The sequence below is a fragment of the Gopherus evgoodei genome, chromosome 1 (assembly GCF_007399415.2).
Source record: "Gopherus evgoodei ecotype Sinaloan lineage chromosome 1, rGopEvg1_v1.p, whole genome shotgun sequence".
In the NCBI taxonomy this organism is placed as follows: Eukaryota; Metazoa; Chordata; order Testudines; family Testudinidae; genus Gopherus; species Gopherus evgoodei.
The window spans coordinates 75,948,915-76,070,810 of NC_044322.1; the positions used below are offsets into that span (position 1 = coordinate 75,948,915).

At 43.4% G+C, this 121,896-nt stretch overlaps 2 protein-coding genes and 1 long non-coding RNA gene across 3 annotated transcripts; 1 reads left to right on the forward strand and 2 right to left on the reverse strand.

Annotated features, from left to right (window-relative positions):
• Positions 1-42,683: 42,683 nt before the first annotated feature.
• Positions 42,684-59,173, reverse strand: MZT1 (mitotic spindle organizing protein 1). The gene is made up of 3 exons (XM_030566406.1): positions 59,063-59,173; positions 46,701-46,846; positions 42,684-45,272 (listed from the first exon to the last, which is right to left on the reverse strand). The coding sequence occupies exons 1-3, from the start codon at positions 59,109-59,111 to the stop codon at positions 45,249-45,251; spliced, it is 219 nt and encodes a 72-aa protein (XP_030422266.1). The 5' UTR covers positions 59,112-59,173; the 3' UTR covers positions 42,684-45,248.
• A 282-nt stretch (positions 59,174-59,455) lies between these two features.
• BORA (BORA aurora kinase A activator) lies at positions 59,456-113,644 on the forward strand. The gene is given in 16 exon segments (XM_030566421.1): positions 59,456-59,600; positions 65,797-65,967; positions 67,729-67,835; positions 77,720-77,765; positions 82,662-82,746; positions 83,725-83,790; positions 84,558-84,614; positions 88,352-88,474; positions 88,477-88,574; positions 92,562-92,657; positions 92,660-92,714; positions 93,784-93,951; positions 93,954-94,390; positions 95,192-95,323; positions 107,331-107,508; positions 111,579-113,644. Coding segments are annotated over 15 exon segments (1,890 nt in total). The 5' UTR covers positions 59,456-59,600; positions 65,797-65,811; the 3' UTR covers positions 111,665-113,644.
• A 3,802-nt stretch (positions 113,645-117,446) lies between these two features.
• On the reverse strand, positions 117,447-118,742 carry LOC115646027. The gene is made up of 3 exons (XR_003998908.1): positions 118,580-118,742; positions 118,316-118,438; positions 117,447-117,768 (listed from the first exon to the last, which is right to left on the reverse strand). It is a non-coding gene; the product is annotated as an uncharacterized LOC115646027 (long non-coding RNA).
• Between the last annotated feature and the right edge of the window lie 3,154 nt (positions 118,743-121,896).

Sequence of the window (121,896 nt, forward strand, 5' to 3'; positions counted from 1 at the left end):
TCATGAGAAGAGCTTCAAACAGTATCAGATAACAGTGAGCGGGATGTTGGATGTTGTACAGCACAGGGGATTTTATCATCTTGTTGAACCAGTGGCAGTGATTAAATTAAACTGTCTGAACAAAGCTTTTGCATGTCAGGTTGTTGAATGGTAAAATGAAAGAGTGACACACTTCAAAGATCAGAGAAAGCAAGAGCTGGGAAACCATAGTTATGTAACTCTTTTATTTACTATATTGAATAACCAAACCATTGCTTGCATGGACTGCTACCAACAAATAATCAGAACACAATGTTTTAATACATTACAGTTTTAATGAATTACTTCTGAATACCAAATGTCATGCTATGTACTCAAGTTTTGTTTCTCTCATGCTTACATTAATTTTTCTCTTAGTGGGTATTTCTCTGAACCTTATTTGTTTTTCTGAATTTACCCTAAGACAGATTTTGGAGAAATCTCCAGAAAACATGACCTGTGTCAATTTTCCTCACACATTAGTCTTCACATATGCAAGATTTAAGGGCCTGATCCTTCAACTAACATTAAAGTAAGAAATACTCACCCAAGTCTTCCTATGGATGTCAACAAGATTATATACTGAGTGAAGTCATTCCTATGAGTAAGGATCACAAAGTATCCAGAAATTCAGGATATAAATATAATATATTTACACTATACTTTAAATGCCAAATCGGAAAGTTTTAATAGAAAAGTCTGATTCAATAATATAGAAAGAAAGCCTTTATGAGTGCCAACTCCTGATGTGTCTGCTTGCTGAAAAGTTAGCAGCAGTCCATTAATAACAATTTTGGCAAATTTTCTTTGAATAGGTAAGAGCTTCTACGCTATAAACTAGTTTGATAGTATAATGTACAGCTTGCTAATACTTCCGGTAGGAATCTAAATATTTTACTAATAGTTTTGGTAGGAATCCAGATATTTTCTTACCACTGTATCTTATATAAACAAAATATTTCTGCCATTTCACTTACTACACTACAATTACCATTAAAATGGTTTTCCTCTTAAAATCAAAACAAACAGCCTGTGCTGGAGTGCAATTTCTTTAACAAGGCTTAGATGGATCTCAACTGAGATTGGATTAGTGGCTAGACAGACAATTTTCTTTTATTCATGACTACAGTAAGTCAAATTTTAAGAAATATTGCTGTTCCAGAAGAGCTTTCCTCTTCATCTCTGTTTGCATAGGACGCAGCAGAATAGGTCCTGATCCTTCCTGGGACCTTTGGCTGTTAGCGTAACATAAATTACTATAATTATTATTTATAAAAATCCCTTATTTATGTGCATGCTTTAAAAAAAATATTAGCATACTGTCCTTTATAAATTAATTTCCTTTATTTATGTTGCAAGTTTGATTTGTTTTTCATGTTAAAAAATGAAACCATCCTTATTTTTGGTCAGCGGTTTGATATATCCTATCTTCTTCATAATTTGTAGTTCTTTTATTTGATAGTAATATTCTTTTTTGTAGAGCCATTGTGCAATTACATCCTTTAGCATTCAAAACTACAGAATGCTTTCTAATTCAAATCAACTTGAGATGACACTAGTAGAAATGGAGCCTTAGGAGTGGAAATTGAGAATAAACAGTCGACCAATCCATCAGAATACTCCACTGTGCATGTTGCTTTATATAATTGGTGATATGTATATCTACATGCTTGTGTTTCAGTGTAACCCTATAAATAAATCAGAATTTGCTTTATATGGCACACAGCACAAAGCTAAGTTTTTTCAGTATAATACACTCTTTATACATACAGGCTCAAAATGCCTAATTCTGTGATGCATACATGTACATATGTACATGTGTGTTTATATACAAAATATACAATAGGTTTTTAACTATAAATGTTTGTATTAGTTGTTCCAGGAATTCTGTGGTATGTTAGTGATGCCGGCACGTCACATTTTTCAGGCTCTTTTTGCATTCATCACCAAAGAGCAGCATATATGGGACTTCTTTACAAATGAATACCCTGGAATGCTGTACTTTGTTTAGAAAATGGTATTTTTACATATTCTGTTGAACTCTCTTCTATTCTATATGGGTTTGCTACATAAGAAGCAGATGCAAATTTACCAAAATAAGATGACCATTTTACCAAAAAGTATATTTTATTATTTTTCAAAATTATTTTCTTCTTTCACTTTTCAACTAAATTTAAATTCACTTATTTAAAATAAATACAAAAATAACATCTATGGGAAACTAAAACAAACCCCCTGAAAAACAAACAAACAAAAAACCTGCAAGAGTAAAAATAATGCAGGCAAAAATCCAGCAGCAGAGTGGGGGCTATCCAGTTTGTTGCACTGAATGAAGCATGTATGATTACCTGCCTTGTCGACAGATGGCATATGTGTGCATTTGGTGCAACAGCTCATGCCTTCAAGAGGCTGAGTATGGACTCTTAATACCATAGCGGATGAACTGGAGGAGCTAAGGGAGACCGAGTGGTACACAGATGAGCCTTTCCTGGATACAGTGGAAGAGTCCCACTCCCAATCTGACAGCCTCCATGCTGATGGGGAGTGTATCTACTGGGTTTCTGGGAACTGGGCGGGCGGAAGCCCGCCCACTGCTAACGGACCCCCCTCCCCCAGCCTAAGGGGAGGATCTACAGGACCTCAAAAACCCAACTGATTTCGGGGGACAACTAATAAAAAAACAAGGACAGGACTGCAGTCAGAGGGTCATAAGAAGGGAGCCTGACAGGCAAGGGCGGCTCTATGTATTTTGCCGCCCCAAGCATGGCAATCAGGTGGCTTTCAGCGGCGTGCCTGTGGGAGGTCCTCTGGTAACATGGATTCTGCAGCATGCTCATGGCGACCGGCAGGCCACCCCCCATGACTTGCCACCCCAGGCGTGCGCTTGGTGCGCTGGTGCCTGGAGCAGCCCCTGCTGATGGGGACACCAAGCAGAGAACCCCAGACAGCGCCCACTGCTCCTCGAAGGCGTGAAGGGAGCCAGTGGACGCCACCCAGAGGAACTCTGCCTGGATGCGTGAACGGACTAAGGACCGGAAACAAGCCCCCCAGTCACAGGAGTCCCCATCGACCAACCTTCTCTCCCTGGTTGCGTAGATGGCCATTTTAGCCAGGGCAAGGAGGAGGTTGACCAGGAGGTCTTGTGACTTTGTGGGGCCACGGATAGGGAGTGCATAGAGAAGGAGGTGAGGGGAAAAGTGCAGCCAGAAACATAACAGGATGTTGATGAGGAGCCGGTATAGGGGCTGCAACCTGGCACACTCTAAGTAAATGTGCACCAGGGTCTCCCTCATGCCGCAGAAGGGGCAGGTATCTGGGACAGGGGTAAACCACGCCAATTACAAGCCCATGCTCATGGCCCCATGAAGGAGCTGCCAACTGATTACCCTGGTCCTGAGGCCCACCGGGGATGAGTATAGGCTAGCCCACCGGGGCTCCTCACCCTCGAGAGGTGGCAGGAGGTCCCGCCACTTTGTATCGGGGTGGGACATGAGGGTGAGGAAGTGAAGGGTGTGGAGCACGAGCGTGTAGAGATGTTTCCTTGACGCAGTTTGGAAGTGGACCGGCTGCAGGTCGTGCAGCCGGCTTGTGGAGAAGGGGAGGGGGGGCCGGTCGGGTCCACGGGGCAGGGGCCTGATGAAAAGGTCTGGAGGGCCCAGGGTGGAGGGTGGGCGCGGCGTGCCCTCTCGCAGGACCCGGTCGAGGTAGGCCTGAGCAGCGGGCGGCAAAGTGGCCTTCACCTCCTGTAGTGTGTGCCGGGGAGTACAAGGTCTGGAGAGCCCCATACGCTGAGCGAGCATCAGGGGATCCAGCCAGTCTCCCTGGTCATAATCCAGGAGGTCTCCGACCCTGGTAGCTTCTGCCAGGACCAACCTCTGGCGCAACGAGGGGGACTCCGCCACCTGCACACGGAGCTGGAGATTGTGTAGCAGGGGCTTCGCGAGGAGATCTGCCCCCTCGGTGGCCGCCACAGACCTGGTCGCAGAGAACAGCTTCCAGGTCCGGAGGAGGTCCTGGTAGAAGACCAGCATCCTGGAGAGGTCTTGCGGAAGACCCCTCGGATTGAGATAAAGGAGCTGCCGGTCATATCGGAGCCCTCGGAAGCGGCGCAGGAAGGCGTGCGCCAGTGCTCTCCACGCCAGACTACCCACACCATAAAGAAGCCTCTGCAGGACCTGGAGGCGAAAGACATGGACCTGAGTGCGTAGGCACTTCAGACCCTGCCCTTCCTCCTCGAGGGGCAGGTGGAGGATCCCTGCAGAGACCCAGTGCGGTCCTGGCCAAAAGAACTCCAGAACCACCTTCCAGAGGTCAGCCAGCAAAAGCGAGGCCAGGACCAGGGTGTTGAGCCGGTACCAGAGCATGGACAGGACTAGTTGATTGAGCACCAGCACCCTCCCTTGAAGGGAAAGCTGATGGGGAGTGTATCTATTTGGTATCCGGGAGGTGCTAAAGAATCTCCCCACAGCCTACGGGGAGGATCCGCAGAAACCCACTGAATCCGGGGGACAACTAATAAAAGAACAGGGACAGGAGTGATGTCAGAGGGTCATAAGAAGGGAACCTGACGGGGACACCAAGCAGAGAACCCGGACAGCGCCCACTGCTCCTCAAAGGCGTCAAGGGAGCCTGTGGATGCCGCCCAGGGGAACTCCACCTGCCCCTGGAGTATCCACCTTCCCTTGGCAGTATGAAGCAATTTTAGCGCAGCATGGTTGGTTTGTAGCTGGAACCGCCGTCCCCAAACGTATGGGCGTAGCTTTTCCAGGGTGTACACAATGGCGTAGCATTCCTTTTCACTGATTGACCAGTGACTTTCCCTCTCAGACAGTTTCTTGCTGAGAAACACGACAGGGTGGAAGTTGTGATCCGGTCCTTCCTGCATGAGAACTGCTCCCACGCCACACTCAGATGTGTCGGTGGTTACCAGGAATGGTTTGTCAAAGTCCGGGGCCCTTAGCACAGGGTCAGACATGAGCATCGCCTTAAGCTGGGTAAAGGCCTTCTGACACTCATCAGTCCACTTAACTGCATTTGGCTGGATCTTTTTGGTCAGGTCGGTCAGTGGGGCAGCGATTTGGCTGTAGTGTGGTACAAATCGCCTGTAATACCCGGCCAAGCCTAAGAAGGATTGGACCTGTTTCTATGACCTTGGGACAGGCCACTTTTGGATAGCATCCACCTTGGCCTGTAGGGGGTTTACGGTTCCTCGACCCACCTGGTGTCCCAGGTAAGTCACTCTGTTTTGGCCTATTTGACACTTTTTGGCCTTAACAGTTAGTCCTGCCTGCCTGATGCGCTCAAAGACTTTTTCCAGGTGTTCTAGGTATTCGGGCCATGAATTAGAAAAAATGGCCACATTATCGAGGTAGGCAACTGCATATTCTCCCAATCCTGCTAGTAGACCATCTACCAGCCTTTGGAAGGTGGTGGGTACATTTCGCAGCCCGAAAGGAAGCACATTAAACTCATACACCCCTGCATGGGTGATGAATGCTGACCTCTCTTTGGCAGGTTTATCTAGCGGTACTTGCCAGTACCTCTTGGTTAAGTCTATTGTAGAGATGAACTGGGCATGCCCCAACTTCTCCAATAGCTCATTGGTGCATGGCATTGGATAGTTGTCTGGACGAGTTACCGCATTTAGCTTACGGTAGTCCACACAAAAGCATATTTCCCTATCTGGTTTGGGTACCAGAACCACTGGAGATGCCCATGCACTGGTAGATGAGCGGATTATACCCATCTGTAGCATGTTTTGGATCTCCCGTTTTATAGCAGCTTGGGCATGAGGAGGCACCTGGTAGGGTGGGGTTTTAATTGGGTGAGCATTACCTGTGTCAATGGAGTGGTATGCCCTTTCAGTCCGTCCTGGGGTGGCTGAGAACAGTGGGACGAAGCTAGTGCACAGCTACTTGATCTGTTGCCGCTGCAGACATTCCAGGGTTGTGGAGAGATTTACCTCTTCCACGCCACCGTCACTTTTTCCTTCCTAGTAGACACCTTCAGGCCACTCAGCGTCATCTCCTCCCTGGGCTGTAAACTGACAAACCTGTAAGTCTCTGGAATAAAAGGGCTTGAGAGAATTAACATGGTACACTCTGGGCTTTAGGGAGGAATTGGGAAATGCTATGAGGTAGTTAACAGCTCCCAAGCGCTCTTGGACTGTGAATGGCCCTTCCCATGATGCTTCCATCTTATGGACCTGTTGCGCCTTCAAGACCATAACCTGATCTCCTACCTTGAAGGAACGCTCTCTGGTATTTCTGTCATACCAGGCCTTTTGCTCTAAGTATCTTTTAGGTTTTCTTTAGCAAGGGCTAAAGAGTGTCGGAGGGTGCTTTGTAGGTTGCTTACAAAGTCCAGAATGTTCGTTCCTGGAGAAGGCGTAAACCCCTCCCATTACTGCTTCACCAACTGTAATGGCCCCTTAACCTCGTGGCCATAAACAAGTTCAAACGGTGAAAACCCTAACCTGGGATGTGGTACAGCCCTGTAGGCAAAGAGCAACTGCTGCAACATTAGGTCCCAACTATTGGAGTGTTCATTGACAAATTTACGTATCATGGCCCCCAAAGTTCCATTAAACCTCTCCACCAGGCCATTGGTTTGATGGTGGTAAGGGGTGGCAATCAAGTGCTTCACCCCATGAGTTTCCCACAGATCTTCCATGGTTCCTGCCAGGAAATTAGATCCTGAATCTGTAAGGATGTCGGAGGGCCAACCTACCCTGGCAAAAATGTCTGTTAAGGCCTGGCACACAGCTTTAGCCCTGGTGTTGCCTAGAGCTACTGCCATCAGGTAGCAAAGTCCACGAAAGTCAGTATGTACTGCTTTCCTCTGGGGGTCTTTTTTGAGAAAGGACCCAGAATATCCACAGCTACTAGCTGAAATGGGACCTCAAGTATGGGGAGTGGCTGGAGAGGGATTTTGACCTGGTCTTGGGGCTTTCCCACTCTTTGACACACCTCACAAGACCGGACATAATTAGCAACGTCCTTGCCCATCCCGTCCCAGTGGAAGGACTTCCCCAACCTGTCTTTGGTTCTGTTCACCCCAGAATGGCCACTGGGATGATCATGGGCTAAGCTTAGTTGGAACTACCAACTGTTTTTGAGGATGCCAGTCTTCCTGGTGTCCACCAGAAAGAGTCTCCTTGTATAAAAGTCCTTGTTCTATAACAAACCGGGATCGGTTAGAAGAGCTGAGAGGCGGTGGAGTGCTCCGTGCCGCCGTCCAAGCTTTCTGAAGGCTGTCATCTGCTTCCTGCTCAGTCTGAAACTGTTCCCTTGAGTCTGGAGACACCAGTTCTTCCTTAGACTGTGGACTTGGACTTGGTCCCTCTGGAAGTGATGTAGGTGATGGGGTTGTTTTTGTTGCTGGTGAACCGCTCTCCGCTGGTGCACCAGGTGGTATTTCAGGCTCTGGCTGAGCCTTTTGGGTATGGTTGTCTGTTGCTTCTGCCAGTTCAGGCCTGCTGGCACCCTCTGGCATTGGGGTTGAAGATGGGTTTGCAAGCACTGGCGTCAGTGCTGGCAATGGTTCTGTTGCTGGTTGCTTTTCCCGTTCCGGGTCTGGGACTGTATGCACTGTGGCTGTTGCCATTGATGGCAGGGGATCCGGGTCCACTACCTCTGTCTGGGTCTTTGGTAACACAGATGGCCCCTTGTGGACGGCTCAGGAACAGGGATGGGTCTGAAAGCTTGCCTGGCTTGGCTGCTTGTAACCATTCCCACCCTCTTGGCCCGCTTCACCTGGTTGGCCAAGTCTTCCCCCAGTAGCATGGAGATGGAATAATTGTCATAGACTGCAAAAGTCCACATTCCTGACCAGCCTTTGTACTGGACAGGCAGTTCAGCTGTGGGCAAGTCTACAGCTTTTGACATGAAGGGGTAAATTGTCACTTGGACCTTTGAGTTGAAGAATTTGGGGTCCACTAAGGATTGGTGGATAGCTGACACTTGTGCCCCCTTGTCTCTCCACGCGATAACCTTCTTTCTGCCCACTCTCAAAATTTCCCTTCGCTCCGAGGGTATTTGAGAGGCATCTGGACCTTGGGATCTTTGGTGTGATGGTGGTGTAATGAACTGCACTCGGTTGGGGTTCTTGGGGCAGTTGGCCTTTATATGTCCCAGTTCATTACACCTAAAGCATCGCCCAGCTGACTGGTCACTGGGCCGAGGTGGGTTACTGGAGACTGGTGAGGTGGGATAATAGGGAGTCTGGGGCTTTCCTTGGGTTGTAGGTGGGGTCTTGATTTGTCCTCGGTTATAGGGTTTATTGTCGGTGTGCCCCCTGTGGTATTCGCTCCCCTTGACAGTAGCTTTTTTTCTTTTCTGTCACTTCCACCCATTTGGCTCCAATCTCCCCCGCCTCGGTTACAGTTTTGGGTTTCCCATCTAGGATGTACCTTTCTAGTTCCTCAGGAACACCTTCTAAGAACTGCTCCATTTGTATTAGGAGGTGCAGCTCGTCCAGAGTTTTAACTTTTGTTCCTGATATCCAGGCATCATAGTTCTTTCCAATGTGGTGGGCGTGTCGGGGAAATGACACATCTGGTTTCCACCTTAGGGCTCTGAACCGCCGACGGGCACGCTAAGGTGTTATTCCCATTCTGATTCTGGCCTTGGTTTGAAAAATTTATAATCGTTCATGGTTTCCCTAGGCATTTCAGCCGCCACCTCTGAGCTGTGGTCGCAGCTCTACCATGTACTGGTCTTCAGAGATGCTGTACCCAAGGCAGGCCCTTTAAAAATTTTCTAAGAAGGCCTCAGTGTTATCACCTGCCTTGTAGGTGGGAAATTTCTTGGGATGTGGAACCATAACTGGAGAAGGGTTGTTAGGGTTGGCTGGAGCATGCTGGCTAGCCTGTGCTAATTCCAATTCATGCTCTCTCTCTTTTTCCCTCTCTTCCCTCTCTTTTTGTTGTTTCTCCATCTCTCATTGGTGGGCTGCATCTTTGGTTTTTTCTTCTCTTTCTCTCAGCTCCACCTCTTTTTCTCTTATTTCTATTTCTTTCTGTTTTCTTTCCATGTCTCACTTGTGGTCTGCATCTTTGATTTGTTCCCGTTTCAGGGCTTCCTTGAAACTCATGGTTCCTGGTTTTCTTGGGTTGGTGCGCCCTCTGCTGTTTACTGCTTGAAATGCTGCTTCTCAGCTGCCTCCTTAGGGTTGCTTAGTAACAGAGTTCCTCTACCACCTTCTAACTAGCCTTTGCTGACAGAGTTAGAAAAAAAACTCTTTCATTTGCAAATGTGTTTTGCTGGTTTCGCTGACTCACAGCTGGAGTCCCTTTGTTTAACAAAAGACCCTCGTTAAACCTTAATGCCTCTGCCTTCAGGCAGTCTCTTTGCACAACCAGAAAGGAGAAAAGGGGGGGGGGGAATTTTCTGGCTGTAGTTTTAAAAAACCCCTCTCTCTCCTGCTTACAAACAGCTAGCAGAGAGAAAAGAGAAAAAAAATAATCCTACTGGCTTATGGATTCTATTTTTCCCACACGCTGCACACCATGTCATGGTATGAGCCCCCACTCTGAACCTTAGCTTCCAAAAGATGGGGTACCAGCATGAACCCCTCTAAGCATAATTACCAGCTTAGATCTTGTAGTGCTGCCACCAACCAGGATTTGCAGTGCCTGGTACACTCTGGTCCCCCCAAAACCTTCCCAGGGGACCCCAAGACCCAGACCCCCTGGATCTTAACACAAGGAAAGTAAACCCTTTCCCCCACCATTGCCTCTCCCAGGCTTCCCCTCCCTGGGTTACCCTGGAAGATCACTGTGATTCAAACTCCTTGAATCTTAAAACAGAGATAAATCAGGCTTTTCCTCCCCTCTTCTCTCCTTCCTCCCACCAATTCCCTGGTGAGTGCAGACTCCCTCCCCTTGGGTCTTACACAAGATAGCCAAAAATCAATTAGGTTCTTAAAAAGAAAAGCTTTTAATAAAGAAAGAAAAAAGTAAAAGTTATCTCTGTAAAATCAAGATGACAAATGTTACAGGGTCTTTCAGCTTATAGACACTAGAGAAAATCCTCCCCCCAGCACAAATACAAGTTTCAGCAACAGAGATACAATCCTTCCAGCAAATACACATTTGCAAATAAAGAAAACAAACAAAAAGACTAAACCGCCTTCCTAACTGGTACTTACTAAATTGAACAGAAGAGGCTGTTTCAGAAATTTGGAGATATCTGCTTACATGCCTGGTCCCTCTCAGAACCCAGAGAGAACAAAAACCCCGCGAAACAGCCCAAAACAAAGGCTTCCCTCCACCAAGATTTGCAAGTATCTTGTCTCCTGATTGGTCCTCTTGTCAGGTGTTCCAGGTTCACTGTTTTTTTTTTTTGCTGTAACACAAGGGAACTACAGGCCACATCTTGTATGTTGAGCTAAGGCAAAGTTAGCTTACATATGCTTGGGACCTTTCACCTAGATAGGTGGTGATGAGCTAAAGCATAAGGTCCATATATGGTTGCAACCTTTAACAAAGATGTGTTGAAGCAGGTTGGCACAGGGGACTCCTTAAATTCATACTCCCTCTTAAAGTTAACAGATATAGAATCATAGAATATCAATCAGGGTTGGAAGGGACCTCAGGAGGTCATCTAGTCCAACTGGCACCTGGCAAGTAAGCATCCTGGCAGGCCGGACCAGTTTGTTTACCTGCCGTGTTGGCAGGTTCACCGTCCCAGGCCAATGGGGGCTGTGGGAAGTGGGGTGGGCAAAGGATGTACTGGCCGCGGCTTCCTGTCACCCTCATTGGCCTGGGATGGCGAACCGCAGCCAATGGGAGCCGCAATCAGCCGAACCTGCCGACATGGCAGGTAAACAAACTGGCCCCTAGTGAGCCGCGTGCCAGATGTTGCCAACCCCTGACCTAGTCCAACCCCCTGCTCAAAGCAGGGCCAATCCCAACTAAATGGGATTAACAGGTGTGTTGTAAACAAGACACGAGAAGTCATTCTTCCACTTTACTCTGCACTGGATAGGCCTCAACTGGAGTATTGTGTCCAGTTCTGGGCACCGCATTTCAAGAAAGATGTGGAGAAATTGGAGAGGGTCCAGAGAAGAGCAACAAGAATGATTAAAGGTCTTGAGAACATGACCTATGAAGGAAGGCTGAAGGAATTAGGTTTGTTTAGTTTGGAAAAGAGAAGACTGAGAGGGGACATGATAGCAGTTTTCAGGTATCTAAAAGGGTGTCATCAGGAGGAGGGAGAAAACTTGTTCACCTTAGCCTCCAATGATAGAACAAGAAGCAATGGGCTTAAACTGCAGCAAGGGAGATTTAGGTTGGACATTAGGAAAAAGTTCCTAACTGTCAGGGTAGTTAAACACTGGAATAGATTGCCTAGGGAAGTTGTGGAATCTCCATCTCTGGAGATATTTAAGAGTAGGTCAGATAAATGTCTATTAGGGATGGTCTAGACAGTATTTGGTCCTGCCATGAGGGCAGGGGGCTGGACTCGATGACCTCTCGAGGTCCCTTCCAGTCCTAGAGTCTATGAGTCTAAATCATCTCAGCCAGGGCTTTGTCAAGCCTGACCTTAAAACTTCTAAGGAAGGAGATTCCACCACCTCCCTAGGTAACCCATTCCAGTGTTCACCACCCTCCTAGTGGAAGTTTTTCCTAATATCCAACCTAAACCTCCCCCACTGCAACTTGAGACCATTACTCCTTGTTCTGTCATTTGGTACCACTGAGAACAGTCTAGATCCATCCTCTTTGGAACTCCCTTTCAGGTAGTCGAAAGCAGCTATCAAATCCCCCTCATTCTTCTCTTCTACAGACTAAATAATCCCAGTTCCCTTAGCCTCTCCTCATAAATCATGTGTTCGAGACCCCTCATCATTTTTTGTTGTCCTCCGCTGGACTCTTTCCAATTTTTCCATATCCACAAAGAACTTGGAAATAACCCAAATAACCTGTTAGGACAGAAATAACAAATGTGAGAATGAGCTAATGTCATTAATATTTATGTATATGTCATCAAGATGTACAAACATACCAGGGAATGGATTACGTGTACCCTGACATTTTGTGGGTGAGGAAACTAAGTTTCAACATAGAAGGAGGGCTCAAGTGTTCAAGTTCTATAAGAGAGGTGACACACCATGCCAAGGAAGCTTCTTCGTTCTTAGTCCTTCGTTTATTAACTTTTTGTTTATTAGTCTATTAGTTTGTTAGTTCTTAATTGTAAGTTTTAAATCAGTTAGTTAAGGAAAACTCTAAGTTAGCTGCATTAGTCTTCTATAGCTCTCAGCTCTTTAGCTTCTCCTAAGCTCTGCACCTCCACTCAAGAACTGAGGAACCTGGACCTGAATTCTCCTGGCATGCCAGAGGTGAGGCTGGTCCTTTGTCTTTTACCACCAAGTTATCAAGGTAGGGTGTGAGTATATTAATCAAAAGCTTTATAGTATATAATGCTAAATGTATCTCTAGAACAATATTACTGCCTTTGTTACTCTGATTATTCTACCATTTGATTACTATTACTTTTATCTCAATAAAAGTCTTTAAGGCTACATTTGTCTCAGGGTAAGCATCCTTGTCAGACATCCCGAGGGGCCTTGCAAACTGTGCATAGCCTGATTCTGGGACAAGAGCCTTATTATCTTCTGATCAGATTAATTGATATATCTTGACCTAAGCAAAGCTTTTGATATGGTCTCCCATAGTATTCTTGCCAGCAAGTTAAAAATGTATGGATGAATGGACTATAAGGTGGATAGAAAGCTGGCTAGACTGTTGGACTCAAAGGGTAGTGATCAACTAGTTCAATGTCTAGTTGGCAGCCAGTATCAAGTGGAGTTCCCCAGGGGTCTGTTCTGGGGCCAGTTTTGTTCAACATCTTCATTTAATGATCTGGATGATGGGATGGATTGCACCATCAGCAAGTTCGTGGATGACACTAAGCTGGGAGGAGAGGTAGATATGCTGAGGGTAGGGATAGGGTCCAGAGTGACCTAAATAAATTGGAGGATTGGGCCAAAAGAAATCTGATGAGGTTCAACAAGGACAAGTGCAGAGTCCTGCACTTAGGATGGAAGAATCCCATGCACTGCTACAGGCTGGGGACCGACTGGCTAAGTGGCAGTTCTGCAGAAAAGGACTTGGGGATTACAGTGGACGAGAAGCTGGATATGGGTCAAGAGTGTGCCCTTGTTGCCAAGAAGGCTAACGGCATATTAGGCTACATTAGTAGGATCATTGCCAGCAGATCGAGGGAAGTGGTTATTCCCCTCTATTTGGCACTGATGAGGCCACACCTGGAGTATTGTGTCCAGTTTTGAGCCCCCCACCACAGAAAGGATGTGGATAAATTGGATAGAGTCCAGTGCAGGGCAACAAAAATGATTGGGGGCTGGGGCACATGACTTATGAGGAGACCTTACTTAGGGGCCTGGCACATGATTTATGGGCTTATTTAGTCTGCAGAAGAGAAGAGTGAGGGCAGATTTGATAGCAGCCTTCAACTACTTGAAAGGGGGTTCCAAAGAGGATGGAGATAGGCTATTCAAAGTGATGGCAGATGACAGAACAAGGAACAAAGGTCTCAAGTTGCAGTGGAGAAGGTGTAGGTTGGATATTAGGAAACACTATTTCATTAGGAAGGTGGTGAAGCACTGGAATGAGTTACCTAGGGAGGTGGTGGAATCTCCATCCTTAGAGATTTTTAAGGCCCAGCTGGATAAAGCCCTGGCTGGGATGATTTAGTTGGGGTTGGTCCTGCTTTGAGCAGGGAGTTGGACTAGATGATCTCCTGAGGTCTCTCCCAACCCTAATCTTCTATGATTCTATGAATTGGCGAGCCTAAAACCAATATTGTCTAAAATAATATTAACCTCCTAAAATCAGGCAACAGGGGACAGACTAAGAGATCATGGGCCGGGTGACTGCATCTTAATATTATTACCTAGTGTGGCAAGGTACTTTCTTGGTCTCACTAGCCTCAGCTGTTTTTAGCCTTGGTGAGATGGGCTTGGGTAAAACAGCAAAGAATCCTGTGGCACCTTATAGACTAACAGACGTTTTGGAGCATGAGCATCCGACGAAGTGGGTATTCACCCATGAAAGCTCATGCTCCAAAACGTCTATTAGTCTATAAGGTGCCACAGGATTCTTTGCTGCTTTTACAGACGCAGACTAACACGGCTACCCCTCTGATACTTGGGTAAAACAGTTATTCTAGGATGCGCAGGGGCTGTCCATTCCTTCTCTCAGCCAGTCTCTTGGGCTTGTTTTTCTTCCCTTATGAGAAGGAATGCAGCCTCCCCTCCTGGCGAGGCTCAATTTCTTGCTGCCCCTAGCCTACGGGCAGCTTGGTTCCTTCTCTCTCTCTCTTCCCCCAACAGGAGAGAGTTTTAAAAGGTCTCAGGCAGCCTTTAGTTGGAATCAGCTGATCCTAATTGACCTCTGGTAACTCCCTCATCTTATCCTGATTCTCTGATACCCCTTCTCAGCTGAACCTGATTGACCTGTAGTTACCCCTCCTCAGTTGATAGGGAGGAGGGCCTTTTAACCTTCTGGGACTGTTTTCTATTTCCCCACCTCCCTTGCAGCTGTCTATCCTGAGTTTATCACACCAGTTATGAATCAAAACAAATGGCCAACTGTCAGGGTCCATATGAGATAATCAGCTGAATCAGACCAGCGAATTATTAAATCCATCAGCTGGATCAGAAAAAAGAAAACCAGATCACATCTACTTGTTAAAACTGTGGATAGCTAGGGAAGAGCTCCTAATAGCACATTGCCTCTACGAGCCAGAGTTAGGACTACAGATAGGATTGTCAGTTGCCAACCTGAAAGTACAGCTGGGGGAACAGTTGGCCAGTGGACAAAAGAGATAGGGCAAACTACCACCAAATTGAGACCGAGCCAAGGAAGGTGGTGAGAGAGATTATATGACCCATACCAAAAAAGATGCAAGCAACAGTCATGGAGTAGTTTAGCTACTGGTTTAGCAACAAACCCTGCCAAGTGTGCAGTCAGGAAAAAGGAGACACAATACCTGGAATACTTTTGGGGGGTAGGGGGGAAATGATCAAACAGCTAGTTGACAAAGTGCAAGCTTTTGAGGGACTGTCCCAAGTCCTGGGACCAAAGCCAAGTTTGGTGCTTTTTGGGCCTTACATGCTATTACAGAAAATTTGTGCCTATGTTCACAACACTGGCAGAATCCCTGACTGAATTAACTAGAGCCTTGGACCCCTGAAAAGTGTGGTGGACTACCGAACCAGAGGTCTTTCAAAAGATTAAAGAAGTTCTGGGCAGCCAGCCAGTATGGCAAACTACAGACTTTGAATATCAGAGGGGTAGCCATGTTAGTCTGAATCTGTAAAAGCAGCAAAGAGTCCTGTGGCACTTTATAGACTAACAGACGTATCGGAGCATCAGCTTTCGCGGGTGATTCGTGTATTCACCCATGAAAGCTCATGCTCCAATACATCTGTTAGTCTATAAGGTGCCACAGGACTCTTTGCTGCTTTTACAGACTTTGAGAGGCTCTTCATACTCCAGATATACACCTCTGAAGTTGCCATAGGCGCAGTACTATCCCAAGAATATGATGGTGATGAACACCCAATGTTATACTTATGTTAGTACATAAGTTATTCCCCTGCAGGAAAACATATGCAATAATTGAAAAGGACTGCCTTGTGGTGAAATGGTCTATAGACTCATAGACTCTAGGACTGGAAGGGACCTCGAGAGGTCATCGAGTCCAGTCCCCTGCCCTCATGGCAGGACCAAATACTTTCTAGACCATCCCTAATAGACATTTATCTAACCTACTCTTAAATATCTCCAGAGATGGAGATTCCACAACTTCCCTAGGCAATCTATTCCAGTGTTTAACTACCCTGACAGTTAGGAACTTTTTCCTAATGTCCAGCCTAAATCTCCCTTGCTTAGTTTAAGCCCATTGCTTCTTGTTCTATCATTGGAGGCTAAGGTGAACTAGTTTTCTCCCTCCTCCTGATGACACCCTTTTAGATACCTGAAAACTGCTATCATGTCCCCTCTCAGTCTTCTCTTTTCCAAACTAAACAAACCCAATTCCTTCAGCCTTCCTTCATAGGTCATGTTCTCAAGACCTTTAATCATTCTTGTTGCTCTTCTCTGGACCCTCTCCAATTTCTCCACATCTTTCTTGAAATGCGGTGCCCAGAACTGGACACAATACTCCAGTTGAGGCCAAACCAGCGCAGAGTAAAGCGGAAGAATGACTTCTCGTGTCTTGTTTACAACACACCTGTTAATGCATCCCAGAATCATGTTTGCTTTTTTTGCAACAGTATCACACTGTTGACTCATATTAAGCTTGTGGTCTACTATGACCCCTAGATCTCTTTCTGCCATACTCCTTCCTAGACAGTCTCTTCCCATTCTGTATGTGTGAAACTGATTGTTCCTTCCTAGGTGGAGCACTTTGCATTTATCTTTATTGAACTTCATCCTGTTTACCTCAGACCATTTCTCCAATTTGTCCAGATCATTTTGAATTTTGACCCTGTCCTCCAAAGCAGTTGCAATCCCTCCCAGTTTGGTATCGTCCGCAAATTTAATAAGCGTACTTTCTATGCCAACATCTAAATCGTTGATGAAGATATCGAACAGAACCGGTCCCAAAACAGACCCCTGCGGAACCCCACTTGTTATACCTTTCCAGCAGGATTGGGAGCCATTAATAACTACTCTCTGAGTACGGTTATCCAGCCAGTTATGCACCCACCTTATAGTAGCCCCATCTAAATTGTGCTTTCCTAGTTTATCTATAAGAATATCATGCGAGACTATATCAAATGCCTTACTAAAGTCTAGGTATATCACATCCACCGCTTCTCCCTTATCCACAAGGCTCATTATCCTATCAAAGAACGCTATCAGATTAGTTTGACACGATTTGTTATTTACAAATCCATGCTGGCTATTCCCTATCACCTTACCACCTTCCAAGTGTTTGCAGATGATTTCTTTGATTACCTGCTCCATTATCTTCCCTGGCACAGAAGTTAAACTAACTGGTCTGTAGTTTCCTGGGTTGTTTTTATTTCCCTTTTTATAGATGGGCACTATATTTGCCCCCTTCCAGTCTTCTGGAATCTCCCCCGTCTCCCATGATTTCCCAAAGATAATAGCTAGAGGCTCAGATACCTCTTCTATTAACTCCTTGAGTATTCTAGGATGCATTTCATCAGGCCCTGGTGACTTGCAGGCATCTAACTTTTCTAAGTGATTTTTTACTTGCTCTTTTTTTATTTTCTCTTCTAAACCTACCCTCTTCCCGTAAGCATTCACTATACTAGACATTCCTTCAGACTTCTCAGTGAAGACTGAAACAAAGAAGTCATTAAGCATCTCTGCCATTTCCAAGTCTCCCATTACTGTTTCCCCCTCCTCATTGAGCAGTGGGCCTACCCTGTCCTTAGTCTTCCTCTTGCTTCTAATGTATTGATAAAAAGTCTTTTTGTTTCCCTTTATTCCCATAGCTAGTTTGAGTTCATTTTGTGCCTTTGCTTTTCTAATCTTGCCTCTGCATTCCTGTGTTATTTGCCTATATTCATCCTTCGTGATCTGACCTAGTTTCCATTTTTTATATGACACCTTTTTATTTTGTAGGTCACGCAAGATCTCAAGGGTAAGCCAAGGTGGTCTTTAGCCACATTTTCTATCTTTCCTAACCATCGGAATAACTTGCTTTTGGGCCCTTAATAGTGTCCCTTTGAAAAACTGCCAACTTTCCTCAGTTGTTTTTCCCCTTAGTCTTAATTCACATGGGACCTTACCTACCAGCTCTCTGAGCTTACCAAAATCCGCCTTCCTGAAATCCATTGTCTCTATTCTGCTGTACTCCCTTCTACCCTTCCTTAGAATTGCAAATTCTATGATTTCATGATCACTTTCACCCAAGCTTCCTTCTACTTTCAAATTCTCAACAAGTTCCTCCCTATTTGTTAAAATCAAGTCTAGAACAGCTTCCCCCCTAGTAGCTCTTTCAACTTTCTGAAATAAAAAGTCTGCAATGCAGTCCAGGAACTTATTGGATAGTCTGTGCCCTGCGGTGTTATTTTCCCAACATATATCTGGATAGTTGAAGTCCCCCATCACCACCAAATCTTGGGCTTTGGATGATTTTGTTAGTTGTTTGAAAAAAGCCTCATCCACCTCTTCCACCTGATTAGGTGGCCTGTAGTAGACTCCCAGCACGACATCACCTGTGTTTTTTACCCCTTTTAGCCTAACCCAGAGACTCTCCACACTTCCGTCTCCTATGTCCATCTCCACCTCAGTCCAAGTGTGTACATTTTTAATATATGAGGCAACACCTCCTCCCTTTTTTCCCCTGTCTATCTTTCCTGAGCAAACTATACCCATCCACACCAACATTCCAGTTGTGTGTATTATCCTACCAAGTTTCAGTAATGCCAATAATGTCATAGTTGTATTTATTTATTAGCACTTCCAGTTCTTCCTGCTTATTACCCATACTTCTTGCATTTGTATACAGGCATCTAAGATACTGGTTTTATCTTGCCTCCCAGTTTTGCCCTGACCCTCCTTCCTCTCTGCCATTATAGCCCGTGCTCCCTCCTGTTTCCAACCCAGCTCCCAGGTCTTGTTCCCCACTTACCTGTGGGCTTTGCTCACCTGTCCCCGTCGAACCTAGTTTAAAGCCCTCCTTACTAGGTTAGCCAGTCTGTGCGCAAATAAGGCCTTTCCCCTCTTCGAAAGGTGAACGCCATCTGTGCCTAGCAGTCCTTCCTCGAATAGCATCCCGTGGTCGAGGAAGCCAAAGCCCTCCTGGCGACACCATCTTCGCAGCCAGGCATTCACCTCCACGATGCATCTGTCTCTGCCCGGACCCCTACTTCAACAGGAAGAATCGAAGAGAATACCACCTGCGCTCCAAACTGCTTAACCCGTACTCCCAGAGCCCTGTAGTCACTCTTGATCTGCTCAGTGTCACACCTCGCAGTATCATTTGTGCCCACATGGATGAGTAGCATGGGGTAGTAGTCAGAAGGCCGGATAATCCTTGACAATGCCTCTGTAACATCTCGGATACGGGCCCCTGGCAGGCAGCATACCTCCCGGGATGAACGGTCAGGGCGACAGATGGGTGTCTCCGTCCCCCTCAGCAGAGAGTCTCCAACCACCACTACCCTACGTTTCTTATCAGTGGTGGCAGCAGACCTCCCAGCCTTAGGGGTATGAGGCTTCACCTCCTTAACTGTTGGGGGTGATTCCTTCTCTCCTGTATCAAGAAGAGCATAACGGTTATCTTTTACCACAGCAGGAGGGTTCGCAGCAGCGGTGGAGCACTGCCTGCTGCTAGAAGTAACCAGCTGGCTGTGTCCACCCTGAGCCTCCTCCTCCACTGGTGTGTCAGATACACCCATGGTGTGTCGGTAGTCCTGTGAACTGGGACAGCACCGTCAGCTGTCTCCACATGGATACTGTCCAGGAATTGCTCACGGATATGGATGTTCCTCAGCCTAGCCACCTCCTCCTGTAGCTCTCCCACCTGCTGCCTGAGAGATTCCACCAGTAGGCACCTTTCACATTGGATGCCACCCCCAGCCTGGATATCAGTAAGAGGAAATTGCAAATTACAGTCTTTGCAAGCCCACACCAGAATCTGGGTAAAAGCATCCATGCTTTGGTGCTCTGTCTGGCTACAGGCGCAGGTGGAGGAGACAGAAGCAGTGCTGGCACAGGTGTTGCGGGTCCTCCTCACCATTGTAAGCCTCCCTGTGTCAAACTCTCTCAAATTCCCGTCTACAGCTCCCTGTCCGCTCTGCTCTGCTGTAAACAGAAAGGTTTTGGATGTGGCTCAGTTTATAGGTTCAGGGGAGCAATGGGTCACAGATGGGACAGACAAGAGACCCCCCCTCCCTTCCTACCCCCCTTCCAAACTCCCTTGCAAAACTACCTGTTAGCAGCTCCTGTTCGCTAAGCTCCCTGGTCACTTGTGCGCAGCTTTATAAAGCCCTGGCCTGAGTGAATGCCCCGCCCACTGGTTAAGGCTCAGCCAATTACCAGAGGCTTCTAGCTTTCAAACCTTCCTAGTAGCTCCACCTCCAACTGCCAGCTACAGCACACGGTCCTTCAAACAAACAAACCAAACAGACTGACAAACACAAGCTCAGCACACAGCAAGTAACCCCCAAACACAAACACAAGACACAAAGATATTATCTGCTAGGCAACCACTTTACTTTGGTGACTGAACATACCCCACTGAAATGTCTGAACCACATGAAAGAGATAAATCTATGAGTAATTAGGTGGTACCTCAGCCTACAACCATACTCCTTTTCAGAAAAACACTGCCTTGGCCATCAAAATAAAAATGCAGGTTTCCTCCCCAGAGAATGGGGATGGTCTGTCATGGACTGTATATATGGTCTGGGGCCCTACAAAATTCACAGCCATGAAACATGCATCATGGATCATGAAATCTGTCCTCCTGTGAAATCTGCTGGGGAAGGGCCAGGGTGGGGGTGCCACACTGGAAACAGACCATCATCCCCCGTGAACCTTGTAATGGCGGGATACTCAGGGCTTTAGTATGGCATGAACTCCAAGTTCTGGAATTCAGAAAATGGAGTGGAGAGTAAGCTAGGGTCAACCTTTGTCATGAGATCTTATCTGTTGAGGGTGAGGCTGGCCTCCATCCTGTGGTCTCAGAAAGGCCATCCCCTTTTGTTCAGCCCTGGTTGACTTAGTTTTCTGCTAGTCTCATCGCTTCTTCCAGAGCCTCTGGTAGGTGTTTCTATACCTGTTTACACATGACAGCAGGGAAGGCCCAAAGGAATTACTTGAGGACAACCAAGCAGCTATTTTGTCCCAGCCTCAGGCCCCATTCACATCCAGCCAACATCCTTGAGTCTCTGTTCCAGAGCCAGTGTCTGGGACTACATAGATGAGCTAAATCATTGGTCCCTGAAACAGTGATGGTAACTCTCTTCACTTAATTGTAGCCAATCAAACTGGTCGTCTTCACCTTTCAATAGTCAAGGGCAGACTGTCAGATGAGGACCTTATAAGCAGCCTATGTTTCTCCAGTCAAAACAGGCAGTAGGCAGATGGCCCATAACTCAGGATGCCAAAGGGCACAGGTGGCAAGATATTCATAGGTCTCCAAAAAGGCCACTGGGTCATCATCTAGTCTAATTTTGGACAACCCAAGGGCTACCAGGCCAACTCTCACCCAGTCTACCCTAGCTTCAGCCATGGGGGCGGGGCTGTCCCAGTGGGGTGCTCTCAACAGAGTGTCCAGCTGCTGTTGCTGAGTGGTTATCATGTCCCATATTTGCTGGCTCAGTTGCTGAGCCACAGCCTGGGTTTCCCACTGTTGCCACTGGGTGGCTGCTTGCAGCTCATTCTGTCATTGCTGGACCTGCAACAACTATACTGTCAAGGCCTGCAACTGTCATTGCTGTTCCTGTGCTATTGCTTGATGATCTAAGACACTAGCCTGCTATTGGGCAAACAGTTGAAGCACTTCCTCCATCTTAAGCCTTTGGGGGGCTTGCGTAACAGTGCTCCAGTTCCCTGGGTGGGGGGGACCAGTAAGACCCCACTTCTGGTACCGCATGTGGATGGTGTGTCAATGCAACAACCCCCGTCTAGCCACGCAGAGCACTGCATCAGAGTTCACTTGGTCTGGTGTAACCCACCACACCTCCTGGGTATGGTGCTCTCTACCTTCTGATCTGATCCCACCTGCTGACTACTGGGGTCTGTCAGTGTTACAATGGCAGAGCCGTCGGTCAGTTCTTCTTGCCCAATTCCTGCTGGGCTGTGTGGGTCTTCCTCTTATTCCTGCCAGCGCCAGCTAGTCCTGGTGTCCAGGGGGTCTGGAAACTCCCTCAGTTCTTCAGTTTCTCAGGGGGCTGGTAGGGGAACTGTAGGGTTTTCAGCCTGCTGGTCTGGTCGTCCCTTCTCAGAATGCTGACTCTGAGCAGCTTCTCAACAGTTTGCTAGCAGTTCTCATCTCCAGCCTGTTTGCTCTTCTGTCAGCCTCCTTGTTCCTCTGCTTCCCAGTTCTTTTATTCTCCCACCTGCTGTGAGGCTGCCAATCAGCACTGGTCAACAGTACCTACATTAACCCATGGCTGCTAGGCCAGCATGGGGTATATACACCCCATAACAGGAACCTTCTGGGAAAGGAGATGCCTATGCAGGAAGGATGGGCTCTACCTAAACCAAAACAGAACCAGATTGCTGGGATGTAAAATTAAAAAGGTCGTGGAAGAGTTTTTATACTAAGGGCTCAGGGAAAGCCTAGAGGTGCAGAGAAGCACACAGTTTGGACTGACTCACCCCTTAGGAGAAGATTTATCCTAGTAAAGAGGAGAGCATAGAAGTTGATAAAGAGAAACAAACAAACAAACAAACAAAAAAGCCCCATTCAGTTACGTCACTTGAAGGGAGACAACTAAATATTGCCAAATTTATAAGTGCTTGTATACAAATGCAAGAAGGGTGAACTTGAGTGCCCGGTATTAAACAAGGATATTGATAAGAGACATCACAGAATCTTGGTGAAACAATGATAATCAATGGGACACAGTAATACCAGGGTACAAAATATATAGGAATGACAATGTAGGTTGCATTGGTGGGGGAGTGGCACTGTCAGTAAACTGAAGCATAGAGTGAAATATAATAAAAATCTTAAATGATTCAAACAGTCTCTATGCACAGAAATTTCATGCTTGAATACTAAGAACACAGCAGTAGGAATATATTACCGGCCACCTGATCAGGAATATGAAGGTGATTGTGAAATGCTCAGGGGGATTAGAGAGGCTACAAACACAGAAAAACTAATAATAATGGGGGATTTCAACTATCCCCATATTGACTGAGAACATGTCACTTCAGGACTGGATGCAGAAATAAAATTTCTAGATACCATGAATGACTGCTTCTTGGAGTAGTTAGTCCTGGAACCCATAAGGAGAGAGGCTATTCCTGATTTAGTCTCAAGTCACACACAGGATCTGGTCCAAGAGGTGAATATAGCTTAACCATAATGTAATTAAATTTAATATCCTTGTATGAGTGAAAATACCAAAAAAATTTATCACAGTAGCATTTAACTTCAAAAAGGGAAACTACAGAAAAATGAGGAGGCTAGTTAAATTGAAATTAAAAGGAACAGTCACAAGAACGAACTGCCTGAAAGCTGTGTGGAAACTTTTTTAAAATACCAAAATAGACACTCAAACTATCTGTATACCCCAATTAAAAAAAGTAAGAGAATCATAAAAATGCCACCATGGTTAAACAACAGAGTAAAAGAGGTGGTTAGAGACAAAATTACGTATTTTAAAAATTGGAAATCAAATCCTGCTGAGGAAAATAGAAAGGAACATAAACTCTGGCAAATCAAGTGTAAAAGTATAATTAGGCAAGCCAAAAAAGAATTTGAAGAACAAATAGCAAATGACAAAAAAAAATTGTTGTCAGAAGCAAGAAGTCTCCCAAACAATCAGTGGGGCCAATAGACTATCCAGGTGCTAAACGAGCACTCAAGGAAGACAAGGCAATTTAGGGGGAAAGCTAAATGAATTTTTTGCATCAATTTTCACTGCAGAGGATGAAGATGTGAGGGAGATTCCCACACCCAAGCCATTCTTTGTAAGTAACAAATCTGAGGAACTGTCCCAGATTGAGGTGTCAATAGAAGAAGGTTTTGAACAAACTGATAAATTAAACAGTAATAAGTCACCAGACCAGATGGTATTCACCCAGGAGTTCTGAAAGAACCCAAATATGAAATTGTGAAACTACTAACTGTGATATGTAACCTATCATTTAAATCAGCCTCTGTACAAGATGACTGGTGGATAGCTAGTGGAACACTGATTTTTTTCAAAAAGGCTCCAGAGGTAATCGTGGCAATTATAGGCTGGTAAGCCTAACTTCAGTACCAGACAAATTGCTTGTAACTATGGTAAAGAACAGAATTATCAGACAGAGAGATCAACATGACATGTCCAGAAAGAGTCAGCAGGCTTTTGTAAAGAGAAATCATGGCTCACCAATCTATTAGACTTCTTTGAGGGAGTCAACAAACATGGGGACAAGGATGATAGAGTGGATATAGTGTACTTAGACTTTCAGAAAGCCTTTGACAAAATACTTCACCAAAGGCTCTTAAGCAAAGTGAGCAGTTATGGGATAAGAGGGAAGGTCTTCTCATAGATGAATAACTGGTTAAATGATAAAAAAACAAAGGTTAGGCATAAATGGTCAATTTTCACAGTGGAGAGAGGTAAATAGTGGGAGTCCCCCAAAGATCTGTACTGGGATCAGTGCTGTTCAACATATTCATAAATTATCTGGAAAAAGGGGTAAGCAGTGGGGAGGCAAAGTCTTCAGATGATACAAAATTACTCAAGATAATGAAAGTCAAAGCTGACTGCAAAGAGTTACAAAGGGAGCTCACAAAACTGAGTGACTGGGCAATAATATGGCAAATGAAAAAATGTTGATAAGTGCAAAGTAATGCACACTGGAAAACATCATCCCAATTATATAAACACAGTGACGAGGTCTAAATTAGCAGTTACCACTCAAGAAAGAAATCTTGGCATTGTGGTTTGTTCTCTGAAATCATCTGCTCAGTGTACAGCGGCCGTCAAAAAAGTTAATAGAATGTTGGGAACCATTAGGAAAGGGACAGATAATAAGACAGAAAATATAATAATGCCATTATATAAATCCATGGTGCACCCACGCCTTGAATACTGCATGCAGTTCTGGTTACCCCGCCTCCAAAAAAATATTAGAATTGGAAAAAGCACAGAGGAGGACAAGGATATTGATTAGTGATGTGGAACAGCTTCCATATGAGGAGAGATTTAAAAATGGGCCTGTTCAGCTTAGAAAAGAGACAACTACGAGGGATTGTGATTGAGGTCTATAAAATCATGAATGGTGTGAAGAAAGTGAAATAAGGAAATGTTATTTAACCCTTCATATAACACAAGAACCAGGGATTGCCCAATGAAATTAATAGGCAGCAGTTTTAAAACAAACATAAGGAAGTATTTCTTCACACAGCTCACAGTCAACCTGTGAAACTTGTTACCAGGAAATGTTATGAAGGCCAAAAGTATAGTTGGGTTCAAAAAAGAATTAGATAAGTTCAAGGAAGATAGGCTATTAGCCAAGATGGTCAGGGATGCAACACCATGCTCTGGGTGTCCCTAAATCTTTGACAGCCAAAGGTAGGACTCGACAACAGGGGGTGGATACCTGGATAAATTGCCCTGTTCTGAAGCATCTGGCAGTGACCACTGTCAAAAGACAGGATACTGGGTTAGATGGACCATTGGTCTAAAACAATAAAGCCATTCTTATGTTCTTATGTTAAACTGAAATGCATGGTTTTCTAGTGAAAGGAGCACAAGTCTTAGAGCAAGACATCCTTAGCTCAAAGCCTAGCTCTGCTGCTAAGTAGGGTGCAAATCCAGTTCTCCTTATGCATACAGGTATTCATGTAAGACAAGAAGGATTTGGCCCTCACTGGATATTTAAATTACTAAATCCCTCTGTGTTGCAGTTTCTCTTATCTATAACAAAAAGAGAAGAATACATGCATGCCCATTGCACTGTGCTGTGAATTTTTTTTAATATGGGCATTTCTCCACTGGCAGCAAGACTGAAATCACCAGTCATCAAATGGTAACAACTGTTGGTCAGAATTTCAGCTGCTGACCTTTTATTATTACAGATTTCCGAGTAGCAGCCGTGTTAGTCTGTATCCGCAAAAAGAACAGGAGTACTTGTGGCACCTTAGAGACTAACAAATCTGTTAGTCTCTAAGGTGCCACAAGTACTCCTGTTCTTTTTATTATTACATCACCTGTAGAGCACCACAGATAGGCACAGCACTTCATACATCAGATAAAGATGGGGGCTCCGCACTCAAGCACTTACAATCTAAAGTCCTGAGCCTGTGAACACTCATGCCTCTGAGTAAGTCTCACTGCAATATGTGGGGTTACACACATGAGTCTGTACATGTTTGCAGGATCAAGTGCTAACGTGAGATCAGTGGGGCTCCATCCTGCACCATGCAAGTCAATGAGAGTTTTTCCATTTACTTGAATGGGAACAGGAATGTGCCTGTTAGGAGAGGATGGCTACGCAGGGAAGGGAGAGACTATATACATTCCTGTTTTCATGAATGCGTGAAATAATCCTTTACCACTCGTCTGAGCCATCCAGGCCTGCTCATCATATCATTTTTAATAAGGTGCCTTCAAATAACAGTAATTTGTAATAGATTTTTGCAAGAAAAACTACTCACCATATGTTTTCCCTTTAAACATACAATTACAATAAGGGAGCATCTCATTTGCCACTCTCACTCGTAGCATAAACCCAGAAATGAAACCAGAGAGCATAATATCAGATACTCCAATCCGCAGAATGGGGGAATCAAACTGGGAAGAGTTGCTTGATAGTGTTCTTTCCCCTTTACTTTATTAAAGTAAAATCACATGGGTGGGATCACAGCCCAAACTGTTACTAACGATCTATCTATATTCTATCTAATATTTCAATATATTTAAACAAGCAGCTGCATGAAGCGACTTCAAAGTAAAATAAAAACTGAAGGTCCTGTTCATCCAATAAAAATCTCTTTAAAAAGAATGCTATTTAATATGACATTCTGCATTGAGTAGACACAATATTAGATATCTCATTAATAAATGTAAGATCACTTTAACTAGAATGACCTAATAGAGCATTTCCAAACCTAATATTTATGACTGTATTAATTAATTTTAATAACCACTATTAAAGTGTTAACATACCAGCTTGAGACTAAGATAAAGGTGACTTAGAGTGAAGAAGGGCCAAGGTAATATTTTATAGTCTAAACCTTAAGCTTGTGCTAATACTTGTGGTTGGAATCCATCATAATGCATCAATTCATGCCAGGTCTTATAGGAAGGAAGCACTACTCTAACTGGCAGCCATAGCATGGATCAAAAGACCAGAGTGATATGCTAATTTGGTTTAAGATGAATAAGCATGTCAGCTGCAGCATTTTATGTAAAACAGAACTTGTGAAGTTTTACAGTCAGGTAGACACCAGAAAGGAATTACAATAATCTACCTTGGAGGTGTCAGAAGTACTACATGGATTAGCATTTCAGCTATGGCCTGAGAAAACATTATCCTCAGCCCAGCAACAGCTCATGAATGACTAAAACTGTGGTGATGATGGCATGTAAATGACTGTTAAAGTACTCCAAGTATATGATTACTACAACTGTTCCTGGCAAAAGGTGCAGAGAAAAAAATTGCCACAGATAAAACACACCAAGAATATAGTCAGGCACATATATGGCCACCCGCACCACAGTATCAGAAACACCTTTGTATCTTCTTTGGAGTACTTCGTTCAGCAAACCATGGGCTTTGGGATATATCCGGAAGAGTTGGCAAAGTTTATATCAGTGCCCTGAATGAGGAAGTGTGACTGCTATTTGTAAGACATGTGCAGCTTGGGTGTGGCATTAGTTCCTGATGTTTGGGTAACAGCTGTGGCCAAAAGTCTTTTTTTTTTCCCACATGTACCTTGCAAGAGCATTGTGACTTTTTCAGCGTGATGTGGACTTTGCCACAGCTGTGTTGGCCTTTGTCATCTCAGGATTGGATTGCTGTAATGTGTTCTGCATGAGGTAACCCTTAAGACCACTAGGAAGTTAAAGCAAGTGCAGATTGTGGCTCCCTGCTTATACTCCTGGGGGAATTCTGCACTTCCTCGCAGAAAAATGACTTTCTGTCAGGTAAGCAAAAGGAAGCTGCAAGAGCAGTCATGCACCACTCCCTAGCAGTGCAGGTACATCATTTCAGGCACCAAGAGCAGCTGGTAGAGAGGTAAATAACCATGGGGTTAAAGACATGCCAGCCAGTGGCTCCTACCCTGAGCTGGGATCAGCTGCTAGTCCCATCTGAGCTGGAGGCAGGAAAGGACAGGACTTCCCCTTCCCTTGAAAGAAGTGGCTGGGGTTGTTTCAGACCCACCCCTAGAAACCTTCCCCAGCTGCAGGAATCTCAGCATCCTCCCCTGCTTCCTGCCCCCATTGCTCCTCAGCTGTGGGGGGAGGGATTACTATATGGGGAGCTGCTCCCCCATCCACCCAACTCCCGTGCATTGAGACCTCCCATACCCAGACACCCTGCCAAGCCTTACCTGGCACATTCAGAACTCCCCTAGCCTTTCACACCCGAACCTCACCCCATTCAACCTCAACCCCTGCATCTGGAGCCCCCTGCACCCATACCCCCTTCTTCCAAACCCCAACCCTGCACCCAGACCACCCCCCACTGAGCTCCCTGTACTCAAACCCCCACCTTGATGCTCCACCCCCTGCACCACCCTGAGCCCCCACATCCAGACCCCCATGACACTGACCCCCAACTAGCTAAACCCAGACCCCCACTCCACCAAGCCCTCTCCCCTAGCACCCAGACCCTCTCACTGGGACCCCCACACTCAGATCCCTCCTCTGAACCCCAACCACCTTCACCTGGAAGCCCCTGCAGAGTCCCATTGCCCCTGCACCTGGAACCCCCCAACAAGCCTCTGTGCATCCAGATCCCCCCACACCTAGATCCCCACTGAGCTGCCTGCACCCAGATTGTTCCACACAGAATCCTCTCATCCCACACTTGAATCCACCCCACACTTGGATCCTGTTTGCTTGTGCCTACCTGTCCCAGACCTGGTGTGCCTGGCACAGAGGGGCAGGACTCCAGGGTGTTTCTGGGGCAAGCCCAGGCCTTGTGCTGTGTCAGGGTGGGATGCAGCCTCAATGGTGAGTCCGTGTCCCAGGGCTGGGGGAGCTCCAGGGTGATCTCCCACCTTCATGCAGCCAGTGGCCTGTGCTCCCCACTGCCATGCTGCAGCCTCTGCATTTATTTATTGACAAATAAAACTTGAAGAATTTTGAAATATTATGCACAAGATTTTTAATTTTTTGGTGCAGAATGTCCTCAGAAATACTGCTTATTAAGTGGAAAGTCACAGACTTTGAAGGCACTGGTTCAAATGTAGGCAGGGTTGGCCTATGGTCTGACCTCCATCTTCAAGTTAGATAAATAGAGTTCCATGCAGTTTACTGCACAGATTTTTCAAACCGGGATTCACATATTTGGGATAGAGTCTCAGTTACACCAATACATGAAATAATTGTACAGTTTGGGAACTGTGCACCGCAAAATATACCTAAAGCATACTAAAGAGGAAGTATACTTACCAAGGTAAGTAATATATGTCCATATATAAGGGTTTGCCATTAATTTCCAACATTGAGCCTTTCAATAATTATATCACTATGTAACCATGTATTCTTATTGATATTGTCTCAGTCTTTCCTCTACTAATTGCTCTCTTGATATTCCCCTCATAATTTCATATTTAATATTAGCATGTAAACGCCTCAGAATCTGGGAGGCAAACAACAGGCATTAAAGTAACAATCAAACCTTGCCTCTTTTTTCTCTTCAGCTGACATATATATCCAACTATTATAAACATCTCTACTTTTCTGTCCAGCCCAAATAATCAGATAACAGCAGCATTATGCCTCCTCATATATGGATTTCAGAGATCCTGGACAAGGCACTCTGTGCTGATTGAACTTCTTCCAGTCTTAAGGAAGACTCATGTTTTCCCAATTAACTGTGAACGCCAGCGAACTCTAGAATCCTAGCCAGTTCTTTTCTTTTAGGCTGCTTCCACACTTAGAATTTCTGACACCATGCAATGTTTTGTTTGTTTGCCGGGTATAAACTGTGGGCAGCAGCTGCACCTAAGAACAGTTATTTAGTTTGAGAGAGATTTAGGTATGGGGCAGACTCTACTGGTGATGGGGAAATAAACATTGCTGGATGGACAATAAGCATTTCTTTGAAGACCTACCAGATGTACAGGCTATGCAATAGAACTAGCAAGATATTTGCAATAGCGCCATCTAGTGACACTCATTTACGTAACACCTGCCAGAAAAGTTTTTAAATTCCTGGAAGAGAAAAGCTCACTCCCGAAGTATTTATAAACTAGAGAAAAAGGATTACGGAACTTTCTGCTGTGCAATTTGTAAGACTTCCTTCTGCTACATTTAAAATGTGCATTCAATGATAAAAATTTTAATACAGAGTTGGTTTCCACACTGAAAACTTTCTTTGAATATTTTGCTATTGTTGTGCCACAGTTAGTCTAGTAACGCCCAATGTTATCCAAAGTCACGTACAAGAAGCTAAGGTTTTAAATGGCTAACTCGGCTCTCTGTTTTGAACATCCCAATTCTGCAATCGCAAACGTGCCTTTTCAGCACACAGAAAGCTAATGTTGATTTTTTTCAATTTAAACTGTTTTTAAAAATTAATCAGAAGAATAAATTGCACAGGCCCTCTACCAAAATTACAATAGATTCTATAATGCCATTTATTAAAATCCATGCAAAAGAAATAGAAGTGTATTTGCTTAAGCCAACGTTTGTAAATGTTTGTCTGCCATCTAGTGGAGTATTCAACGCAGTTTCCAATTATATTTATGATTTCCTAATCTTTTTCATTCTCCTTTTTAATTTATCAAAAGGCCTCGTCAAAAAAATAAAACTGAAATCCCTCCTCCTCGACACACACATTGTTTAAAATGTAATGAAGGATAAATATCAAGTTTTGGTTGGTGTAAATGCCCAGTGCCATTGAATGAAAAGGTGGGGCTACACAGCCCTTCAACTTAGGTCATGTTACATCAGTTAATTTTGTGGAGATAAGGGATAGGAAAGGATGCACATGTTGAAAAGTTGGGGTAGGGATAACCACATAAAACACTATTTCTTCTGTGTCTGAAATTCTCCAGAAATTAGATCTGTATTTTGACCAATTTAAACTTATACATTAAGGCTAATTCTGACTCATATATCTAGTGTTTGTCAAGCCCAGGGCTGCCCAAGGGGGTGGCAAGTGGGGCAATTTGCCCCAGGCCCCGCAGAGGCCCCCACGAGAATATAGTATTCTATAATATTGCAACTTTTTTTATGGAAGGGGCCCCCAAAATTGCTTTGCCCCAGGCCCCCTGAATCGTCTGGGTGGCCCTGGTCAAGCCTGACCTTAAAACCTCTAAGGAAGGAGATTCCAGCACCTCCCTAGGTAACCCATTCCAGTGCTTCACCACCCTCCTAGTGAAAAAGTTTTCCCTAATATCCAACCTAAACCTCCCCCACAGCAACTTGAGACCATTACTCCTTGTTCTGTCATCTGGTACCACTAAGAACAGTCTAGATCCATACTCTTTGGAACCCACTTTCAAGTAGTTGAAAGCAGCTATCAAATCTGCCCCTCATTCTTCTCTTTTGAAGACTAAACAATCACAGCTCCCTCAGCCTCTCCTAAGTCATGTGCTCCAGCCCGCTAATCATTTTTGTTGTTCTCTGCTAGACCCCCTCCAACCTTTCCACATCCATCTTGTAGTATGAGGCCCAAAACTGGACACAGTTCTCCAGATGAGGCCTCACCAATGTCGAATAGAGGGGAATGATCACGTCCCTCGATCTGCTGGCAATGCCCCTTCTTATACAGCCAAAATGCCGTTAGCCTTCTTGGCAACAAGGGCACGCTGTTGACTCATATCCAGCTTCTCGTCCACTGTACCCCTAGGTACTTTTCTGCAGAACTGCTGCCTAGTCATTCGGTCCCTAGTCTGTAACAGTGAATGAGATTCTTCCATCCTAAATGCAGGACTCTGCATTTGTCCTTGTTGAACCTCTTCAGATTTCTTTTGGCCCAATCATCTAGTTTGTCTAGGTCCCTCTGTATTCTATCCCTACCCTCCAGCGTATCCTACCACTCCTCCCAGTTTAGTGTCATCTGCAAACTTGCTGAGGATGCAGTCCACACCATCCTCTAGATCAGGGATTGGCAACCTTTGGCACGCGGCTTGCCAGAGTAAGCACCCTGGCGGGCCGGGCCGGTTTGTTTACCTGCTGCATCCATAGATTTGGCCGATCACAGCTCCCACTGGCCGCAGTTCGCTGTCCCAGGCCAATGTGGATTGTGGGAAGTGGCGGCAGCCGGCACATCCCTTCGCCCGCGCCACTTCCCTCAGTCCCCATTGGCCTGGGACAGTGAGCCACAACCAGTGGGAGACGCGATCTGCCAAACCCTGCAGATGCAGCAGATAAACAAACTGGCCCATCCCACCAGGATGATTACTCTGGCGAGCTGCGTGCCAAAGGTTGCCGATCCCTGCTCTAGATCATTAACGAAGATATTGAACAAAACCAGCCCCAGGGCTGACCCTTGGGGCACTCCGCTGGATACCAGCTGCCAACTAGACATGGATTGTTAAATGCAAAACTAACATTCACTTTTATCTCCACATTTTGAAGCCATGGTTTTAGCACAGACACCCTGCTGTCTGTGAATGTCAGCTGGGTTGGGAGATAAGAAGTCATATACACCAGCTAAAGTTCCTGGTCCATTTTACCTCAGGGTAATTCAGGATCCTCTGTTGCCCTCTATTTAAATTCTCTGCTATTCCTTAACCATGCTACCAAATATAGCATAAGCCTTTGCTATTAAATCTTTGTACGTGAACAAGGAAATACACCTCTTGGGGCTCCTCACACAAATTATATTTGCATAAATGCAATACGTTGTGGACTGGTCCTCAAGAGCTTGTGCACCTTTGGTCAGCAGATTTTGTCCTTGTCTTTTCTGTTCTTTTCCACCTCCTTCCTCTGTCTGCTCTTCCCTAAACAGAGAGGTAAGTAAATCCATGAACTCCCCCTTCCAAGTCATTTCCTTAACTCCTATAGACAGATCATTCGCCAAGGGCTGATTGGATCCCCCATATGATCCCTGGGAACTTAGCTGCCATATTTCTCACCTGTGTCTCCTTAAGAATGCTGGTGCCTGACAACAGGGGGTTCCTCTCTGATAGCTGTGTATCCCTTTGTGAGATATCAGTCCTGCCCCAAACCTGTGACAGTGCTACCCCTTGTCTGAAATACTTGCTTTCTCAGGCAGGCTCCAGTCTATGTGTCAGGAGTAATACTGCTCAATACTTGACACCCTAAAGCTCCAGAGCCACATACGGCTCTTCAGAGGTTAATATATGGCTCTGTATAGGCACTGACTCCAGGGCTGGACCTTGCTCATGAGCACCAGTGCTTGCAATCTCCTCCTTCATTATCTCGGGCCACTGGCAAACACCACTGAATGTCCCAAGGAGGCTCAATGGACTCTGGGTGGATTATGGGAATGAGGCCTAGGCCCAGGGACTGTCATTCACTCCTCATTATCCTTGTCCACCTCAATAAGACTCTGTCCCTTGCTATCGTCTGGGCTTAGGGTGACCAGATGTCCTGATTTTATAGAGACAGTCCCAATATTCAGGGCTTTGTCTTATATAGGCATCAATTACCCCCAACCCCATGTCCTGATTTTTCATACTTGCTACCTGGTCACCTTATTAGGGCTTCTGTACTTTTATAGCACTGCAGTGGTGACACAGCCCTCTCGTCAATATAGTGCTATCTACACTGGGAATTAGATAGGTATAACTGCGTTGCTCGGTGGTGTGGATTTTCCATGCCACTGAGCAATGGAGTTATACCAACATAAGTTTTGTTGTAGGGCTGTAGATTAATCGCAATTAACTCATGTGATCAACTAAAAAAAATTAATTGCAATTTAAAAGAATTATCATGATCAATTGCACTGTTAAACAGTACAATACCAATTGAAATTTATTAAATATGTTGTATGTTTTCCTACATTTTCAAATATATCGATTTCAATTACAACACGAAAATAGTGTTCGCTGCTCACTTTATATTATTTTTGATTATCATTTTAACAGTGCAAATATTTGTAAACAAAAGAAATATTATTTTTCAATTTACCTCATACAAGTACTGTAGTGCAATCTCTTTATCATGAAAGTGCAACTTACACATGTATCAGAGGGGTAGCCATGTTAGTCTGGATCTGTAAAAGCAGCAAAGAATCCTGTGGCACCTTATAGGCTAACAGATGTTTTGGAGCATGAGCTTTCATGAGTGAATACCCTCTTCGTCAGATGCATGTCTGACAAAGTGGGTATTCACCCACGAAAGCTCATGCTCCAAAACATCGGTTAGTCTATAAGGTGCCACAGGATTCTTTGCTGCTCTTACAAATGTAGGTTTTTTTGTTACATAACTGCACTCAAAAACAAAACAATGTAAAACTTTAGAGTCTACAAGTCCATTCAGTCCTTCTTGTTGAGCCAATCACTAAGAGAAACAAGTTCGTTTACATTTACGGGATATAATGCTGCCCACTTCTTATTTATGTCACCTGAAAGTGAGAACAGGCATTCACATGGCACTGTTGTAGCTGGCATCACAAGATATTTACATGCCAGATATGCTAATGATTCATATGCCTCTTCATGCTTTGGCTATCATTCCAGAGGACATGCTTCCATGCTAATGATGCATGTTAAAAAAATAATGCATTAATTAAATTTGTGACTGTACTCCTTGGAGGAGAACTGTATGTCTCCTGCTCTGTTTTACCTGCATTCTGCCATATATTTCATGTTATAGCAGTCTTGGATGAGGACCCAGCACATGTTGTTTGTTTTAAGAACACTTTCACTACAGATTTAACAAAGTGTGAAGATACCAATGTGAAATTTCTAAAGATAGCTACAGTACTCAACCCAAGATTTAAGAATCTGAAGTGCCTTCCAAAATCTGAGAGGGATGAGGCGTGGAGCATGCTTTCAGAAGTCTTAAAAGAGCAACACTCTGATGTGGAAAATACAGAACCCAAACCACCAAAAAAGAAAAATCAACCTGCTGCTGGTGGCATTTGACTCTGAAGCATGTTCATTTTCATCATCTGTCTGCATTGTTTTGGATCATTATTAAGCAGAACCCATCATCAGCATGTCCTCTGGAATGGTGGTTGAAGCATCGAGGGACACATGAATCTTTAGCACATCTGGCATATAAATATCTTGCAATTTCAGCTACAACAGTGCCGTGCAAGTGCCTTTTCTCACTTTCAGGTGACATTGTAAACAAGAAGCAGGCAGCATTATCTTCTGCAAATGTAAACTAACTTGTTTGTCTGAGTGATTGGCTGAAGAAGAAGTAGGACTGATTGGACTTTTAGGTTCTAAAGTTTTACATTGTTTTATTTTTGAATGCAGGCCTTTTTTTGTACCTAATTCTACATTTGAGATTCCAATACAATACTTGCATGAGGTGAAGTGAAAAATATTCTCTCTTTTGTTTCTTACAGTGCAGATATTTGTAATAAAAAATAAATATAAAGTGAGTATTGTACACTTTGTATTCTGTGTTGTAACTGAAATCAATATATTTTAAAATGTAGAAAACATCCAAAAATATTTAAATAAATGGTATTTTATTATTGTTTAACAGCACGATTAGTCGTATGATTCATTTTTGTAATCGCTTGACAGCCCTAGTTTGTAGTATAGACCAGGACTCAAACTCACCCTTTTTATGCCTCTCAGAGACCTCCTGTACAAGGTTCAAGATCCCATCAGGGAGGAATGGACTTCTCTCACACCACCAACCACAAAGTGAAATGTCCTAGCAAAGGTCCTGGATCTGACCCATCTGCTCCCTTTGTCCTGTGACTCTTCTTTCACATCAGTTTCAGACCATTGTTACTCCCTGATCTCTACTCCTGAGAAGACTGAGGACATCCTTCCTCAAGGGGCAACAATCCCACACTCAGAATTCTTGAGCAAAGCTGCGAGAATGAACCATCACCACTTCTAAGGCAACCTCTCTCAGTACCTCCAGTAGGGCAGGGCTAGGTCCCTCCAATGCCTGCCGGAGAACAACTTACCACCTGTACCCTAACACTCACTGTCTAACCCCAGAGGAGGGAAGGGACTAGGTGCTCTGTCTCACTTCCTGAGTAAATCCTGGTGCAGGTGCCTATAGACCTGCTGGTTGTTCTCTTAGCTGAAGCCCGACAAGCCCTTCCCCTTCCCTCTCCTGAAGTGGGACAAGGAGGGAGCCATAAGAGGACATAAGGAGCCATGTGCTCCTGTGGCAGCTGCAGCACTTCCATGGCATCCCCTTTCCCAAGCAGGAGGGGCGGGGGTGGGGCAGTGGTGACAGATGCAACCCTCAAAGTCCTGCCCTGACTCATCACAGCTACCACAGCAGTACCATGTGTCCTCTACCTCCCTCACCTTGAGCAGGGAGAGAGTCAACATGAAATCCCTCCCTAAGGGGGTTCATCCTCTGGTAGGGGGCAGAGCCTGCATACTGTGGGGCTGGGATCTGACTCCTGCAGTAGGGCAGAGACACCTCCTTCCCTTCCCCCTGCTGAGGCAGACCCGATACCCCTAGGAAGAATGGCCCCAGAATCCTTAACTTTAACTCCTCTGCATCCTGACCACAACTGCTGCAGCTGTGGGGTTGATGAGCAAGCTGCTGGAATGGAGCCAAAAGAGGCTCCACGTGGCCAATATTCCAGGTTAAATCCCTGGAGCTGGGGGATGTGAACAATTGGCACTCCTTTCCCCTCAACTGGCTGATTTGTGCCAGAGTCTTTAAGGGGGTGGGGAAGAACTACCTGGTGTACCTGAGCTAGAGTCTTTCATTGTTAACTGCAAAAAAAAATGTAAGGCATCCCACCTATACCCTACCAAGGACTCAAGGCATGACCTGGTCAATTTAGGTACCTGCCCTTTCCCACAAGGCTCAGTGCTCTACAGGTCTGCAGAACCTTTTCCTACTGAGCCTTACACAGTTGTGCTCTAAACATCTATTTATTAACAACACACAGAATACATATACCAAGCAAATCTCTTATGCTCACCACTCCCAATATACGGACAAAATTCCCCTGATGGCCAGTCAAGATCCTCTTGTGTGGGGGTGTCTGGCAATGCCTCTGCATGTCATGGTCGTTCAGAGGGGTCAGAGTTTGTTTGTGCAGATGATCAGCATATATTCACTAGTCAGAGCTTATCTTATCTATTTTACCAATTCTTGGGGTCTTCTGTTTCCTCCCTAAACTTCCCAGTGCCTAGGTGTCTCTACTTTACCACTCTTGTGTTAGAACTCTTTGTTAGGGGCATTCCTGAGGTGGTGGCATATTAGCAGCAGTGGAGCATTTGCCCCCTTAATTTTAGTGGTGAAATGCCTGAGTTTCACCCAAGGCTGGTTTAGTATGGGGTGAGTTAAATCTCCAGCATACAGCATGTTCTCTAATTCTCTAATCATTCTGGTGGCTCTTCTCTGAACCTTCTCCAATTTTTCAACATCTTTCATGAATTGCAGACTTCAGAACTGGACACAATATTCCATAAGAGCCAAATACAGAGGTAAAATAACCTCTCCACTTCCACTCAAGATTCCCTTATTTATGCATGCAAGGATCGCATTAGCCCTTTTCACCACAGCATCGTATTGGGAGCTCATGTTCAGCTGACTATCATCATGAACCCCTAATTTTTTTTTAGTCACTGCTTTCCAGGATAGAGTCCTACATTGTGTAAGTATGGCCTACATTCTTTGTTCCTAGATGCATGCATTTAAATTGAACTATATTAAATTGCGTATTATTTGCTTGTGCCTGGTTTACCAAGAAATCTCAATCCCTCTGTATTAGTAACCTGTCCTCTTCATTGTTTACCATGCCCCAAGTTTTATGTCATCAGCAAACTTTATCAGTGGTTTTTTTTTCCCCTAGGATATTGATAAAAATGTTAAATAGCATAGGGCCAAGAACAGATCGCTGTGGGACCCCAATAGAAACACATCCATTCAGTGATTCCCTATCAGTTAGCCAACTTGTAATCTATTTAATGTGTGCCATGTTAATTTTATATAGTTCTAGTTTTTCAGTCAAAATGTTGTCCAATACCAAATCAAACATCCTAGAGAAGTCTAAGTATATTATGTCAATACTAACTTCATCAACCAAACTTGTAATATATATATATAGTCAAATTAACTTGATTTTTTATGAGATTACAAGATTCATTTTCCATAAACTGATGTTGATTGACATTATATTACCCTCCTTTAATTCTTTATTAATGGAGTCCTGTATCAAGCACTCCATTACCTTGCCTGGGATCCATGTGAGACTGGCAGGCCTATATTTACCCAAGTTATCCCCTTACCCTTTTTAAATATTGGCAAACATTAGCTTTCTTCCAGTCTTCTGGAACTTTCCCAGTGTTCCAAGACTTATTGAAAATCAACTTAACGGTCCAGCGAGCTCCTCAACCAGCTCTTTAAAAACTCATGGATGTAAGCTATCCAGACCTGCTGATTTGCTGAATCCAGAACTGAACCTAGGTCTCTCCCACGCTAACCCCTCTTTTAATGTTCCTCAGAAAGTTTGTATCACTTACAGAATCCTTATTTAGTGCAAAAGAGACATAAAAAAATGTAATAGTTGAGAACTTTATGCAGCAATAGCTTTCCTTGTGGCAGGGAATGGATTTAATGCCTCTTGACCAGAAAAGCCTATAACTATCCTTCAGTTGTCCCATAAGCAAATACCTTTATCCCAGTACCTGAGCAAGCATTTATTTCACCATGGATTATTTTCTCTTGTAACAAAATGAAAGTTCTCTATCAGTTCGAATTAGAATCACTAAAATGGTGAAACACTTTGGACAGATGAGATATGTTATACTAAACAAGATACTCTGTATGTATTTGAAACTGTAACATCACAATGTAGCACTGTATTTAGCCATACTTAAGCAGCATCCAGTCTTTGTTGATAATCTTTACAAAAGTCACATGCAGACAAAAGTCACTTGCAAATTTAAAAAAAGGCTACAATGAAAATAAAAATAGAGAGTAAGGGCTTGAAAATCTTTATATCATTCCTTGCTCTGCTATGTTTTGTAATTATGTGAAATATGAGACGATATTATAAAATGTTTTCTTAAAACTGGAATTCATTGTGCATTCTGTCTTTTAAATAAGATCACAGTATATAATTTTGGGTGTGTTTGCTGGGACTCCATCATTTGTGTTCCTTTTTTATATTTAGAATAAAATCCTTGGTAAAGGAACAGAGCATGGAAGCCACCAATCCTGCAGAGGCTTAACACTGAAGTCAACAGACTACACATTCTGTATAAACTTAAACACACACATAAGACTTTGTAGGCCTAAAACTCCATAACTTACACTAACATTTAAAACAAAAACAAATAGGAAATAATAATTTATTACACTGGGATGTGGTAGAACTTAGCTAAGGAGTAAATGCAGCCCCTCATCTATGAGGACTGAAGCCTGCAAGCTGCTGAGCATGCTTAAATCCCACTGGTTTCAATGGGTGTTAAGGATGCACAGAACCTAATTAAACTCTGGCTGCACAGGGTCATAGAATCATAGGGTTAGAAGGGACCACGAGGGTCCTCTGTTTAAACCCCTGGCAAGATGCAGGATTTGTTGTATCTAACCATTTGAGACAGATGGCTCTCCAGCCTCCTTTTGAAAACCTCCAGTGAAGGAACTTCTACAACCTCCCAAGGGAGTCTGTTTCATTGTCCTACTGTTCTTCAGTTTTCCTGAGATTTTATCTAAATCTGCTATGCTGTAGTTGCCTCTTGTACTATCCTCTGTGGCAAGAGAGAACTTTTCTCCATCTTTTTTACGGCAGCCTTTCAACTATTTGACTCTTAAACTCCTTTTTTTCCTTCCCTAAGTGTAGCACCTTACATTTGACTTTGTTGAATTTGCTGTCTATATCCTCGTTCTCCAATTTATCAAGCTCCCTCTGAATTTAGCTCTCTCCTCCAAAGCGTTGCTCCCCCTCGCAGTTTTGTGTCATCCACACATTTGATCATTATGCTCTCTATTCCTACATCCAGGTCATTAATAAAGATGTTAAACAACAACGGACCCAGAACAGATCCCTGTGGAACCCAGCTTGAGACCTCCCTCCAATCTGACATAATTCCATTAATGATTATGTTGCAGTTGTTTAACCAATTATGTATCCACTTAATGATGGTTCTGCTGAGACTGGATTTCTCCTGCTTACTTCTAAAAATGTTATATGGGATTGTGTTAAAAGTCTTGCTGAAGTCCAAGTATATTATGTCCACCATGCTCCCCCAGTCCACCAAACCAATCATCCTGTCAAAGAAGGAAATCAAGCATCATTTATTCTTGATAAATCCATGCTGGTTGCTAGTGATTGTACATTGCCCTGGTAGCTTCCCAGCTGTTGAAGGCTGACTGGTCTGTAGGTCCCTAGCCCCTCCTTTTTAAAGATGGGCACTATGTTAGCCCTTCTCCAGTCTTTCGGGGCCTCTCCTGTCATCCATGAGTTTGCAAATATTATTGCCAGTGGCACTAAGATTTCTTCAGCTAATTTCTTCTAGACTCTGGGGTGAATTGCATCAGATCCTGCTGTCTTGAATTCATTCAGATTGATCAGATCTCTGACGTGTCCTTTACTTATGCCAGTCTGCATCCTTTTCCCTTTATTGTCTATAACTTCACTAGTTGCCCAGTCATATGTTATTTTTTGTGAGAAGACTGAAGCAAAGTAGGCATTGAACAGCTCTGCCTTCCTATCATCCTCCATTACGAGCTCACCTTCCCCACTGAACAGTGGACCCACAGTAGCCCTGAGCTTTCTTTTTTTTCCTGATATTTTTGAACCTCTTCGTGTTGTCTCTAACATTCCTTGCCAGCTGTAACTCATTCTTTGCCTTGGCTTTCCTGATTATGTCCTTACATGCTCACACCATTCGCAGGTATACTTCCTTGGTGACATGCCCTTCCTTCCATTCCCAAAGTCGATCAATTTAAAGCAAGGTTTAGTCTTCTGTGGGATTTAAAGCAAGGTAATACAACTCTTTAATTTAAACCTTTTGATTTAAAAAAAAACATTTTAATTAGGTTGAGGTATTGTAAAACTATTTTGAAAATTTGTGCTCCTACAATTGTAAATTAAAATTTATAATTAACTAAATTATAATTTCTGATTTTTTAATGCTGCTCCTGGTAGGCATTTTAATAGAATTTTACAAAATTGCTGTGGGCAAAAAAGAAAATATTGAAAAGTAAGGCCCTGATCCTCCACACACTTAAGAAGGTGTGTAAAACTCCACTCTCATTAACAGTCCCATTAACTTCAGTGGTACTATTTGTTTAAAGTTCAGTATGTGCACAACTGTTTGCGGCATCAGAGGCTAAAATTGTATTTTTATTAAAAGTTTTTCTCTAGTGGCATAAAATTGTATTCACTTGAAACAAAATTGATTTGGTGCTAACAATAAAAGTTGTTTAGACTTTTAAAACATTAACCAAGTTATTCTGAATTTTATTACACACATTGACCAACATTTCAAAAACAAGAGCCTAAACTCTTGAACATATATTGGGGAGTTAACGTTTGAATTTTCAAAAGTACCAATGTGGTTTAGAATCACAGATAGAGAAGCCTCTTTGAAATGCTTCTTCTGGACTTGTGAGAGTTCAATATATTGGATTTATGCTGGGATGCTAGAGAGGCCATGGACTTCCCCCCCCCCCCCCCCAACATAGATGAGGACCTCAACTGTGAAATTGCTCCACAGAAAAAAATCTTTATCTAAAATCTGAAATTCTACTAATAATTAGGAAACTAAAGAAACAAATACCAAACATTGACTTTAGCAACTAAGACTAAAGTGAGAAATACTAAACTAACAATGTATAAATTAAAAACTATTTTTTAAATTAAAATTGTGATATTTTGGCTTTTAAAAAAAATCATGATTTTTATCTACCCTGGTTTCCTGACAGTGGAGTTGGTATAGGTCCATCGAACAGAGAGCACTGAAGAGAATGAATGTATATGGGGGCTACATGGTGTATTCTGCAATGGTTGATTGGATTTCAGCAAGGGGAGAGTCAGGGACCTACCGGGAACAATGTTATGAATAGGGCCCTACCAAATAGTCAGTCCATTATGGCCAATTTCAAAGCCATAGGATCTGAGAATGTTTAAATCTGAAATTTCAGTGATGCAACCGTGGGGGTCCTAACCCAAAAAGGGATGGTGGGGGGGGAAGGGTGGCAAACCTGTGGGGGGGAGGGTGTCAGGGGATTGTCACCCTCACTTCTGTGCTCCCTTCAGAGCTGTACTGTCCCTCCCCTGCCCAGTGAGAGCTAGAAGCCCCATTTGCTGGGGCGCTCCCAGCAGCACAGGAAAGATTTGACACAATTCCACAAGAACTCCTCCAGCTGCAGGAACTTCTGGGGCTGCTTCCCAGTCCCAGAGTGTCCTGCAGCAGAGGGAGGTACTCGGAGGTGGGGCTGGTGTCTCTCCACCCCAGAGCAGCTGTGCAGGGGAGGGACAAGTCCTCTCCCTCCCCTGCTCAGCCAGAGCTAGGAGTCCCCTGTGCTGGGGTGCTCCCAGCAGCATAGGGAAGATCCTAGTCTGAATAACTGGAGTGAGTGCTACCTCATAAATATGGTCCTTAATGCCTACAAAGTGCTTTGGAAATGTAAAACACTAAGTATAATTAATATTATTGTTCAACTCTGCTTAAACAGAGAAAAGCATTTGTAGATGTAAAATTAAAAATGCACTGCTCATATTGAAATTTTGAACATCTATTGTATAATAGTATCTTCAAACAAACATTTTGAAAACTGCTTAGGGTCTCTCAGGGACAATAATGCCAAACTCACAAAAAGCAGAAAATATAGAGTAAAGTTCTGTTCACAACCACGGACCGAAAAACACATGGCCTACCGCCCTACAAATCTGCTTTACTCAACTATAGTCACCAAGGGCATACCCAGACAGCCCTAAATGTGGCCTTTGATGCAAGTATCCAAAGGGAATGAAGCCACAGATGGACCTCAGCAATAGTTGGCACCTCCCTAGAGCTTTTGCTAGAGGAAGTGAGGCTGCCCCTAGGTAGTGCCACTATATCCCATTCTTTGCAAATGGAACAATAATCAGCGTGTCCTCAGGGAAGATGGCCCGTCCCCAGGATCTATGGTTAGGAAACTAGACAAGAAAACGTGAAGAGATGGGCAAAATCAACATTATCAGCATGCTCTTCAATCTTCTGTCATTTTTGCTATACTGTTGCAAACTGATCTGACACCACTTAATTACGCAAACTAGTTAACCGTTAATTTTCTGTGCCCCTCCCCCTCATATTCAACTGAGCATTGTATTTTATTTTTAAACTTTCTTCTTGCCACGCATCACCAAAAACATTACAAAAAACCCAAAACACTGTAAAAATATGAACAATTGTGTTTTGAAAGTATAGTTTTACCTTGGGAACCGAAAATACTTTAAACAATTCAAACATGTTCACATTTAAAATTTTCATTATTCTCCCGCACAAATATTCAAGTAAAAAAAGCACTAATTAATTAAAATGAACTTTGTGTCAACTTTCACTATGGTGCCACTAATGTACCATGATAATTAGCATACATCACTAGAGTTAAATTTCCCAGGTTTGATATTAAAGTGTTTTATTTCATATATGTAAAACAACAAACCATAAGATCACGTTACCAGGTAACAAAATAAACATAAAACGATGCAAATCACTATTAAAATGAATGCATATTTTACATATTGTCTATAATAGGGGTGTCAACCATTAGGCCTGCTTGATGAATTTCTGTGGTCCTCATGTCCTACTCATTCCATTTTAAAGAAACAAAAGGTTTTTCTGTCTCCAGGCTGCAAAGATAGTTTTCCAAATGTAAGTTAATATAGTGTTATCTTCTTGAGTCTGCAGACAACCTGAAACAATAAATCAGAGTGTGATCTCTGCTTCCTATTAATCCGTGTTGGAGTGACTTTAAACCAGTGGTGGGCAACCTGCGACCCACATGAGGCCCATCACTACTTTAAACCCAGTAATGACAACTATTCATCAGCACTAATTATTTCAATAGATAAAATGGGGAAGGGGGCAGGAATTACTGAAGCGGAGACAGAAAGAAACAGGAAGGAAGGAAGGAAGGAAATGAAGAAAGGAGGATAGAGACAGAAACAAAAGGGGAGAAATAGCAATTCTCCTAACTGTGAGTATATTTTCCCTTTCAGTGATAATGAACACTAAAATGAAAATAAAAAATGTAGTTACTGAATGTTCTACCATTGTTTTCTATGAAAACATTTTAGACATCAGTGGATATTCCACTGTCAATTGAGGGGAATAAATACTCTTATACCCAAACTCACTAACAATAATTAAAAATGGAATTTGGCTCTTTCCAAATCATTTGACATCTCTGGTCTATACTTTGACTAGGACAAAGATAGCAAATATTCCATTAGAATTTTTGTGATCTGTAATGGACAGGATATAAACCTAATTAAAGCACTACTGAAGTCAATAGGATATTCCATATAACGCATAAAAGATGTACTATGGAATTCAAGTATATATAAATCTGCATGTACGGTAACTGCTTGCAGACTTAGGTTAACTTGTTAGAAAAGTCTTTTTTTTAATAAGCATTATTTAGTTCTGAAAAAAAACTATCAAAATGATAACAAGTTTAAGATTTCAGAACTAAGGCTTTTTAAGAAGCAAGCAAACTCCCACTATTTTCCCCTGCTCTCTGATTAAAAACAAAACCTAGAACAGATTTAAATGAGAGCTTGTTCATAAAAGATTGCAACTGAAGTTGAATGCCAAGTTTCATACCAGGAGAAAATAAACTAATCAATTCATTATGCATAAATTGCCCCAAATTAAGAGTTTTATTATAAACTCTCAACAAGTTATATCTACAATATCAGAGGGATTAAGTTTCACTAAACTTTTAGGTAGATTCAGTGAACGTGCAATATTTGACAGACTGTTTATAAAACTAAAGCTCAGATTTATAAGGAATACATATAATCATCATGCTATTTCCAAAGTACTACAGTCTATTAAAAAAATAGGAAAAAAGTAAGCAACGAATAATTATTAGATAATTCCATCAATATGCCTTTTTTCACTTTTCTATAAAGCTTTACATTTTTACATTTCATCCTTTTCTTATTAAAGAAGATTACATAAATGTTTGGAAACTTGAACATACAGTAGCTTCATTCTTATTTCTGAACAGCAGCCAGTTTTCAAACCCTTTGCTAGCTCGACATTTATCTCATCAAGATATCTTCTCCCATGAAGTCAACTTGTCATATTTTCAGCAGCCTAGAAAGAGAAGTACAATTCATTATAATGAACTCACTCAAAATAAACACTGTGGAGATATAGATCAGCTATAACACTTATGGTCATTTCTTGCAACTACTTTTATTTGGTCAACAATGTTTAAATAGTTTACAGATCATAAATCATGTGATATGTAATCTTAATATGCTGCTTAAATGGCTCTTTCATGGATTATTTTCATTTTCACAATATTTTTGACTCTCGCTATTCCTTCTTTATTAATTTAGCCATCACTTGACAAAATTGGACACAGGAATGCCAAGTGTATAATTCTAACAAGGAGCTGTACCTGGTCTTTTCACACTGACTCATGGAGGTGGTGTTCAGATTAGGGCATGTTTTACTACAGACCCACACATAGTCATGCGGTGGCACCTACTTGTTAAACTGTAAACCAAAACAAACAAACAAAAAATGTGTGAAATGTATATGAATCCTTATTCTTGTCCTTTCCAAATTTTTATTATATAATATGAAATACATAATGGTGTAGCATAAACATTTTATCTGCATGAATTTGGGACACTGGCATAATTCATAAGTAAAACTACAGTGAGTTATACAGATCATTTTAATAGTAGTAGTAACAGTAACAGCAGCAGTAGTAGTAAATATTTATATAATGGTACCACTGGATGCTGGATAAACACAGAAGAGCTATCCTTGCCATGAAAGGCTCTACAGACAAACGGCAGGGAATGTGGTTATGACATACAAGAAAGTTAATGTGGGGAAGAACTGATACTGCCTTCTACATAAATGTAGACAAATACATGTAACTGAGATCATTATTTTTTAAACTGGGATTCGAAGAAGAAAGAACGATTACTAAAGCAGCCAGCATGTGTAGGGCTCAATTATGAAGAGCCTTAAAGGTAAAAAACAAGGAGCCTATATTTGATATAGAGGTGAATGGGAATTGAAGCCTAAATGTGGATCTGTTGATAAAATCTGAATATCTGACGAGCAAATTGTTAGAGAATCCAGTCCCTGGCTCTACATTATTTATAGCTTTGCAAAATTATCATGAAAGTATACCTGTTCACTTAAAGAACAAAAAAGGCCCAGTTGCCCATTTTTTACCATTGTGATTGATGATAAAGAAAGTTAATAACTTTATTGGTCCATCAAAACATGTCACTCATTCAAAGTAAGGGAAAAAAAGCAAGTAAAAATTTGTAAGGTTTGCTATCTGCAGTGTCTATGCTTTAGATCAATCCTATTAGCAATACAGGATGAAGGCGACAGGATTTGTTTCCTAAGATTATTATTTTTATTTTATTTAAAATGCAAGGCAAAGGTACAATTGCCTATAAAAGGCTAAAAGTGCAGTAATTTGAACTCTGATTTGCTTTAATTAAAAAAAAAACAAAAACCTCTCTGCATGTTTTTCATAAACTGCCTTACCTTTAGCGCTTCTGTAGCCTTGCGTAGCTCTTTAATTACTGAGGATAAGGCCTCTGGATTTATACCTTGCTCACACAACCGCACACAAATAGACAGAGTTTCCATATCCAAACCAGTGTTTAATATTCTTGAAATCTCAAGCAGAACTGCAACAATTTTTAAAAATTAAAATTAGGTTTTTTTAAAGTTTAAATGAGATTACTGACATTTCTCTTTAAAATAATTTATTTCTTAAGGGTGGGATTTTCAAAAGTTGAACCTCTGTGGATGGGGACAATGGAAACACTACCTATCCACCCCCACAGTTTGAACCCCATCTATAACATTCATAATCACCTTCCCCATGTGAAGTCAGAAGTCCCAAACTCCAAACTCAGTTCCTCATTTACATTCTCTACCCTAGTGTTTCCCATTCACTGAACCAGGATATTACTTGTTTACTGTTGTAATAGGAAGAATAGTCAACATGCATATAGAATGTAGTAAGCTCTCATTTGTAGACAGTGATTTAAAAAAATTCTAAAATTGTAATAATTCAAATCTTTGCCCATTAAATGGAGGGTAGGAAAGAAAACAGGAGCAATTTTAATTAACTATTACAATATTATAATATTGTTTTGTATTACTGCATATTTAATTATCAATTTTACGCAATATTAAAGTTTTGTCTGACAATACAGACATAAATATTAACTTTTATTTGCTCTCAAAAGCAAATATTAACTTAAGCTTTTAAAAAGTGTTCAAAGCTAGTGGCTCTCAACCTTTCCAGACCACTGCACCCCTTTCAGGAGTCTGATTTGTCAATAAGCAAGACACGTTTCACCTCACTTAGAAACTACTTGCTTACAAAATCAGACACAAAAATATGAAAGTGTCACAGCACACTATTACTTGAAAATTGCTTACTTTCTCCTTTTCACCATATAATGATAAAATAAATCAATTGGAATATGAATATTGTACTTACATTTTGGTGTATAGTATATAGCAGTGTTTCCCAAACTTGGGACACTGCTTGTGTAGGAAAATCCCCTGGCGGGCCGGGCCAATTTGTTTATCTTCCCCGTGCACAGGTTTGGCCTATTGCGGCACCCACTGACCGCTCCAGGCAAATGGGGACTGCGGAAAGCAGAGCAGGCCGATGGATGTGCTAGCCGCCGCTTCCAGCAGCTCCCATTGGCTTGGAGCAGTGAACCACAGCCAGTGGGTGCCGCGATCGGCCGAACCTGCGGATGGGGAACGTAAACAAACCGGTCCGGCCTGCCAGGGGCTTTCCCTACACAAGTGGCGCTCCAAGTTTGGGAAATACTGGTATACAGAACAGTACAAACAAGTCATTGTCTGTATGAAATTTTAGTCTGTACTGACTTCGCTAGTCTTTTTATGTAGCCTGTTGTAAAACTAGGCAAATATCTAGATAAGTTGACTGGAAACATCTCTATGCATTCCCTAGGGTACGTGTACCCTGGGTTGAGAACCACTGTCCTACGCCCTCACTCCTACATCTATATTTGGTTCTCCCTTTGACAATGCCAATGCCATGTGTTACAAGAATGGCCAATCACTCGATTCAGTAACTCAAGATACTTCTTCTAGATTTTTACTGGCTAGTTTTTCCCAGCGTCATTACCCTTTTGCCTTACAGTCTTCCCATCTACTAATAATCACTGAACTGCTCATTCCACTACAAGCATCTTCATCCAAGCATGTCTGTGATGAAATGGCATCCTCTGACTAGCTACTTCTCCCTTTTGAATCTTATGAAAAGCTTTCACTATTCTAGAGCAGTACAAGGTTCAGTCTTCAGCAAGATTCCCTGACAACAGTGATTTATATTAAGAAATATTACTTATAACGTTTCTATAATCGCAAAGAAACAAAGCTTTCCAAAATTTGAAATAGAAATACTACTTCATTCCTTCCACCATTACACTAGGACAACAGATAGCTGTTTGGGTACCTAATGTGCGAATACTGACAAGATATATAGTTCACAAATACTACAAATGTTTTACTGCAATATCAATTTATGGTATACTGAATTATAGCTTTAAAAAAAATGAGATCACCCACTATCATAGCATTCCTTCTCAGATCTGAACCTTAGAGTTCAGAAAATGAAATACTAGCACCTGAATCCTCTAAGCTTAATTACCAGCTTAGATCTGATTGCACTGCCACCACCCAAAATAATAGTGTTTTGGGGCACTCTGACCTCCCCAACCTTCCCTGGGGACCCCAAGAACCCAGATCCCTTGGGTTCTTAAAACAAGGAGAAATAAACCATTCCCCCCACCTTTCCCCCTCTCAGAATTTCCCTCCCTGGGCTATCTTGAGAGATCCTGATCTAACCTCTAAATCACCATACAGAGAAGCATCTCCCTTCCCTTCCACCAAGAGGCAAACAGATTCAAGGAAAACAAAGACAGATTCTGTCTCTCCCCCTCCCATCTCCCTCCCACCCGTCCCGGTGAGTATCCCAATCCCCTGGAATAATACAAGGGAAACAAGAAAGAAAAAATCAATCAGGTTCTTAAAAAAAAAAAAAATCTTTTAATAAAAAAGAAAGAAAAAGTAAAGAATTATCTCTGTAACTTCAAGATGTAAATCTTACAGGGTCCTATAGCTTATAGACACCAGAAAGAGACTTTCCCCCCAGTACCAATACAAATCAGAATATTCCCAGCAACTGCACATATAAAAGTTAACCAGCCAGATCCACAATTGCAAATAGAGTAAAAACAATCAAAAACCTAAACCACCTGTTTTTACTTACTATATGAAAAGAAACTTAGAGAGCCTGTAGTAATGTCTGGTCTCTCTCAGACCCTCCGAGAGAAGAACACACAACACAACACACACAAAAGCTTTCCTCTGCCCAAATTTAAAAGTATCTTGTCTTCTGATTGGTCTTCTGGTCAAGTGTCCAATTCCCTGCTTGTAACCCAAGAGACGTTAACCCTTAACAATCTGCTTATGACACCCACACATATAGGCCAGGCCAAGATGTTCAAAAATGAGTGCCTAACGTTAGGAATCTATGTCCATAACTAGGCACGTAGGTAAGTGGCCTAAATTTCAGAAGTGCTAAGAACCCAGAAAAGCTCAACGAAGTCAGTGGGAGCTGCCAAGTGTCCTGTACTTTTGAAATGTGAGTTCTATTAATATGTTCTCCCTGCTTAACTAAAGGTGGCTGTAATTCTCTCATAATGACCTTGAAAATACTGCAATTATATAAACACAGTATATTTTGAAGTCAGAACACTACATTTAACTTTTTAAATGAGCTTTTAGTATATATTTCCTGGGCATACAAATTTCTGATTACTTTGTTCTGATTTTTTTCCCCCCAATGGAAAAGTAGTGTTTGATAACTTGAGAGAGAATTGCACAGCTTTTCAATGACTAATTTCAGCTCCTATTCTCTGCAGAATTTCTCTTTTATTAGTACTTGGTAATGGTGTTTTATGGAAAGATATCTTACATTCCAGCCTAAGGTTAGCTCAGGGGTTGGCAACCTCTGGCATGCGGCTCGCCAGGGTAAGTACCCTGGTGGGCCGGACCAATTTGTTTACCTGCCATGTTGGGATATTCAGCCGACCATGGCTCCCAGTAAAACATTTGTAGTATTTGTGAACTATATATCTTGTCAGTATTCACACGTTAGGTACCCAAACAGCCATCTGTTGTCCTAGTGTAATGGTGGAAGGAATGAAGTAGCAGTTCGCCGTCCCAGACCAATGGGGGCAGCGGGAAGACACGGCCAGTACATCCCTTGGTGCTTCCTGCTGCCCCCATTGGCCTGGGACAGTGAACCATGGCCAGTGGGAGCTGCGAGCAGCCAAACCTGCCGATATGGCAGGTAAACAAACTGGCCCGGCCCACCAGGGTGCTTACCCTGGTGAGCCGGGTGCAAGAGGCTGCTGACCCCTGGGTTATTCATTTACACACACAACTTTTACTTTTGATGAAATGAGTTAAACAAGATACAGTATAATTTAGAATTTCAAATCTCAGTTAGTCTCTTATAAATTTAATGTTGATTTGTTTTCCTTGTTTCTTTAGCTATTATAATGTGCCACAGGGTAGACTCTCTTTACGATACTCATATGGCCCCTATTACTAGTACCCATGCATCTCACAATCTTAATGTATTTATCCTCAACAGCCCTATGAGATAAGAAAGTACTATTCACCTCATTTTCAAACACGGGAACTGAGGCAGAGAGAGACTAAGGGTAGATTTTTCAAAGGTAGTTAAGTGATTCAGGAACCTCAAAAGTTGACTCTGTTATACCAATTATATTAGACCAGTAAAAACCAGCAGGATCTTATTAAAGGGGACCAGGCAAAGATGCCACATTTATTATGGTTACAATTTATGACTAATAACTAATATCTTAATTCTTATACATACACATTATACCTAATACCTATACACATACACACACACCCACATTCATCAGGTGTTCTGCAGCTGCTGCAGTTACCAGTCCTGAAGATAGCTTAAGTTTATGGCTTGATTTTGCAGCTTGGGTTCATAGCTTGTGGCAGCTAACTGGCCAGGAAAGCTGGGCACAAGGCTGAGCTGGATCTCTGTTGGGCAGGCACCGATGTTTTTCCATGTTGGCAGCAGAATGTTACCCAGAGTCTCTCATCTCACCCTTCTTTTTTATAGGCTTTTAGTTTGGATTCAAAGTTTATAGGTCTTGCTGTGTCACGCTGCCTCTGGGTTTAGATTGATTACCCATCAACTGCAGGCGTGACTTTCAGCCTTGGACCTGGCTTTGATCTTCCTTCTGTTGTTCTGTTGTCCTTTTCTTTTTAGGGTGGATGCTTCTTAGGCCATGTCTACATCTAAAATTTTGCAGCGCTGGTTGTTACAGCTGTATTAGTACAGCTGTATAGGGCCAGCGCTGCAGAGTGGCCACACTTACAGCAACCAGCGCTGCAAGTGGTGTTAGATGTGGCCACACTGCAGCGCTGTTGGGCGGCTTCAATGGGGGTTCGGGGAACGAGAGAGCAAACCGGGAAAGGAGACCAGCTTCGCCGCGGTTTGCTCTCGCGTTCCCCGAACCACCCTGCAAACCTCAGGGAAGGAGACCTGCTTGCTCGGGGGTTCGGGGAACGAGAGAGCAAACCGGGAAAGGAGACCAGCTTCGCCGCGGTTTGCTCTCGCGTTCCCCGAACCACCCAGCAAACCGCAGGGAAGGAGACCTGCTTGTTCGGGGAACGCGAGAGCAAACCGGGAAAGGAGACCAGCTTCGCCGCGGTTTGCTCTCGCGTTCCCCGAACCACCCAGCAAACCGCAGGGAAGGAGACCTGCTTGTTCGGGGAACGCGAGAGCAAACCGGGAAAGGAGACCAGCTTCGCCGCGGTTTGCTCTCGCGTTCCCCGAACCATCCTGCAAACCGCAGGGAAGGAGACCTGCTTGCTCGGGGTTCGGGGAACGCGAGAGCAAGCCGGGGAAGGAGACCAGCTTGATTACCAGAGGCTTCCTCAGGTATGCTGGGATACCTGCTTATTCCACGGAGGTCAAGAAAAGCGCTGGTAAGTGTCTATACTTGATTACCAGCGCTGGATCACCAGCACTGGATCCTCTACACCCGAGACAAAACGGGAGTACGGCCAGTGCTGCAAACAGGGAGTTGCAGCGCTGCTGGTGCCCTGCAGATGTGTACACCTCCTAAGTTGCAGCGCTGTAACTCCCTCACCAGCGCTGCAACTTTCTGATGTAGACAAGCCCTTACTTTGTTTAGGGCTGTTGTCTAGGTCTTCAGCCGTTGGTATTTGACCTTTTCTCATCAGGACAGGCTGGGGCTGGAGGTTGATTCCATCATTCATACATACCTCATTCATACATCAAAACTAAACTAATAAGATTACAGCAGGGTTTGCAAAAATGAAGATTGGAGGAAGCTTTTACAAAATGGAGTGAGTGTTTTAAAATGGGGTTTGAATTACAATATGGAACAGAAGTTACGGTATAGGCAAGTGTAGTGAATGGCGAACAGAAGTTACATTAATAAAGTGAACAACTGAAAACTAATAAAGGGAACAATTGAAAACAATTTCATTTATCAGTTCTACAACTCTAGTGTTCATGATTGAAATCACTTGGAGATTAGATGCTTCGTGGCATTTTAAAAAATGCCGCTATTTAGGTACCAAACACATCCCATTGGAAGACAAATGGATGTAGGCTCCTGAGTGCTTAAGTCACTTTCGAAAATGGGACTTACGGACTTTCAATATTCTACCCTAGAAGACTTTTACAAGACTAGCACAAGAAGTCTGGTTTCCAAAATCCTACTCTAGCACCCTAACCATAAGGCCATCCTTGGTCTCTGTGAACTGAAGAAGTAACACACAAATCTTTCTACTCCTGGGGGAATTCTGCGCAAAAAATTAAAAATTCTGCATAAAATATTTCATCATTCTGCAAAATTCTGCATATGTTATTTGTCAAAATAACAATATAACCACTTTGATTTCAGTAATTTCTATTTATGTAAACTACAATACAAAGGATGAAGAATGGGAGTGGGGAGCACTGGAGGAAATCCCCAAACCCTCTTGCCTAATAGTAAGGTAGATAGGTTTGACCCTTTATTTCTAGTTATTAATCAACAAATATATGGAGCTATACGCTTAGTGTTACTTGCTTTTCAGTTGCCTATGATGTGAGGGCTGGGGAAAAATCAATTTATATTGGCTACTGACCATCTCCAGAAAGGTCAGTAGCAAATAGTTCATGGAGCAGATTTTGATAGGAAATTTTGTCAGTCCAAAAATTTAGATCAGTTCTAATCACTAAAGCAGCATAAGCATTTATAAGGCCATGCAACATAAAGGAGCCTTAAAACTTTTACACTTGTTTTATACCCCGGGGGAATTCACAAAGACAATGGGAACAATTCACTAAGGAGGCAGGCTGCTACATTCTGCTCTGCCTAAGGGGACCGAGCCTGCCCCATGCCTACTCCTCAGAAACAACCTAAAGCCTTGCCCCTCCACACCAAGCACGCTGCAATAATGAGCGAGAGGGACAGAGTGTCTCTCTCTCTCTCTCTCTCTCTCTCTCACGCACGACTGTCCTCCCTCCCCCCTGGCCAGCGGTGATTTAGGTGATTTATATTCCAACCAGCTGCTCCGGGTGCCCGAACCAACCTGCCTGTGCTACAGAGAGGGGCATGTGACCGCTCTTGCAGCTTCCCCATCAGAAGTCATTTTTCTGCAGGGAAGCAAAGAAATCTGTGGGGGGCATGAATTCTGTGCAAGCATAGTGACACAAAATTCCCCCAGGAGTATGCCTTGTACATTTATCTGATTAAAAATAATTGATCAAATATCTCAGAGTTACAAACACCTTGGGAACCAAGGCAGTTTGCAACTCTGAAGCGTTTGTAACTCAGAAAAACCATAATGTTTTGTTCAATCAAAAGTTTACATCTGAACATTGACTTCATAGAGCTTTAAAACTTTACTATGCAGAAGAAAAATGCTGCTTTTAGCCATCTTAATTTAAATGAAACAAGCATAGAAACAGTTTCCTTACCTTGTCAATTTTTTTAGGCCCACTCCCTTTTCTTTTAGTAATTTACATTTAACACAGACCTGTATTTGTTTTTGGTTTTTTTCTGTCATCTCTGATCCTGCCAGATTGCTCACTTTCAGTTCCAAATGAGGTGTGTAGTTGACCGGTCAGTTTGTAACTGTGGTGTTTGTAACTCTGAGGTTCTACCCTAATTTTTTCACATATTTGCAACTTTTATAACTATTTTTTTCCTCTAATCTGTCATTAATAGTTGCTCTAATTTTACTTTATTCTTACTATGGAATGATTGTTCTTGCCCAAAATCCTCTCTCTGGCCATGTCTACATCTAAAATTTTGCAGCGCTGGTTGTTACAGCTGTATTAGTACAGCTGTATAGGGCCAGCGCTGCAGAGTGGCCACACTTACAGCAACCAGCGCTGCAAGTGGTGTTAGATGTGGCCACACTGCAGCGCTGTTGGGCGGCTTCAAGGGGGGTTCCAGGAACGCGAGAGCAAACCGGGAAAGGAGACCAGCTTCGCCGCGGTTTGCTCTCACGTTCCCCGAACCACCCTGCAAACCGCAGGGAAGGAGACCTGCTTGCTCGGGGTTCCGGGAACGCGAGAGCAAACCGGGAAAGGAGACCAGCTTCGCCGCGGTTTGCTCTCGCGTTCCCCGAACCACCCTGCAAACCGCAGGGAAGGAGACCTGCTTGCTCGGGGTTCCGGGAACGCGAGAGCAAGCCGGGGAAGGAGACCAGCTTGATTACCAGAGGCTTCCTCCTTCCACGGAGGTCAAGAAAAGCGCTGGTAAGTGTCTACATTGGATTACCAGCGCTGGATCACCAGCGCTGGATCCTCTACACCCGAGACAAAACGGGAGTACGGCCAGCGCTGCAAACAGGGAGTTGCAGCGCTGGTGATGCCCTGCAGATGTGTACACCTTCAAAGTTGCAGCGCTGTAACTCCCTCACCAGCGCTGCAACTTTCTGATGTAGACAAGCCCTCTGTCTCCAGAGAACTGCATGGCTCTCCCGGGAATGATAGCGGCAAAAGAAGCAGAACATTGGGCCGTCACTCTCAGGAGCTAGTGCCCCACACCGGCAGCTCCACCAGTGCAGCTGTATCACCCCCAGCCTTGCCCCCGTCCCTTCCACACAATTATTAGCATCTCCTGTCTGGGGATGTGCATGCCAGTTAACCACAAGAGCACAATGAGAGACAGCTGCCGGTGAGCCTGGTGCCCGTCCCAGTGGGCAGGGCTGGAGGCAGTACAGCCGTGTCGGAGGAGCTGCTGGTGCGGGCACTGGCTCCTGGGAACAGCGCTCCCACATTCTGCTCTTTTTGTTGCTGTGGTTCCCAGGAGAGCCCTGCGGTTCTGTGGATACTGATATATATCTGCATCTGCGGGTATAAATTTGTATCCATGCAGGGCTATACATATAGTAGCAGAGTTAAGGATGTTTGTAGAGCCTTAATTATGCATTTCGTCACTTTCAATTTTCATTAATAAATTAAGAATATTTTACTAATTTTAAAAGTCATGTGCATTCAACACAAAACTAGTTAAATTTAACCACACTTAATTCTTTATAACGTGAAGACTAAAGAGGACAAAATAATGCCAACTGTGACCATTAAAGTTTGACAGTCTGTTGTCCATTCATAAATGGGAATGCAAAAAGAATTATATGTCCTCTGAGATGAAGTGGGAATGTTCTTAATGTTTTGTCTGAATACTGTGCGTGTGCCTCAATTTCCCCTATGTGTTACTCAAGTATCTAGGTGATGGTACAAGGGTGTGTGATCGTTGCAGAGACCCCTAGAGGGCAGGTGTGACTGCCGTCTGGCTGCCTGGCCCAGACAATAACTGACACTGTATCAAGGCAACTGATAACCAGGGCTCATCCTCCGCAAGAGCCAGCCAGAGGTGTAAGAGAACAAAGTAAGAGGTGGATAGACAAAGGATGGAGGAAAGGCAACTCATGGTGACTGAGGGTTGGCTACTGAACTGAGTCAGTCTCACATGGGATTCACATGGGAGAGCCTAAGGCTCTGGATTCCCCAAGATGGACATCACTGGGTTCTGTATTAACAAGATCTGTTCAACACTGTGTTCCAGTCAACTAATAAACCCTTCCGTTTTACCTCACTGGCTGAGTAACATAAACTGCAAAGATGGGATGCCTGGCCCCATTGAGAGCGGGGATGGAAGGTTTCCCCAGGTGTCCTATCCCATGGACTCACTGTGAGGAACTCATGCTGTGAGCAGAGGTGCTGAATGCTCAAGAGATCAGACCCAAGGAAGCGCTGAAGCAAAGGGGGTTTATTCTTTTATCCTCTTACTTCCCCGATTCTTTTTGCATGAACAGAGAACAACAATACCCAAAGTCCGAACGTGCAACAATTTGATGTTTATTGGGGTGAACTTTCAGCAAGCATGATTTCAGTTTCCTTCCTCAGTGTCCCCCTTCCCAGCTGTGACACCACAGAGTCTTACCTGTGTCCCCGTTCCCATTCCCCCCCTTAGCAAAACATGATTCCATTTCCACCCCCTCCCCCCCATTCCCTGTTACCATCCTCAGGGCCAGCGCTTCCATTTAGGCGACCACACTAGGATTTGGGAGGGCGGCATTTTGCGGCCCTTGGCAGCAATTCGGCGGCAGGGGGTCCTTCCGTGCTCTGGGTCTTCGGCAGCAATTCTGTGGCATGTCCTTCACTCGCTCAGAGACCTGCCGCTGAAGTGCCCCGAAGACCGGGAGCGTGGAAGGACCCCCACCTAGGGCACCAAAAACCCTGGCGCCGCTCCTGCCCATCCCCCCTTACTTCCTGATTGACTGCAGACTATATAGTAGAACTTGAGTTCTGCTTAACTATACCTTAACCAATCATTTAACTAAAATTTAACTGACCAATCCTAACACATTGTAACAATTATTTAACCAATTATATTCCACTACCTTAATTGGTTTACACCCAACAAAATAAGTTATATAGCAGACAAACAGTTACAGAACCAGACAGATTATACAGACAAACAACAGGGAAGTGGAGACTACAGTGATAGAACAATACAGAAACGAGGATTTCACATCCCAGCTATTGATAAGTGAATTCTTTCCAGACAGGATGCTATTAAACTAAGTTTCCTTTTACATCTTCTAGGCTCTTCTTTTTATCTGGAGGTGATAAATCGGATCACCCTTTTAACAGTCCCAGATTGCCTTATTTCACTGTAACTAGTTTGAATTGTAAGGATGTAAACCTTTGCAAATATTCTTCTTGTAATAGTAATGAAAAAGCTTGAATTAAAGGATATATAACAGTTTTCCATTTTCATGTCAACATTTGTTCACCCCCCTCCCCACAAAAAAAAAAATTTATAGATCTGTGGTTAAGGAAAATAATTTTGGTGTTTCATTTGCAGTCACTGCAAACAGGAATACTGTACATGAAGGAAATCATCTTCAGTTATTTTCCTGTATCTTACTACTGACAGGGAAAAAATAATTAATTTTATTAGAAGCATTAGCATCAGTGCAACATTAAGTTCTACTTTGAAAAGTGACTGCAAAAAAAAAAAAGGAGAGGGCATCTTCAGAGCCCACATTTATTATACCTCAATTATCTGATTACTTAACTTGATCTAGAAGAATAAACTTTCTGTCATCCCTAAAACTACAGCCTGGGAATATAAAGTCGAACCATGTTCTGTTCACCTTGTGAATTATCACCAAAATACACAAAGCTAGTAATTGCATTTGTATAGACTTAAACGTGTATAATTTGGGCCTGATTGAAAATAAGGCTGTTGCACATAAAATCCTGCAAAACTGAGTTTGAAAATAATCCTGCTGGGTAAAAAAGGAACAGAATCCAATTCACTCTCTCTCGTGCTGGCTCTGCAGGGTAGCGTAGAAAAATGTATTATTGTAAACCGCAAGCAGACATAACTGAACACACAAAATGGAAATAGTGGAGCTAGAAAATGTCATTTTTCTTGCCAAGTCTCACAACCAAACTGCTCCTGAAGGTGAGCAATCAGCAGCCACCAATAACTGACAACTACTTATAGTTTAAAGAACAGGAGTACTTGTGGCACCTTAGAGACTAACAAATCTATTTGAGCATAAGCGTTCGTGGGCTACAGCCCACTTCATTGAACGCACAGAATGCAATACACAGACAGAAGATATTTACGCATACAGAGAACATGAAAAGGTGGAAGTACCCATGCCAATTATAAGAGTCAATCAATGGAGATGAGCTATCATCAGCAAGAGAAAAAAAACTTTTGAAGTGGTAATAGAGATGACCCATAGAAGATGTGAGGACACTTAACAGGGGGAAATAGATTCAATTAGTGTAATGGGAATGTGGTTTCCTTCTTCTCTCAGCAGCGGGACACAGAGAGCACAGACCACAGGGGCCGGCGCTCGGCCCCTGGGCCGGCTCAGTTCACCCTCCCGCCGGCTCGTAGCTGTCCTTAAGGGCCGCACCGCGCCTGCGCAGCGGGGCCTCAATCGCGGGCTCATACAACGCCCCCTCACGCTTCGGGCGCCGCCGCCGCGGCGATAGGTCGCGCAAACAGATGCCCGGCCGACATGCGCGGCGCTGCAGGGGAGGCAGCTGAACGGTCACGCTACGAGGCCCGGGCAGAACACACGGGCACTGGAGGGAGGCGGGGGGCCGCGCAGGGATGACCTGGGGCCCGGGAGCGCCGCCGCCGCCACCCATCGAGGTCCCCTCCCCCCGGGCAGCTACACCTGTCGGACACCCGAGCCAACCGCAACGAAGCCCATAAGCGGCGCCTCCTGGGACTCACCGTCCATCGTCTCCCTCACCGCGTTTAAATTGGCTGCGCCGCTCGCCATGGCGACCGAGGAACTCAGCGCGAGACCTCTAACCCGGAAACAGACACCCGCGCCCTGGGTTCAAACATTTCCGCCCCAACAGAAAAGTCTCACCACGCACGCGCGGCTACCCGTCCTTGCCTGACCTCCCTCTGTCACCCTCAAGCCCCGCCCCATCCGCCGTGTTAGTTTGAATAGAGCCTGCCGCTTAACAACAGGAGAGGTGGGAGGAGGAGCCCGTTCGAATTTGTGAAGCGAGACAGCGTTGATTGGGCCACTCGAGAGCAAAGGCGAGCCGCGATTGGCCGGGCATGAGAATCGACGCGCGGCGATTGGGCAGCCACGGGGAAGAGGGCGTGGCAGTTAAAGAGCCTCCCGGGCTGGCGCGGACGCGTGAGGAAGCAGTTGCCAAGCAAGCGATGCAGCCGCCGGAGTGAAAGTGGCGAGGGGCCCCCAGTGCTGCTCGCCCCAGCTCAACAACGGTGGCTGAACAGATTCCCGGCGGCGGAGGTAGCTACCTTCCCCCGTGAGGCTGTGACCGACCGAGTCCCGCTTATCGTTAACTTGGGCCCCGAGTCTGGGGGGGGCGCGGTGCCGCTGCTGGCCTTCGCGGCTCGCCGGGCGGGCTCCGCCAGGCGGCTGCTTTCACAGGGCACCGGCGACGGATCTGAGCCGACACGACTGTGAGTTTCCCGCTGCGGCTGCTACAATAGCCCGGCCTGTCCGCGGGGGGAGGGGGTTGTTGGGAGAAAGAGTAGAGAGACCTTCCTTAGACTAATGGCTGGTGGTAGGCGGGAGTTTGGACTTGATGGTCGAATGGTCCCTTCTGGCCTTAGACTCTAGGAAACTTATTTTGCCCCAGTTCTGCCCCCTAAATAACAATAAATAAGCGTGAGGAACCAGGGAGTGTGGACACCAGTGGGGTTTCGAATCCCTGTCCAGGCAAGGTCCTTCCAGGAGATCACATCCCTTGTAGGGGTATTGAGTAAATTTCCCTCTCCGCCCCCCCCCCGGCATGTAGATATTTAGTAAATTATTCAAGCGCTTAATTAATCTTCTGTAACAGTTGGCTGTCTGAAACCTCCCCTACCCAAGTCCTGCTATATGTCTTGCTCTAATTTCCTGCTAATCTCTCCTCTTTGCATTGTTCTGATTGTTTTCCTTTTTCTGAAACTCCACCCACCAAACAGGCATCTGTCTCTTTCAGGCCATGTCTACATCTAAAATTTTGCAGCGCTGGTTGTTACAGCTGTATTAGTACAGCTGTATAGGGCCAGCGCTGCAGAGTGGCCACACTTACAGCAACCAGCGCTGCAAGTGGTGTTAGATGTGGCCACACTGCAGCGCTGTTGGGCGGCTTCAAGGGGGGTTCCGGGACGAGAGAGCAAACCGGGAAAGGAAACCAGCTTCCCCGCGGTTTGCTCTCTCGATCCCGGAGCCACCCAGCAAACCGCAGGGAAGGAGACCTGCTTGCTCGGGGTTCCGGGACCGAGAGAGCAAACCGGGAACGCCGCGGTTTGCTCTCTCGGTCCCGGAGCCAGCCAGCAAATCGCAGGGAAGGAGACCTGCTTGCTCGGGGTTCCGGGACCGAGAGAGCAAACCGGGAACGCCGCGGTTTGCTCTCTCGGTCCCGGAGCCACCCAGCAAACCGCAGGGAAGGAGACCTGCTTGCTCGGGGTTCCGGGACCGAGAGAGCAAACCGGGAACGCCGCGGTTTGCTCTCTCGGTCCCGGAGCCAGCCAGCAAACCGCAGGGAAGGAGACCTGCTTGCTCGGGGTTCCGGGACCGAGAGAGCAAACCGGGAACGCCGCGGTTTGCTCTCGCGTTCCCGGAGCCACCCAGCAAACCGCAGGGAAGGAGACCTGCTTGCTCGGGGTTCCGGGACCGAGAGAGCAAACCGCGGCGAAGCTGGTTTCCTTTCCCGGTTTGCTCTCTCGGTCCCGGAACCCCGAGCAAGCAGGTCTCCTTCCCTGCGGTTTGCTGGGTGGCTCCGGGACCGAGAGAGCAAACCGCGGCGTTCCCGGTTTGCTCTCTCGGTCCCGGAACCCCGAGCAAGCAGGTCTCCTTCCCTGCGGTTTGCTGGGTGGCTCCGGGACCGAGAGAGCAAACCGGGAAAGGAAACCAGCTTGATTACCAGAGGCTTCCTCCTTCCACGGAGGTCAAGAAAAGCGCTGGTAACTGTCTACATTGGATTACCAGCGCTGGATCACCAGCGCTGGATCCTCTACACCCGAGACAAAACGGGAGTACGGCCAGCGCTGCAAACAGGGAGTTGCAGCGCTGGTGGTGCCCTGCAGATGTGTACACCTTCAAAGTTGCAGCGCTGTAACTCCCTCACCAGCGCTGCAACTTTCTGATGTAGACAAGCCCTCAGATGGCTTGTGTGTTAAGAGCTGTCTTTTTGAAATTTGGTCTCTCCTTTATATATCTGTCCTTTCTCTTGACTTTGTTCTCATTAACTCTCATTTTGATAGGTATTAAGTTTTTGCTCTTCATCTTATCTTCCCCACACTCCCCTATACCTCTGTGTGTCTGCCTCTCATAGTTGAGCCTGGTAACTCAAATCTGAAACTACTTTTCACACCTTTTTCAACTGGACTAGACTTTAAGATGTTAGTGCTTCTTCAAAAATGATCAGGGCAATTGATAAATCTCAGTTAACTCATGCGATTAACTCAAAAAATTAATTGCGATTAAAAAAATTTATTGCAGTTTTAATCATACTGTTAAATAGACTACCTACTGAAATGTATTAAATATTTTTGATTGTTTTTCTACATTTTGGAAATATATTGATTTCAGTTATGACACAGAACACAAAGTGTACAGTGCTCACTTTATTTGATTTTATTACAAATATTTGCACCGTAAAAATGATGAACAAAAGAAATAATAATTTTCGATTCATCTGGAACAAGTACTGTAGTGCAATCCCTTTGTCCTGAAAGTGCAACTTACAAATGTAGATTTTTTGTTGCTGTTACGTAACTGCACTCAAACACAAAACAATGTAAAACTGTAGAGCCTACAAATCCACTCTGTCCTACTTCTTGTTCAGCCAATCGCTAAGACAAAAACAATTTTGTTTGCATTTACAGGAGATAACACTGCCTGCTTCTTATTTACAATGTCACCAAAAAGTGAGAACAGGTGTTCACATGGCACTTTTGTAGCTGGCATTTCAAGGTGTTTACGTGTCAGATTTACTAAACATTCGTTTGCCCCTTCATGCTTTGACCACCATTCCAGAGGACATGCTTCCAGGCTGATGATGCTTGTTAAAAAAATAATGCATTAATTAAATTTGTGGCTCAACTCTTTGGAGGAGAATAGTATGTCTTCTCTGTTTTACCCGCATTCTGCCATATATTTCAGGGGATTTGTCCTGCTTTGAGCAGGGGGTTGGACTAGATGACCTCCTAAGGTCCCTTCCAGCCTTGATATTCTATGATTCTATGATTATAGCCATCTCAGATAAGGACCCAGCACATGTTAGCTTTTAGAACATTTTCACTGAAGATTTGACAGAACACAAAGAATGTCCCAATGTGAGATTTCTAAAGATAGCTACAGCACTTGACCCAAGGTTTTAAGAATCTGAAGTGGCTTCTAAAACCTAAGAGGGATGAGGTGTGAAGAATACTTTCAGAAGTCTTAAAAGAGAAAACTACAGAACCCGAACCACCAAAACAGAAAATCAACCTTCTACTGGTGGCATCTGAGTCAGATGATGAAAATGAACATGTGTTGTGTCGCACTGTTTTGGATTGTTATTGAGCAGAGCTCGTCATCAGCATGGACGCAGTTTCAGGTTATATTGTAAACAAGAAGCAGGCAGCATTATCTCCTGCAAATGTAAACAAACTTGTTTGTTTTAGTAATTGGCTGAGCAAGAAGTATGACTGAGTGGACTTGTGGGCTCTAAAGTTTTACATTGTTTTGTTTTTGAATTCACTTATTTTTTGTACATAGTTCTACATTTGTAAGTTCAACTTTCATGATTAAGGGTATGTCTACGCTATGGGATTATTCTGATTGTACAGAAACCGATTTTTGGAAACAGATTGTATAAAGTCGAGGGCATGCGGCCAAACTAAGCACATTAATTTGACAGCGTGCATCCATGTACCGAGGCTAGCGTCTTCCGGAGCGTTGCACTGTGGGTAGCTATCCCATAGTTCCTGCAGTCTCCCCTGCCCATTGGAATTCTGAGTTGAGATCCCAATGTCTAATGGGGCCAAAAATTTGTTGCGGGTGGTTATGGGTAAATGTCGTCAGTCAATCCTTCCTCCGTGAAAGCAGTGGAAGACAATCATTTTCCCTGAATTTCCCAGGCAGAGGCCATAGCATGGCAACCATGGAGCGTGTTCAGCCTTTTTTCACTGTTACCGTATGTCTACTGGATCCTCCTAACAGACGCGGTACTGCAGTGCTACGCAGCAGCATCTCCTTGCATTTGCAGATTAGCAAAGATGGTTACCAGCTCTACTGTACCATCTGCTGCTTTGCAAGTTGACAAAGACGGTTACCAGTCATACTGTACTGTCTGCTGCTGTCATGGGTGCTCCTGGTCAGCCTTGGTGAGGTCAGTCGGGGGCGCCTGGACAAAAATGGGAATGACTCCCCAGGTCATTCTCTTCTTCAAGTTGTGTCTAATGGAGAGTCAGTCCTGCCTAGAATATCAGGCAAGCCTACTAAAGAACCAGAGAGGCAAACGGCCGCTCCAGGTCAGAGCCCCAGACATCCCGCAGATATGATGAGCTGCATGCCATTCTAGGGGATGCCCCTGCAACAATGCCACTTGTTGCTTCCCTCCTCCCCCACCCCTCCTGGGCTACCGTCGCCTTTATCCCCCCATTTGTATGATGAAGTAATAAAGAATACATGAATAAGAAACAACACTGACTTTATTGCCTCTGCAAGCAGGGGAAGGGAGGGCGGTTGGCTTACAGCAAAGTAGAGTGAACCACCATTCTGCTCTTACTCAGCCTATAGCTGAAAATGGGAATCTGACAAGCACTAGGATAGAAGCACAGGGAGGACTGAATCTCCATTTGTGTGTGGGTCTTTGGTTGACACTGGTAAAGTACAAAATGTCCCAGAATGTGTATGTTGGGGGACAGTTCTAAACGGCAGCTTAATTTTTTTATTTGCAGCAAAATGTAGAGGTCGAAGCATCTGATTGTGTGCCCTGGTAGCAAGGGGTAGGCTGGGGTAGGCGCGACCATACGGTGCTGCTGACTGAGGAGAGCAGCCTAAGGCAGAAGCCACCAGCTGGCATGATATTCCAGGCAGGACTGAATCTCCATTAGACAAAACTTAAAGAAGAGAATGACCTGCAGTCATTCCCATTTTTGCCCAGGTGCTCCCGGCCGACCTCACCCTGGCCAGCCAGGAGCACCCATGGGACGATGATGACAGATACCAGTCCTACTGTATTGTCTGCCTTCCACAAGGCAAGGGAAGGGGATGCTGCTGTGTAGCGCTGCAGCACCATGTCTGCCAGCAGCATCCAGTAGACATACGGTGACACTGAAAAAAGGCGAGAAACGGTTTTTTTCCCTTTGCTTTCACAGGGGGGGCGGGGGCTGATGACATATACCCTGAACCACCTGCGATGATGTTTTTGACCCTTCAGGCTTTAGGAGTTCACCCAAGAATTCAAATGGTTTTCGGAGAGTGTGGGAACTGTGGGATAGCTACAGTCGTCAATTACCCCTCCCTCCGTGAGCATCTGTTTCATTCTTTGGCTTTCTGGTATGCTTCTCTCAGCTCCTTAAGTGTCAAGCAGCACTGTGTTGAGTCCCTGTTGTGGCCATCATAGCCTTGGAGATTTTTTCGTATGTTTTGGCATTTCGTCTATTGGAACGGAGTTCTGATAGAACAGATTTATCTTCCCATACACAGATCAGGTTCAGTATCTCCCGTACGGTCCATGGTGGAGCTCTTTTTTGATTCTGGAACTGCGTGATCATCTGTGCTGATCAGCTCTCTACACTGGGCAAACAGGAAATGAAATTCAAAAGTTTGCAGGGCTTTTCCTGTCTACGTGGCCAGTGCATCCGAGTTCAGAGTGCTGTCCAGAGTGGTCACAATGGTGCACTGTGGGATAGCTCCCGTAAGCCAATACTGTCGAATTGCAGCCACACTAATCCTAATTCAAAATGGCAATACCGATTTCAGCGCTACTCCCTTCTTCGGGGAAGAGTACAGATATCGATATTAAGAGCCCTTTATATCGAAGTAAAGGGCTTCGTTGTGTGGACGGGTGCAGGGTTAATTCAGTTTAATGCTGCTAAATTTGACAAACTTGTAGTGTAGACCAGGCCAAAAAAGAGATTGCACTACAGTACTTAGGTGAATTGAAAAATAGTTTTGTTTTTTACAGTGTAAATATTTAATACAAAATTCATATAAGGTAAGCACTGTACACTTTGTATTTTGTAATTCAAATCAATATATTTGATTATATAAAAAACATCCAAAATATGTAAATAATCGGTATTCAATTACTGTTTAACAGCGCAATTAATTTCATGATTGATCATGATTAATTTTTTAATCGAGAGATTAATCACGATTATTTTTTAATCACTTGACAGACCGAAAAATGATATGATTTCTTGTCTTTTCCTAAAACTAAGGGTGACTCAAAATGAAAAATGTAGCTTCCTAAATTGTAACTAAAAAAATTGTTCTCTTCTAGGTGCAGCTCTGTGCTATGGGAGATGCAAAAGAAACTAAAATGCAAATAACACCAAAGACTCCAGGACGGGCCACAGTCCTAAACCCCTTTGAAAGTCCAAGTGATTACTATAGTCTGCAGGAGCAGATTGTTTCCAGTCCTTCTGTTTTTAAATCAACAAAATCCTCATCAGTAAGATTTAATACCTAGTACAGTGTCACAGAGGCAGTATTAATACTGCCAAATACTAATTTATCATTTCTTAAATGTGCAGATAATTTTTACTAGAGTTTAAGCAAGACTAAGTAGCATAGTTCCTTACAACCTTCTTAATACTAAAGAAAACCTAGTGCTAAAACTCTGTCACTTAGCACTATGACTTTGTTTTTAAAATATTAATGATAACATTGCGTTAACATATATACTAAATGCAAAAAACTATTTGTATGATGCTAATCAAATTCTTGAGAAGGAGGAATGAAAACCACTTGTTAGAGTTAGTTGTCATCTAAATAGGTGCTCTGTCTGCAGCAATCCTTGTTCTAGGCTTGTGACACAAGCAGGTTGGATACAAAATCTTCAGAATGACGCTATTTTACATTCTTTTTTTTATTATAGCACTTCTATCGTGAAGGTTTTGAAATCCTGTTTAAATTGTTTATATCTATATACAGTAGAAACCTGTTCATCCGACCCTCCATTATTTGGCTCTACTTGACAAACAGTGCACACATGTCCAGAAAGGGAGCTAGCTCTCTTGTGGCTGCTAAATGGTGCTGTAGCATTGCATTTTCCCATTTTCTGGTTTATCTGGATCATTTGTCCATAAATTCCGGGACACTGGAATAAAGTCAGTACTTTGCAGAAGCAGTATTAGTTTGACATGCAGTGAAGAAAACTTTACTCCATTGAAACAATAAAAAAAGTTTAGGTAGATGGAATGTGATTTCCCATACTGCAATTTGACCAGGTCCTTGGGGATATTACCCACAATTGTATAGATGTGGGTGTATCATGAATTTTTTACCGCAAGGGATCTGGATCTTCATTTTACATGTATCTTAAAATGGCACTGCTAGCAGTATAGAACCTTTAAACATCTTACTGAAGTTTTGGAAGGAACATGCCTTCTGAATCCCTAATTTCATTTCTATAGCAATTTGAAGTCTTCCATCTGAATACTGGACAAGCTTTATTCTACTTTTTAAATCTCCTTATAAATAGAGATGATATGACTACAGGTAGTAGGCTTGAGCATTGGGAGGTAATTTGATGTAGTGGACTGAGCATATGAATAGGCACTCCGTTTTAATCCTGGCTCTGACACTAACTCTGATCTTAGACAATTTTGAATTTTTATATGGAGATATACCTATTTCATAGAACTGAAAGGGACCCCGAAAGGTCATCGAATCCAGCCCCCTGCCTTGACTAGCAGGACCAAGTACTACTGATTTTGTCCCAGATCGCCAAGTGGCCCCCTGAAGGATTGAACTCACAACATTGGGTTTAGCAGGCCAGTGCTCAAACCACTATCACATAAATTCTCTTCCTCAATTTTCCCATCAGTGAAAGTGGGATAATATTTATCTTACAGAGGTTTTGTGAAGTTTTAATATTTGTAAAGTGTTTTGAAGATGCAAATTACTATATAAATGCGAAATATGCTGTGCTTTGGTTCACGTTACATACAATTGCAATTAATGACCATTAAACAAAAGTAGATTACAAGATCAATTGGTCTGATTCTGTTACTCATTTTTTTGTAGTTTTAAAATTTAAGTAGCTTACTTAGCTGTCTGAAACAATTACTGTTGTTTTAGCTCATGTATATAAGAAGGTTATGGCTCCAATGTGGCTTATTTTTAAAGATTTGTGCTCTGTGTTTTTGATTCTGTCTGTTTAAAATAGTAAGCACTGCATACTTCACTATGATGTTTATTCCTTTCTCAGACTCCAGGAAAATTTAGGTGGTCTATTGATCAACTTGCCCTAATAAATCCTGTGGAAATTGACTCTGAAGATATTCGGCGTCAGGCAATGTATTTAAGTCATGCCAGGTAAGTTGCTTTCTATTTTATGCAATGAACTGAACTGATATTTGAATGTCAGAAAGCTATTCTTATATGCATGGCTGTTTTTATTCATGTTCATGTAAATAGTCAACATTCTTTATCTAATATAACATAATCTTGTATTAAGCTATTGTCCGTATACGGTTGCTTTTATCTAGAATTTTGTTTTTAAGTTGCTTTTCATGTCTGTGTGGTATAATACTTAAGTGAAGCTGTTTCTCCGTTCTTCCTTGTGTAAAGGTCCACAGATCTGTTACAATGATACTTTAGCCAGCTGGCCCCTTAGGGACTAAACCAGGCCTGTCAGTCACTAACAGGAGGGAAAGGGCTTCCCCTCTACCCTTCCCACGCCCCCATTCTACTACCTCTGCCTCTTTCTCAAAGTTCCTTCCATTTTTTTCTGCCTCCTGAGCGGCGGGAGGCTCAGCCACACCCTCTGGCAGAGCTTTTGTGAGGCAAAAAGTCAAAATTTTATTTCAGATTTTCATACTAACAGTTTAGCTTAATAATTTCAATTCCTAGCTCTGGCCCAGATCTGTGTTTGCCTTTTGAGCAGATTGTCCCCTCACTTCACTTCCCCTTCTGAGGCTTTTGCAATGTCTGATGCCCCTATGGCAAAGAGAGAGAGACTTCCAAAGCCTTTCTCTGCAGAGGGGAAATGCTGCAGCAGCGGGGAAGTGGTGGATCCTTTCCCTACTGCGATCCCCTGCCAGAGCCTTTCCTCTTTGGGAGATTTTTTTTCCTGTGGGAAGAGAGACTCCAGTAGTGGGAAGGCACCAAGATGCGATACTGTTGAAAATAGCAGAGTAGAAGGGGAGGCATGGCATGGGCAAATAGAGAGCATGTAGAGTATGCACTCAAATACATACCCACACCCTTCAGATGTGTTTTTATTCTACTTGCCTAAGCTGTGCCTCACTAGCTACACTGCTATTTGTACCTGTTCTAGGGGGGCTATGCAGATATGTACTCTACATACTGTCAAAAGAAGCATGCGGTGTAGATAGACCCTTATTGCAGTCAGAGGCTTATCCTGGCCTCCATTTTATAAGGCTAGTAGATTCCTCAGCATCTAGATTTAACACCATCTAGATTTAACCTGGTGTTACTCCTAAGGTAAAGGTAGTGATTTTTCCTGGTGATCAGGAATTTGGCCTTTCTAATAACTGGTGGAGATTTTTACCTCAGCATGGTCTCACTATACAAATACTCTACAAGCAGCCAAGTCCAGGCAAGCATTGTCTCAGCACCGTCCTGTGGACATGAAAACTCAGGTGCATCAGGCTTACAAAAATAAATAAAAGTAATATTAACTGCTGTCTGGCACCTGGAGTACCCCATCCTTTCAGAAGTGATGCTAATAATGTATGGAGAGTATTGCAAGTATGGTCCCTCTCAACCTAAAAATCATGCAGCCTAGACGAAGGCTTCTCCTTGAAAAAGAGGTGGGATTCAAATCTGTTTCATACTTGGAATCAGATATCCAGAGAAATCGGTTCCCTGCTATCTTAGTGATACAGTGGGGAGCTATTAAAAGCTGAGACTATTTCAGAATCGTCACAAAAGTCTGTTCAGAATCTGGCTCATGCTAGACTCTACAGAAAGGAATACAGGTCATATGGCAAGCTGAATCAGTGCAGAAAGTACAACAGTGCACGGACAGTAGCTGCCCTTTGTTGCCTCAGAGCTGCTTTCAGATCTCCCAGCCAGCCTTATCAGGATTTAGACCTTTTGATTGGTGTCAGACTCTTGCCATTTGCAAAAAAGCTACTTATAGCTTTAATCAAAGGAGGGCACTGGACATGTGGAGCTGTGCAAGAATCACAAGAACAACTTTCTTTTCTCAATCTCAGTAACTCATGGAAAGGCCCAAACATGAATGAAATCATTAATCATCTACTTTGGATCTGAAAATTGCAACCAGCTCCCCATCCTATTTCTAACTTCAAAGAATCAGGGACCAGCAAAGTAAGACTGTGTCTGAAACATCTAAATAAGTTCCTAAAGAAGGCTTGTATTCAAAGCATTCCCATTTTACAACCCCCAGACAGTTCTTATGGTTTGCAGATGAATGGCAGCCCTTTGCTGTTCCCAGCTTCAGCCATTACCATTATCTTAACAGGATAATGTTAAGAATAGTATTGGCTTTAGGGAAGACGGAAATTCACTAATCTTTTTTCTAGACAGTTTTCTGATCAGGGTTCTGTACAGAGAAAGGTAAAACAAATAGAGTGATATGGTTTCTGGAATATCTTGGCTTTAGGACAAAGACCATGGTGCCAGGAAAGTCAGTTGTAGGCCTGGGCTGAGAGTGAGTACTATCACAGGTACAAGTTCTTGCTTTGAAACAATTTTAACAGAAGATGATGGTCATAATGGAAAGGAAGTCGTGTCAAAAAACAAATATACAGTACTTATTGGAACTTGTTGAGAATTCTGATTTCATACACAGACATGTCTCTGATTCAGAGTTCATATATCTATCCAGTAATTCCAGGTACCCCCTTCACATCTGACCTTGTCTCATCCATTGATAGACCTAGCTTCAGTTGTATACTTTCCACTTCCCACACTGGTAAATGCAAGGAATCTTTTTTTGTTGTTGTTTTTTTCCCCCCTTTTAGGAAGGGGGGGGAACTTCCTGATTCAGTTCAGGGAATGGGTATCAGAAAGGGAGGACATCATCCTGGAACACAATAATTGATTAAGGTCTGCTATAGACCTTAATCAATGGATAACAGGCCTCTTCTGCTTGTGTCTTGTCTTGTCTTATCTTATCTGCTTGTCTGCTTATGTGTCTGACAGGGTTTTCACATTGGGAAAACACATTTAGGCCAACTCCATAGTCGGATTATCAGAATAGCTACTATACATAGAAATATCTCACAACTATAAGTCAATTTGATGGGCAGGTCCAGGTCAGCCTCTTTGCATTTGAAAACAGTAGAAGTGCCCTGTGGTGCTTCTGAGTATAAGGAACTGGGATGTAAAGTGGTGAAAGACATCTGAAAGCTGAGCAAGGTTCCTCCTATACATCTTTCCACCTTTTCCAGAGCTGCCTGAGACAATACAAAATCAGAGTGAAGGAGCAGTAGTGTTATTGCTTATGCCTTTCTGGGCGAAGAGGCTATGGCTGAGGCTTGATTAACCTAGTAGAGACATCAGAAGATCCAGTATCTCACTGGAGCTACTGCAAAACCAGTTCTCCATCTGGGACCAGACAGGTTTAAAATGAATACATGGATAAAGTGATTATTGCTTTCCTGGACCCCAAAAAAGAAGAAAGGAGGAAAAAAAGTAATGATTGGGTATACGTTTCTGACTTAAGCAAAATTTGAGTTGTGCAAGGCTTTCTGGAACGGAACGCTTGCGTAAGTCGGGGAGCATCTGTACATCACATCTAGATCAACTGCATCAGGGGTTGGCAACCTCTGACATGTGGCTTGCCAGGGTAAGCACCCTGGCGAGCCGGGCCAGTTTGTTTACCTGCCACATCCGCAGGTTTGGCTGATTGTGGCTCCCACTGACTGCAATTCGCTGCTCCAGGCCAATGGGGGTGGCGGGAAGCTGCGGCCAGCACATCCCTCAGCCCGCGTGCCAGAGTTTTGCCAACCCCTGAACTACATCATGGTGCAAGGCTGATGTCGTTCTGGGATTAACAGAGCTAAAACAAGGAGCTTCCCCGGTGCTGATAGTGGAAGTGATCACGACCTTGTGATGCTAAATTTTTGGCTGAGGCTAAGAAAAATCATCAGGCCAAAGTTCACCAGAACCAAGTTTGACTTAGAAAGACTTAGAGACCAAAACATTTCAGTCATTCCAAGCAATGATCAGCAGAAAATTTGCCCTGCTGCTTGCTCTAGAGGAAGACAAAAAGAAACAATGATCAACAATTTCAGCGATGTAATGAATGAGGCAGCAAAGGTCTTCCTTGGGAAACATCGTAAGAAGACATAACCATGGGTCAAAAATGAAATACTACAAATGTGTGACATTAGAAGAAAACTTGAGAGACAAGAAGAGCACTGAGGGAGCTGATAAATACAGTGTGATTGGCAGAAAGATCAAGAAAGGAATGAAGGTGGCCAAGGAGATATGGATTGAAAAACAATGCTCTGAAATTGAAGTGTATCAGTATTAAAAATAGCAAACGCGTCTTCCAGGTTGTAAAAGATCTGAGGAAGGAAAGATGGACCAAAGATAACGGAATTCAAGGCGAAGAAAGGGACATCATCAATAGGTGGACAAATTACTGCTCTGATCTATACAACCACCAGACAAATGGAGATCCTAGAGTCTTAGACAGCCCAGATTCAACAGAGGAAGATGACTTTCCAATACTATGTGAAGAAGTGGAAACAGCTGTGAAATTACTCAAGAACAGAAAGGCTACAGGTATTGACAACATCCCAGCTGAACTGATGAAATTCAGAGGAGAAATAGTAACAGATGTACTCACCAAGATCTGCAACAAGATCTGGCAGACCAGACATCGGCCTTCCATGTGGACATGGTCACTAATCACTCTGTCAAAGAGAGGCAACCTGCAATTGTGTAAAAATGCTGGTCCATAAACTTAATTAGCCATCCCAGCAAAGTGATGTTGAAAGTCATATTGAACAGATTGAAGCCACAAGCAGACAATATCATCGTTGAAGAACAAGCTGGCATTTGTGCTGGAAGAAGTACCACAGAACAGATTCTCAACCTTCGTGCACTATGTGAGAAGTGCTTGCAACACCAGCAGGAGATCTACCGCGTCTTTGTTGACTTCAAGAAGGCACGAAGCTCTCTGGGCAACCATGAAGAAGTACAATGTTGGTCGTAAGCTTATTCTTACCATTAAACAACTGTGTGCCAAGGCCAGCAGTGCAGTTCTTGTCAGTGGACAAGAGCTGGAGACAGTGAAATGGTTCAATTATTTGAGAGTAGTTATCACTGATGAAGGATCCAAGGCAGAAATTCGGGCACAACTATGCAAACAGCAGCAGCAGCAGGGACAAAGCTAAAGCCAATTTGGAGGAATAAGAACATCTACCGGGAATCCAAACTGAAACTGCTGAATGCATTGGCACCCTTGAGGGGGGCCATTTTAGGGATATGGGGCAAAAATCTGTTGGATGATTTAATTGGGAATTGGTCCTGCTTTAAGCAGGGGCTTGGACTAGATGATCTCCTGAGGTCCCTTCCAACCCTGATAGTCTATGATCTCATTTTTCTGTATGTGTGCGTGTCATGGACCTTTTGGGCAGAACTTGAATGGAAAATGTAGGTAGTAGAGATGAGATGCTTCCGTAAAATCCTGGGCATCTCCTAATTCTTGACCATATCACTAATGAAGGGTTCCGCAACATCATCATCCAATGCATTGGGTCATATGAAGACCTCCTGACGACTGTGAAGAAGTGCAAGCTGAAGTGGTACGGCCATGTAACAAGATCATCTGGCCTATCCAAGATCATCCTCCAAGGGATAGTATAGGGCGAAGAGGAGAAGAGGTAGACAGAAGAAAAGATGAATTGACAACATAAGAGTGGACAGGAATGGACTTCGCAGAGACTCAAGCACCGACACACAATCGTAAGAGGTCGTTGGGGCTCATCAATGATGGTGCCCCAACGACCACTGTGCTTATGGGAGTGGTGACGATGATGAGTCCTCACAACTGTCACTGTCAGTTTTTGTTCCCTTGAGTAAATTCAATAAATATTCCATCTTAACTGTCAAAGTCCAGTTCTTAGGAGCACTGACAGAGTAGCATATTGTACTCATGGGGGAATTCAGTGCCAAAAATTTAAAAATTCTGTAAACAGTATTTTAAAATTTTGCATATTTTATTTATCAAAATAAAAATATAATCACGCCAGTTTCAATTAATTTGGTAATGTATTTAAATATACCTGTCAGCAAGCATGTCTATTACAATACATACAACAAAAAAATTCAGGAAATGTTTTTTGACAAATAGATTCCCTACTAGGTGTCAAGGTTTTTTCCCCACTTTGAACTTTAGAGTTCAAGAAGTGGGGACTTGCATGATTACTTTTAAGCTTAATTACTAGCTTAAATTTGGTACGCTGCCACCAGCCAGAAGTTAGCGTCTGGCACACTTTCTGTTCCCCAAAAACCTTTCCCAGGGAACCCAAGACCCGAACCCCTGTGGCCTTAAAACAAGGAGAAATTAACCATCCCCCTCCTTTTCCCCCTAGACTCTCCCTTCCCTGGGTTGCCTTGAGAGGCTTACACAAATCCAAACTCCTTGGATCTTAAAACAAGGTGGAATTAATCATCCACCCCTCTTTTCCCCCCACCAATCCCTGGTTCATTCAGACTCAATCCCTTGGATTTTAAAACAAGGAAATATCAATCAGGTTCTTTATTAAAAAAAAAAACAAAAAAAAAACCCTTTTAAAGAAAGAAAAGGTAAAAATTATTTCTGTAAAATCAGGATGGAAAATGCTTTACATGGTACTCAGATTCATATAGACTAGAGGGACCTCCGCCTCTGCCTCCTCCAAGCCTGAGATTCAAAGTTACAGCAAACGGAGGTAAAAATTCTTCCTGCAAAAACACCATTCACAAGTTGAGGAAACAAACATAAGACTAATCCGCCTTGCCTGGGTATTACTTACTATTTCGAAACATGAAAGACTGATTCAGAAAGATTGGGAAAGCCTGGATGTATGTCTGGTCCCTCTTAGCCTCAAGAGTCAACAACAAAACACACAAACAAAGACTTCCCTCCACCAAGATTTGAAAGTATCTTGTCCCCCTTTGGTCCTCTGTCAGGTGTCAGCTAGGTTTACTGAGCTTCTTAACCCTTTACAGGTAAAAGAGACATTAACCCTTACCATCTGTTTATGACACTAGGCATATTAATACAGAACTTTGAGTAATAATTCTTTTAAACTACACTACAGAAATGCATTTCCTGTATCCCTCAGAAGTAGTGGAAAGGCTTAGGGGAGTCAAGGGTAATGAAGGAGCTGAGGTACAGGGAAGTAATTGCTGGGAAGGAGCCTGGGAAATGAACCTGGAGGGTTGTTGGGTGTGGGTGGGAGAAGTATGGAACAGTTTTGTTTTTTTTGGGTGAGGAGAGTGTTAAGGAATTGCGGAACCTCTCCCTTGCAGACTCTGGCTGACCCGTAACCTCTCCATTCAGTCAGGTACATCTGCCCTTGTCCCCATGTGGCCCTGCACTTCCACTCAGCCACCCCCTCTCCCTGTCCCATGTGGCCGTTCACCCCTTTCCCATTCCTGGCTCAGTGCTTTCACCACACTAGCTCCTGTGCCTCTGTTCCCCCCACTCACCCTTCTGAGCCCCTGACACTTTGTGCCCTGCTCTGTCCGCTCCCCCCACCCCCCATCCTGTGGCTTCTCATCTGGCCTCGCAGGCTTGTTGCTGTGAAAAACACAGCCTCAGGTCTTCCCTATCCACAGCTGGCTGCTCTGGACCATGAGCCAGCTGCCCACTCTTCTCGTGCTACAGCAGCCGCTGGTGGGTGAAAAATGTAACTGCAGTGTGTTTCCAGCAGAATGTATTTTCCCCCAGGAATAATAGTGGTCGTCCTATATTAGCCAGTGTAACTTCCTTTCTTTTGGCATTTCTCCATGCCTTTGAGCCCAGGGGAAGGTGGAGAAGATCATGTAAATTTAGCTTGTTTTAGATCCTCATATATAAAGACTGATCCTGCCTCTTACCCTGGAGGCTCATTGCTATGAAAATCCTTCTGTACCAGATCTTTGAATCTTAGCATGATGAATAATAGGGAACCTTATCCGTGCTTCTTGAAATTTCCTTTCTTTGAGTAATAAGTCCACCAATCTGGAGACAAATGGAGCATACAGAAGAAAGATGAAATTTGACATCCAAAGATTTGTTTTTTGTTAGGTTGAATATGCTGTATCAAGAGAAATTGTGCTTTTTCCCCGCAGCATAGTTAACATAATCCTCTCCTGCCAGTGACTGACTAGTGTGGTTTTGCCTCCAAGCTGCTGGAAGGTTCAAGTACCATTGTAAAAAAATATGTAGACCTTATTACTCAAAGAAAGGAAACTTTCAAGTGAGCATGGACACATTTGCCTATTCCATGCATAAATGGCAACTTATTACAGGTTTCTGAGATCAGTATTAGTGACTTAAATTATTTCCAAATTCCACTGCAGTATTCAGTCAGCTGAGGAGTTCAAGCTGAAAGACCCAGAACACACTTTTTTGTCTCTTGTAATTCTTATTGTACATTTGGTACAAAATGTTCTTTTGCTTGGGCTGTCCTGGGCCAGTCTCCTGGCTTTTATCCTCTTTGTTTTCCTCTAGTAGAAGCAGGATGTTTTCGATTAGATGATATGTATGAAGTATCTGCTGTTCAAAAAGCCACATAGCAACTTGAATACTGTGCCGTGGTTACATTTTGACCCTGGCTTAAAGATGCATACAGGATTGATATTTTCGTTGCCAACTACATATGTTGTTTTTACTTTTGCACTTTCCAAACTTTACTGCCCAAAGAACAAGCACATACTCTTGCACTGTATGTTATCAATCTCACTCTCCTTTTAACTGGATGCTGCCTTTTCAGTCCCCATGTTTCAGTTTTGCAGTCTGACCTGCAGGGATACTTGTTTTTGTGATCGTTTGTACTTACGAATAAATGACAAGTGAAGGTGCCTGGCCTGTTCTTTTGTTATGTTATCTTAATGCTGGACTTGTACACTTTAGCAACCTTAGTGGTATCATAAGCTCTTAGTTGTAGATGGTACCTTTTATATATTGCAAGTCTAGTCAGAGCCACGACTGACCTTTTTGGGGGGAGAAAAGAGGTGTCATCAGGACATGTATGAATAGTTCTATCAGTTATCCAAATGTTGTACCCAGTCCTTTCTAAATATATAATTTATGTGGTCTGAAGAGATTATTCACATTAACGTCCGTATAAATACTTTCATGCCTCTGCTATTCTTCAAAAGTTATATTTAGTATGAATTTCTTTGGTTGTCATTTATAAGCCTCCTAATGACTGGTATAGTGAAGCTTTATCAGTTATGGTGACACAAAAAGGAAACTATATCACTTGTGAAAAGCTGTACAGATCATTTGAATATGGCTGAGAAGTATTTGAACTAGGGGAAATACCATTTAATACAAGCTTAATTTTGGAATTGCCTATTTTGTGGTAGAGGTTGTATAAAATCTTAACTCAGATATATGATGTGATTATTTGTGTTGGGCTGGGATAATATGTGTTTACAAGCCACATGAAGAGGGAACCTTTCGATGGGGAAGAAGTAGATAATGTCAAATAAATCTATACAAGTTCCTTTATTTGTTTTCCACTGTGGTTTTATTTTTTTTCTGTTTTAAAGAGTTTTCTTCCTTAGGGTCCAATTCCTTGTCCTGCTAGATCCTAGAGTGAGTTTCTCTTTAAGTCTATTTTATAGTAATTTTAAAAGTTGCTTATAGAAGCATTCAAAATCAGACTCTTTGCGGAGATTTAGGTGGAAAGAGAAACTGTATAAGAGCAAAACATTTCATTCAAATAGAAATATCTTTCATAATAGTAAAAGGGATTATACAGAAGATTACAAAGTAAATCACTTACTATATAAAATGTTATTACAAAATTGCCCGAGGTGGGAACTCCTTTAAAGTAGCTAATTGTCTGAGTACAGTAAATACTTATCAATTTTGAATACAAAGGAATTGCACACAGTATATTAAGAATATTATACATAGAGTAAATTGTGATTTATTTTAAAAGGCAGCTAATCTTAATCTTTGATAAAAATGGTACTTTTCATTTACTTGAACCATCAAACGCAGTAATGGCATTGGTAATTTGTTGTGGTTTTTTTTTATTTGCATTGTTTAGAATAGATAAAGAGATGGAAGACAAAAGACAGAAAGCCATTGAAGAGGTAATTAAAATTGTTATTGATATTAAAGCAGATATTAATATTGTGTGTATATGGGTAAAATGAACAATGGTAAAAAGTAAATTTTCAGCGTTATCTAGCAACTTGCAAAGCAACTTTACGAAGTATGAGGTAGTCTTCACCAAGAGCATGTGGTATTTTAACGGGTAGTAGAAGACCATGCAGTTTACTGCTTATCTCTTGTAGTTTTAGAATGGGAATCCTTATTTGTGGTTTTTATTTGATTTCCTCCACTATAGCTTTAGGCCAAAGAAGCAGACTTTGGGACTTTGTGCATTTTTGCTAGATGTGAAATGTGGCATAAGTCTTTTAAAGCACTTCACAAAAATATCACATGTGATATAAACTCTACAAAGAGGTCCTGAACAGATTACTGTCTTCAAAATACCCAGGAGTTGAATCTCCATGTTTCTAAGTCCTGCTTGCAGTTACCATGGTGTCTGGCAATCTTTGCTTTTTCACTGAGGTAAAAATCTTATTGTAGAGTTGGCTGCCCCCGTCACTTCTGATGTGAATTGCTTTTTTTAAAAGAGAATTTAAAACAGCCATCTGTTCAGTAACTGTCACTAGCAGGTGGGCAACTCTATGTCACAAATGCCCTGGGTCCAACAATGTAGTTAAGGAGTTTCTACCAGAATCTCACCTTAGAGCAGGGGTCGGCAACCTTTCAGAAGTGGTGTGCCGAGTCTTCATTTATTCACTTTGATTTGAAGTTTCGCATGCCAGTAATTCATTTTAACGTTTTTAGAAGGACTCTTTCTATAAGTCTTGTCAAAGTTAGACTCAAGACTCACAGTTTGTCAGACAACTCTGTTTTATTAGCACAGCGCTCTGCTAATAACACTAGATAATGTGACCACCATTCAAGAACACAACTATCTTATTTATGCAGATAAAAGGGCGACAACTTAACAAGATAACAAGGAAGCAGAATCTGATAAGTTTACCTGGGCTCGACATGCATATCTTATTTCCTTACTAACTATTACTGATCTTCTGTTAATGTTTCGGCATTAGCACCATTGTTTATGCTAATGTTTTTTTTCCTGGCACCTGTGTTTCAGCATTTCTATTTCTGCTTAAGGTACATACAACATTTCTTTAATCCATTCTTATTTTTTACAATATAATTCATTCTACTTTCACAGTCTATAATATATAACTAAACTATGTTGTGTGTAAAGTAAATAAGGTTTTTTAAAATGTTTAAGAAGTTTCATTTAAAATTAAAATGCAGAGCTCCCTGGACCAGTGGCAGGACCTGGGCAGTGTGAGTACCACTGAAAATCAGCTTGTGTGCTGCCTTTGGACACTATGCCATAGGTTGCCTATCCCTGCTCTACGCCTACTTCATCAACAATTTGAATTCCTTCAGGCACATGTAGCCTTCTGTAATTTGAGAACAATGGGTAGTAGAGACAGTTACACTGAATATCAAATTTCACCATGTGCATACCTCTGGCCTTCTTAGGGACACATCTTGCAAGGGGACTGTTATAGCAGGAAGCTTCTCCCACTTCTATGTCTTGGATCAGTAGAAAGAGTTCCATTTCAGTACCAAGAAAAGGTACTCTATTTCAAATACAAATATTTCATTCCAGAAAAGAGGAGAGGATGGCATCCCATCTAGATTTATGAAAATTAAACATCTTAATTCGCCAAATAAAGTCAGGATGATCATGCTAGCGTCCATAATTTCCTCTTGCTTTTATCCCTTGACTCACAGGACATGAATGTCCATATTTCAATAATTGTGTTTCCACCCTTTGGATGCTCTGCGATGCTGAGAGTTTTTACTAAAGTGTTGGCAGTGGTTCCAGTGCACTTAAGAAATATAAGAGTCAACACATACCTAGACAAGTGGTTAGTTTGAAAAAAGCTTTTCAAGTGAGAGATGCGATTCATTGCGTTCTTGAGCTGTTAACCACTCTTGGCCCAAAATGTCAGCATGACTAATGCAAGTTAATACCAATTCCAAGAGTGGAGCTCATATGACCAATCCTAGATTCCATAAGTTAGGCCCCAGTGTCTACCTCAAGATAGGTTTGAGAACATGTCCACCTTAATATTTCTGGATAAAATTGAATCCAAACACCACAGTAAGGGCATGTTCTGTGCTGCTTGGACATATTGTACAAAGGCTTGTGTGCCTTTGTAATAGTCAAGAAGAATGATCAGTCCAAATTATTACTGGTAATACAACAACCATGTTTACATAACCAGACGGGGTAGGGGAGATCTTCCCCATTATGCCAAGAGGCAATCAGGTTATGGAATTGGTGAATCAGACATGGAATCTCCCTCTTGGCAGGCAACTCTCCCATCAGTGTGGGAGATCAATGACTTAGTCCTTTGCAGCAACATCTTCAGATAGGGTTATCCTCTGGTAGGCATATTTCCAACAGATAGAAGCAACAAGTATTCCCTCTTGAACTGAAGTCCTGACATCACCTCAGGCTCACTTTCAGATACCTTTCTGATTTTTTTGTAGTTATGAACTATCATTTATGCATACTCACCAGTTCTGTTGATCCCAACAGTCTGACGCAAGATCCAGCAGGACTCAGCCAAAATTATCTTAATTGCATCAGTGTGGCTGAGAATCTTTCAGTCTACCAACCAAAGACATTATCTCTAATTCCATACCTGCTGATACAACATGAAGGAACTGGGCCTAAAGTACCTCCACTTTTGTCTGCTGGTCTGTCTGCTGGAGGGAGGTTAGACTTAAAAGTCCTGTTGTACATCTGCTTTAAAACAAACAAACACTCACACACACCAAAAAAATCCCAACAACGTATTAAATAGTGGAAGAGATTCTACTGGTCCAACCTACTCATCAAAAGTAAAGATTTTTCCTCTTGGTAGCAGCAGAGATCTTGAATTCCACAGGATGCTGATTCCTGATACTTTTATAATATATACTTGACTTGAACCATCTTTCAATAAGCTTTTTCAGTGTTCACCGCTGTGCATCCCTCTCCTGTAGAGGGGGAGACAATTTTTTCTCACATGAGTATTATAAGGTTTGTGATGGTTCTTATCAAGGTATTTCCAACAAAGAATCCTTCTATAGGGGACCTTAATAGGTCTTATCTAGCCTAATGCACCCACCTTTTAATCCAAGGCAAAGTTTGTTTATTACATTTTGTCCATGGAAATGGCAATTTTAAAATGTGATTACATCTTTGAGAAGAGTTGGTAAAATCCACGCCTTGATGGTGGACTCACCTTATACAGTTTTCTGTCTCTCAGGATGCATCCCAAGCTTCTTCCTAAAATTACTATGAATTTTCATCTGAACCAAGAGATTCATTTGCCCATATTTTTCCCAAGCTATGCTCTTCTAAGAGAGAGTCTTTGCATCAAAACAGGTTTTTCATCATTTCTGCTACTGCCATAAATTGTTTTTGAGTAGATCTCTGAAAGGTTTAATCTTTTGCTAATAGAATGCTAGTGCCCTCTGACATCCACATATGAAAAACAGCCTATCTAGATATCCAACTTTTATGGGGTGGTTAAAGTAGATCCTCCTATTTCTTTCATTCAGGCTCCCACAGCATCTTTGAAAAATGTTTGTTTTAGACATATGTAAAGTAACTACCTGGGTATCTGTTCACACATTTGTGAAGCACTATTCTGTCACTGAAGCCTCGAGATCCGATAACTACAGTTGGGAAAGCTACATTCCAATCTTTGTTTCTAGATTCTGAGCTCCCACCCTCATTGCTTGTGAGTCAATATAAGTTGAATATGTACTTACCTGTGCTGTAACTGGAATTCTTTGAGATGTCAGCCATATGTTTCACAACCTACCTTTCTTCTCTTCTCGTTTGGAGTCTTATATCCATCAAGTTCCATGGTGGTAAAGGAACAAAGTGGCAGTTGTCCCACTTTGCTCTTTATGTCCATGGCTTGGGAAATAAGGACACTTGTGACATATACCCTAATGGACACTGCTGGCCAAAAGACTCCAATCTCGAGTGCATGTGCACTGTCAATGGGCAGCACATCTCAAAGAAGTCCAGTTACTCCAATTTTTCCTTTTTGGCTGTGTTTTGGGTCTTGCTTGTATTGGTTGGGGTGTGGGGATTTCTCCCTTGTTTATCCAGGTTTTTATAATGACCTCCATCGCCTTTATATCTGAGCATTTCCAAAATCCAAACCTAACAGTGATGATTTAAGTGTCAAGTACGTTAACTTTTAGCAAAAACCTACCATAAATGTGCTTATTTCTATAATCCTAAATGTCTTTTAAGGTGCCAAAAGCCCCAACAGTCACCACTTATTCAACTTTAATAACAACTTCAACTTTCTCTGATTGCTTCTACAAAGCATTTAAATTGTCAGTACAAAATTGTGGTGTACTGAAAATGTGATTTTCATTCTGCTGCACTATATTGCCTCAGAACTTAGCTTCAGGTTGCTGCAGAGTATATGGGACCTCATAAAATCTATTCACTCTTCTTCAGTCTCTGCTGGATTAATGAGACATGTTTTAGACACCAGCTCTGAGTGTGTCAATACAGATGTGCGAAGAAAGCTTTGTCAAAGCTAACATGGGATACGTATCAGTATACTTGTAGAATTAAAAAAAGATGGAGCTCTTCAAATTGTTACAGAAAGCTTAACATTTTGAACTTAAATTGTGGTGGTTTGGGCTATATATCAGAGAGAGAATTTGAAAATAAGAAGAAATCTGATAGAAAGCTATCAGCTGTTCCAAAGTGAATTTTGATTAATCTTGGCTATGTTGAACATGCCTATAAGAATCAAAACTCAAGATTTACAACTAGTTTCTTGCAAATACCTACCTATAAAATTAAGTAGATACTCCCAAACAGTAAGACTATCTAATTGTTACATTTTTTCCTCTAGTTTTTCACCAAAAGTCTTATCGTTCCTTCTCCTTGGACTGATCATGAAGGGAAGCAAGTTTCCCAGTTTCATTCATCAACTAAGTGTAAGTTGTGTATGTCTCTAAAAGTGTCTTTTAGTAGCTTAAATTTAGAAATCAGCTGTTTTGCATGATTGATATGTATATGCTTAACTTTTTATAAAGTTATAGACAGTGTAATTAGATGGGAATACTTACTTAAATGGGGCCAGGATTTTGCCTAATAAGTTAGGCTTCATGGTTTTACAGTTCCTGTGAACTTGATCCTATCTCTGATCTCTTGGTAATACTTTGTATTACAATTATATTCTCATTACCTAAATTCCACTGTAATAATTGGAATTACCTTTTTGCTTCTTTCTCCCTTTCACAAAACAAGCATAATTATATTGACTAGAAAAATTGAACGGACTTATATTTATTGAATCCACCAAATTTTTCTAGAATTGAGTCTTTTAAAAAAAATGATCAAAGTGTTCAGTTTTGATTTTTTTTAATATAACATAATTCAAAATAAATTTCAAAACAGTCAATTTGAAAAGAAAAATTGAAGCTTTTCATTCCTAAAATGTCATGAATGACCTTTTGACATGATAACTTTCTCACCTGTGTTCCCTTCATCTCTCCCTCCTCTCCCCCCCACCCCCACCCATCACAGATCTCTGGGAAAATCAACATAATCTGAGACGCTTTAAGATTTCAATTGAATTGCATTTTCTGATGGAAAACTGTTACAGCGTAAGCTGGTCAGAAAAACTGATGTAACCTCTCTCTGGCTTCTCTGACACTTATCGCTCTCTAGGTTTTTTTAATCTGTCCCAAACTCAATTGCAAACATCATGTCCTAGTTTTATGCTCTGAAAATATTTTGGTTTGATGTAAACTAAAGTATTAGAATATTTTTATTGTAGCTAACTATTTTTGAGATGTACCTCAATGCAATTGGACTAAATATTTATTTTCACTTTACTGTTGTTGTGTTTCAGAATGATAAAAAGCTTGAATTTAAGTTTTAACTGAATTTATCTAAATGATGCTTTGCAGGTATAGATTTAAATAACATTTCACCAATTGGAAGGCAGCTAACTGTGCAACCTGGAAAAAGCAATGGTTGGTATAAAACAGTATCAAGTGACAAAATGAATGTACACTCAAAGAAAAATAAGAAGTTTTTATGTAAGCTAACTGAACCCCTTTTTAAAAACAAGTTTGTTTGACTTCAATACTGCCAGGGTGCTTGAACACTTACCTAACTTTACGCACATGTGTAGTCTCATTCAGTGGGACAACTTAGTGCTTAAAATTAGGCATGTATTTAGGCCCCAATTCAGCAAGATACTTACGTTACTATTTGTCTAGGAATAACTGTGTTATTACACGTAATGTTCAGTTTATGCTTTAAATCCAAATTGCATACTAACTTAATTACATTATATCTCCCCTCAATCCTCTCCCCTCAATTCTGTACAAGGTCACAGAACCTATATTCTGAAACCTGTATACAAACACATAATTTTCAGGGTATTCCATAGATTTTTTTTTTTTTTTCTTGCTTGGATTTTTTTTTTTCTGTTAAGGCCTTTCCCCCAGCTAAGGTACAGCTGGACATGGTGCCATCTAGAGAGTTTGTGTGTAATGATCCTTTTCACTTATCCCTGAGCCTGATTTGCTCCTTACACTGTAGCCAATTCAGGACCACAGACCTAATAAGTTGTTTTGGTTTTTTTTTTTTTTTTTTTCCCTTTTCCTCATGGCAACACATTGTGTTTCACTAATTGAACTAGCAATGTGTTAAATACAATTTAGAGTTAAACTTTTTACTTGCACTAATTGACTAAGTTACTGTAGGCTAATTCCATTGTTTTTATTCATTACAGCTGCTTGTCAGACAGTATTGTCTTTGCCTGTGGATTTTAACTTAGAAAAAATATTAGGTATGTCAAGTGTTGTACTTTATGTCTGAATGTCTAAATTGAAAATCTATTTTGCAGCCTGATTAGAAATGGTGGTACAATGCTCTGGAAACCTAGTGTGAATCAAAATTGAGTATTCATACAATTGTCCAAAGTACAAATGTTGTTTTAGACAGATAACAGTTCCTTGTCCTGTGGAGCTCCTGCTCAAATTTGGACATGGCTCAGCAAGGGAGGACAAAAACAAAAGGTGGAGGGATGGGGAATGGTAGGACAGTGATAAAAATGTACATAAACATTGTATTGTTATATTTAAAAAGATAATATGTTAAAGTATGGGCCAGCTTTCATAGTGTAGGCTGGCTTGGAAGTTAGGGATGGAAGACTAATAGTCTCAATTGCTAGATTGGGTTTGCATGACAATTTCGCAGGAATTTAAAAACTGCATACAGTAAAATCATGGTTATCCTCAGTATAATGGAAGACCAGAGGTCTTGAGTCAAAAGAAAATATCCATGGTTTTCTAGACTACACAGACTAGGAAGACTGTGCATACTATCTGCACTGCACACTGACCTATCTAAAGGAAATGTTTGCTTTCTGTGAAATACTTAAAAATACTATAACACAACTTGAGTAGGAAGAGTTCAGTAAGCTATTCTAGACCCATCTATCTTATTCCCTTTACTTCTAGCTGGGGCCACATAGTTTACATGAGTTACTACTTCCTAGTCACATCCACTGTGTGACTGATGCAAACAGCTTATAGGGAAAAAGGTAAGTGAGAAACAGCACAACAAAAAATTCAACTCAACCTCATTCCAGCGTCCTGATTTTTACAGATGAGATGTTTTTACCAAAAATAGTTCTTTTTCGAGTGCTTGTTCACGTCGATTCCAATCAGGTGTGCACGTGCAGACACCTCAGGCAAGAGTTGTGGGGGTCATTATTTGGCATGGGCTTGTGGCATGCGCTGCAAGACTTAAAGCCTTGGGCTCGCGGCATATGCCAGAGCCCAAGAGAGGGTGAGGGGACAGGGAAAGAGCCTGCACACAAACACATATACTAACTATAACTATAGTAACAACTGCAAAACAAGACAACAAGAAGAAGAATTAGACTAGGTAACTGTGCTAAGGGAGCACTTGCAAAGCAAGTGAGCCACAGTTCCAACGGTTGCCACGGACAATAAGAAGGAACTGAAGATGGGTTGGGTCGGGTCGGCAGGGTCATGTATTGAGTGCCATGAAGGTGCCACTCCAGGGGGCTCCCCAGCTGACCCGATGGGAGCTGCTAAGGGAAAAAGTTTCTGACGACCATGCATGTGGCGTGTGCGCTGACTGAAATGGACGTGAACAACACATCTCAAACAACAACAGTTACGAGAAGGCGAGTAACCGTTTTTTCTTTGGTGTTGCTACAAAGCATGAGCCAGCCACTGAAAGGAGAGATGTTGCAGGACCTAAGGAGCAGGGGGAGGAGCCAGATTTTAGGTGCAGAATGTTTTTCAACCTGTCTTATGGTGGTAGGGCTTTCAACCCATAGCAACAGAATGGATGGAATATGTAGAATTTTCAACTTACTGCAAATAAGATTACCAGTCTCTATTCCTACTGTGGTTTTGTGACTCCTTCCTATCTCTGAACTACATTGGTGGATGGGGTAGGACTTACCCTTCTCTTTTGAACACAGGAGTCTGATAAACCATTTCCTATCCCTGACAGAACTCCACACAGTGACTCTTAAATTTTATCTGTCTCCACCTCTGCTTTGCACTAGAACAGTGGTTCTCAAACTTTTGTACTGGTGACTCCTTTCACATAGCAAGCCTCTGAGTGTGACACCTCCCACCCTTGAATACACCTCTACCCTGATATAACACAGTCCTCGGGAGACAAGAAATCTCACCACGTTATAGGTGAGACCGTGTGTATATCAAACTGCTTTGCCCCCTCGGTTCCTTGTTCCCTGACCGCCCCTTCCAGAGAGCCCTGTCCCTAATCACCCTCAGAACCTCAACTCCCCTGTGCCCTAACTGCTGTGACCCCTATCCACACCACCCCCCCCCGCCCCGACAGGCACTCATTGTCAGAGGTGGGAAGCACAGCAGCGCAGCCCCAGCCCGCTCCACCTCCGCCACCTCCCAGCCGCGGCGCTCCGCTTCCCACTGGCCGGTGAGTGCAGGGAGGTTGGGGAACGGATGCCCCACTGCACTCACCTGCGGCAGGAAGCGGAGCGACGTAGCCCCAAGCCGTTCTGTCTTTCCTTGCCCTGGCCCCAGCCATGTGCTGGGGGGGCGGCTGGGGAAAGGTCCTGCACTCACCTGTGGTGGGAAGTGGAGCACCACAGCTGGGAGCTGGCAGAGTGGAGCTAGCTGGGGCTGGGTTGCTCCACTTCCTGCCACTGGGGAGTGCAGGGAGGTTGGGGAAAGGACACTCTCCGCACTCACCAGCGGCGGGAACTGGAGCGACGCGGCCCAACCCACTCCATCTGCCAGCTCCCAGCTGTGGTGCTCCGCTTCCTGCCACAGGTGAGTGCGGGGAGGTTGGGGAAAGGACACCCCCGTACTCAGCTGCGGCTGGGAGCAGGTGGAGTGGAGCGGGCTGGGGCCGGGCTGCTCTGCTTCTGCCGCTCCTGGTGAGTGCGGAGGGGATCCCCTCCCCCAAACCCCCACCCCCGAGCGACAAGGCTGGGGCTGGGGCAAGGGAAGCAGAGCGGGCTGCTCCTAGCCCCCCACTAATCCCCTGGGCCACTCTCAACTGTGGGGCCCCCAAAAGTGCCCTCCCAGAACTCCTGCCCCCCAGACCCTGGACGGGGAGCCCTTGACTGCCCCCGAGACCCTCTACCTCTTATCGAACCCCTCAGCCCCGGCCTGGCCCGGCACCCGTAACACGCTGCTCATAGCAGCGTGTCAGAGCTTTACCGTGTTGTATGCGAACCCACGTTATGTTGGGGTAGAAGTGTATGTAAAAAGTGTTTTTAATGTATAACACCATTATAACCACACGCACAGACTCCGGAAGAACCTCACGATGCCCTCAGGGGTCCCAACCCCCAGTTTGCGAACTCCTGCACTAGAATGTGGTAATAGGGAGGAAAGTACTGATTGTATCCATAATTATACTTCCATTAGACTTGACTCAGTCTTCTGTTTAGAAGAGTTTCTGGCTGGATACTTCCTGCCTGTCCATCTTTTCTTGGGTAAGGTGGCCAGAATGAGCATTCTACTACATACAGGTTGGACAGTCAGGGGTGGTCTAGATAATACTAAGTCCCGCCATAAGTGCAGGGGACTGGACTAGAAGACCTCTTGAGGTTCCTTCCAGTCCTGTGATTCTATGGGAGTTCTGTAAGCTTGGTCACTTGGAATGGCAGCTGTCCGAAAAGCTTTGTCTACACAACCAGAACAGTTCAACAGAAACTATTCAACATTGTCATGTCTAAACTGGGGTTGGTACATTTGGGCAACCTCCATGTTTGGGAAAAATCACATTACAAGCAAATTTTAATAACTCCAGCCTTTATGGAGGGAAAGCTCTGATTTTTATATTAACCTTATTATAGTGCTACTTAGTCTAATGCCCACAGCATGGCTAAAATATTATTAACCATTTCAGCAGTTACAGAATTCAATGGCTGTTTATGGCTGTGCAGACAGGGTCCTTGTCCCCTTTGTTCCCCCATACTTTTTCTGTAGACAGGAGAAATAAGACAAGACTGGCTAAACTTACCAACAAACTTTTTTCTTTTTTTTTTAGGTGAATATTTTAGAACAGGAGAATTTGCAGACCAATCTCAGGAAAGCCTAAGCTCCTCATCACTGAGAAGAAAGCTTTTTTTAGATGAGAATGGAAGTGTATCTGAGTGTTTGTCTCTTTCTCCACAAGCCCTTGTAATAATCCACCAGCATCACTTGGAGTGCTGTGTTCAATAGATATTTCTCCAGCCCGGTGCAGAAGCCCTGTGGAAACATCTAGTTCAGTAAGAAGGCTTTTCAATTTCTTTGTGTATGTACTATTTAGCTGGTACACATGAAATTCTCTAAAGCCAAAAACAACGAGGAGTCCGGTGGCACCTTAAAGACTAACAGATTTATTTGGGCATAAGTTTTTGGTTAGTCTTTAAGGTGCCACCAGACTCCTCACTGTTTTTGTGGATATAGACTAACACGGCTACCCCTCTGATTCTAAAGCAGCAGAACCACTTCTGACTGTCTGATCAGATTTCACCAGCTGAAGTGCCACTTTTGAATAGTTTATACAACTGCAAAGTAATTAAAGAGTGGTGTTATACCAAGGGTCCTGGTCAAATTCCAGTTTTGGAACTAATTGTCCTAAGTAAAACTCCATGTTTTTAACTTCAATTTATGCTTTTCTTTCACTATCAAATTGTTGTGGTAGTCCATGATTACTCCAGTTGCAGAGCTGCCATTTTCTCTGCCCGAGGGTATTTGTTGTCAGATGATATTGACATGAGAGTAATGATTTGAATAGTAGCTTGGAAGTTTCTTTGATCTTTTGTATGAGATGCATTGTTTTACAGAAAGACTATATGGCTGAGATCATATTGCCGCGTGCTTCATAAAACATGAAGTTTGCATATCAAAATATAGGTTAGTCCTTGGCTTGATTAGTACCTAAAACACCATTTGGTGTATAAATTTCTCTAGTTGTCCCTTAAAGTTGATCGCAAAGAAGAAAGATTTGTGTCGTTTCCCCCACCCACCCCCCTGGCCAGGTATAGTATAAATGACCCAATGTACCTAAAATGGGGTTATTCTATGCTTGTTTTAAAAAAACCAAACACTTTGGAAATACTGGGAATGTAAAATCTGGTCTTCCCTGAGTTTTCAGAGAACTCCTTGGTCTGAGTGAAGTTGTGAGATTTCTTTAACCCTTAATTGAAAGGGAAGTGTTGAATATTAAAGATTCATTCTCCAAACAATTGTTAACAAAAGTTAACAATCTGAATAAAAATCACATCCTTTCTCAACCAGGGTTTGCTTGCTTGCTTGGTGTATATCCTAAACCTACTAATTCTCTAGTAATCCATAGTATTTCTGGGGACAGTAGTCAAAACAATATTTTTAATTTAAAAAAGAAAAGAAAAGTAGAATGAGGAAAACTTTACAGGTATTTATATGTAGTTAGGGCTTTTGGTTTTTTTGGGCGGTATTTGTAGCAATTTTCAAGTTTTATGTAGATATATAAAATATAGGGGGATTTGGAGCTTTCTGCTTATGTACTGGAATAAGTAATCTCACTGAAACATTATGACATAAATCATACGTTACAAACAATATGACTTCAAAGCACCCTAGGGAACCTTAATTACACACCAGCAGAATCTACATGGACCAGTTAATATGCAGCATGTTTAGTGCGCTTTAGAAATTTCTCCCCTATAGTCTGCATTACTTTTCTGTGTAGACAAGCCTTAGATACAAGTAACCATTTGTGGTGTTTTCTGACATTCAGTGGATGAACACCAATTTCTCTTTCCTCCTCCACTCATTTGTATCAAGAACAAAACCAAAAATCAGAAGCCCTAAACATAATAAAGCAAAAAGGCACAAACTTTTTTTTACACTCAAAGTAAAATAAGTATTACAGAACTGCAACATTTACAGTGCTGTTTACTCATTTGTGATCTTTGTTCAGAACTCTCAGATGTGGGAATGTAAAATACAGATGCACCTCTGGCATGCTATAATACACAGGTGAATTAGAAGTCCCTTAAAGTGAACTATCATCACCTTGAGCCATCAGTTTCCAACACAAACTTACTTTAAATGAGACATTCAGCCAGCCAGGAGCGTATTATACTTGATGAAGACAGTATCAGAGGGGTAGCCGTGTTAGTCTGGATCTTTAAAAGCAGCAAAGAATCCTGTGGCACCTTATAGACTAACAGACGTCGGTGAATACCCACTTGGTCAGATGCATGTAGTGGAAATTTCCAGGGGCAGGTATATATATGCAGGCAAGCTAGAGATAATGAGGAAGTTCAATCAGGAGGATGAGGCCCTGTTCTTGCAGTTGAGATGTGAAAACCAAGGGAGGAGAAACTGGTTCTGTAACTGGCAAGCCATTCACAGTCTTTGCTTAATCCTGAACTGATGGTGTCAAATTTGCAGATGAACTGAAGCTCAGCAGTTTCTCTTTGAAGTCTGGTCCTGAAGTTTTTTGCTGCAGGATGGCCACCTTAAGGTCTGCTATAGTGTGGCCAGGGAGGTTGAAGTGTTCTCCTACAGGTTTCTGTATATTGCCATTCCTAATATCTGATTTGTGTCTGTTTATCCTTTTCCGTAGCAACTGTCCATTTGGCCGATGTACATAGCAGAGGGCATTGCTGGCATATGATGGCCTGTATTACATTGGTGGACGTGCAGGTGAATGAACCGGTGATGGTGTGGCTGATCTGGTTAGGTCCTGTGATGGTGTCGCTGGTCTAGATATGTGGGCAGAGTTGGCATCGAGGTTTGTTGCATGGATTGGTTCCTGAGCTAGAGTTACTTTGGTGCGGTGTGCAGTTACTGGTGAGAATATGCTTCAGGTTGGCAGGTTGCCTGTGGGCGAGGACTAGCCTGCCACCCAAGGCCTGTGAAAGTGTGGGATCATTGTCCGGGATGGGTTGTAGGTCCCTGATGATGCGTTGGAGAGGTTTTAGCTGGGGACTGTATGTGATGGCCAGTGGAGTTCTGTTGGTTTCTTTCTTGGGTTTGTCTTGCAGTAGGAGGCTTCTGGTAACGTCTGACTCTGTTGATCTGTTTCCTTATTTCCTCATGTGGTATTGTAGTTTTGAGAATGCTTGGTGGATAGTTGCTACGGAAAAGGTTACAGTTACAGAACCAGTTTCTCCTCCCTTGGTTTTCACACCTCAACTGCAAGAACAGGGTCTCATCCTCCCTGATTGAACTTCCTCATTATCTCTAGCTTGCCTGCTATATATACCTGCCCTGGAAATTTCCACTACATGCATCTGACCAAGTGGGTATTCACCCACAAAAGCTCATGCTCCATAACGTCTGTTAGTCTATAAGGTGCCACAGGACTCTTTGCTGCTTTTGATGAAGACAAGATCACAGCTAAGGCACAAATGTCTGAATGATGTTTTTCTTAGCTCCAGCTCACAGTTTCTGGTAATGTTGTGCAAATTTCTACTTCCTGCTGAGGATAGGTCTACACAAAAGACATTTGCTGGCATAGTTACGTTAGTCAGAGGTGCTCTGTGTGTGACTTCTGACATTATAGCCGTATTGGCAAAAACCCTGAGTGTACATGCAGTTATACTTCCAAAACTCTGCTTTTGCCAGTAGAATTTATTTTGTTAGCGGGGCTAGAATAAGCTATTTTGGCAAAACCGCAGTTTCACCAGTAAACTGTGTCCACATAATTACTACTTTACCAATATAATATACTGGTTATACCTATGGCAGCAAACTGTTCCTACTGTAGACTTGGTCTGAGATAAGAGCACAGCTTCTTTTGACTCTCTTAAAGTTATATGCTTCAGATACTTTGGATTCCGTTAAAATATCCAACAGTGGCAGTGTGCAGGCTACTCAGTCACTGCATTGGGGGCAACATTCCATTCTGCTTTGGAGTATCTGCCATTTGGGAGATGAAACATTTGTAGGTGTTACAATAATACAATACTAAACAGTAATTTGGGTGTTGATTAGGAAAATCCTTATTCAGTAGTCTGGCTTCTGGTACTCCTAATAGGATTGATAACATAGTCTTAATTAGTACTCTTTGGAAGCACTGGATTTCCTATGAGGCATCATGAAATCCAGTTGGAGAATTTCAAGTGGACTATTCAAGCAGTGAAATGCTTGACTGAGAGTGTCGGTGAAGCAGAAATAGAATTATTTTCCCAGTAGCACTGTATTTCCAAGTCTACAAATTTGTATCAGTCTATAAATTATATTATGTAAAAGCTAACTCTTACTCCTTGTTGTTGAAGGGTCAGTTTTCCTCCAGTCCTATTCAGGGAGGTACAAGGGCGTACAGTCTGGGAAGCATTACCAGTCCCACATTTCCAGAGAGATCCCCTGCAAATATCGCTTCCCTACTTTTTCTCCAATTGCTTTTCAGATAAGAAAGACACCATTATCAGGTATGGTTTGACTGTATATACAGTCTCCTTTCATGCGGCTTGTATTTCTTGTGAAGAAAAACTGATCAATCTAGAGGCAGGTACTTGGCTTGATAGTCCAGTGGTCTCATCTAATATGGCAGATGGCATGTTTAGCAGTAAAGTATCATTAATGTAAATGTATAAATGTTTACCTGAACAGAATTACTTAAAGTGCAAAAAATAAATTAGTGGGAAAAGGAATCATGAAAACTCACAGTATGAATAAAGGGGAGCCATATGATTGGAGGAAGAGGGTTTGTTTGAAGTTATGTATCAAAAAAAGATAAGCAGTCAGAATTGTGATTTTTAACTAAAGAAGTTCAGGTGGAAGTAGCAGGAAAAACTATTTTGATAGAGTTAGTGTCTTACATTTGAGCTCTGATCCGCATAACTAGATTAAGCTGAGATTAAATGAATTCAGTAGTTTAGAAATCTAGTGGGTGCTTATCCATATCAGACTCCATAATCTGTTGCAGTTTGGCAGTATTGGTAGTCTGTGTTCTGTAAAAATTTAGTCTATTTGCGTAGCTGATTCAGTCAGAACCTGCTATCAGATACTTCGGCAAAGTTATGTATAAAGACTGAATAGCTACTTTCCACTCTGTGCCTGATTGTAATAAGTTCTGATAATTTTCACCCTCAAAAGCTTCTGTAGAACTAATGTGTCCTAAGAAATCTACAGTAGTTGCCTAGTATGAATATTAGATTATTGGACTGGAAGCATTTTGAGGTAAGGACTGTTCATTTTGACACATTTTGGTACTGCCATTTGAAAACCCAGTCTGCTGTAGCAGACCCGTTAGAGAAAGGAAATCTTTAGCTAAGCAGGATTAAAATTTGAAAGTATGGTGGCTAAACGTGTGTGTAACAAGTAGAACCTTAAAAATAGTTGTATCAAATGCCTTTACTGCCAGGAGATGATACTCAAGGGCATCACCACTAGTATGTCTGCAACTGTTCTAGTGACTTCTGGTCCTAGGATTCAGACTGTTAGCTTTTCTCCATCTGAAATCTAATTAATTGAATTATTCTGTTTTACGATGGACAGAACAAAGGAAGTTGACTTTTCGTTCTCCCGATGTTCCTTCTGCGCCAGTCTCAAACAGAATGACACCCCCAAGTACTAGAAGTCCTTATATAGATGGCTGTTCTCCAATTAAAAATTGCTCTCCTATGAGACTTGGAGCGTGCAGAGGGACTGCACAGTATCAAACTTCCTCATTAGGATACCATTTACCCTTGAAAATCACAACGAAGAGGCAGAAGACAAAGAGAATGCCCTACCTGCAGAAGTTCTGTTACCACAGATGGACACTGGAGTAAATTTACAGCAGCAGGATGGTGATACTTTTGCACATGGTACACATTTAGTTGTGGCGACTGTATCTATTTCACCAGATCACTCTGAAGCTTGTGAACAAGGACTGGCATCGTTGCAGGATATAGAAGGTTTAAAAGAAAACAATACTGTTGATATGGTTGATTCAGTTGAGGTGTCAGATGAGAACACTTGGGTTAAGGAACGTGTTGGTAATAGCAGCATGCCAATGACCAGCTTCATGACAGGAATTACTTTCAGTATTGAAAGCTCTCACATGTGCATATCACCTCTTGCAGAAAGCAGTGTAATTCCTTGTGACAGCAGTAGTATTCAGGTAAGAGTTTTTGTTTTATTTAAACAATTTAGTAAATTATACTCCAGGTTTAATCTCTCTGTTTTCACATTTGTCCATCTACCATTCTGAATATACTTTGTCACTCAGCAGTAAATTTGGATTAATCCCAAACTACTTTGATTCTGGTTGACCAATTTACCATCTTCTCTTGTTTCTAATGAATCTGCTGCAGTTAACTAAGTTATTGCATAATGCAGCCTTCTTTTGCTTTTAAGTCGCAAATAGATTTTCAATTTTATTTAAGCCTGCAGTTGTATTATCTTGTAAAATATGTGCAAGTCACACACATCCAGCCATATCACCTTGGATAAGAGGTCTCCAAAGAAGTCCTGGTTTCTGAAGGTAGTGAAGAAGCTATGATGATAGTAGTAGGAACTGTCCTGTTGGAAATGCTGACGCCTTAATATTTGAAAAGGTTCTGAGTTGTGAACATTAATTGTCCAACAGGCATGTACTTTAACACACAAGTATTTCCAATTTGCCTATTGGACTTTCCCTGAAGTTTCAATCAGATAATGAATAATTTAGGACAGAGGTGACTCTAAGCATTGTTAAATAATTGCCAGATATCACCTTTAGATGTGGCTGTATTTCAATGGTTCATATTTTCATCACTGATATGTATAGCTTGTATGATAGATTAACTTTATAAATACAATGTGAAAGGATTATGAAGTATGTGCCATAGAAATGTAAATTAAATTAAGTAGTGCATAAGAAATAGGGGAGCTTACCTGGAACATAGAACATAGGATATTAATTCCTGGCTTTTGTTCCTAGGTGGACAGTGGCTATAATACACAGACATGTGGAAGCAGCATTATGGATACAGTTGGGGCTGAGAACAATTGCAGAGACAATAATGTACATTCTTATGAGGCTCAGAACAAATCTCAGCTTTCCAAAACTAAGGTAGGAAATGCATAGAATGATATGTTTTTCCAATTCCAATATCCATTCCTTGTTTCCTCCCAGCTTCCTTCCACCACTCCCTGCTAGGTCAGGGGTTTGACAAATTGTTTCTAAGAACTTGTGGGAACTTGTAGACAGCAAATTTATTTGGCCTTAGTGTCAAGTATTAGATTAAAAAGATGATCTATAAAATAAAGGAAAATTATACTGAAAATCCTAATTTAAAATTCACATGTTCTGATGATGACAAAGGCTACTCCTGGGGGAATTCTGTGCCAAAAAAAATTTAAAATTCTGCACACAACATTTTCACATTCTCATATTTTATTGGTCAAAATAATGGGGGGGGGAGTTTAATGCAAAATGATTCACAATAACAGTCAGTTATGATTGAAAACAACATTGCAGGGTGTGCAAAATAATTTGTCTCTGTCCACATACAGTTTTGTAGGGAATTCTTGAGCATGAGAACCTGGTGCAGCTGCATGATGTAAAGGCCATTCATGTCATGGAAAAGAACAGATATCCCTTTTGCCCTTTAGTAACTTCATCTGGACCTGGCTGGGTGCTCTGGAAAGTGCTTGGTTCTGTTTGTCCTGACATTTCAGTGATCGCTTGATACATGTTTTATTAGCCCAGTCTTTTTAATTTATTATTATTTTAATGGGTAAGTAAAATAAATCCTGAGCTGTAATCTAACCCCATAAAGTGAGAAAGCACATAGACCTCCTAGCTGAGGATTCCCTTACAGTCATTTATAACAAGGCTCGTTTACATCACTCTGGCAATGTAAAGGAGTCTTTACACTTCTACGTTTTATGCTCCTGGGGGAATTGGCTGAGAATGGGAACAGTAAGTTAACAATAGGAACATTAACCATGTTACTATGCAGGCAGGCTGCTACACTTTTGCCTCAGAGAATGAGACGAATTAACATCTATAGCAACATTGTTCTAAATAAAAGAACAGAAATACTTGTATTACCTTAGAGACTAACAAATTTATTTGAGCATAAGCTTTCATGGGCTACAGCCCACTTCTTTGGATGCATAGAATGGAACATATATTGAGGATATTATATATATATATATATATATATATAACATACACGCACGCACAGAGCATGAGAGCATGAACAGGTGGGAGTTGGGCAATTTTGCAACAGAAAAGCTTCAAAACAGACTCAAACGAGAAACTGCTGAGCTGGAATTGATATGCAAACTAGACACAATCAACTTAGGCTTGAATAGGGACTGGGAATGGCTGAGTCATTACAAACATTGAATCTATCTCCGCTTGTAAGTATTCTCACACTTCTTATCAAACTGTACTGGGCTATCTTGATTATCACTTCAAAAGTTTTTTTTCTCTTACTTAATTGGCCTCTCAGAGTTGGTAAGACAACTCCCACCTTTTCATGCTCTCTGTATGTGTATATATATCTCCTCAATATATGTTCCATTCCATGCATCCAAAGAAGTGGGCTGTAGCCCACAAAAGCTTATGGTCAAATAAATTTGTTAGTCTCTAAGGTGCCACAAGTACTCTTGTATCCGCAAAAAGAACAGACTAACATGGCTGCTACTCTGAAACCTGTCATTGTTCTAAATGTGAAAAAAAACAAATTGTTTCAGTGTTTGAAATAAAAGATAAACAGTTTTGAAGGAATGCACAGAACAGACTCTTGTTCTTCCACACCTTATCCCATCTCAAGCAAAAACTGACTGAATTTTGTTTCAATCCAATCCCTGTTATAAAATGAACCTCCATGCAATAAAAGGATAGCACTGGCTGATTGCATTTCTAACCCTGACAAAACAGCTGCTTGCTTGCAGCAAAGGAACATAGGCAGGCAGGCTACTACATTTCTGCCTCAGGGGACAGAGCCTGCCTTATGCCTAACAACCTTAAGCCCTACTTCTCCATGCCCGGCAAGCTACACTGTAGTAAGTCTCTCTCGCTGTTCTCACACAGCTGCATGCCCCACCCTGATGGTGATTAATGTCTCCTAGGGAGGCACGCATGCCCTGCCCCACCCCTGAAGTGATTGCATCTCTGATGGCTGCTCCAGATGTGCTGGAACAGGTGCGCAGCCTGGGATGCCCAGGGAGAGGCACATGTCCCCTGCAGTTTTCTGCGTGGGGGGACAGATATCTAATGACCATAAGAATTCTCTGCCCGTGCAGGTGCACAGAATTCCATCAGGAGTAAAAGGCACTGGGGGCTTGGGGAGAACTTGGCTCAGTGTTCTTTGGCTAAAGCATTGGTGAGACTACAAATGGACAACATGCCATTCCTGGATATCTTAAAAGTTCTATGGTATTGACTTTGATTCCGTACGCTGAGGAATGTCTTTAAGATAATTTTTCAACTTGAGATCTCTATTTCCACTTGTGGATCTCATTGTACAGAGGCAAGGGAAAGCAACAAACACACAATACGGTTTCTGAGAATAGTGAAGAGGATATATTAGACTAAAACAAAGGGGAATTATTCAGTTCTTCTTCGAGTGATTGCTCATATCCATTCCAGTTAGGTGTACGCGCGCGCGTGCACATTCGTCGGAAAACTTTTACCCTAGCAACTCAGTGGGCCGGCAGGTCGCCCCCTAGAGTGGCGCCACCATGGCGCTCCATATATACTCCGGCCCACCCGCTCCTCAGTTCCTTCTTACCGCCCGTGTCGGTCGTTGGAACAGTGGAGCGCGGCTTAGCTGACCTCCACTTCCCTAGCTACTCGTTTTCTCGTATATAATTATGTAGTTATAACACTTTTATATATATTTGTATGGTTATACGTGTTTTCTTTGCTAACATGGTTAGTTTAGTTAGCGGGGTTCAGGAAGTAGCCCCTTCCATGAGCCCAGTGCCGGAGCCATGCATGGCTCACCGGGTTTTCAAAGGGGCCCGGCTTGCCAGAAGCCGCGGCCGAAGAGAGGATCTACATGACTCCTGTTTCAGTGCCTCAGGGAATCGCACTTGACAGATAAGTGCCCCATTTGCAAGGCTTTTAAGCGAGACCAAAAGTTGCGGGACTTCACTTACCCCTCCACCTTGGGCGCCGAGCGATGTTCAAGCGGCTGGCAGAAGCGCCTCCTCGGCACCGGACCCACGCCGGTACCACCAAGGCCTTTCGGCACCGACCGTCGCCGGCACCGATGTCGACTCGCACCGCTCCCTTCTTCCGAGGTCGAGGACGAGTCTACGATTCCTGCTGGTGCCTGGCGGCTCCCCGGCACGCGCCGTGGTTGAGCCCCCTGCTCCCGCTACTTCCGTGCCACCTGCATCGCAGCCAGAGAGCTCGCCTAAGTTGCGTTATCCGGCACCGTCACCTGCAGAGGCACCGATGACTTCGGCTCTCGTCGATTCCAGTCCCCCAGGACCATGGATTCCGGTGCCTGGCAGCTCCCCGGCTCGCGCCGTGGTAGAGCGTACTGCTCCTGCTGCTTCTGTGCCAGCGGCACCACAGCAAGACAGCTCGTCTAAAGAGGACTCGCCCGGCACCGACGACGTCGGCACCGTCGACCCGGTCCCACGAGGGCCGTTAGAATCCGGTGCCTGACGGCTCCCGGCACGCAGCCGTGGTTGAGCGTACTGCTCCTGCTGCTTCCGTGCCAGCGGCAACCGCAGCCAGAGAGCTCGTCTAAGTCGGATCGCCCGGCGCCGACACCTGCTACGGCACCGATGACGTGTCACCGTCGATCCCGGTCCCAACAGGGCCGTAGAATCCGGTGCCTGACGGCTCCCCGGCACGCGCGTGGTTGAGCGTATTGCTCCTGCTGCTTCGTGCCAGCGACCGCAGCAGAGGCTCGTCTACAGTCGGATCGCCCGGCGCCGACACCTGCTACGGCACCGATGACGTCGTCACCGTCGATCCGGTCCCACAAGGGCCGTAGAATCCGGTGCCCGACGGCTCCCCTGCACGCGCCGTGGTTGAGCGTATTGCTCCTGCTGCTTCCGTGCCAGCGGCACCGCAGCCAGAGGGCTCGTCTAAGATCGGATTGCCCGCACCGGCACCTGCTGCGGCACCGATGACGTCGGCTTCCGTCGATCCCGGTCCCACAAGGGCCGTAGAATCCGGTTGCCTGACGGCTCCCCGGCACGCGCCGTGGTTGAGCTACTGCTCCTGCTGCTTCCGTGCCAACGGCACCGCAGCCAGACAGCTCGTCTACGTCGGATCGCCCGGCACCGACACCTGCTGCGGCACCGATGGCGTCGGCACCGTCGAGCCCCGGTCCCGCAAGGGCCGTAGGATCCGGTGCCTGGCGGCTCCCCGGCACGCGCCGTGGTCGAGCTAAGGCTCCGGCTGCTTCCGTGCCAACGGCACCGCAGCCAGAGGGCTAGCCTAAGTCGGAGCGCCCGGCACCGACACCTGCTACGGCAACGATGACGTCGGCACCGGCGATCCCGGTCCCGCAAGGGCCGTAGATCCGGTGCCTGACGGCTCCCCGGCACGCGCCGTGGTTGAGCTCCTGCTCCGGCTGCTTCCCTGCCAACGGCACCGCAGCCAGAGGGCTAGTCTCAGTCGGATTGCCGGCACCGAAGCCTTCTGAGGCACCGACAACATCGGCACCGTCGATTCCAGTCCCACAAGGGCTATAGAATCCGGTGCCCGACGGCTCCCCGGCACGCGCCGTGGTTGAGCGTATTACTCCCGCTTGCTTCAGTGCTGACGGCACCGCAGCCAGACAGCTTATCTAACTCGGTTCGCCCGGCACCGGCACCTACCGAAGCTCTTAATGACCTCGGTACCGTGGATCCGGTCCCACGAGGGCCGTCGAATCCGGTGCCGGACAGCTCCCCAGTACGCACTGTGGTTGAGCCTGCTGTTCCCTTCACGCCGGAGATGTTACCACGGCGAGGGCTCTCAGTGCCATGACAGAGTCAGGCTGCCTGACCCGGGCACCGCCGGTACGGGTAATACAGTCTCTTCAGGGGACTGTCCCTGTCAGTACAGCAGAGCGGCACCGTTCATGATCACGGTCCCGCAGACACTCAAGTCCTGTCGGCACGCCGGACACCACTGGCAGTCCCGGTGCTGTTTTCCTTCGGTACTGGTCACACTCGCTGCACCGGTCGGTATCCGTTCGCCGACCCGCTATCGGCACCGTTCCGACATCTGGCACCGGGCAGGTACCTTGACTCCTGTAGCCCTTCTCCCGAGCCTCGAGATCTCGGTCGACCCTCCCGACACCGTTCTGGTGGCGGGTCTGGATCTCGTTCCAGGTACCGATACGCCTCCCGATGCCGGTCCCCCGGTGCCGAGTTGGGCAAGGTCCGAGTGAGTCAGAGACTCGGCCCGTGCCTTCTTTTAGTACCTCCATGGCCGTCCGGACACGCATCCGTGTCATCCCATATGCGCAGATTTTATGCTCAGGACCACGATCCTGATATGATGGCCACGGGCGCCAGCCCCGAAGCAGAAAGAGCCTTGGCGAATGCAAGGTGTACTCTGCAGGGGCCCTGCCGCTCTGGGTAGCAAAGCAACAAGCCTTGCTTAGCTGCGATAATTATAGCACCTGGGTGAAGGAGTTTCTCACTCAAAACTCCCACCTGGAGTTCGCTGCCGTCTTGGAGGACGGGGGAAAGAATTTACCCTTTGTTGGTAAAGGCATCTTCGCGGCAGAGACAGCCCCAGACTGCGAAGCCTGCTGGACAATAGGGTCCTAATGCGTCTCAGCATGTATACGCCAGCGACCAAACGCAGGCCTTTATGGCCCCAGCCGCCATACTCTGTGCCTAGCCAGAGGCAGAACTCTGGAAAACGGCAAGGCCAAGGTGGTCGCAGACAAACGTCAGGCCCCCTAAAAAGCCAAAGTCAAGGTCCCTCGCAATTACCACTGGGACCAAAGACGGACCTTCCAAGGTTCGCCGGAGGGCGGTGTACCAGTCGCAGGACGGGATCCCGATCCCGCTTTCTCCTGGCATGGCCCCAGTTACTTTTAGATCGCTGGGTCCTGCGCACGATGGAGCATAGGTACCACCTTTAAATTGCTCCAGCCCTGTCCCCCTTCAGCGGACGAAAGGGGCAAGGGGTTTTACTCCCGTTATGCCCTAGTTCCCCACTCGAACACAGGTCTCAGACCTCCCTGGTCCTGCATGGACTCAACCGGTTTGGGATAAGGTTGAGGTTCTGCATGGTATCCCTGGGAACCATTATTCCATCCTTGCCTCCTGGGGGCTACTATGCCGCCCTGGATATGAAGGACGCGTACTTTCGCAATGCCATCTTCCCTCCGCACGGGAGATGCCTCCGCTTTATAGCCAGCGGTGAATACTCCCGGTTTACGGCCATAGTCGCCGCCTACCGTCGCTGATGTCGGATATGCGTTTTTCCGTATCTGGACGATTCGCTTATCCGAGGAGACTCTGAGACACAATATGATTACTATAGAGCAATCCACTCTGGTTCCCACGCAGAGGTTGGGCTTCCTAGGGGCTATCCTGGTCTCCTACCTAGCCGGAGCCTGCTTATCACAACTGCGGTTTTAGGCGATGGCAACAATCATCTGAGGTCTGAAGGCTTTCCCAACGACCTCAGCTCGTTCTTGTCTCAGTCTCCTGGGTCCATGGTTGCCCGCAAGTTTGTAACCAAACACGCCAAGCTCCGCCTCCGTCCTCTCCAAGTCCGGCCCACCTCGGCGTACCGCTTGGACAGGGAGCCAATGGTCATGGTAGTCACCGTTCCCTCGAACGCCTTAGGCTCCCTAGAGTGGTGGCTAACTCCCTCCTTGGTGTGGACAGGGATGCGGTTTCATCCGCCCCAGCCCTCACTGCCCCTGACGGCGGACGCATCATCTCTCTGCTCGAGTGCTCATGGTCACCTCCGAGCTTAAGGCCTTCGGTCTTCTAGGGAGCTGGCATTCCTCATTAATGCCCCAAAAATGAGAGTAGTCCGCCTGGCATGCCAGGGGTTCCAGCGGCAGCTGCGAGGCCGTTGTATCTCGGTGTTTACAGCCAACACAATGGCCAGGTGCTTCATAAGTATTCAGGGGGGACATAGTCCTCCCCCCTTTTTTGTCAGGAGGCCATCCATTTCCGGGTCTTTTGCATGACCCACTCGATGGAGCTGGCGACGTCCTTTCTCCCAGGCGTTCGGAACGTCTTAACTCTTTGACTCAGCAGGTCTTTCCTGTCTTACGAGTGATCACTCTGCCCCATGTGAGGCGTCCCGCTTTCCGGAAGTGGAGATGGTTCCTCACACAGACCTGTTCGCTCACCGCGAGCGCAGGAAATGCCAGGTGTTCTGCTCCTTCCAAGGTCTCTCCTCGGAATCGATCTTGGACGCATTCCTGATGCCGTGGAACGGCCAACTGCATTATGCCTTCCCACTGGTTCTGGGTCCTGCTCAAACTCCGCAGGGGCAGAGCGCGCATCATCATGATCACTCCAGAGTGGTCCAGGCAGCACTGACATACCACGTTGCTCGGCCTGTCAGCCCAGACCTCATCACTCAGGGCAATGACAGGCTTCGTCACTCGGACCTGCAGCCTCTTCGCCTCACGGTGGCTCCTGCGTACCTGAGTCGGGGTGACAGGCAGCCTTCCACCTGGTCAACGTACCGGGCCAGGTGGAAGCGTTTCCTTTACAGCTGCAGTACGCTCGATCTTGCTCCTGCTGAGGTCTCGATCCCCTCTATTGGCCTGCCTCTGGCCTTCAGCGGCAGGATCTGGCGGTATCATCGCTGAGGATACTCTCAGCAGCCATCCCTACCTTCCAGCAGGCTAAGATGGACGTTCAGTGTCCCACGCTCTATGGGTTCGAGGTCCCTCAAGGGCTTGGAGCGCTTGCACCCTCGGGTGCGCCGCCCGGCCCCGCCCTGGGACCTCAACCTAGTCTTGGCCAGACGGGTCTCTGAGATCAGAGCTCTTACGAAGGTTCCACAAAGAAGGTGCAGTTATGACCGCACCCGGCTTTCCTCCCTAAGGTGTTTTGGCCTTTCATGTTACCCACAGCTCAACGCAATGGGCATAACCGTTGCACTCCTTGGACATCTGTGGAGTATTTCCTAAGGTGCCCCAGCTCTGCCCCGGTAGCGGGCCAAAGGGAGGGCTTGCTTGTTTTCCTCTCAGAGGATCTCATCTTGGGTGATGGCGGACATCCCCACTTGTTATGATTTGGCTCATATTTCCCCAAGCCACATCACCGTGCATTCTACCAGGGCTCAGGCTTCATCTGCCGCCTTGCTGGCTCGTGTTTCTACCCACGAGATCTGTCGCGAAGCTCCATTGGTCCTCGGTCCTTACCTTTGCTTCGCAGTATGCCCTGGTTCAGCAGTCAAGAGAGGCTGTAGCCTCTGGCTCAGCAGTTTTATTCTGCCACATTTCACTCCGACCCCACCGCCTTTGTAAGGCTTGGGATTCACCTAACTGGAATGGATATGAGCAATCACTCGAAGAAGAAAAGACGGTTACTCACCTTTGTAACTGTTGTTCTTCGAGATGTGTTGCTCATATCCATTCCGCACCCGCCCTCCTTCCCCACTGTCGGAGTAGCCGGCAAGAAGGAACTGAGGAGCGGGTGGGCCGGCAGGAGATATATGGAGCGCCATGGTGGCGCCACTCTAGGGGGCGACCTGCCGGCCCACTGAGTTGCTAGGGTAAAAGTTTTCCGACGAATGTGCACGCGCGGCGCGTACACCTAACTGGAATGGATATGAGCAACACATCTCGAAGAACAACAGTTACAAAGGTGAGTATCGTCTTTTCTTCAAAATGTTTGTGTGTATTCCACGCTTGGTACGCCTATGCCTTGTGTGCATGAAATCAGATTATTTAGCACAGCAGTGACTGTTGGGGCTGTGTCTACATCTCGAGTGCCCTTACACATCCCCACCCAAAGTCAGAGTGGGTCCAATTGCCCTTCAGTTCGTTCTTACCATCCATGGCTGTGAGACAGAACCCTGTGGTGTCTGCATCACTATGTGCTTTATGAAGCAAATAAACACATCTTTGTATTGTTAGTTAGGTGTTAAATTAGTTACTATTAGTGTGTATAGGGTTGGTACATCAGTTGGCAAAAACACCCCCGAACTTCTGTTAGTGTTAGGAATTTTTTCCTCTGTGCCTGAACCAAAGGGTATAGCTACACTTGGAGCTGGGGGTGTGATTCCCAGCTTGTGTAGCTAACATGCTAAAGAGAGTAGTGAAGCATGAACAGCAGCAAGTGGCAGCATAGGTTAACTGTGTTGAATATGTATGCACAGGGTTCAGGGGTTAATATTTGACATGGCTAGCCTGTACCGCTGCTACCCTGGCTACATTATTATGTTTTGTGTGGAAGGTTGATACTTGCGCTAGCGCAACTATGTCTATGCGAGCTGGGAATCATACAACCAGCTCAAGATGTAGACATACGTAAAGTTGCATAGCTTCAAGAACTGCCTTTCATGTGAGACAGCTGTGTTCTTTAACCATGTTAAAGAACACAGCTCAAGGTCACGCAAGATACCTTCTTAGCCCCTGGGAAGGGCATATCTCAGAGAAATGCTCTATCATTCTTTTTTAAAAAGGACATGGAAGGCTACAGGGGCTTGCCTCAAACTTCTGCTTTTACACTATTTTATGAAGCCTGCTTCAGATCAGTGCAGAAAGGACCTCCCTGGACCTGAACTGACTATGTGCAGGAGCGATCAAGTTAGCTATGGCTCAAGGTTGAGTTCCTAGGCTCTTTCTCTAAGATGACCCCAGCTGCAGAGACAGGCAAGGTTGCCAGTCGTCCTCAAAATCTTCTAATGGGTAGGGAAGAACATGTTCCTCCAGGGAGCAGAAGTGCAGATTGCCTTCCTCAGGCCCTAACTGGAAGAAGCAAAAATCTCCTCACTTCACTCCCACAAAGGGGTGGCTCAGCCCGGAATGAGTCCTGATGATACCCTGGAGAACACGGTACATGACCAATGGTACCAGCCTATGAAAAGAGTCATGCCATGCCCCATACCAAATCTATGGTACTGATGTTTACTCTTTCTGGACTGATGAACTTGGCACTTTTGTTGGACATTGTTGGAGTTGTCCCCAGGGAACTGCAGTATGCCACCTAATAAGACTATTCGTAGAAGACCACAAATGGACACTGAAGATCCTTTATCTGTAACATTTCACAAGTGGGGTGAACAGCATATTTCCTCTAGATACCCAGATTCCAGCTATTCTGGACTATCTGCTAGGACTTAAAAAAAACAAAAACAGGATTGTCCAGCTCTATTAGAGTACGCTTGGCAGTGAATCAGCTGACCATCTCCTCCATGCAGGGTGACGCCATTTTCTCCCATCTTGTGGTAGCCAGGTTTACGAGTCTCATTCATGTTTTCCCCCAGTCAGTCACTTCCCCCCTAGGATTTCTGTGCAGTCCTAGCAGGGTTGATGGCTACTCCCTTTGAGCCCCTCACATCATTTGTCCATGAAAAATCGCCTTTTTAGTGACAACTGTATCAGTGTGGCAAATAGGAAAAATACAAGGGCTTAATTCTGGCGCATCAGACGCTGTAGTCCATAAGGAGAAGGTCACCCTTAGGCCCCAACCTAAATTTTTACCTGAGGTAGTCTTAGACTTACATTTGAATCAAATGAGTCATGTACCTGAGCTCTTCCCTAAACTCCACTCCCACCAAGAGGAAGCCAGATTGCATACCCTAGATATGATCAAGGCTCTATTTCATCTTGATAGGACCAAAATGTTTAGTTTTCTTGAGACTAATTGTAGCATTTGCAGGTTGGATGAAAGGTCAGGCAGTATCTTCCCAGAGGCCATCTAAGTGGGTATCTACTTACTTGAGGGTTTTTTGAGCTAGGCAAATTAGATCCTCAGTGCAGGTTAGGGCTCACTCCACCAGAGCTGAGGTAAGTTCTGTGGCTTTCTTGAAGTGTACCCACCTCTGAAATCTGAAAGTCATCAGGGACCTGGGGATCTGGTCATATATGTACATGACATTTTTCCCTAGTTGAGACATCACACTCTAACACTCGTTTGGCAGAGCGGTCCTGCAGTTGATTTGAGTAGATACTGAGCAAGTGCATCCTATACATCAGGTCAAAGCTTGAGAATCATCAGCAGTGACATCTGTATGGACGATCACATAAAAGATCAAATGGTAACTTTGAGATGTTGTCCGTGTGTATTCCTTGACCTGTCTTCCTTCCCCACTACTACAGAGTCCCCTTATGCCCCAAATCTGTATTTGTGCAGGGACTGAGGAGCAGCTGGCTTGCTCTGTCCTGCCCTTTATGCCCTTGGGGGGAGGGGGAAATGACGACACACAAGAGCAATCACATCATGCCTCTTCCCCAATTAACACTGCTGGCCAAAAGCATCTGATCTCACTCATACAGGGCACATGTGCACCAGAAGTGGACGGCATCTATAAGAACCATAGTTACTATAGGGGGAATAGCGGTTTTTTATTTCTGTTTTTTAATTTTCAGAAGGGATGAAGATAAAACTGTGTTATACTGGTGATCTGAAACTTCCAGTAACTTAACCCCCAAAATGATCCTTTATAACATGGAGACAAGACGGTTGAGATAATATCTTTTTCACTATCAGATGTTGGTCCAATAAGAGACAAGCTTTCTAGCTTGCACAGAGTTCTTCTACAGCATCTGTGTAAGCTCTCTTTCACCATCAGAAGTTGGTCCAATAAAAGATATTACTTCAACTACCTTGTTTCTATCCTATCAGAGGGGTAGCCGTGTTAGTCTGGATCTGTAAAAAGCAGCAAAGACTCCTGTGGCACCTTATAGACTACACGACGTATTGGCAGCATAAGCTTTGTTGGGGTGAATACCCATTCATCTGACAAAATGAGTATTCACCCACGAAAGCTTATTCTCAATACATCTGTTAGTCTATAAGGTGCCAAAGGACTCTTTGTCGCTTGTTTTATTATATCCTGAGATCAGCACCCTTTATAGCATGGACTGATTCAAATGAAGTGAGGTCTGAATTGTTAACTTATTGAAATGAGGATTTTTGAAAGAATTATATTAAAATAAATTTGTTTACAAACCTAGGAGTTTCCTGTTTTAAACTATAAAGACAATCAGCTGTTGAGAGCAAAGTCGCCAGAGAGTCAACCATGTTTCCATAAAGTAAAAACATACAATACATTATTCAGTCAAAATGCAACTTGCAACTTTTCTACTTGGAAACATACCAACGAACATCAGATTCAGGGATTTCACAAAAATGGTATGTGGATTTTTATGGAGAACTTAAAATGCTATTGGCTAGTACTTGTTAATTGTTTATCTTGTATGACCTGAAGAATGATGAGCACAGTAATACTACAACTGAGCTCAGGTAGCAGACCAAACTGCTGCCTTGCTGCTTTTTTGATATGTATCATAGGGAGCTGGGAAGCAGCAATCTATACAGGTTCTCCTAACCACATCCACTGGACGTGGAAAATTAGGGAGGTGTGTGAGCTGGACTTGAAACAAAAATGATAGCATTTTTTCTTTTGAGCTGTTTGTGTGAACAATAGTGGCAGGTTTCTAGAAATGGCAAATTGTTCCAAAATCTTAGCTGTACTAGCTTCAATAGAAATACACTCTGCATATTAGCAACCTTAGAATGGGTGAATTTTTAGCAGTTTCTTAAACTGTTTCCATGTCTGGACACTGGACAACATTCACATTAGGGCTGTTGATTGATCACAGTTAAGTCACGCAATTAATTCAAAAAAATTAATCGCCATTAATCGTACTGTTAAACAATAGACTACCAATTGAAATGTATTATATTTTGGATGTTTTTCTACATTTTTATATATATATTGCATTCTGTGTTGTAACTGAAATCAAAGTGTATATTATTCTTGATTACAAATATTTGCACTGTGAAAGATAAAAGAAATACTATTTTTCAATTCACCTCATACAAGTACTGTAGTGCAATCTCTGTCGTGAAAGTGTAACTTACAAGTGTAGACTTTTATTGTTACATAACTGCACTCAAAAACAAAACAATGTCAAACTTCAGAGCCTACAAGTCCACTCAGTCCTACTGCTTGTTCAGACAATCACTAAGACAAACAGGTTTGTTTACATTTACAGGAGATAGTGCTGCCCTCTTCTTATTTACAATGTCAACAGAAAGAGAGAACAGGTATTTGCATGGCACTTTTGTAGATGGCATTGCAAGGTATTTACGTGCCGGATATGCTAAACATTCGTATACCCCTTCATGCTTCGGCCACTGTTCCAGATGACATGCTTCCATGCTGATGACACTCATTTTAAAAAAAAAAATGCATTAATTAAATTTGTGACTGAACTTTTGGGGGAGAATTGTATATCCCCTGTTCTGTTTTACCTGCATCCTGCTATATATTTCATGTTATAGCAGTCTCGGATGATGACCCCACATGTTCATTTTAAGAACACTTTCACTACAGATTTGATAAAACACAAAGAAGGGAGCAATGTGAGATTTCGAAAGATAGCTACAGCACTTGACCCAAGGTTTAAGAATCTGAAGTGGCTTCCAAAATCTGAGAGGGAGGAGATGTGGAGCATGCTTTCAGAAGTCTTAAAAGAGCAACATTCTGATGAGGAAATTACAGAACCCGAACCACCAAAGCAGAAAATCAACCTTCTGCTGGTGGCATCTGACTCAGATAATGAAAATGAACATGTCGGTCCGCACTGCTTTGGATTGTTATAGATCTGAACCTGTCATCAGCATGAACCGCTGGAATGGTGGTTGAAGCATGAAGGGACATATGAATCTTTAGTGCATCTGGCACGTAAATTTCTTGCCACACTGGCTACAACAGTGCCATGAGAATGCTTGCTGTCATTTTCAGGTGACGACGTAAACAAGAAGCTGGCAGCATTATCTCCTTCAAATGTAAACAAATGTTTTATTTTTAAATGCAGTTATTTTCTGTACATAATTCTACATTTGTAGGTTCAACTTTCATGATAAAGAGATTGCACTACAGTACTTGTATTAGGTGAGTTGAAAAATACTATTTCTTTTGTTTTTTATAGAGCAAATACTTGTAATAAAAAGTGAGCACTGTACACTTTGTATTCTGTTGTAATTGAAATCAATATATTTGAAAATGTAGAAAACATCCACAAATATTTAAGTAAATGTTATTCTACTGTTTAACAGTGTGATTAATCACAATTCACTTTTTAAATCTCTTGACAGCTCTAATTCACGGGAAACCAGTTTGAGCTATTGGAAGATATTCAGGGGATGATATTGTAATTCTACAGTCTCTGTATACTCACTGTTCTCTAAATAAAGCAAAAGTAGATTACAGATTTTGCAACATAGCCATTTAGTATACATGTAACCTAGACGTTGCCTATGAACAAATTTGCCCTGATCAGCACCTCTTGTTTTCATCCACCAATATTTCTTCCAGATGAGGACCCTGAAATGTTTAGTTAACATCTCAAGGGGGAAAAAGGTGCATGTTACATCAAAATATCTGCTGTGAAATTGCCAGATGGGGGTGTGCACACAATATAAGTTCTACTTCCATAACTACAGTACTGGTAATCCTTATTTATTCATTGTGCACTCCATAACTAGCTCACTCTTCCGACATAATCTTTTCCTGAATGTGCAAAAGAAAAACTTCTCTTTTGAGTGTGGTCCAGTGGATTTAAGCACAGAGGTAGCAGTGAGGGACTCCTCTGGGACTGTTTTGATACCTAGTTCTTTACAAAAACTTTACCTCCTTATCCCCTGGCCTTCTCTGTCATCTGCCCATTCTAGTGGACAATTGTCAACCAGTCCTTTTACTTTTACCAGTTCTTGAGAGTACACAGTGACCAATTTTATCTTCAGTTTCTAACCTCATTGCTTAAACACTTCAGTAGAATGGTATGTTGGAGTTTCAGTATGAAAATATTAGTTTTACTTTTGGCCACTCTACAGAAGCCACTCTTTTCTTCCTGGTTAACTATGTCTTTTCTGTTGCTGCTGGTACTCGCTCCTTCCTTCCTTCTCCTTGAAATCTGCGGAGTATTTGAAACTGAACTACTCCATTCTCCTGCCCAACTTCAATAGCTGTGCAGATGTCTAGTTGCATTCTTGCTTGTATCTGATAGTTTTCTGTCCCTGTTGATACTTCCTGTACCACAAAGGCCTTCCCTTTATGGAGTTCCACAAGGATCTTTTCCCATATTCATTCTTTTTACCAACTTCTTCATCTATTCCATTTTCCTTCACTGTCCTCAGAATATAATTTATGATCTTAATTTTCTTGCTCCTCTTCTTGCATTTTCTTAGGTTCATAGATTGGCTTGTCAGCCCCTTTGCAACATTGCTCATATTCTCACTTTCATATACACTGACATTCTTAGCTAGGAATTCACTTTTTCAGCTTCCTTTTTAGTGGTAATTCCCACATCCCACCTCTGTGGACTATCACATTTGCAGAATAACTTCCTGTCAGTTCTAAGAAATAAATCTTCTCCATCTCAATCAACTCAACTAGCTCCTCATCAATTTCAATACAAAGAGAAGTTTGTTTTTAAAAACTTCCCATGGACTTGGCCTAACCACTCAGATATTTTCTTACACCATCTGCTTACAACCACTGACCTGTGGCCCTCCCTCTAATATCTACATTGCTGGTCTCTACTTTACAGTTTCTGATATTTGGAACGGTCTTCCCATATCTGCCTCAATTCTCTTCTCTTTTGCCTCTACTTGTGCTTTTAATTTAACTCTGAAAAACAGTTGGGGATACAGTTTGCATGAAAGATGCTACACAAAAAGTTGCTATAGTCATACTGTGTCAGGGGGAAAAAATCAAGACTGACTAAGGAAAGTCTGATGATTCAGGAAAATAAACAATGGCCATCACTGTATAGGTCAAACCCTAAATGAGAAAATGTGGAGGGACTCGATGAGAGAATATTTCTCAAAATATATTTTTTCTAGCAAAGCTGGAATGATTTTTCAACACTGGAAATAGATATTCAACAGAAAAGCACTAAATATATATCCTTAATTTTGCTATTGTTGGATTTGTTTAAATTAGTGGGAGCAAAACTGGCAAAGATAACATGTCAGATTTGACTCGCCAAGTTTACAGAAACTACAGGACTTAAAAACCTGAAAAAACAATACACTGAATTACTCACCAGCCTGGCAGCTGGAGACAAAGATATTGGAACTTCGCACTCTACCTTTGTGGATAACCTAATCTTAGAAGCTGTGTAATGAATGTTTGTTTGTCCCAGGATCAAATTCTTCCAGTTAAGTTTTTTTTCTTTCTTTTTCTTTTATAGTAAGGACAAACAGTCCCAGGATCTTGGATGGAGAGTCTGCCTGTCATTCTGTGCAATAACCTGCAGAAATGCCTCTATCAAAGTGATTAGACCAAGGCTGACAAGTAGCCTTTGGCACATATGACTTTTGCAAATGGAATCAGTTGTGTTATAGTTTGGAGGGAACTGTCTCAATTACATTTTGAACTACATTTTGAACACTTTTGAAGATAAAATGTGAGAAGGATTTGTATGGCACTTAAAAAACAAGTCATCTGAATTGTTACTTGAAACAGAAAATAGCTTGTGAAATTTTGTCAAATCACAAACCTCTGTATGTTTGTTATCCTTACCTCAGCAATGACCACTCTGGAAAAAATGTACATTGAAACTGACAGGAAGATTTCTATATCACTAATAAAATTATTAATTTTCTGTTTCTTCAAACTTTTAAGTATTGCAAAAATAATCGAAGTTTGTGATTCGTTTAAATTGTGTAATCAACTAATTAACATACTTTTCTGAGGTGCGCTTTTTTTTTTTTTTTTTTTTTTTTACATTTTTTAAACTTTGTCCTTTTTTTAACTTGTCAGTTTGTGGTTCTTGGCATAAATAAAGGTTGGTCCCTTCCATAGTCTCTATGCCAAGGAGGAGAAGTCACGCTTCACTATTTAATTGTGATGATAAACCCTTGAAATAAGAGAGATAACTATCAACTGCAACTAGGGTTGGCACAGTGTTTCTGTGTTATGTGTTTTATGTCCACTTGAATAATCCAGGGATTAAAAATTTACAGTGCATGTATGTCCTGAACTGTATACTTAGGCCTGATTTCACAAACCATCAGGGCTATAAAGATAACTTTATACCATTAGAAACTGAACATGCTGCTTTCTAATTCTGTTCTCTGGAATGTCATGAGATCAGAAATGGGAAAAAAAACATTTTGTCATCCTGCTTCCCCTCTTCTGCTTCCTGCTTGTATTGGCATGATTTTAGTAGCCACTATCTCATAAAACACATACTTTATGCCATTTGAAAGCAAGGATTTCAGACTTCCAGAGGGTATAAGGAATGTGTAGGGTTTTATTTTTTTATGATTACCAGCATATAATGGATGCTAATATTATGCTAATATAAGGTGGGGGAAAGAAGAGGGAAAGCAATATGGTAATCAGAATTTTATGTGAATGTAAGGTTGGATCTTGTGACCTGATTAAGCTAGAAGCACATTGGTAGACCAATACAAGTATTTCTGAGACAATATATTTTTTCAAAGCATTTGCCCTGTACCAGTAATGAAAATGATCCCTGCAGTATCAGTGGAAGTTCTGGACTCTTCTGGTTGAAATGTGAAATTAAATGTGGTTTATCATTTTAAAATTAAATTTAGTTGGATTTTTCAGAGCTGCATGTTCAATGATCAGAGTTTTCAAATTAGTCACAAATAATAAAGTAATTACGAAAATTGTTTAATTGCTCCCCTGTGTAAAATAAGCTTTTTCATAGGTAAGGCAAAAAATGAATAGCACAACTGGATGAATGTGAAAATAGTGAATTGTATAAAAGTTTTTGTATGTTTTGTCTATCCTCTTTTCTTTCTTCAAACAGACTGTGCCAAGAAGCAACCAACTATTTATTTTGACTTAAGAAAAACAAATATTTTTAATTATGTTTAGAAAACCTACTGTACTAATGAACTACAGTGCCCTTTTGACCATCACATTTCTCTAGTTTTACTTAATTCATCAGTTGGCACATATTGCACAAAATGGTCACTGTTTACATTAAAGAAAACAATTTACATTGTTTTAACAAGGGTTTTTTATATTGAAAATTATTGTATATTTTTAAGTGATTTAATGTAATAAAGACTGATTGTTTCTCCCTCACACCCTAGATTGTTTTTGATAGTTTTGTTTTTAGTATCATGCCAGACTAAGGACATTAAGATATTTCTTTCAAGTGGGGCAGGGAACCAGTTGGACTAAAGCTGATTTTATTGTGATGTAAGTCTGATGTTGAACGTACCGCTTTTGATTTTGATTAGGGCTGAGAAGCGATTAAAAAAAATCATGATTAATTGTGCAATTAAAAAGATTAATTGCATGATTAAACAATAGAATACCATTTATTTAAATATTTGTGGATGTTTTCTACATTTTCAAATATATTGATTTCAGTCACAACAGAGAATACAAAATGTTCAGTGCTAACTTTATATTTATTTTTATTACAAATATTTACACAGTAAAAAAGTCTTTTTCAATTTACCTCATACAAGTACTGTAGTGCAATCTCTCTGTCATGAAAGATGAACTTACAACTGTAGAGTTATGTACCAAAAAAAACCTGTATTCGAAAATGAAACAATATAAAACTTTAGAGCCTTCAAGTCCACTCAGTCCTACTTCTTGTTCATCCAATTGCTCAGACAAACAAGTTTGTTTATATTTGCAGGAGATAATGCTGCCCGCTTGTTTACAATGTCACCTAAAAGTCAGAACAGCCATTCGCATTGCACTGTTGTAGCCAGTGGTGGAAGATAGTTACATTCCAGATGCACTAAAGATTCATATGTCCCTTCATGCTTCAACCACCGTTCCAGAGGCCATGCCTCCATATTGATGACGGGTTCTGCTCGATAACGATCCAGAGCCGTGCGGCCCAACGCATGTTCATTTTCATCATCTGAGTCAGATGCCACCAGCAGGAGGTTGATTTTTTTGTTTGGTGGTTTGGGTTCTGTAGTTTCTGCATCAGAGTGTTGCTCTTTTAAGACTTCTGAAAGCATGCTCCACGCTTTGTTGCTCTCAGATTTTGGAAGGCACTTTAGATTCTTAAATCTTTGGGTCAAGTGCTGTAGCTATCTTTCGAAATCTCACATTGGTACCTTCTTTGCGTTTTGTCAAATCTGCAGTAAAAATGTTCTTAAAATGAACAACATGTGCTCGGTCCTCATCTGAGACTGCGCTTACATGAAATATATGGCAGAATGGGGGTAAAACAGAGGAGGAGACATACAATTCTCCTCCAAGGAGTTCAGTCACAAATTTAATTAATACATTTTATTTTTTTTTAAATGAGTGTCACCAGCATGGAAGCATGTCCTCTATAGCAGTGGCTGAAACATGAAGGGACAGATGAATGTGTAGCATATCTGGCATTGCAAAGTGTTTACATGCCAGATACAAAAGTATCATGCGAACTACCTGGTCTCACTTTCTGGTGACACTGACTCGTTTCATCTCTTCCTTGCCTGTTGCTTATCCCTTTTTGTTAGCACTTGTGTTCACAAGTTTGCTTCCCTACTGTAGAAGTGTATGCCACTTGCTATCACCCCTCCAAATTCTTTTCCTTCGATCTCCAAGAATGTGTGCAAATATGCAGCATTATCCTTCATGAAACTCTTGGAAACTACTAGGTATTCAACTGCCTTTACTTGTTCCTGTCTTCAATAGGTATGGAATGCAAATTTCTTACCTGGATAACTTCCTTTCTGCTACCAGCATCTCCCACAATTCTGTGATTGTATAAGATATTCCCCTCCTTTCTGAAGTTCTGGAGGTGGTTCACTGTTATACCATAGACTTCTGCTGGCCATGCTCACATCTTTGGCTTGCTGCCCGAAGACTCATTCCAAAGCTGTGTAGACATTTAAATATGATTAGTGATAACCTTAATGCCAACCAGTGAACTATGTTCAGTAGTCTAACTAGCCCACAAATTGTAGACAAATGTCATACAAAGGAGGGTAGTATTGTGGGAGATGCTAGCAGAAATGAAGCTACTGGATAAGAAATTTCTCATTCAATGAGTAATATCCCTGTGGCTGCTCCACTTGAGGTTCACATGTGCCCTATATGCCTTTTGCAGCCTTTTGTGTTCTCTGGGAAGTAGTGAGCAGTAAACATTAAGCAGGGAAGGATAAATAGACTGAAACTGATAAATCTTTCCTTGAAAATAAGTGCCCAAATAGAAAGTATTTTTGGATCATTGCAAGCAGCACGTTCCTTCTGAAAGAGGCCTCTGCAGAGGACAGAAAATCCACCTAACACTGTGTAAGAAAGGTGTTAGAAGACCATATTGCCCTACTGATTTCAGTTGAAGCAAAGCTCTTATTGCCTATGATGTCACTAGAGATCTTGGAGAGTTCCAAAATTGGTTCACCTGCTACCTTGTTGCTACCCGCAAAAACAATCTAGGGCACCCCACCTATATTCTACCAAGGGCTCAGGGTGTGACTTGGTCAATATAGGTACCTGCCCTTTCCCTCAGGGCTCTACAGGTCTGCAGAACCTTTTCCCAGTGCGAGAGCCTTACACAGCTGTGCTCTAAACATATACTTATTAGCAACACACACAGAATACATATACCAGGCAAATCTCTTATGCTCACCACTCCCAATATACAGACAAAATTCACCCGATGGCCAGTCAGGATTCTCTCTTCTGGGGGTTTCCAGCAATGCCTCTGCACGTCACGGTCGTGGAGAGGGGTCAGAATTCCAGCAGTTTCATGCTAAATTCCAGTCTAGAGATTCTTCCCAAAGAGCATTGGCTTTTTTGTTACATTATATAGGTAAAACTAGCTACCTCCTTTAACTTCTCTTATGCTCACCACTCCCAATATACAGACAAAATTCACCTGATGGCCAGTCAGGATTCTCTCATCTGGGGGTTTCCAGCAATGCCTCTGCACGTCACGGTCGTGGAGAGGGGTCAGAATTCCAGCAGTTTCATGCTAAATTCCAGTCTAGAGATTCTTCCCAAAGAGCATTGGCTTTTTTGTTACATTATATAGGTAAAACTAGCTACCTCCTTTAACTTCACTAAACCTATCACATTATTCAGTACCCCTAGGTAACAAAATTTAACCAATCACGTACTGCCACCTACGTTTTCTCCTCCTCAACTCTTTCAACATTTTCTCTCTCATAACCAAATTGTAACTTATTTATGACCTTCTTTGTTTGTGCAGATGGTCAGCATATATTCACTGGTCAGAGTTTATTTATTTTACCAGTTCTTGGCATCTTCCTGTTTTCTCCCTAATCTTCCCAGTGCTTGGGTGTGTCTACTTTTCAACCCGTGGTGTTATAACTCTTGTTAGGGGCATTCCTGAGCTGGGGGCACTTTAGCCACAATGGAGCATTTTTCTCCTTAATGTTAGTGGTGAAATGCCTTAGTTTCACTCAAGGCTGGTGTAGTATGGGGTGAGTTAAATCTCAGGCCTACATTGTATGCACCTCTACAATGCATAACTTTATCTATCTGGCCGCTGTTAGTTTGGATGTCCAAAGACTGTGACACTTTGGGTGAAAGGACACAAACACGGAGGAACCTGATCTTGTTGAGGCAGATCTTTACTCGAGGCAGATCTTTATTGCTCTACACAAATCCAGATTATGCTACAGTTTTTCAGTAGGATGCTGGACAGAATGTTGAGAAGATCACTTTCTGCAAAGCACAGAAAGAGGATTAAACTGATGGTAGAAGAGTCTGGACTCTTTAGAACCATGGTATTGTGGAATACACAGTATGGTTCCTGCTGGATATTGCTGCAAATTTACTCATCGAGCAGACATGTTAGTGAGAAAGAAGCAGGTTTTGATAGAATGGCATGACAGCTGTTGAAAGGGTTGGTTGGTTGGGCCATTAGGACCAGCAGTAGGAAAGATTGGTGACTGCAGCTCTAGCCAATCTGAAATAAGTGTTCTGGATCTAAAAACCAGGGTCTCCTTGGCCAGTATAGAACTAGACCTATTACCTTTGCTTCTTCTTGCCTTATCTCCTTAGAAGTGGAAGTCGTGGAAAAGCAGCCCCTTCTTCACCTATATACAAGAGCATCCATATCTACTGACCTTGGATCTGCTTCCTGATGAAGTATTTTGGCACCATTCTGTCTTTGTGATGCAGACTGACAGCTGAAATACCAAATTTCTGAGAGATCATGTTGAGGACTACCTGATTCAGACACCATTCTGAATTTTTCAGCTGCATGTCTGCCAAGCTAATCTGCCTTCTGATGTGGTTCTCCCTTTGCTTATTGCTCTTACAGAAACTGGATTCTTCTCCACCCATTTCGTTATTGCTATTGCTTCCCAGTGTAGAGTCTAGTTTCAAGTTCCTTCTTGGTTTTGAAATACACCACTCTTGTGATGGTGTCCAATTTGAGTAGGATGTGGTTGCCTTTGAGGTGGCTCTGGAACCTGTGAGGGATAAGTTTGTTGCTCTGAGCGCCAAGAGACTGATGGTTTCATTTCTGTCTACAAAGCAATACATTTCCTATGCTGTTCGGTATTCCAGATATACTCCCCCATACCACAAGGATCAGTTCACCCTCTGGCTAAGTTCCCTGTAAGCTGGGCAGCTGCCCAGCAGGCTACCAAGTGCCGCACAGTTCAAGTGTCCCTCCCCCCACTGCCATGTGCTGCTCCTCCCCTTTACCTTGGAGCTGCTCCTGGGAGCCTCCTGCTTGCTACTCAGAGCAGAGCGGAGAGGGGTGCTGATGTCAGGGTCTCCCCCTCCCCCTTGTTTAATATCTTGGTCCTTATCTTCAGTGAGCTCAGTGATCTGGGCCTATGGTCCAGATTGCCTAAAGATCTGCAGTGAACCCCAGGATCATCAACGTTCCTCCTCTGGCAAAATGGTACTCTACAATAAGGGTAAAGCTCGTTTGTTCAGGAGATGGAGTTTTCATGGGGCCCAGAACAAGATTGGAATGAACTCCTCCAGGAAGTAAGGACAGTCACAAACCTCACCACCTTCTGCTGCAGCGTAAGATTCACTTCTTTGACCCTGCTTTCTCTAACAAACATATAGTGGTGTGTTCGTGCCTGTAAAACAGGTCAGAAGACATTCCACTGCATACACTTCTCCCTAGAGAAGATGATGAGAGAACAAACACATGACAGGTATTAGGCTGATTAATGCACTTCTGGAAGGCACTCATACTACAGTGAATGTGGTATTATAAGCTTATTTAGAATAGAACATTTGGTGGGCATCTGTTGCAAGTACCTAAAGGTCCTTGGACCAGGAAGATGCCTGCGGATGTTCACTGGGACTATCCATCAGTTGAGGGATTTGGTCCCTGGTTTGGAACCAGTGCCCAGTGTTGCATGAATTCTGATGAGTGGTTCCATACCTTCAACAGAAACTTCTGGAAACACCTAATGTGGAATCTTGCCCATGGTTTAATTCCTAAGCATGAAACCTGAAGTCTTAGCTGCAGATGCTGGGCTATAGATTGTCTTTGGTTCCTCGAGCATGGAGATCTGGTTCCGGATTTTTTTAAATCTGTTCAGCGAGGGATAGATTTTGGCCGCAGATGCGTCTATATCCACTATCAGGAGAGCTATCTTTGTGGAAGGGATCAGTGAGCTTTCCCTGCTGTTTATCACAAACTCATCTGCTTGAAGCAACCTCACTGTAAGAGCTGTGGCACTGAAAGAGCATCTTAGTAAACACTGGAGGCTGACGAAAGGCCAAATGGCAGTGTTTTGTACCTATGGTGAGCTGTGCCATACACAACTCAAATGACTGTGAATGGACATATGGGGATATGTAGATAAGCATCTGCTAAAGGTCTGCTGAGGTGAGGAAATCCTCTTGGTACTGGGATACTACTGTCAAGACTAGGGTCTCCATAGGGCATCTCATCTTTTTCATCCATTTGTTCATCAATATGAGGTCCTCCGCCACAATGTGCTTCTGGATATGAAGGACATTATAGTCCTAAGAACCGTTCTTTTGAGGGTACTGATTTTATTAGTCCTATGTCTGGAAAGTAGATCTCATTCAGCAGGGGCTAGCGTTTGATAGGGTTCTTGATATCAATGATTGGATGAAGCAGGGACGGGGTCAGGCCCTTAGTTTAAGGGAGTAAACAAAACTGCTTCCTATTTTTACCCACTTGTACATGCTCAAGAGATCCCATTCTTCTGAGAAATTGAAAATTGTGCCTCCTAGATTAAAATTGGGCAGTCTTTTATTGTCAGAGTGAGCTCTTAAACTGATTTGGCAGCAATATCTTTATCCTCTGATATACATGCTGTCTTTCCTTAAGTACTTCTGTGATGACAATAGACAACCTCTTGTTGGGCTTGTAGTCCTTTCCCTGGGCACTGTGTAGAGATGGGTGGGATTGCCTCAGTTTGGATATGCTGTCTGCCCCTATCTCATCCAGTTGTTCTCCAAACAGGAGACTGGGAATCATCCAGGATTTGTTTTGGCGTGGGCATTCCCAGTACAGGTGTGTAACTAGGTGTGGTACCTGGCTACTGCACTCAATGCCCTGGCTGAGAATTTCTTTGCATCCTTTGAAGCATATGTGATGAAAGGCGTTGCTAGTGTTATTTCTTAAAGGTAGACTTGCACTCAGACTGACTTTTGTCATCCAGGGCCTTTAGATGGTCCAGCCATCACAGTTGTACCTCTTGCAAATTAGCTAGTGCCCAGGGCTGCTCTGCTTTTCTGGCAGTTGGATTTTCCTTCACAAAAATACCCTTTCCAATGGGACTATTGTATCCTTTTACTAATGATACTACCATAGCATCAAACTTTTTGTATTTCTGTGATGGCATTTTTGGGCTCTTGCACCCCAGAACAGTGGTTCTCAAACTTCAGCAACCCAAGGACCCACATTTTGACCCCCCAAGACCTGTTCAGCCCTTACCCTGCCCCTTCCCCGAGGCCATGACCATCCCACCCCTTCTCTCAGGCCCAGCCCCTGCTCACTCCATCCCCCCTCCATCGCTCACGCTCCCCCATCCTCACTCTCACAGGCTGGGGCAGAGGGTTGGGGTGCAGGAGCAGGATGTGGGCTCCAGGAGGGAGTTTGGGTGCGGGCTCTGGACTGGGCAGGGGGTTGGAGTTTGGGATGGAGTGAGGGAGGGTAAGGGTGCAGGCTCCAGCCAGGTGGCGCTTACCTTGGGTGGCTCCCGAGAGTGACAGACACATGCCTCTGGCAGCAGCTCCTAGATGGGGGGCCCAATGGGAGCTATGGAGTTAGTGCTTGGGGTGGGGGCAGCATTCAGAGACCCTCTGCCCTCCCTGCCAGGGTCCTCAGGGATGTGCTGATCACTTCTGGGAGCGGTGTGGAGCCAGGGCAAATAGAAGCCTGTCTTAGTCCTACTGCACTGCCGGACCTTTAGTGCCTAAAATCTCCCGGTTTAGCATGCAGAAGGCACTGGGACAGAAGGGGTTGATCAATGTGGCCCACAGACCCCAGTTTGAGAAATACTGTCCTGCTTCTATGCTTTCCCTTGTCAGGATATTCCTTCCTGATTGCATCATCACTGGAGGAGTGCAGTAGAATTGCTGTCTCATGTAAGGATTTGTCCTTAGGCTTCTTATCTAATCCTCTGGGGGAATTTGTAAGATAAATGCTATTTTGGGGCACCTAGTATCAAGTGTGCTGGGGGAGGAAGTGTGTTTGGTTTTCCACCTTGCCTGCTCCGAGCCTGAATCAGTTGGCTTTTTGCTGGTTTTGCAGAAGTCCTTATGCAGATGTGGTTTCTTGGCCCTTTTTGTTGAACCTTGCACCTTCGAGTTTTGTCCCTCTCTGGGTTCTTCTGGTTGTGGGAAGAAAGGGGACTGTACAAATCCCGCTTCTTTCCCTCAAGGCGTTGAGGGCTCACTTTAGTAGCTGAGACGTACTGTGGGTACCTTAATGAGTTTTTCCTTCTACCATGGGTCTTTTTTGGGATTTACCACTGAGCTAGCTGGATGGCTCTTATCCTTAGATGCTCCCTGAACTGCTCCGATGTTCCCGATTGGGCTTTTCTACATAGGAGTTGCAGCTTCTTGGTGCAAGAGTTGTCCTAAGATGCTCCTCTGACATTCAAACCCATGGGTTAGCACAGTGGTTGCCTGTGCACAGGTTGAGCATAATTTTACCCTCTGAAGACTAACTGTTGCCTTATATACAGACTACTGCTTTGAAGTAGCCTGTTTGTGAAAGCGCTCTGATGTTATGTAAGCGAGAGCATGAGTGTCCTAGAGGGTGAAGTACTGCAAGTGTGTAGCTGGATGGCTAAGATAACCACATTTCCACTTACCTAGGGGAGGAGGGAGAGGAAGAAAGCCTATAAGTTGCTTGCTGCATTATGAAAAACAAAATTAAAGGTAAAGCTGCTACAGGAAATAGTTGGGAATAAAGCAACTCCATCACTACTACTTGCTACTGTGGCAGCAGTTTGAGCACTAAGCTGGAGAAGACAGTGGGTAGCACCAGCTGTGCTGCAACACTGAACTGAGGATGAGGGGAGTGGCCCATATATCATAGACTTGTGTGATTAGTAGGTAGCAGATTAACTTTTAATACCACCACAAAT

What these genes read in the sequence shown, in the direction of transcription:
- MZT1 (XM_030566406.1), bottom strand. Translation starts at nt 59,111, where the DNA reads ATGGCGAGCGGCGCAGCCAATTTAAACGCGGTGAGGGAGACGATGGAC. An exon ending in GGTGAGGGAGACGATGGACG is followed by an intron (nt 46,847 to 59,062) that starts GTGAGTCCCAGG and finishes AAATTGTTGCAG; the next exon opens with TTCTGCTTGAGATTTCAAGA. An exon ending in AGGCTACAGAAGCGCTAAAG is followed by an intron (nt 45,273 to 46,700) that starts GTAAGGCAGTTT and finishes TTCTCTTTCTAG; the next exon opens with GCTGCTGAAAATATGACAAG.